The following is a 121,896-nucleotide window of genomic DNA, read 5'->3' on the forward strand; positions in this document are numbered from 1 at the left end:
TTGAAGATAAATGGTGAGGCATTCTTTCAGCCAAAACAGCGTGGCAGAGTGTTGCATTTGTCATAGTGATTATTGATAGTGATGATAAAGTTCAAAACATCCAACAGTGAGAAACCCAAAAGCAATACTAAAAATGGTGGAGTGGAAGTGGAAAATTATGTGAAATGTTAGGGATGTTTCATTTCAGTACCTCTGCCTCATTATGCTATCAGCAAAATGTAAAATACATAGACTAGATAAATGTCTCATTAAGTATTTCACTGCTCATTCTGGGTGCTTGGGAGTGTGCTTGAATAATGAAAAATGTGGAAGTACCTTTATCACAGGGCGATGGTGGCAGGAGGTGGCACTTTGTCAAAAGGTGTTGCTAATTCTCTGTACAGACCAATACTGCCTAGAGGTGCATGGTGTGACAGGCTGCTACTGCCACAGGCAAACAGGAGGATTTACAAGTATCCGGGGGAGGGGGTGTTGGATGTGGATTTTACAACAGGAGGCTAAGATCTGCTCCCTGCCCGTGGAAAGCCTGAACTCCTTTGCTCTTCGTGGGCTCTGAGGGCAGGGGCTGGGAGCTGGGATGCTGCTGAGGCCAGCACTCCAACACCTCCCACCCACCTGTAAGGTGCTTCCTTAAGAAGAAAAAACCCTTGGTTGCACAAAAGCATCCCTGATTTAAGAAAATCCAATGGCTCCATGTAACCTAAAAGTTCAGGGGATTGCCTCTAGAGCAGTGACAGTAGCTGGGTTTAGAGCTTGTCCAGTAAGCCTGAGCTGGGAGGGGAATTAAATGAACCCCTAACCATGTGCACTGCTTTCATCAGGGCTGTTCAGGCACCTAGAGTTATACAGAGAATTGGTAGATAGATAATTGGTAGATGCATGATTTGCATGTACAAAAAGGATATATAAAATCTAGAGAAATGAATATAAACTATATATATTTTTACACTATTACGCCTAAATATGTGACATGGAAATCTATCTTAGGTCAAAATGGAGCACACAGAGTTTCCAGCAATATTCTGTGGTATCTCATGACCCAAAGTCCCTTGTTTTAGCAGTCAGGGACATTCCCAAATACATTCCTTACAGCTGCCAGCTCTGGCACAAACCCACAGGGGCAGGGCTGAAGCAGCATTTGGGCAGGCTGGGCACAGTGTGTGCCCAGGAGGCTGGGATACTCACGTTACCTTTAGCTTGGAAAAAAACCCCACACCAAATCTGTCTTGCAGTGTGTGTGGCATGAATACTGCCACGCTCAAAGATATTTAAAAAACCAACAAACCCACAACCAAAAAAAAAAAAAATCACCAAAAAACCGACAAACAGAAAAACCCCCAAACCAACCAACAAACCCAAGCAAAGAGCCCACCAAACCCTCCTGCACACGAGGCTGTGGGGATGTGCATAAACATGAATAAACCCAGAGGTAGCCCCAGGGCTGGAAGGCACTCAGCAGAAAGCTCATGTCAGCTGTGAGAGAGAGTTGGAAGGAGAGGAGCTGGGAAGTGGGAGTGAAAGCAAATACCATGTGTTAGAATTACAGAGAGCAGGGGAATAGGTATCAGTTATGCACTTTATGAAGATGCAACATGGTTTATTCTTCAGGGAATGGCATAATAATTAGAATTAATAAGATTTTAATGGCGATAGCCTAAGTGCCAAATCTTCACAGTAGGAGGTTTTAGTGCTGTATGCCATGGGAACATTTTCTACTGTGAACAAGCACTGTAGTTAAAATTACCCTATTACTACAAAATGGAAACAGACACAAGGTTTGACTACTGTCAACTGCTCAAGACCCAGCACATCAGACTGAGCCATCCAGTGAATCCTGCAGGAATTTGTAGAGTTTATGGCCAAGAGAATTATTTCCTAGAAGCATGCTTCTCCTAAGTACCCTGTAGGTACCCAGCTTTCTCAGATTTTATTTTGTTGTGGTTTTTTTTTTCCCCTGAGATGTGCTTGAATAGAATCTGCATTTAATCTCTGGTGCTGCAAGGGACTGAAATAATTCAAGGTTTTCAATCTATTTCACTATAAACACTCTTAGTACAGCTAAGCCCTCACATAATACTTTTGTTTAAAAAGTACCTCACAAAAGAGAGCAAGCATCATTATTCCCATTATCTTTTCTATGTCCACATGGAGTGTAGGTGGCACACGTAGCAAAAGCTTTCCTTGTCTGGGATGTATTTCTGCTGGATGCATCCAAACAAAAATGTTCCTGGAAGCAGCCAATCTATTTAGCTTTCAAAAGAGCTGTATTATTTTGAAATATTTTGACACTCGCACTGGAAATCCCCCAAATGGCAAATTTTGATTTAAATCTATCTTTCTTTCTTTCTTTCTTTCTTTCTTTCTTTCTTTCTTTCTTTCTTTCTTTCTTTCTTTCTTTCTTTCTTTCTTTCTTTCTTTCTTTCTTTCTTTCTTTCTTTCTTTCTTTCTTTCTTTCTTTCTTTCTTTCTTTCTTTCTTTCTTTCTTTCTTTCTTTCTCTCTCTCTCTCTCTCTCTCTCTCTTTCTCTCTTTCTCTCTTTCTCTCTTTCTCTCTTTCTCTCTTTCTCTCTCTTTCTCTCTCTTTCTCTCTCTTTCTCTCTCTCTCCCTTTCTCCCTTTCTCCCTTTCTCCCTTTCTCCCTTTCTTTTTTCCTTCTCTTCTTCTCTCTGGGAGGCAAGTGCTAATGATGATCACCCAGGTCAGAGTGTGTGTGTCCTTGTTATCCATCCACTGGGAAAGTGAACCTAACCTTTCACACCTAGAGAAGTCCTGGAGGCCCGGGAATCCTCTCTGGAGCTTTTCAGCACTGAATCCAGGTATATTCGATTTAAAGGCTTCTGGGGGTATAAAGAAATATTATTTATAGGAATGAGAGCTGAAATTCCTGATGTTGATATACATAGGAGAGCCCTGCCCTGCTGTCCAGGGGCGTGGGGAGAGGAGGGATGCTCGGGTACCACCCCGGGTCAGCACATCCCTCCTCTGCAACCCCCCGGGCAGGAAGCTTTAAGTGAACTTTCCAAGGCTTGGGAAGGCCGATATAAACCAGCCCCGGCTGCGATAGTGCTGGAAGCTGACACACACACACACACACACACACACACACAAACTTCGCCTTTTTCACTAATTCCCAGCAAAACTACTCTGCAACACCACCTAGTGCTGCCGGGACGCACGGGCTGGAGAGCCTCGGGATGTGAGCCCGGGGGGTTTGTCACCTGCTCCAGCCACCACCGCGCCTGGGGACGGGGTTTCTGCAGACGACGAAGCCACTAGAAATGACTTCCAACCCGGATATTCTTCCCTGGGAGCTAATGAGCTGCCGAAATGCAGAAGAGTAGGGGGAAGGTGGAAGAGTTGCCCAAGCCTGTTCATGCATCATCTGGTTTAGGAGAAAGTTGTCTTTTCTGTGCCTGGAACAGAGGAAGGAGTCACTCATATTCCCTGAGGTGTCCACATAAAGTCTGCACAGTGACTGTAGAGTCCTTTAAGCACCAGTTGTGTAACTGGCATCTCTCCTGCCCTGGAAACCAGGGCTAGGTGATGGATGGATTTTCCTTACAGCCCTTCCATTTGAAAGTCTTCAGAATTTTGAGATATTTAGGTGAAGGTGCTTCTCTGAAAGAAAATCCTGTAGAAGGGGGTTTCTACAGGTGGCCTTTTCTATAGGTGCCAGAGGCAGACACCCCTGAGCCAGACCCCCCTGCCTCCATGCAGGGTAATTCAACAGAGACCCTGAGCACAGCCAGCTGAGTTTAGTCTGCCCAACACAGCCCCTTACAGAGGGATGAGTGGCATCATTATTTTCCAGAGAGCAAAATTCAGTCTCTCTGTATTTTTAAATAACTCCAAAAATGTCTCTTTTTAAAAAAAAAAAAAAACAAACACAACAAAAAAACCCCAACAAAAAACAACAAACCACAAACCAATGGACAGGAGAAAGGTCTGTGCTCCCTTCAGCCTGGGCACCAGCCTGGGAGCACTGACCTTGTTATGACACAGTCATTTTGACAGCTAGTGGGAATAATTAATTTCAGGATGAAACAAAAGAAAGCATAAAATTCTAATATTTGGAACTTCAGGCCAGAGAAGGAATCGAATCTGTCATTGCAAGAATGCTTGTGTTCCTCACCAAGTCATTCCAGTAGTGAAAACCCCACCACCCTTCATGGTTTTGTAGCTGCTCACCTCCTAGGTTGTTGGTTGCCTTGGTGTATTTTGCCCTTCTCCCTCAAAGCCTTTCTTCTCATTAGAGTAATTTAAAGAAAATGCATTTCCCATAAGGAAAATGAAAAAAAAAAGAAAAAAGAGAGAGGGGGTATTTAAGTGGCAGGAAAGGTCTTAGTCCCCTCCACAGAAGACGTCCAGCCCTGACCAGTCTATTTAGTTTCTCACACTGGTCACACACACACTGGTGATTGATGGGTGAGAGACCTGCCAGAGGCAGCCACAGAAACAGCTTGCAAGGATTAGGAGGTTGCTGAGAACATAATATGATGGAGTTAGAGATTCCTTTCAGTGTGCTCTGGGACACCAGCAGCTCTTCACAGTCTCTGTCACCTGGCTTTCTGGGCTTGTCCTCCCAGGACCCAGCCTGGGGAGAGGGCCAGGAGGAAAGGAGCCACTGGGATCCTTACTGGGCAGGAGCTGCAGGGCAGAGAAAACATCTTCTGCTGGGAACTTTCACATAATTAATGCTGTTATGATTTTGGGCCAAGGATTGTTAGGATTTTTTCACCACCAAGATACGTAAAATTGACACTAATACCAATAATATCAGTATCATTCGACCAATTCTGGAGGTCAGGTATCTAAATAGTTTCCCAGTGGAGCAATAGAAACTAGACTGCAATGCAATAATATTGAGTGTTGCATTGAGGTACCAGGAGGATGTGCTGTCTTGCTCTTCCAAAAAATTATGGTACACTCTGTACTATTTTTCTTTTTACTAGCTTTTGATATTGAAGAGGAACGATGAGCTCTGCCATTCACCAGGATCCAAATGCTCTCTTGATGCTGTTTCTTTCCCATGCACTTTACCTGCCATATCTGGTACGAAGATAAGAGCCAAGTGCAGTAAGACATCCCAAGGAAGAAAAGAGGGACCTCTCCTGCTGTCACTCTGCTCCACGAGATCCCCATGACTGTTTGCAGCTGGGGCAGGGTGAGTGCCCACATCTCTGACTCCAGCTCCATCACCTCTCCAGGCAATCCTGCTCTGAGCACATGCTGAGGACCTCTGGTCACATCACTGCTTGAACTGTGGGTTAACACTTTGGCTGAGGCCTGGAAAAGGAGCACTCCACGAAGTTGAGTTTTCCACCAGGTGGGAGGTGGTGCTGGTGGCTGCTTTGTGTCTGCTGCCAATTTGCTTAATGAGAAATCCCGGCAGGACCAGCACAGTGTGGTGAGGACTGTGTGCTTGAAGGAGGCTGCCTCTGAGTGGAAACAGATGACACAAAGTGCAGAGAAATAAAGAAAGCTTTTGGAAAAGCAAGTCCTGGAGATGTGTGGGGAATGACAGGAGGTGAAGAAAAGCCTCACACTGAAAAAGCAACATGCTGGGTGCAGCACTGGAAACCTGGGGAGGTCTGTGCTGGAAAGGGAAATAAGCCCCATTCCAGACACACAGAGCATGGGAAGTTGCACATCAAAGATGCTCAGAGAATCGTATTATAAGGATATATGGAAAACCCCTGTGAAATGCTCATGTTCCCTCCTTCTAGTGGCTGCTGTGCTGGACAGTTCAGCTTGGGCTAAAAAAGTGAAGCAATTCTGAGCTGACATAATTAAACTGATGAGTATAATTAATTCCTCCCTGTGATTATCCTGAAGGAGAAGCATTAATAGATGTAAATATGCTGAATTCAAAATGCAAGTGGATGAAGCAAGAGGCTGGGCCCAGTGCAGGGGTATTTTTGTGGTGTGATGAAGAGGTTGGGCTCACCACGTGGGGCTCCCAGGCTGGTGCTCCAGGAAGGTTGGTTGGACAGAGCTGCAGGGTGAGAGCTGAGCTCCATGTTGGTGGCCATGCTTTAAGGTAAGGGTGTTTTTCTAGGGTAAGTGCATTTTTGCTTAAAGCTCCAGCAGCTTGCATTCCAATTTAGGACAGTATTTACCCAGGAAAAAAGCTCTTCTTTGGGTCTGTGAAGTGTGAGGCCACGTAGCAACATCTTGCCTCTGGCTGTGCTGTAAGAAGAGTTGTGTGACACATTTCAAATTCTAGTCCACAAAAAGAAAAGGGAAGGAAAAATGTCTCAGGTTCTTCTGTACAAGTTTTGTTACAGGGGAGAAGATCCAGTGTGCTCAGCAGATTTTCCTTCAGCATGAGTAGCTGTTTAAATTAGTATTACTTTGTAAGTGCTCACAGTACTCTTCTCAGTGCTCTCTCATCCATGCTATATCTGTTTGCAGTTTCCAGAGTCAGTGTAGTCTCTCCTCTGTCATAGAGTCATCAAATCATTTTGGTTGGAAAAGCCCTTTAAGATCAAGTCCCACCACTAACCCAGCACTGCCAAGGCCACCAGATCCCACCAGCACTAACTGGAGCAGCCCCCAGCTCCTAGGTGGCACCCACCTGTATCCAAGGGCCTAGCTGGTGGTCCCACATGTGGAGACTCCAGGGAACTATGGAAGTCAGCAGGGCTGTCCTTTGGGAAGGAGAAACCACCCCAACCCTGCCCTGCTCTGCCTGAGGTAAGACAGCATGGCCATCAGGTTGGTTTGGTTACTGCAGCAGTAAGGCTTACAGAAAATGGTATCCTTCCAGGCAAACCAGATTGTTCCATTCTATTTATCATATCATTCCAGGAAACAAGATAATTAGAAGAGTTGCACAGAAGAAGCTGTGCACAGATGTGTCCTGAGGAGCAACACTGGGCAATCCCAGCCTAGACAGGGGAATATCCCCCAGAATAGTCAGAGATGCTCCTGGTTGCAGTCACAGAGGGCATCCTGCTAGGAGGGGGAGGGAGGGAGCATCTACTCTTCCTAATGAAGACGTGTCAATATTAATAAGGTGTGAGTGTGTCTGCCTGTGATCTGAACATGCCATGTGTGGAGGAATGCCAGCTGCTGGAACATCAAGCTCTGTGGCATGCACAGGACATGCCTCCTTGTCCCCAGATGTAAGGTTTGTGAATATCAGATGGCAAAAACCGTAAAGAAAGGAGCACAAAATATCCCGATAGCTAATTTGACTAGTTATATTCTTTATTATGCTGTCTTTCTTAATGTAATGTGTCTCAGCTGCCATCGGGCAGGAATCCATCGTGAATAAGCTGTCAAGTTTAATTGGGCTATAGTGTGAAAATACATAAATAAATCCTTTAATAAATAAATAAACCCACCTCTCTCTGAGGCAAAAGGCAGTGGAATGTGTGCACTCAGAACACAAGTCTCTTAAAAAGACTATAAAAAGATTAAAAATACATATATATGCCAGGAAGTATTTTAGAGGAAAACCAAAGGAATGTTGGGGTTTATGTGGATTAATGAAATTCTCTTTGGGATGCAGCCTTGGGTAAGGCTTCTGGGTTTCTTGTGGCAGACACAGTGCTGCATCTGCCCAGAGGTCCTCAGCTTTGGCAGGGTCTGCTTGGAGCAGCCCAGGAATAAAGCCCTGAGGGGGCTGCAAATACACAGCCAGCCTCGTGCTCTTCCCTGTGTTTCACCTCCAGAGCCAAGGAGAAGCTGCATCATCACCGGGCAGTCTTAGTGTGACATGATGTGTAGCCTGGAGAACCTCCAGCTCCCACATGGCTCTTCCCCATCCCATCATTTTCAGCAGGCAGAAGCTCTGCAGAGGGACTTTCCATCGGTGCTGGGAGGTACTTTGTGCAGGTAAAAAGCAAAATAAAGACCATGTGAGTCTTCCAGCCTGTTAACACAGGAGCGCAAAAGAAACCAAGTCTGTGGGGAGGTGTTTTGTACAAAATAATTGTTTCCTCACTTTAACAAGGTCAAGTAAACCAGAAAGAGATAAACTTTCTGATGCGCTCGAGTTCCCGTTGTTATGTGTTCATCAATAGGCCTGTAAACATGATGCATTCATCAATAGGTCTGTAAATAAACTTTTAATAGTGTGCTGAGGGTACCAGGAAGAAAACAATAGCAACCATAATCACACTAAGCAGGGTTTGATGAAGACAGAAGGAGAGATCAAAAGGAAGAATTACAGCCTGATCTGGGTGAAATGGGACTGGAGTCGTGTGTGTAAACTAGAGGAAGCAGAAAGGCAGGGAAGGTGAGACTGTGGGCAGCTTTGGGAGGAGAAAAGAGAAGTAAAGGCTCATTTTCCTGGGTAATACTGAAATCTGGTGGTGAAAACAGCTCCAGGAATGGCAGCTGCCACCAAGTTGTGGTAGCTGATGGCAGTATCTGTGCAAGCTTGGAAATGAAAATGAACTCTTTAACGATGTGTTTGCAGTCTTTCATAAACTAAAGCAATGCTGAAGTTTTAAGTGAGCAGCTTCTGAGATGTGGTGAGAAGAGGAACAAGCAAAACTCTTTCTGAATTTAAGTATTTGGGCACAGAGGTTGCTGAGAAATGAATATGTGATGCAGCAGGTGAGGTACTCTTTGACATCTGCCTCTTTTCTTGCTTGACCTACTGCATTACCCCTCAGCCCTTACTGTGTCTACAGTCCAAAGACCCGAGACACCCTTTTTATGACATTACTGTGCAGAGGAAGTGTTGTTTACTTCATTTCATGCTTTGCTGGAAGGCTTTTTTTTTTTTTTTTGGTACAGAAATCTAAATTTTGCTGCCACTTTTGGGTTTCTTTGTTTGATTTCCTAATGGTGAGCACCACAACTCCAGTGTTTCTGCCCTGCTTCACTGCACTGGGGCAGGGCAATCTGGTTTGCCTTGAAAATCAGTGGGCTTTGCATATCTGCCTCCTCAGTGTTTTCCATTTGACCTTCTTTAACCTAACCTGGATCTTTTTTTTTTTTGCCTCTGGAGATCCCATGCACATGGGCATCTTTATCTAAGGTGTTACTGAAACATGATCCGTTCCAAGTCTGCTCAGTGACATATTAAACCTCCGTCTGCAAAACTGAAACAACTCTCATGGTTTGTATCGAGGAGACTGAATTTGTGCTTTGTCACCGTTTTCTCTCTCAGCAAACATGACTTTGGGTGCCAGAGAGTGAGTTGCTGCTGAAGCCACTGCGGGGTGGTTGCTGATGGAGCCAGAGCTGGCCTTTCCGTGGCCGGGCTGGATTAATCACTGCTTACCCAGCTCCCAGACCCAGGAAGACAAACACATCCAGAGCATCTGAAGTGCTCCCCCCCTTTCTGCCTCTCAAGTAGCCCTGTACCCTTTGAATTCTCTGTGTGGGGGAAATCAAAGTGCAGAACAAACACTGTTTTGATATGGCTTTGAAGATGGTAACAGCATCTAGCAGAGGAAAAGAAGGCTTTGGGTCTGCAAAAAGGCAGTCACTGACATGAGACACAGCCCAGGAAAATTTACCTCTTAACGAGCAGCAGGAACCTCGCTGAGACTGCTTTACAGGACCAAAACATTCCCAGCTTCTCCTGCAGTTCCCCCATCTTCAAAGTAACGCTGTCTGTTGAGGCAGATGAGGAGCTGGTTGGATCAAGATCCTGACAGGGGGAATCTCTGTTTGTTGAAGGTTTCTGACTTGCTGGCCCTTGTACAGACCTTTCTGGGCAGTCGCTGTGATGCTCAGCTGTGGTGGCACAGCCTGTCTGGGCACTCTGGGATGTGCTTCATGAGGGACGGTGTCAGGATCATCCCTGGGGGCTTCTTCAGGGGCTGCCACCTGGATAAAGGCTCAGAAGTAGGTTTTGGACAGTCAGAAAATACTGAATTGGTGGGATAATTGAATCCCATCACAGAATCATAGCATACCAGGTTGGAAGGGACCTCGAGGATCATCTGGTCCAACCTTTCATGGCAAAAGCATGGTCTAGACAAGATGGCCCAGCACCCTGTCCAACTGAATCTTAAAAATGTCCAAGCAGGGTGATGAGATCTCCTTCATCCCACCTGACTGTGCACTGTCTCTAGTACTCAGCCTTACCTGCCCCCTCACAAGAGGGTTACTCAGTGTTTGTAAAGCAAGAATGAAAAATGGGCACATCAGGGTATTTGCATTTTCACTGGCAGAGAAAAGACACTGGGAAAAAAAAAAGAAATAGGTGGCCCATCTTGGGGCTATAGGGCTGTCCTCATCAGAAGTGTTTTTCTAGACCCTTGGGTTGAAACAGCATCCTCCTCATGCAGGATGCTGCCAGGTGGTGTGTCCAAGTATTGGGGCACTCCAGCTCTTTGTAGGCCATTTGACCATCCATAAATCCTCCCCATGCCTTGGTGGGATGGGCAGAGGCACAGGGGCTGTGTCCTGTGGGCTGTCCCACCTCCAGCCCCTGCCAGTGCCCCACAGCACCAGGCCCACCTGCTATTGCACCAAACACAGAGGCAGGTTGGTAATGATGTTTTGAAACAGAAGCCTTGGTTAAACGTCTCTGCTGCTGTCTACAGCAGCCTCTCCTGTTCTGATGAGGTGTCAGAGACACTGCAAATGTCTTCTCTGGTGTATCTCACACCAACAACAGCAGAGGATGATCAAGTATCTTTGAACACCAGCTTGGCTGGTGATTTTTTTCTCCATTTATACCCTGGCAGTGAAAGCTTTGCCCAGTGCTGCTCAGTCTGTTTTGTCCTCCCAGGATTTCCTCTCCTTTCCCCAGCCCCCCAGCTGCTGGCTGAGCAGGTCCCTGTGCCCTGTGAGCTGTGCAGGGACACTGGGCACCAAGTGCTGCCCTCGCTGTGCCAGGGGAGCAGGCAGCACAGCTGCAACAGCCAAGACTGAGGAATTTGCCCACTGCCCACTGCAGGTTTCCCTCTGCCTTCAGTTCTCTGCTTCCCTACAAATCTGTCCCCTTGCGGATGGGAAAATCCAACCTCGCTGCTGTGGCTTTTGTTTGCTTGGTTGTGAAATAAGACAGCAATTCAGAGCCTGAGGTAAGAAATATGTTTAGTTCTTTAGAAAGAAAAAAACACCCAACCAACCAACACTATTTAAAATACTTTCAAAAATCTAATAAAAATAATGTCCTTTTTTTTTTTCTTTTTTTTTTTTTTTCTCTCTTTTATTTATACACTGAACTATCCATCACTAGTGATTTGTCAGATTTAGCTCTTTGGTCTGTTCACAAGCTATCAATAAAATTGACCGTTTTTCATAGTTCTTTCAGTGCTTCACGTGGCCAGAGCTGAGGCAGCAGAGGCTGTGAGATCCTAACAACCACGGCATTGTGGAAGTGTCCAAGGGCAGGTTGGATGGGGCTTGGAGCAGCCTGGGCTGGTGGGAGGTGTCCCTGCCCATGGCAGGAGGTTGGGACTGGATGATCTTTAAGGTCCCTTCCAGCCCAAACCAGTCTGGGATTCTATGATTGCATGTTTAATGTTCCCCATGACATAATTTTGATTGGTGTGAATCGTCACCCCAGTGGCCATGAGCCAAGTGTCTCCAGTTGTAGAGTGGAGAGGCTGGCCCAGGCAGGTTGGGGAATGTTGTGTGTCCTGGGGAGAGAGGAAGGAGGGGCCACGTGTGTGGCACCAACTGGAATTTGGGCCAAAAAATGAGCACTGGAAATCACTGCAACAAACATACAGGATTCCTTCAAGGAGAGATTATTGGAGTCATAAAAGTCAAATATCAGTGTCATTCCTCGGTGTGTTTTTTTTACTTGCTGATTTTAATGATAACCAGCCCCTTCAGGGAATACATGTTTTCATGCACTATGGAAAAAAGGAATGTTATGATATAATGAGAAAGAGTGGGGAGCTTGGGAAAATGAAGGAAAGGAAGTCAAAAGTAGAAATGGAGAAAGGAAGAAACCTTGAGTAAAATGGGGAGTTGAGGATATCTTGCCACAGGGAAAAAGTAAAGGAGAAAAAATTGAAGGGCCTGGAAGAAACTAAAACCCCAGAGAACATCAGAAATAGCTCCAGCTCCAGACCTTCCTATTCCCCATGTTCTCAGTTGGAGGCAGTGATCTGTGGACCAGAAAAAGAGCTTTTGCAGATATTAATATTTGACATTTCTTTTACTGGGGCACCTGAACTCCAGTGAGACAAATATGCTTTGTTACAAACCATATGAGAAAAATTCAGGTTCTATCTACAAACTTCCATCTGTTGAGCTCTTCTCCATTTATGAGACTGAGTGTTGTCACCTCAGCCCACAGAAGTCTGATATCTAACCTGTGTCATGATTGCTTCTCCATCATCTGACTTTTCCAAATCCTTGCAGATGTGAAGAGACCTGGGGGAGGAGGATCAAGCCATTAATATTTAACAAGTTCCTAAGCCTGGAGATGTTGTCCAAAAGCTGCCAAAAGTTTCCAGATGAGAAATGAAAGTCTACTGGTGTGGCTGGATATTTTTCTGGTTATCTGGTTAGGCTTCCATCCTCCCTTGGAGGTGTGGAGATCTGACATCCCAATGTTCCTGCAGGAAACTATCTTCCCAGACAGATTGTCCTGGGGCAGTACCTGAAGCCACAGTTTCTGAGGGTTCAGCTCTTTTCCCTCCTGTTTTGGACACTCCAGCAGTTTCATTTTGCTTTCTCTCTTTGGCTTTTACAGTCCTCCTCCCAGTCTGGGCATGACAGCTCTGTCAGGAGGTAACAGACAGAAGCTGTAATTTAAACTGATGTCTTCTGTTTGATAGTGTAAGCCACTAAAGCAGATGCTGATAATCAAGATAATCAAATCAAGATGGCAAGATCTGAGAGTTTCAGACACGCAGACACATTGAACTGGATGAGCAGCCCTGGCATTTATTTTGCTAACTTCAGGCTGGCCAGATTTCACAACCTTTTCCAGACAAATTATTTGGGGGCTTGGGAAAAAATTGCTGTGAATAGTAGGGCTGATCCTTAACAAGGGCCTGAGCTACCCCTGAGCTGGTTAATCCGTGACGTGGCTCAGTGGAGGCAGAGATTCATTTCAGCATCTTCCTCATAAGTGCTGAGGAAAAAAAAGATGCTTTTCACAGTGGCTAAAAGTACCAGGTATGATGGGTCCTGGGGTGTCCCTGGAGTTTTCTGCCCTGGCTGCTGCCATTGACTGAACTGGTGAACAACTTGTTTCCAGGAGCTCAGCAGTGCCACTCACACCCGTAGCACTGGAGCTGCCAGGCAAGAGCTGCAGACTCTGCTCTAGAGGTGAGTGCAGGATGCCCCAGGTCCCCAGACTTTTCAGTGAGTTATGGTCGCTTCACCAGCTTGACTAGTCTAGCCCTTTGCCCATGTAGCCATCAAAAATGTTCCTTTTTTTGATGATTCTCACTGCCATGGACCTGCTGAAGCACAGGGTGGTGTGTGTCTGCACCCGAAGCAATACTGCTCAGTGCTCTTTGGGATCAAGATTGCAGCCAAAAATAATTACCCTCCTGAGTCCAGCCACCTTTGTAGCCTGGTTCCATTCTCACATGTGTGCACACACTCCAGGATGCAGGAGGCAAGGAAATCTTGAGTCAGGCCAAAGGCTTGGCTTGAGTTTTCATTCTTGTGAGTCTCCAAGACTCGTTTTTCATCAGCAGTGTAATCTCACTATCTCATGCTTTGTAAATTATATGCTGGAAATAACCAGCAAGGGAGCAAACAGTCTGCTCTGTTTACTTGCTCAGCACCCAGGTGTCCAGCACCACCAGGGGAAGGTTGTGTGGTGTGTGGAACATGCTCATCCACCTACACAGCAAACGAGTGAGGATCTGCTTTGCTCACAGATTGGTCTGAATACCCTGGTATGATCATTTATAGCCATTCACTGTATCCCAGGAAATGCTCTTCTGTATGTTTTGATGAAATAATGGAGCTTTTCTAACAGGAGGACTTGCTAGAGGGGCCTGCAATTAGCTCCTGGCTGAGAAGGGGGAGGCCCCGGTGGCTCCTGCAGAGCTCCTTCTGCAGCCCTGTCCAGGGAGAGGCAGAAAGGCCAGATGTTCTGCTGCACAGACCAGAGTCACCCCGTGGCCCTCAGCAATTCTGCTGGAACCAGCCAAAGAACAGAGCTGGTTTCTATTTCACCATTTTCCATGTAATGTGCAAATTTCAAGACCTTTTAACTCCCTGATTCTACCTGCTGGAGTCCCTTCTCCCAGCGGGGACTGACAGAGAGTGTTGTCAGCTTAGTTGCATGACAGATCAGGTGTAGAGGGAGTCAGTAATGTGGGATCCTTAAGCTTGAAAAAAACACAAAACCCCAGACAAAAGTGGTGTTGCACATGTCCTTCTTACCCCTGTTTTTGTCTTTAAAAATGATTTTAAGTGGGTTTAGGAGAGTTTGTTTCAGCTGAGCTTTTTGGCTGGACCCATAAGACAAAACTTTCTGTATCTATAAAGAATCACAACTAATGAGAAATAAAATAAAAGCAATCAACAGTCTTCAGCTGCTGGTTTTTACCCCCTCCACCCCTTGAGTTTCCCAGCAGCATGGGCAGATAAGCAATGAGATGCACCTGCCCATCCCTGATTTGGGGAGAGATCAGTGTAGGACAACCAACCAGATCTTGGCTTTGCCACCTGCTGGGCTGCCAGGTGACTATAAATGTTATAGACCCAATGCCCTGGGTAGTCAAAGCAAGATTTTGTCATCTTCTTCAGATGCTTCTCCTGGATGGAAGGTACTGCACTGGTTTTGTTCCTATGATTGCTGTGGGTGGCCAGGAGTGACCTGAGCTTTGGCATAGGAGCTCCTTAATATCCCCAGGTAGCAGATTTTATGTGAGTTCTGCCCTTGCTGTTTAACAGCTTCTGTGCTGGTTTAAGAGCAGAAAACAGAACTGGGATGACTTGAAAGCTGTTGCTCCTGAGCCTTGATCTTCCTTTGGCAACGTGTTGGGTGTCAGTGGCAGTTGTGTCTTGAAACTTTCAGCTTGGCTGTGAGTCCCAATGGGCCAAGAGGAGATACCACTGAAGCCCTCAGAGAGGCAGAAGCTGGCTGCTCTTAGCTGGCTCCATCATTTTGGTGCAGTTTGTAGTTTTTCTTCCCACAGACACAGCCCTGGGTGATTAGCAATCGAAGAGCTGCACGGGAGTAACCTCAAGCACCCTGTTACTCTTCTCTTGAATGTAGACAAGTGGTACATGAAAGATATTTAACACTTTCCAAGTCTTGGCAAAGCCCCAAGATAAACATATGTAAGGGTTTTCAAGAGCAATACCTGACATGCTAGGCCAGATCCAAGCATGATATTTCACTTCTTGTAAATAACGTGCTGCTTTCTTCGTGCCTCTGATGTAATGCGCTGTCTGAAGGTCACCAGAGCATTTCATGCTTTTAACTTGAGTGAAGTTTATGACAGTTTGTCTCAAAAGCACAAAGCAAAGTGTACATATGAGGCTGTCCCCTGAACTGGGCTGTTGCTGTGAGTTGGTGTCTGCTTGGAGCCCCGCTATGGTGGTCTGGGTTTGGTGTTTCAAGAGGCTGGGTGATATTTTGCAGTATTTGTTTGTTATTGCCTAAAGTAAATCAACGGAGTCAGGGTAACAAAGTAAAGAAAAATTCCATATTTTACTCTAAATAAATAGAAATTGCATTTGTGGTGTTTTGTTTGGGTTTTGTGTTTGTTGTTGGTTTTTTTTGTGTTTTTTTTAAATCTTGATGATCTTTCCTTGACTTGTGGTTGAACTTGCAGGTTTATGTTCATCATTTCAATTAGGGCTCCACCAGGCTGCAGGTCACTTCAGCTGAGACACTGAAGTCAAACCGTGGCTGTTCCTTTGATCTCCAGTACTTCTGAAATAAAGCTCAGAGACTTGGAATAAGTTGGCAGGAGTGACTTAGGTAAAATAAATAAACAAACCATCCTCTTGCTCGTGAACAGAACTTTGTCCTGACGTTTACTGGGTTATAACAGGTGTGGGAAACCCCACATGGGACATGATGGGTTTTTGCTTTGCCAGGCTGTTCTCTGGTGACAGACTGAATTTTAAGGGGAACAAATCTTGTGCAGTGACTTGGAAATTTTATAAATACCTTTAAGTTAGGATGTATTGGTCATAGATAGCACAGGGGTGTGTTAGGTGGATGCTGACCTGTCCGTGCACCTGGTGTAGTGGTGGTATTGCTGAGAAAAATGGACTTGAAGCACCCTTTGGTGAAATCTGCCTAGGAGAGGTGTGGAAGAAAGGCAGGGGTGTCCCCTGTGGTACAGCCCAGGGGGTTTGGTGGGGCAGTGAGCTCCCATGACATTTATTGTCTTGTTTCTCCCACCCCTGTCTAGAGATGAGTGGGCCATGTTGTGTTTGGGCTGGTGTGAAAACCTGTCCTGACTTAACCAGGTTTGGAATGAGGAAGTTCTCATGCTCAGAAGTGAATCTGTAAGCCAAAAAGATCTATAACCATGAAGAGTGACAGCCATAAAGGTTGTATATTCAAAACTTGCGAGTTCATAAATATTTACACGTCTGCATGATCACTGCTGGCAGCAGTTTGCCTTTGCTAGCTCAGAAGAGGCTAAAGCAGCTCAGCTGCTGGGACCTGAGGAGATTTGCATGGCTGCGAGTGAGGAAAATTGCTCTGGCTCTTCATGTAGATCTTTTCTTGATAGTCTGAGCTTGGGTTCACTTTGCTTTATGGGGAGTTGTGTTGCCTGAGGCAGGTGGACATGTTCAGGGGTGATGCCAGGGGCTGTGCTGAGCTCATGGCAGGGAGGTGGTTCACTTATTAATGAGCTAAAAATATTTTAGGGTTTGGGCTTTTATGAGTAAAGAACTAGCTTTCTAATAACTGCAGCTCTTTGAGTGCCTAGGACCATCCTCCTGTATACCTGCACATCTGTAGGTTTTGAAAATAGGAATCCCACCTGCAGTGCAGGTTCCCAGGTGTATGGATCTGCTGACCTGGACCTGCCTGGCTTGTGGTCTCATCCAGGCCAGGTGTGTCTGGGGCTGGATCAAGGCAAGACAGCTTGGATGGTATAACGAAAGGGAAGGGAGAGGCTAATTTTTTTTTATTTTTTTTTTTTTTACTGGAAGCACCTTTCCATGGATCCCCCTGGGTGAGGTGGAGTCTTTGCTGCTTGTGGTGCTTGCCCAGGGTGCAGCCACCCTCTGGGTGTCACCCGCCGAGCCAGCGGTGCGCGGGTTCTGGAGAGTGTTCCAGGAGGAAACCCACAGCTTGTTGAAATTTGTATCATGTCATTTTACATGTGGTTCTGTCTCGTGCCTAGTGGTGCAATGTGACCCGCTGTAACCCCACCTGACTCCACGCAACAGGAGTGTCTCTGGTGCCATTCACCACCAGCTCTGGAAGGTGTTTGGGGCTGGGAAGTGGCTCTGGAGCTGGGGGGTTTGCAGTAGACACCTGCTAGGCTTACTTTACTTTTTCTAATTATCTTTTTTTAAAGCATTTTGACTTATGGCATGAGTTTCTTATTATATACAGGGTTCCTAGAGTCTTTTTTTTAATTATTATTTTTATTTGTGATATATATTGCAGAAGGAAGTCAGGCACTATGGTGTTTTTCTGCTTTACCTTTGTATCTGTCCTGTGACAAAACATAGGGTGGAACTCCTTAATGCAAATGTGCAGTGATACCATTAACAAGCATTAGAGAAAAAAAAAAAAAAAACATGAAATATTAAGTAGATGGTTCTTCAACAATTGTGTATTTGGTAATTTTTGAGTGTCTGATGCCACGGCAGTGCCCGGTGCCACCACTGTGGTTGATGCTGACAGCAAACCTAGGTGGTCAGGAGGGTGTCAGATGGAAGGGCAAACACTGCCCCAGCCTCTCCTGTGCTGCAGAGCTTCTGAGAGCCTGATACCCCAGCCCAGCCCCTCCTTCCTGTGGGTTTTGCCCCCCTTGGCCCTTCCTTCCCTTTCCTTGAGACCTTTAAATGGGCAAGGCCTCGGTGGGAAGCGAGCTCGGGTTGCACCAGTGGTGGCTGCGAGCACTGGAGGCACCTATAAATAAATAAATTAAAAATTAGAATAGCTTCTGATTGTAAGGGACAACTCCGTGTGAATCTTAATTGCTGTAATTGGTTCTCAGTTACTATGGTGATGGGTGGGTGCCCCAGAGATGCCTGTGGTGGGTGAGGGATGTTTACTGGTGCTGGGATGGGCACTGCTGGAGCGCAGCAGCCCCTCCAGAAAATCCACTGTGACTGGGAACTTGTGCCTGGTGTGGAGGAAATGCTGCATGTTGGCAGCCCCTGGGAACACACAGATATTCCAGCTGGGATCTCCTGCCCAATGGCTCGCTGGGTGCAGCCATCCCCTCTCCAGCAGTGGCTGCTGCTCCAGCCAGCATGCACTGTGCTTCCCAGGAAAACCCTGCCTGAGCATGGGAATGCCAGGCTGTGGTGGCACTTGTCAACTGGCATCACCATGAACAATTCACCAGCTGACTGAGATGAGATATTTGTATTTTATTCTGCCTTAGTTTATTTTTATTTTGCCCTAGTCACTGCTTCTGGAATAAGGTATTACAGAATTGGGAAGGCTTCCTGGCCTTGCCCCTCCACTCATCACCACCTTGGGCATTTATTTTTGGAGGACCCCAGCTCAGGTTTTGTTGCTGACAGCAAGTGCAACTTGGGGCTGGCAGGGCTGGCAAGAGTTTTCAAGCATTTAAAGCTTTCTATGTTAAAACAACTATTTTGAACTGCCCAGGGAAGTTATCAAGCAGCAGAAGTTAAAATACTAGTTTTTATAAGTGAGGATTTCTCCGTGCATCCCTTCATTCCCTCCCTCCATTCCTCTAAGGCAGAGGATGAACCCACAATATTATTTTTAGGCAGAAAGAAGTTCCTAATGAAAAGCAAATGGGAAGCAAGAGCAGTACTTCTACAGTTACAGCTAAAATAATTCCCTACGCAGCTCAACATCAGTAAGTCAATAGGGGGGTTTTATTGTTCTGCAGCTTGTGACAAATCTTGAAGCAGAAACGAACATATTCAGAGTGTCAGAACAAGACCTGCATAACCTGAGCTAAACTGCAGCTCCTGGGTGAGGCTGGAAGGTGCTGCAGCTTCAACCACGGCGATGCAAACTTTGCAGGGCTTAGCAGAGCAAGAGCTGTCAGCCCAGGGGAGCTGCAGCTGGATCCAGGGGCAGTATCAGAGCAGATTAATTTGTGCTCTGGCTGCAAGAAGCCATAGATAAGTAAAGCACAGGGTATCATTCCCCTCCAACCACCTCCCTGAGTTCCAGCATCCCAGGTTTTTGGGGCTGCTGCCCCAGCTCCTTGGCCAGCCTGGTTCAAACCCTTTCCCTCCTCATCAGGGCTTCCAGCCCTGCAGAATGGTTCCCTCCCCTTCCTCCCCCCTGACTTTCAGCAAAGCTCTGGGGAGCTGGAAGGCGTGAGGCACGTGCCTGGGCTAATAATAGCCCCAGCCACTGAAATTTCCTTACAAATCAGGCCTGAAGTTTGGGGGAGGCACTGGCAGGGTCTGTTAGAGCAGAGGCAGAAGCGTTGCTCAGTGCCTCCAGAGCCTGCTCCTGCTTGCTCAGGGTTTGGGATGAATTCCTGAGCCTTTGGGATTGGGATGATACAACAGCCTGCACGGGAGCACCAGCCTGAGCAGTCTCACTCCCAAAGAGGCTTTTTGGTTTTCCTCTGGTTTCTAAGACTGAAATTAGGGAGTAGGTTGTGGGGGCAAAAGATCAGGCTGATTTTAAAGGCAAGCAGTGGGTTTATTTTTTTTTCCCCTGCATGGAGAATGACAGTGCTGCTGGGGAAAAGGGAAGAGTTCTGCCCAGGGGTTTCCATCCTAGGTGACCCTTTAAAACCGAAAGCAAAAACCACAACTGCACAAGTTCACTGCTGGATCAGAAGCTTCTAGGTAATTGAAAATGAAATCAGGTATGGAGAGCAGCAAGTTTTGGTGAGCAAAGACATGTTTATTGTTCCTAGATGAACCCAGCTGAAGTGGCCACGTGCCTGTCGCTGGGCTCAGGCCACCACCTTGGTGCTATTTTTGTTTAGCAACTGCCCGATTCAAGCCCGTGTGTTTTGTGCTGATTCTTGCACTGAGTGTTGAGCAGAAAGATTAAAAGAAGGAATTCAGGAACGTGTTTCCCTTTGGAAGCTTCTTAACCTGGCTGAGCTCTGCAGGGAATCTCAGGGTCACGTTTGGGCTGGAACAACCTGTGTGCTGGGAATCCAGTGGAATAAGGACCTTGATTGTTCCTGGAAAGTGCAATTGCTTGAGAAGTGGCAGTCTCCTTTCTTTTGCTTAATAACTGTGCCAATAAATCTTAGTTTTTAGGTTGTTGTGGTTTTTTTCCCCTCTCTGGGTGCTCCCACCTGAAGCTGGGCTGGCTTTGCCCCCCTTGGCTGGTGAAGGGAGCTGGGCTCACCACGGAGTCCCCGTTGCATTCCCAGGAGGAGCCTTAACAAGGAACACCTGCTTTTCCAGCACACGATTCATCTTTTAAAAGTTTATTCCGAAGGTTTAACTCTGTAGCTGCCCCCCAGCCCCTGTCACGCTCCTGTTCGGACAGGCTGGAATTCGGGGTGGGAAGCGGGGGGCAAGGCGGGGGCGCAAACGCAACGCGAGACAGGAGCGGGGGGGGAAAAGGAGGGGGAAAAAAACCCAAACCCACCGCAATAAACGGGCAGGGTGAGGACGGCGGGGCTGGGCACGCTGGCTGCGCTGCTCCGGCTGCCAGCGCTTCCTTCCAGCATCCCCGGGAGCTCCGGGGACGCGGCGGGGAGGGATGTGCGGCTCTCCTGGGAACGGCGCTGGAATTGTGCTGCTGGCCGGGTGCCGAGCTGGGGTGATGTTCGCCCACGGTTGAAACCGCGTTGGGCAGCCCTGCAAGTTCAACGGCGACTTTCGTTTCGTTTTCTTGAACGCGATGATTGGACTTTCCGTCCCCGCTGAGGAGCGTCCTCGGGCAGGAGAAGGACGATGACAGCGGCAGCACCGGGAAACGAAGCTGCCCTCAAGTGTTTCGTCCCCTCGAGAAAAAGGGTGCTCGGACTTGGTGAGCTGGTCTGGTAACCCTTTTAAAAGGACGCTATTTATTTGTTTCAAAGAGAAATGCCAGTTGGTTTGAGCTGCAGCAGAGAGCAGGAGTGGAGCAGCCGCGGAGCTGCTGGCGGCCTCTGCTCCTGCCCGGGGGCAGAGCTGCTGGAGCAGCCTCCACTAAGAACCAAATGCCTTTCGTCCTGCACAGCATTCCCATCTAAATACAAGTTTTTCTTTAAGATGGTCACTGATACACGGAAAGAAAAGAACCCTCTGTTTCCCCCCCCCCCCCCCCCTTAATTTTATTTCCAGAACAACGACTGCCAGAACCCAGTGAGCAGTGTTCTAAGGTGGGGGGGGAGGAAAAATCCTGGCTGTAAATGTGCACAATATTCCACATTATATACATGTCATTTCTGAGCACTGTTGGAACGAGGCAGTGTCAAATCTGTATGACAGATTGAGGTGAAAGCTGGGAAGAGAGAGCCTGTGAAGAAACAGCCCCGACTGAGTCAGGCACCCTATAGAATGTATCCTGCAGGCTATAAGGAACTGGTTTCCTCACATAAAAGGAGGAGTGGAAGAGGGATAATTGTCTACTAATTCGGGGCTGGGCAGCGTGCTGGTCTCACGGTGCCATCTAGTGCTGCTGGACCTCAGGGACCCCAAGCTAGGGACCCCCAGACCAGCCTCTGCATGGGTCTCCTGGCCTGTTCCCCCCCATCGAGGGTATTTGCCTGCACGTGCTCCCCCAAAAGGGGCTGTGTCTGTGCCCAGACTGGCCCTGGCTGCTCTCCTCTGAGCTGGTAAAACAACAGAAAACCAAAAACTTCACAAATAATTGTTGGTTTTGATTTGGTGGTTTTTGTGTTGTTTAGGGTTTTTTTCGTTGCTGGTTTTTTTTTTTACTTGTTTGTTTGTTGTTTTTTTTTGAATGAGGTTTCCACTGGGAAGTAGCATAAATCAGCAGCTCCTATTGAAATGGTTGGCCTTTCTGGGTCAGTGGGTGCCCTGAGCAGTTCCCTGGAGTTGGGAGTCTCAAAAGAAAGGAAGACAATGGTTTAAGTGTGGCTGGTGTGGGTGCTCTTCCTTCTCCCAGCGTGTGGTGCTTGTGCATGAGCACCACCAGGGCTTGCCAGAAGATTTATTTGGGACTCGAAGGGAGGAATTACCATCAGGAGTAAGGAAGAAAAGGCTGGCATTCCTAGCTGCTGAGGAGCCTGGGAGCTGCACAGCAACCAGTGCAACTTTCTTTTGTTTTTATTTTTAATTATGAAAAATAATATTAAAATCCCTATTTTTTTTTTTAATTGAGTGTTCCCCCCTCCCCATTTATTTTTTTCATTGTTCACACTCAGTAACAATTTCATAATAAAACATCCAGGCTTCACAGACCTGAAAAGAGGAAGCTCCTGGCCTCTCCAGCCAGGAAGTCTGTTCCCACCATCCCTTTGCATACTTCAGGGGGTCAGCTTGTCCCTGAGGAGCATTAAGGGTGTCTGAAATGAGCCCAGGGGCAGGTGGGCAGCCAGGAACCTTGGGCAGGAGGCATCAGTGCATCATGGGTGTCAGTCAAGTGGATGAAAAAAAAAAAAAATGAATGAATATATCTGTGTTAAAGCATCACAGCATTTTGACCCCCAAATTCTGGATAATTTGGGCAGAAGCAGGCAAGCACGATTACATGTTGGGATTTTAGGCTTTGCTCAGGGCTGATGTGGTGGATGGAGGTGCTGCCATTGATGACACCAACAGTGTGGTCAGGCAAGCTCCTCCTTGTGCTGAGCTGTGGCTGGGCTGAGCTTCCAGTAGGTAGGCTTGGCTGAAAACTTTCCTTTGTTTTTTAAATTTTAGTTTTTAGAAGAAATGGTGATACTGATTTATCTTGAAATTCTGAACAAATAACATTGGGTTTTGTGTGTTGTTTTTTGTGTGTGTTGGGGAGTATTTATGTTTTATTTTTGCCTAAATCCATAGTGCCTGAAGCAATTGCTCTGGTAAGGCTGAAATATATTGCTCATCTCAGGAAGGCTCTTGCATCCAAAGCCTTTTCCACACAGAACAAAGGAAGTTATTTGGAGGAGGAGTGGGGGGGGGGGGGCTAGTGCTGGGGCCCTCTCACCAGCCCTGGTGCTTCAAGCTGCATCCCAGCCACACAAGTGGCACCTGGAAAATGTGGATGCAAAGGACAACTGGGGGCTTTCCTGGGAAATCTGCCTGGGGCTGGTCAGAAAGAGGTAACAAAAATGAGCAGATCCCTACAAGATGCTTTGATTTCACGCAGATGGCATTTTTCAGTGGGAAAAATGTTCTATTAAAAATATATATATAAGAAAAATCCCAAATCAGTCCTATAAATATGAATGGTTCTCCAGCTCCATCCCAATTCCTGCTGATGAGCTCTTCCTGGGAATGCTGAGGAACTCATCTTTACAGCAGCGATGCGATTGCATCGCAACCTTCTGGGCTCTGCTCTTCTGCAGAGCAGCCCCAGCTGAGTGCATGGCAGTGTTATTTAAAAGAATATTCTTGGAAGGGATAAATCACAGGCTCTATTAATCCGTCCTGAGTTCAGGACAAGGCTGCAGCCGGTGTTTGTGGGGGCTTTGGTGGCTTCTTTTTGCTGTCTTGGAGGAGCTGGAAGCAGCCGAGAGTTTCTCTTGCTGTTAGTTTATTAAGAAGTCCAGAGGTTCTGCTTCCTTGGAGGGGTGGATGGATAAAATGATGCTTAGAAGTGCCCTTAGATTAATTAACGTAGCTGTAACAACTTTATTACAGCAACAGCAAGTGAAAGGCTGATATGTACCATTGCTTATCACGGAACACTTAAGCTACAGCTGTAATTGTTTATGTGAACATCAATCTTTCCCACAGGTTTGGACTTGGTCCAATTCTGCAGCTGTTTTCACAAACCAGAACCTTTCCTTCCCTGTGATTTTTAATTTTTTGGTTCCTCCTATTAACTAACCTGGAGAAGGCTGACACAGGCTCCCAGAGCTTCCCTCTTCTCAGGTGCAACTGGGCAGCCCGTGGATCAGGGATGTGCAGCTGGGTAGGTGTGGGTCTGTCCCTGATGAACCCCAGACCAGCAAAGTTTATTCATCCACTCTTCTCAGCACAAACCAGTTGTCATCCTTCAAACCAGCTGTCAGCAGGGTGGATCCAGGATGCAATTTCCTGGAAAATATGTAATCATTTGCAGGAAAAGTAATTTAGATTAAGTTTGACGTTCAAGTAGATGAACTTGAATGGATGAAGAAAGCAAAGAGACATTAAGCACAGGGCTAGGACTGTGGGCACCAGACCAGTAAAAATAACTCTTATGTAGGGTGGATGTGTCCACTCAGGTGTCACAGGGTCTTTCCCCCACCTGATCAAGATTTTGGCTGAGAAGGGCTGAACACTCCCTAGCAGCTTGGCAGAAAACTGCTGATGGGGTGACATAACGATGTGTCTGACCTAGAACCATTTTATTCATAAGTTAGTATTTCTGATCAATGAGCAGCACTTGCCTTTCTTTGTCAGTTCTCACCCCACCACAGCCACGGGCTGTTGTTAATTTGCTGGTACCTGGATGGGTTTGCAGCCTCAGTTTCCCCCCCTGCACACTGTTGGCACTGGAGATCAGCAGGTTGAGGTGCCTGTCCTGGGTTAGCCCGGTGGCATCGTGCTGTTGTCATAGGCTCCACTGGGGCTCTGGGGACTTGCATGGGCACAGTGCTCCAAAGTCCCATCTTTAACCACTTGCTTTGTGAGCTGGGTGAGCACCAGTGCTGGGTTCACAGGCACTCTGTCCTTCAGAGCTGGGGTGGGCATCGCTGCAGGAAGGGTGCTGGAGTGGGCAGTGTCCCCTCCTTGCCCTGCCTGCATCTCAACCTGCTTGCCTGTCTGCAAAGCCAGCTCCTTGGCACCTTGAGTGTGCTGCCCAGTCTTCCTTCACTTCCAGCTCTCCTGGCTTGTCCACTAAAACCTTCACATTTGCCATCACCCCCCTGGCCTGTCTGTCCCAGCCTTCCTGGCTGGGCCTCTTCTGCCAGAGGTTTCTGGTGTCAGTAGGAAACTCCATGGACCAGCTCCTGCTGGGTTTCCAGCAGGTGCTGGCTGCCTTTTCCCCACACCATTTTCCTGTCTCATTTAACCACTTTTCAGGATACTTCAGTGGTCACGTCTGTGGGCTTATAGCCATCCGTGTTCCTGGTGCCTCCTGTTCTGGCTCATCCTCAGCTTTGTGCCTCTCTTCCCGCTGTGGGACCGTGTTGGTCCAGAGGGACCCAGGTTTGAGGCTGGTGGGACCTGGCAGCGGATCACACAGGACAGGGACTGCCTCTTGCCAAGCAGTGCCCAGGCATTGAAGAAAAAGTGCTACTTAACTTCTCACAGCATCTGCTGCTCTCGCCCTCTAATGATATTTCCTCGTTGCCTCCATCTATTTCCATAAAAACACCCCTGAAGGACAGCTGGGGGGGGGGAGGGAGCCATGCGGGGGGGCTGTGCCCTGCAGCCCCCACCGGCCTCACTCCTGATGCTGGGTCTCCCACATTCCTGGAGCTGCAGCTCCACCTACCAACCGGCCGGGAAGGGCAGGGATGCGGCGGGATGCGGCCGCGGGGTCCCCGCGCATCCCCTTCCCCTCCCATCACAGCGAGCTCATCCCCCGCCTCCGGCTGACTACAAAGTGCTGGAATTAGGCCATATCTCCTCCTTTTTTTATTCCCCCCCACACCTTTTTTTTTAAAACATTTTTTTTAGTTTTTATTTATTTTTTTCCCACTTCCCCAAATTTCTGGAAGTTTCCTGGAATAGCAGCAGGCTTGGGTAGGCAGAGGAACAAGCTGCTGTTTTGTTTTTTTTTCTTCCCCCTAAGGTTACAGATTTTTAGGCAGAGTGTGTTCCAGGCATTACTAGAAGAGCTGCCCAGCTGGTGGAAGGTTTGGAGAGCAAGTCCTAAGAGGAGAGGCTGAGGGAACTGGGATTGTTTAGTTTGAAGAAGAGGAGGCTGAGGGGAGACCTCGTTGCTCTCTGCAACTGCCTGAAAGGAGGTTGTGGGAGGTGGGAGTTGGGCTCTTCTCCCAAGTGAATAATGACAGGACCAGAGGAAATGGCCTGAAGCTGCACCAGGGGAGGTTTAGACTGGATATTAGAATTTCTTTACCCAAAGAGTGGTTGGACAGTGGAACAGGCTGCCCAGGGAGGTGGTGGAGTCACCATCCCTGGAAGTGTTAAAGGAAATACAGATGTGGTGCTTAGGGACATGATTTAGGCACTGAACAGGTAGATTTAGGTTACGGTTGATGGATTTAGGTTGGACTCAATGATCTTTCGTTTCCAACCAGGATGATTCGGTGTGGTTGCAAAGCCCCTCTCCCTGCATCAGGAGTGCCCAGACAGGGCTGCACAAGCCTTGCCACCCATCCCCGTGCTGCAGCAACCTGTACTTGGTGTGTTCATCAGCTTGCTGCAACTTGTCTGCTCAGATCTGTCTTCCATCAAACTGCCCCGGGTGCTGCTCCTGTGCAGAAGGACAGTTTCACCCCCCTAGTCGAGCAGTGCTGGTGTTTTCCACTTCCAGCTCCTGCCCCCTGGATCTTCCTCTGAAGTTCTGCTCATTGGAATAAACATGTAAACAATCTGCTCTGTGAGCCACTGTGGAACTTTCTATACATTAAATAATGTAATTCAGTTTAAATATCAGTTCATTATCCGTTGCTTGGTAATAACTTTATCACTGGCAACTGATGGGAGCTGATTACGCTGAGTTGCAGCTCACTCTTATTAATTGCAGTTGATTAACGTAGTTTAATATTGCAGATACCCTTTCTCTGCTAGTAGATCTTGCTGTTTTTCTGCAGCTCTGAATCCAGGGTTCATGGGGAAATACCTCCCTCTAGTGCTAAGGCCTGTGTTTCTTTGTGGGATCAAATCTGCCGTCTTTGAGAGCACAGGTTTTTGTTAAGTCTGATCTGGAATGGGCTGAGATTGTTTTTGATGCTGCCTTGTTAGGCTTGGGTTGTCCCACCACTCCTGAAAGGGCTGACACTGCTTTGAGGTAAAATATCACGTCCTTGAAAGGCCAAGGGCAATGAAGGGAACTGAGATGCATAAAGGGAGACTTGGCTAAGATGAGCATTGCAAGCCAAGGTGTGAGATGCACAGGAGGCCAGACTGGACCTGGAGGGAGAAAACTGGTGTTCTGCTTCAGGTGCTCTGCTACCTTTTGGAGTTCTCCTCAACTAGTGACTTCTCTAAGAAACTTGAGGTACAGGCAGGGAGAAAGACAGGACTTTCCACAGAGCTTTCCCAGGCTCAGCAGGGAACTGGTGGGACTGGTGGGCTGTGGGCTCATGGAAAGCACCCAGGCAGGCAGCACAGGGGCAGGTCTGCAGCTGCTCAGCCCAAAAGCAAAGCAACCCCCCTGGGCAGGGTGTGTGGACTTGCTCACATTCATGCCCAATTCTTGATTGAACAAACCCCTCCAACAACAGCTAGCACAGACCCTCCCACTGCAGCCAGCTACTGTAGGTTTACAAAAGCCCCCCATGAGCACCGGGGGTTTGCAGCTTGACAGTGCTTACAAACTTTTAGCACATTCATTAAAAATGGGCTGATATATCTGGGAGTAAAAAAAAACATGGGAGGGAAGATGGTGGATGAGGGGCTGTTCCCTGCCATCAATTTCTAAAGTTATTTCTTATGGAGTATGAAAATGCCTGCTATCTTAGCACTCTAAGTTAAGTGTCTCAAATGTGCATTTAATTTGGATTTAATAACACCATTTTTCCTTCTGAAAACTCAGTCAATTATTGAAAGCATTTCTTGAGGTTTAGCAATTATTTAAGAGGTGCATTTACAGTAAAGTAATTAACTCAAATGGCGTGTTCATGGAAATAGTATATTTTAAACAAATTTAAATATTTGTTAGCAGAAGAAAATATTTTATACTGCTCTAATTTGGTAATCTTCACATTCATTGTCTCTAAAACTTTTTAGTATCATTTAGCAACTTGATGGAGAATTTTTCAAGAGCCTTAGGGAAAAGACTCATGGGGATTTAATAACAATAAGTGTTTTTAAATGTGATGCAAGTAATACAGAATTAGGGAAAAAAACCCCACCAACAAATGTGACTGGCTCCAGCTATAACCAGCCATCCCTGGCTTCTTTCTAAACTGTGCTGGCTCAGTTCTTCTCAGCACTGGACTCTTCTCCCCCTGCACACTGCCAGGCTGCTCTCCCTGGGGCTGAGCTGTGCTGAAAGGACAAGAAAGTATTACAATTTTAAAAATAATAATAAATACATAGAGCTGAGGTGCAGGAAGAGCCATTGGCCAGAGGACAGTGTGCCCTGAGTGGAGGGGTGGCTGGAGAGGAGGCTCAAGCAGGCATGAAATCACCTATTAGGGACATTAAACTAAACCCACTTCAGCACAGTGGGTGTAGTTACATCATTACATTTATTTGGCTTCCCATTTATTATTAACACGGATATTTCTCACTGCTGCCCACAGATCTAATTTCTCTCCTTTATCCTTTTGATTCTGGCATGTCCTTTCGGAGCGTGCCTTCTGCTAATTTAAAACAAAGACATTCTCACTGACAGAATTCCAGTAGGTGTCTCAGGAATTGCCCCCAGAGCTGCTTCTGTGGGCACAGGGAGGGATGCTGAGCCCCCTGCTTCACTCTTCAGGCAAGTACCAAGTGGCAGCTGAAGCCACCGTGCTCCTGTGGTGGGACTGGCTGCAGAGCTCAGCCTGTACAAGCTGGCAAGGACACTCAACCTTGCCTTAAGAAGGAGGGCTGAGATGTCACAGGTGACAGAAGTTGACTCCAAAACACGAGGAGTCTGTGGAAATGGGTTCCCAGGAGCTGTAGGAAAAAGAGCCTGCACGAGGCTGCTGGGCATGAGGGTACAAAGGGTTTCAGTCAGCAGAGTCTTGTGTTAATGGGCTCAGCACTTTGGTTCTGCTGCACATAATCTTTTTCTGCACTATTTTCTAGGGGAAAAAAAAAATCATATTTTGGGGGTTATTACTGCTAGGAAGCTCACTAATTTGTTCAAATGTGCAGTGACTAATTGCAGAAGCAGCACAAGCAGAGTCATACAGTTTGGAATGTCTCCATCACCCACCTTTCTGGGCAGCCCGGGCCAGTGTTTTCCCACCCTTGTGGTAAAAAATTTCCCTGTTATATCTGGTTTTACTGTCCCCTCTTTCAGTTCAAACCATCACCCCTTGTCCTGTTGCAACAGGCCCTGCTAAAACCTTTGTTAACACGTGCCACCACAACGCTTCTGCCCGTGGGTCTGGAGACCTTCGCAGGGGGCTGGGTCGTTCTGTCTGTCCCCCACCTGCTGATGGGGACAGTGATTCCAGGGTGTCCCCACCAGTGCTACCCACTAAGGGGAGCTCTCACCCCAGCGATGAGCCCTGAGCTTGGGAAGGGATGATGATTATTATTGTTGTTGTTATTTTTAATGGTAATCTTCCACATATTCTAATTGGTAAGCCTCTCGAGGACTCTGCAAACTGTGCAAATACTTGTAGAGCTAATTTTTCAAGGCATTTTGGGTTGTGTTTTTTCAATAGTTTTGGGGTCTTTTCCCCCCATTGGGAAAAGAATGTACAGGCTATGTTCTTTTGGAGTTTTAAAACTTGATCTGGACAATAAAGTGGCAAATTATGAGGATAATCCTCATCTTTGGAGCTCCCTGGAGCAGGGGGGGTGTACAGGTGAGAAAGCTTTGCTCAGGAGTAGTGAGGCCATAACCCTACCAAAGGGAACCTGGTGTGATTTCCCATCTGTGGGCTGGCTGTGCTACCCCAGGGCTGAGGGAAGGCTCTAGCTGCCTGCCAGAGGAGCTCCTGGGTGGAGTTTTCTTCTTCTTGAAGCACTGGTCACCAAGCTCCTCTCCTTGCTCACAGCAGGAGTCTGCCTCCCCCGTGATGGGCTGGACAGGTCACAGAACCACAGACTCATCCAGGTTGGAAAGGACCTTGAAGATCATCAAGTCCAACCATAAGCTAAATCCACCAACCATAACCTAATCTGCCCATTCGGTGCCTAAATCATGTCCCTAAGCACCACATCTGTATTTATTTTAAACACTTTCAGGGATGGTGACTGCACCACCTCCCTGGGCAGCCTGTCTCTCCTGGTTTTGAGGCTTGGCTAAAGTGGGGTTTTTGCTGACATTTATTACACACAGTGTTTGGAACAAAATGCAACTCAGTGCCTGAGATTAGAAAGGTGAATTCATTCCTATGTAGCTTTAAGGTGACGTTGGGAACTTTCCCAACACATGGAAAGTATGTGTAGGAGAAAACAGTGCCAAGTCTGATTGTTTGGAAGCTCTAGCTGACAACAGAGGCCTATGGGGTGTTTGCACAACACTCTTTTTTCCCCCAGTGAGTAATGAGAGCCCTTGATCTGCAAGGAAACCTTTTGAAAAGGCTGATGTTGAAGCTGGCTAAGGGTAGCCACTCCAGCACCTGAGCTCCCCAGAGATGGGGTGCTTTGGGGCTTTTGTTTTCCCTCTGCATGGTTACTCCCAGTGGATGATTTGCTAAATGGTGTTTGGTTTAAGCTGGTTTGATGCCAGGAATGTTTCTGAGGCTGCTCCCAGAAGTTCTGGAGCCCCAGTCCCAGAATCTCCTGCAGCCCACTGGGACCCCCAGGAGGGAAGGGGCAGCCCCCAGGCCTGCTTGCTTCCCCCTGCCTTGCTCCTGGTACCTGGATGCTTTGCCCCGTGATTCCGGTGTCGATCAGACACTGGGATGGGCTGCCCAGGGAAGTGGCGGAGGCACCATCCCTGGATGGGTTCAAAGAAAGGCTGGAGGGGGCACTTAGTGCCATGGTCTGGAGATGTGGTGGTGTCAGGTCATAGGTTGGACTTGCTGATCTGAAAGGTCTTTTCCAGCCTTGGTGATTCGGTGATTCAGGAGCGACAAGGCTAAGGAGCTGGGAACTGGGCATCCCGGAGGCCAGGAAAGCTGGTTAAACTCAGGGCGGAGCAGAAACCTGACCTAACTGTCCTCAAACATAATTTTTCTTGTTGTATTTTGCTTAAACTCTGCATCCAAGCAGCCTATGGTTGAGCTCAGGAACGTGCAGCCTGAGCATTTTGAGAGCAGCCCCTTGTGATGAGCCAGGAATGCTCTGCAGACCCCCCCCACAGCACGTGTTCCCTGAGCAGCATTCCTGGGCCTTTAATTGACTTTACCATCATTGGTGTAAAACTTGGTTGTTGGTACTTGTACTGGTTTGTCAAACACTGGTTGCCTTGCTGCCCTGGGAGGCTGATCTCACCTGCAGCAGTTGTGTGGGTGGGAACAGAGAGAACGGAAACCTCAGGTTCCCAAATGCCTCATCATTCCCTTTGATACATCTGCCTGTCCCAAAAGCAAGGGATGAGCTCATCCCAGGTATCTGCAAAAGCAAACAGAGAGGTTGTCCCTTCCCAGCAGCAAGGGGAGGAGCAACCTGGGATGGTACTTGGGATGCTACGGGCTCAGCCCCTTAGCTCACCTGCTGCTAAGGACTGAGCTGCTTGCCTGGTGATCTCCACCTAGTATTTAGATAGCTAGCAGGCATATCTGTGCACTGCTGGTTGAGAGAGAGATTAAGGGTGGGATAGTGTTACCAGCTCAGGGCCCTGGGGTTGTCTGCCCACACCTCTGTTAGGATTAACCTGTACTAACACAGCTGTGCTCCTGGGATAATAACTTCTGGATTTGCTCTGCTGTTGGCAATTTGGACAGTCTGCAAAGTGCACAAACTTCATGTGCTTAGGAAAGGTTGCAGAAAATGCTTGGGAGCATAACCACGTAGAGCACATAAAGTGGGATTAACAAGGCACACCAAGAGGACAGGGCTGCAGAGCTCTGCCTGGCTGGTGTTCAGCAGCACGTCCCTGCGTGGTGACCTCTGGCCACTCAGGAGGGTGGCACAGCCACAGCATCTACAGGGTGTCAAAATGAATGGGGAACACGTGCAATAATTAGCAAGTCTTAAGCTTCTCTGTGTTATGCCACAGGCAGTGGCAGAGCCTGACCTGGAGTCTTCCTGCCCAGTTCCAGGCTCTGCAGCAGCCCAGGGCTGCCAGCACACACTGTTATTTATAGACATAGTGATAAATACAAAGGAAAGGATATTAAGGGTCCAGAATAAACCAGAGGAGATTAAGAAATGCTGTGCTAGATGTCATGCAACCACTTGTACATGCAGGGTTTGGCCCTGCCTGGAGGTACAGGCTCTCCTGTTATCTCCCTTGCTGGCCATGGCAACTGGGGTTTGCTGGTCAGCACAAAGTGCCTGAGATAAGTGGCCGGGTCCTTCACATGCAGGCCATCCTTCTTTCAGCACTTGGCCAGGGTGGGATGGCCTCTCATGGCCTTTGGGTTTCTGGGTAGAGGGGATGGGGTGTAAGAAAATGGCCCATTTCTTCTGGTAACATCCCTGGTTTGTGCAACCCCTCTGGAGGGTTGGGGGCAGGCAGGAGTGGGCTTCTCCTGCCAGCAGGTCAGGCAGATGGACCCTCAGAGCTGCAGCAGGGGGAAACAGAGCTGGGATTTAGAAACCCAGGTGGAGACCTCCTCGGCTCAATAAATATTAATAGTCATAGGTGATTTTTTAATATTTTTTTTTTCTGGTGGAACAACTTAAGAATGTCCTGTTCTTAGCTCTGGTCCAGAGGCTTTTCACACAAGGCAAAAATGTGTTGTTTGTTTCACAGGGTCATGTTTTGTGAAAAAGCAAGAAGAGTTTTTGTTCTCTCTGAGGACCAAATTTTGCTTTAAATGTTCCTCAGCTCCAGTTGGATTTGACCAAAACAAGCAGGAATGGAGCTGGGAGCAGCAAGGACAGCTGGGTCTGTGTCCCTGTCCCTGGAGAAGCGCGTTGCTCGGTCACCGGGAAAGCAGCGTGGGCAAAAACCATCAGTCTGAACTACAGATTTTCCACTTGAGCTGCCTTGTATCTGAGGACATGGCTTGGCTCTGGAGTGTTTGAATTATGTAAGAGATAGATTTTGGTTTCCTTAATTTTGAAGGGAATGGCACCAGGCTCTGCAGGAGCCAGAGTTGCCTTCCTGCATCTCCTGCATTTTCCGGTAACTCACTTGTAATTAAGCCTTATCAAAGCTGCTCCAGAGCAGTCCTCAGAGTTATTTGTGGGGCATCACATGCTTCCTTACAGGCTATTTTTGTGGCTATTATCTCTGTACCAGCAGTTTTCTGCTCCGTGCACGGCCCATAGCTGGGGCAGCAGTAGGTGTGTGGCAGGCAGCCCCAAGGCCACCGCGCACCCAGCTGGGGAGGATGCTGGGGGGACAGGGCTGGGGAGTCTGATGGGATGCCCAGGATGTCCTCAAAGGCCTGGTGGGAGCTGTGCCAGCTGGGGTGTAATCAGTGGGGCTAAGAAAGGAGAGTTTATGTCTTCGAGGTTCCCCTCAACCACCCCTCTGCACACAGGGGCCCCTCCAGCCCACAAACACCCTCAGACAGAGAGTCCTGCCTTGGACATTATACTAAAGTTGCCCCTTTTGTTGAAAACTACCTTTAATTAAAAGTGTTGATCTAAAGTAAGGAAAAAAAACCCAGAGGGCTGCTGCCCAGTAAACTGTAGAACTCCCCACCAGAGCCAAGGGTACATCCTCAGTCCCACTGCAATTCAGAGGGATTACTGGTGGGAAAATGGCAGGAGCTGGCTTCCCAAAGACATCTGGGGTGCTTTGGGTTGTGGAAGCTGTGAGAAGACATGGGCTGTGGGCTTGCCAGAGTCCTGTCCAGCTGGGCACAAGGGCTTAGGGCCATTCCTGTCCCCAGGAATGGGAGGGAAGCAGAGCCAGCAGCTGAGTCCCAACCAGCAGTTTCTCACCAAAATCCTGGCATTCAGGGCCCTTTTTGCAGTGGTGTGGTTTGCCAAATATACTTTTTTCTATAGTGAGGAATATTGCTGCGTTTCATCTGATCTGTGATGAAAATAACATCTCAAAAGTGATATATATAGGCTTTTTTTTTTTTTTTTTTCCCAGTTACCAGCTAGAGCAGCAGTTTCACAGGGGGGCTGGTGCTTTTGGATGCTTTGCTGGAGCTTTTGGACCTGAATCATGAGCTCCCCATTGGAAGTGCTCACCAAAGGTCCCTCCAGGACCTGTGCTTTGGCTGCTACAGAGAAGGCCCTTTTAAATAATAAGTTTTCTGGGAAGGACAAAAGGGGTGGCAGCTCTTCATCTGTATTTATGGTGCCACGAATGCATGGCAGATGGCACAGCTTTTGTGTCTTCACACTTTCCCTGATGTTTAATTACAGGTCTATAAATAGCTGGGTTTATGACTTATGGTCAGATGCTTTTGCATCATAGTGGGAAAATAAGTAATAACAAGGACATCACGAGAGCAGCTTCTTTTCCCTCTGCCCCCCTTCCCTTCAGGCCTTTGTAGTGGTGACAGGGTTTTCAGAGATGGGGGTGCTGCCAGGTTGATGTTGCACTCTGCTCTTCTCCAGCTGGAAGGTTTGTACACTAACTGGAGTGTTTATTGCACAGAAAAATCCTGGGTTTGATGGGAGAGTAGCTGGGCCCATGCATCCTTGGGTCTTACCTGAAAACAATCCGTGTGGCAAAAGGAGAACAGGCTGGATAAAAATCTAGTGCTTTGTTTGTAAAATGGCATTGCAGATGCTCCTGCTCTCCCTTTGCTCTGCCAGTATTCCTTGTTGCCTGACGCTGGGAAGTCTCATTCCAAGGAAACCTGCACTGACAGCCTGGCTTTTGTAGGGGAAAGCTGCAGCCTCCTCACTGTGATGTGATTTTGAAGGGAAATCACAACTGATAGCTGCTTCCACATGCTCATAGCCATGTGGAAAATATGGAGGGTTTTCTTGGAGAAAAGCTTTTGGTCAGGGAAGAGCAAGAGGGTGGGAACAGATTTCCTGGCTGAGGAGCAGGCAGAGGGCAATCAGCCCCAAAACAGCTCGTGCTTGGCTGTTACTCCTCCTGCCTGGAGTGCTCTGCTGTGGGAAGAGCAAATAACTGTAATTAGGGGAAATAACAGTCAAAGCAGCAGCATCTTCAGACTCCCCTTGGCTTTGTCCAATGTATAATATTCGTCCTTCATGGGGAGGCTGATTTGGGCAGCAGCCATGGTGCTAGGGAGGAGATGCTGGGGCAGGAGCAGTGTGGGGGCTGGTGCTGCCCCTGCTGCTCCAGGGAAAGGAGCAGTGCTCGTGCAAGGGCCTTCAGGAGAAAAATCAGCTGTCAGGATGAAAGTGACATAATGCTTGGGGTTTTTTTTCCTTAAAAAACTGGGGAGGAAAAACCTGAAATTCAAGTTAAATAAGAAGTCAAATATAAACCTAATTTGAAACCAATAATTGAACTTTTCAAGCTGTTTTATTTCTCATCTGGGTGTAAATGTGAACGTTGGGTAAAGCACTTGTAAAATCAGCTCTTCTGCTTCAGTGGCAACAGATCATACCAAGGATGTAACTGTTGGCACAGTAGGACCAGGGGACAGGGATGTCATCCCAAAGGCACCATGTGTCCCTTGCTCTCTCCCAGGCTGGAGCCCAACCCCTGGTGTTTCAGTGCAGGGTGACATGTCCTGGGAGCAGGAACAGGTAACTGCAGAGAGGGAGATTTGCCATTTCATGAAAATGCTCCCTGGACCGTGAGCTGCAACCCCTAAGTTTGGGGATTATATGTATGAGTTTGCCCACATTTACTAAAGTATCCAAACCTGAAATAAAAATAATTGAATTACAATCTCCAGGCAAGTTGGGGTTTGTTTTCCGTGTTTCGCTGCAGGCAAACACAGAATGTTTCCCAGTGGGAAAGGAGCAGGAGGCAGGTGTGAGTGAGAGCAGTGCCTGTCTCCTGCTGTGCTGCACACAAGGAGAGCTTTCCCCTTTAGCTCTCACCTGAGCCCCTGCTTGTTCCTGGACACGTGTGTGGCCTCTGACAAGCTCCTCTGTGCTGCTGCCCGTGAAATTGATGATAACTCAGCTCTCAGTGAAGATAAAACCATTAATGGCGGGGAGCATTCGTGCTCTCAGGGATGGGCTAGTAGGAAAGACCACAGGAAGATAAATAGTTCTCCTACCAGCTCGTGATGACAGGGGGTGAAAAAGGCACAGACACGAGAAGGGTGATGTGCCTCCAACCTGCCGTGCTCGTGTCAGGTGGACGAGATGCAAAGGGGTCTGTGACCACATCTTCTGGGTGGCTGCTGTTGCAGACTGCTGGGCTCTCCGTGGGGTAAAGTGTGGGATCATGGGTCTTGCCAGTAGCTTAGCAAAGCACTGTGCACTGGCTCCATTCGTTGGTCAGACCTGGCCGATACTTAACTTGTAGACATTGACTGCAGAATAATTACACTAAATCTTTGTCAGAAGCAGGAGGCTGTAACAGGAGACTATAATTGTGAAGCCTTGGTAGCTGGGCCTGTCCTGGGGGGTCTTGCTGATGAGGGAAGGATGATCTCTTGCCATACACGTCTGGTCTCCATCCTGCAGAGTTGCAGATCCATCAGACTGAGTGTCTTCATGATACGGACTCATTTGTATCACTTTGAATTTCAAAAATCTCTCACTTTTATTTTGCTGCTGCTTTTGTTGTTGTTTTTAATATTTTTCTTTCTTTTTTTCCCCTGTGGCTTTTTTTTTTTTTTTTTTTTCCTGCCCATAATCACCTGGAGCTGGTGCTTAGCTAACTTTGTGACCCTAGTTTTCTGGGCTTAGATAATTCTGTCCCTCATGTTCCAGAAGAGAAATCCACTCCACTGTTGAGCTAGTGCAGAGATGATGCGTTTATTAGAAACCTGCAAGAAATCATATTAATTACTCCACAGGGAGGAAAGAATAAATATTCAAGCATTTTATTGAGTGAAGGTTTGCTTTGGATAGCAACCTGCAGTATCCAAGTCCTAAACTGGTGCTGGTGAGCATTGTGCATTAGTGTGAGGGACCTAAGCCTTCCCTTGGCGAGGTGTTGCCTTTGCTTCCAGACCCCTTGCCTCACTGGGCCTTGTTTAGCCAGTGCCTAGCAGCCTTCTACTGTGTCTTTTTTAATGAAAATGCACTAAAAAGTGGTCACCACTGAGCTTAAATAACCCCCCTTTAAATGGCAGCATTGTGCTCTGTGCCTCGTTTGGGTGCCCAGTCTCTCTCACGTAGAGATAATGAGGAAGGATAGAGCTCAGCTGCCAGCAATGCAAACCAAAAAACAGATTGCTTCCATTTCATTTACAGCAGAGCAGCATGGCCCATCAGAAAGGTCATGTTTGAGGATGAGCTGCAGCAGAAAACCACAGCTCAGGAATAATATTCTCTCTAAGAAGAGGCAGAAGGTGCTGAAAATCCCTGAAAGGTAAGAGAGTGAACATCAGTTTTTGGTTCACACCTTGATTAAATAGATTTCTTTAGAGGAGATTGGGACACACAAAAACTAACCAGACGTTCATCTACCTCCCATGTTTATGAAAAAAAAAATAACCCAAACCAAATCACAACAGAACACTTTTCAATGCCTTTGACATTATTAAATTGCTTCCCTTTTAATGCTTGTCTTACCCTGTGACAGATGTAGCACTGTCTGTGGCCTCCATTCGCAGACTGCAGTTCAGCCCCTGTCAGCACCCGTGCTGCTATTTTAGGGAGTGAACATTGGACTCGTGTCTGTGTAGGACAGATCAGAACCAGAGCAACCTTCACAAACGAGCACGTTGATGCAGCTTCAGACTCTGCAAAGGGGGTGCTTGGATCGTCTGCTGGAACAGCCAAGAGCTGGGAACAAAGCAAAAGTGTGAAACAACCCTGCAGTGACTGAAGTGACTTGGAAATCTTAGTCTCCTATTAATGACAGGAGGCCACTAGTTGCATTGGCCTGCAAACCTGTAATTTAGAGAGAGAAAGCCCTGCAGGATGTGTGCAGGGCTGCCCGAGCCAGGGTGCAGCCTTTGTAGCAACGAGGCTGAGATAGGGCAGCAATAAATACAAAGACCTAACACCTATAAACACACAATAACCCCCACAAGCAAAGATAGGTACAAGATAAGGAAAGGGTCACTCCAAAGGCCTTGTGTGCTTGCTGGAGGGTGGGCTGGTGGATGCCCAGGGAAAGCCCAGCCTGGGAGGTGTGAGCACAGCCCGACACCCCAAACACACCTGCCCAAACCCTGACACTCGCTCCCCAAAACAGCAATTCCCAGCGAAGGGACCTGCAGACTTTCTAAAAAAGTTAAAAGCTTTGTGAGTAAGATGTAGCAGGGTTACTGTGGAGCCGGGATACAGAGAGAGTTTAGAATACTTGTGGCATGTCATTTCCCTGTGCTGAAGCACTGGTGTGCCCTTCCCCAGGAGTCACGCTGCTTCTCCCAGCTGCACCACAGGCACTTGGATTTAGGCACAACCTTGGTCAAGTACAACCCTCTGCAAAGCAGGGAGAGCAGTGAGGATGCACGACTGAAATTCAGAGGTCAGGAGAACCTCAAGTGCAATGGGATAGAGAGGTGACTTTTAAAGATGATAGAGTGAATGGAAAAAAACAACCCAACCCAAACTTCACAGCATTAATAGAATAAACCAACTAAACCCATATTTTTAAAAAGAGAGATGTTTTTCTTGAACTGGACATTGTAAGAAGCAGTTTCTGCTGTGCCATGAGGGGAGAAAAAAGACTTTACCTACTCTGTACCTCTCTCCATGTTGTGTAACAGCTCAGTGTTACCTGGTAGAGATGAGCACATCAGACAAGAACTTGTTGTTTGATGATATAAATTAATACCCCAGCCATGAACTGACTTAGGAAACAAAATGTAATACCAGATTGCACCTTGAATTGACATACTGAATAAGTATTTAACAAATAATGACAAAAGAGAGCTGCTGCTGGTGAACTCAAGAGTAGAAGTTAATAGCTGTGTTATTTGCTAGGTATTTGGCAGTGGTGACTGTGTGTGGTGCAAGGAGCACCACCAAGCTGGGGGCTGGTAGTGCAGCTCACTGGAGCAATGCCATGCTCTGGAAAAATGATGGGACCAAGTTCTCCCTGACAATGCAGGAGGTGGGGGAGGAATATTGAGTGCACCCAACTCATGCACTACTGCTGTGTCACCAGGCACCACTCCTGACAGCCACTGGCATATGGAGGGCAGGAAGAGGGGAGGGAAAAGGTGCCTAATGTATGAGACAAATCCACTGGTTTAGCCTCCTGTTCAATGGCTGGAAGGTGGGCTGATTGCATTTTGGAGTGATGCCTTGCCAAGGAGTCCCTGTCATCATCATCAGGCTCTACCCATCCCCTGCTTCCTGATCTCTCTCTGACGAAAAAGCACTTCAGTCCAATATTAGATTTTGTACAATATATTTAGTACAAAGTTAGTCAATCTAATAAAAAAAATGTCTGTTATGCAGCAGGGCAATCCATCTTTGATTGGGATTTGATTGATTATTGCTTTCCTTTAGAGAAATTTTATTAATTGCCTTGTTGAAATAATTGTGAATGCTAATTGGTCATGCTTCCTGTTCTGCAAGCACAGCCCAAACCTCTGTCTTGTCACTGCCTGTAAACTGATCTTTCTAGCTTGGCAGCATTTCAGGGCCAGAGTGTTTGGGTTAAAGAACAACAGCCTATATGTAGGTGGTTTTTTTCTTAGAAAAATCAGACCTCTGATTGCTCTCAAAACTAATTGCTATGCTGGGTTCATCAGCGTGGCCAGTTGACATTTTAGCGGCACTGTTGGCTCTCTGGCTCTGGCATTAATGACACCTCATGAAAATGCTGATGTGTTTGTAAGAGATGATCCTGCTTATTAAATATACTGATTTGCAGAGGATGTTGTGGAAAACACGTATTCCCTCAATCAAAGATAAATCTATTTTATGTACTGCACATGACTAATCAAAATTAATCAGGGCCAGATCTTTCGATTAGAAATTTTTGCTGTCATGGCTAAAATCAGGGTAAAGAAAACACCCTCCTCTTTCAGGTAGGTATGTTCATTTGAGGTGGGCTTTGGGAGGGTTACCTGTAGTGGATAGGGCTGGATTTTGCACTGCTTATTTTAGCAATGGATTTGACAGAGGCAGCACCTAAAGGCTGGGGGACGAGGGCTGGACACACGCTGGCCCCGGGCAAGTGATGTGTGGCTGCTTTGCCAGGGCCTCAGAGGTGAGACCAGTTGTGTGACCTGCTGAGTGTCACTGAAGGAGCTGGCTTGGATCTGAGGGCAGGATGTTATTTCATGGGTATTAGTGTAAAGGAAAATATAGAACATGTTCAAAACGGCAAGTGTGGCCACAAAACTTAGTGGGATGCCAGTCCCAGGTGATGGCACCTGCCACGTTATACGTAACCTACCATAAGTACATGGAATCATAGAATGGTTTAGGTTGGAAGGGACCTTCAAGATCATCTAGTTCCAACCCCCCTGCATGGGCAGGGACACCTCCCACCAGCCCAGGTTGCTCCAAGCCCCATCCAACCTGTTCTTGAACACCCTCAGGGATGGGGCAGCCACAGCTTCCCTGGGCAACCTGGGCCAGGGTCTCCCCACCCTCACACTAAATAATTTCTTCCTAATGTCTCACCTAAATCTCCCCTCTTCCAGATTTAATCCATTCTCTATTGTCCTCTCACCCCCTGCCCTTGTCCAAAGTCCCTCCCCAGCTTTTCTGGAGCCCCTTCAGGCACTGGAAAGTGCTCTAAGGTCTCCCTGGATCATTGTCTTCTCCAGACTGAACACCCCCAGCTCCCTCAGCCTGTGTCCACACCATCACATCAAACACTATCGTAAAATGGGGCTTATTTGCTCATGAAAAAAATTATAGTTTCTTTTTCCCCCTCTCCAAACTTGCTGGTTCTTGGCGGGAATGAACCATGAAGCAACTTGATCCAGGTTAACCTCCCCACTGCTCCCCTGGCTGGGCTGGTGGGAGCCCAGATTCTGCTCCTCGCTGGGGCACCCCAGCAGAAGACCATTGCCCCCACAGGGTGGGCACATGTTCAGGGATTGTTGGGTTCCTCAGCATAGGGGAAGCAGTTTTGATTCAGCCACACAGCCAGGGGAAGGAAGCAGTGATGGTTTCCTGGGGTTCAGCCCTTTCTCTCCTGCTGTTTTGTGCCACAGAGGAGTTCTCATCTTGCACATGGGAGCCAGCAAACCTCACAGCAGAAACACTGCAAGTGCAGCTGCTCCAAAAGGATTTATATCAGCCCATCTAATGAGGTGATCAGGGCACATTTAAAAATATTTTTCTCCTTTTCCCACTGGAATGAAACATAATTCACTCAAGTGGTTTGATTGTTGATTAGGAATTTTCTGCGTTTGGAGCATGTTTTGTCCTACAGATTAAATCTAAATTAAATCTATAGAGATTTTGACTAAATATCTGATTTTATTGTTCCTAAAACATTTTTTATTTTACTAAAACATTTTCTGATTTTGAAATTAATTGAGGTTTGAGATTTTCTCTCTTGGGTAACTTAGCTTGCTGGCTGCCCTGTTTTCTACTAAGCACCGACTCCACTAGCATCACGCATGGAAAATGCAAACAAAACTAAGTAATCCTTATCCAGACATGTAAGTTATTCCATATATATTATATATATGCATGTATCCCTTTAATATTCCTATGTGGAGGGATAGCTAAAGAGCAGAAGATGGTGAAGTACTGTCACAATAGCATGGCATGATGTGGGAGGTGGGAATTACTAGCTCCTGGTATCTGGTAGCTCCTGATAACTGGTCTGGCTGTCACTGGCAGCCACCATCCTGAGATTGTGGTGGGACTGACCACTGAATCCTGCTTGGGAATGAGAACAAGACCTGAAATTAATTCTTTACTATTTTCAATTAGCATAGAATCACAGACTGGTTTGCTTGAAGGGACCTTTCAAGGCCATCTAGTCCAAGCCCCCTGCCATGGGCAGGGATATACTCAACCACACCAGGTTGCTCAGAGCCCCATCCAACCTGGCCTGGAATGTTTCCAGGGATGGGGCCTTTACCACCACTCTGGGCACCCTGGGCCTGTTTCACCACCCTCAAAATAATAATTTAAAAAATGTTGCTCTTTTCTCAGTTTCTTGAAATCTGTGAGAAGGTGTGTGGGTTTTCTGCCAGCCCTGGGGAGTGCTGTGGTTCTCCGGGTTCAGCAGAAACTTTTCTACCTCCTGTGGCCACTGCGGGTGCAGTACCAGGCTGAGAGGAGGTGACACTTCATGGGCTAATTGAAAAGGACATGTCAAGTGTTCCCTCTTGCAGCCTGACCCCCCCCTGCTGATCCCATCACTGAGCTGGGTGGTCCCCAGGGTGATGTCTCCTTGCAGCAGCACAGAAGGACATCGTCCCTCCCGGGGAGAAGGGAGGGGACATCTACATGCAGGTGTCTCCTTGGAAATCCAGGGGGACAACATGGTCACCGGGACACATCCTCAGCAGGAGGTGAATGTTAAGGGCAGTGGATGAGGCTCTTCCACCTGGAGGCACTCCCTGAGCTCTCTGTGGTCCTGGAGAACTGCTAGGAGCTTCCTACAGCATTTTCTAGGCTGAAAGCTGTGGCCTCTGGTTGAGCATGATGCTCCAGCATCTCTCAAGCTGAGGATTTTGCCAGGCAAGGCAATGACAGTGTATGTGCAAGCCCAGGGGGAGCCCACTGAAACTCCTGGTCCCAAAGAGGTAAACCCCCTGTTCTGTCCTCTACATGGTCAGTGGTCACATTCATTGTCTTCTGCAGAAAGGAAAAAATAAAAGAAGAAGAAGCAGAGCAGAAGAAGGAGAAATGTCCACAGGAACTGTCCTCCTTCCTCTCCAGTAGGATGTGTGAGGTTCCCAGCACCTCCTGGCAGAGGGATGGTCCCCACAGGATGGCTCTCATCTGCAGGCAGGGAGCTGTGACCTCTCGGAGTGGTGGATTCCAGACTAGCAAGGGCTCAGGAAGGCACCAGAGAAGTGAAATCCGGCACGTGCCGAGGGTTTAATTAAACAGGGAATGAAGCAAAGTCTCTCAGATCATTTAAACGGTAACTCGGGGGGGGGGGGGGGTGGGGTGTGTGTCTTCTCTTGTAATAGGTAATTACCAAAACATTTCCTTAATATATTCCAAAGGAAAAAATTGAGTATACTCATCTATCACCTGGGTAGCACCGAGGTTTGGAATAAACACCAGCTAGGCATTACCGGGGTGAAATATGGTTGCTATCTTCTCCACTCTTTAATTGTAAAAATGAGGCCTTAAAAATCCATCTTGTTAGGTGTTTTAAAGCATAAATATTTAAAAATGTTAATTACCTCACACCAGGGTAAAAATACCTGTGTAGGAAAACTACACATGGAAAGAGGAGAGGACACGTCTGCTATAAACAAAAAGCCAGCAGAGCACTGCTGAGCCACCCGTTTGTACCTGCTCAGAGCAGAGGGAGCACACGTGGGATTTAAAGGGGACAAACCACATTTTTAAACATCGACTTCCACTACACAGCGACCAGTGGTTTGCAACCTGACCTTCAGGTCCTAAAAAAATGAGAACAAGAGGTAGGAACATCATTAATTAAGCCCATGAGTCCAAGCCCTCTGCTCTGCTGCACACAGAGCCAAGCTGAGCTTGGGGACAGTCACACACTGGGACAATGCACAGTTTCTCTGTTTGTGTTTTGTTTTTGAAGGGCTGCCTGGCTGGGTGGGCAAAGTTGTTTAGAAGTGCTGGTTTTACTGCTCCCTCTAACCTGCAAACCACACCTGCTAATGATGAACCCCAAGCCTGGGCTGGCTGGGTTGCTGACATGGTGGTTGTGCTGCTGCTTTTGAAGCTGCTGGGCCAGGGGCTGGCACAGCCCAGAGTGAATTCTGCAGATACTGGGGAAATGGAGCATTGATCTCTCCTGGGGATGCTTGCTGCTTCCTTCTTTATTACCATTGCTACTAAATGCTTTAAGAGGTCTATTTTTCCTATTGCTCTGTCAACAGAAACCATAAAATCTATTTTAAATTATACTATTATCTACTTATTTGACTGCTGCCTGGAGAACAAATACTTTCATGTCACAGATGCAAATTAAAATTTTCACTGAGGCTTCCCAAGCTCTGCCTGGGTTCTGCTTCCAGCCTCCTCAGTGTTTCATGCTGGTGCCTCCCCCGTGTCTACCTCACCTCCTCTGGGATGTTGCTGCCCAGGGAGATTCATCTTCAGCATCTGTGTCATGAATCCTCAGCGCAGCTGCTGGAAAGGGAAAATTCAGCTGTGCCCCCTTCCTGCAGGGCAGACCTGGGAGCTGTGCCAGCCTCCTGTGGGCTGACCCTCAGCAGCACCCCCATTCCTCCATGCTAGCAGGATTTGCTGTAGTGGTAACTTTAATCAGGTGAAGCTTTCTTTTTATGTGCTTTCCCTCCCTGCTTTAGTGCATAGAGAGCCTCATTAAAGTTGGCTCCAGCTCTGTCTGGATGGCCCTGGACACGAGGGTGGATGCTGGCACAGAGGCTGGCAGAGCCAGGGGTGCCCAGTGACCTCCTCTCCCCACTGGTGCTCTCTGTGCTGCCATGGGACTGTCCCCTGTCCCACAGCTCCTGTGGTGACACCAACCCCCACAGGAGCTGCTGCAATGCCAAGAGGCACACCAGTGTCCTCACTGGGGATGTACCTTCCTTGAAGACCTTCCTTCAAGCATGAAAACCTCCCTTCTAGCACCTGCAAAGAGGGACTCCATGCACCATGGGTTTCATCAGAGAGCTGCTCCCCAAAGGACCATGAAAGAGGCAGCATCTTGGGCTTGTGGCTGGAAGAACCAGCATCCCACACGGGGAGGCTGCAGCCCCCAGAGGGGATCAGGGGTCTTCCCCCCCTTCAGAGCATGGCATTAGATCCTGCAGGTTTTGCCCTGGTGGGGAAGAGGTTTCAGCACAACAGCAGGGCCACGGCTCGGGGAGGGGTGGGGTGTGTGGAAGGGGCTTGTTTCTCTCCTCAACCCCCTGAGCTTGGCTTTGGGGGCTGAGCTTTGGGGGTTTGAGTTGGCAGCTGGAGCAGAGCAAATGAAGCCAGGTTATATTTAGAGCAATGAATAATTCCCAGTCATGGATGAGAGAAGGTGCCATGTGGGGCCCACACGCTCTGCTGCAGGGGCTCCTCTCCTCCCAGCTGCTGGGCTGCCCTGGGGAAGCAGGGCTCTTCCTCATCTTTGCATGATTCATCTATAAGCAAAAAAAAAGCCAACTCTATAAAGGTAAAAACCTCTCATTCTCGTACATAAGTCTTGAGCAAAAAACGTTATAAATAACCAATGGTCTTGCATTTACTCCTTCCAGTCCTGTCTCAGTCTGCTTTCCCTGGAGTGTAGGGGCTGCACTTGGAAAGCATGAATGTATGTAATTAATAAGATGTCAGCTGAAAAATATTGCTCTGGATTGCTAGGGAGGGTTGGTTAATTTGTGCATCAAAACTAAAGGACTGGAAAGAGAGGTATGATTATTTAGCAGTTAATTCACTCAAAAATGATTTATGTAGGAGAATTAAGTCATGGCCTGTCAGAAGAAAGATGTCAGAAAAGATTACAAAACACTTGGCTATTTACATTCATAGTTGTCTGTAATCCATAAATTGTCTTCCCATGATAGAAGATATATTTCAGGATTTCTCCTGGCTATACAAGTGTAGGAATGACATCATAAATCAGGCCACAGATTCCCAGGGTCTGACTCGCAGTGGTTGGTTCCTACAGGGCTATTTTGTTCCAGGCAACACTGAATGCCAGTGAGGTTCACATGTTGTCCGTGGGGACCCTGCACCCAGCCTGGCTTGAGTGTCCTCACACACGACCAGGGTGCTCTGACCTTCCAGCTTTCAGACATGTTGTCTGATTTTCCCTTGGTGGAAATATAAAGTTCTGAGGAATCTCTCACCACACCCCATTTTCCTGATTTTCATTTCCATGCTCCTGTCATTCCCACATGTGGCACCATCCCTGCCCACACCTTGGGGACCACCACGGCCAGCTGGAGCTGCAGGCTCTGCTCGCCTGCTGCTGCAGGACATGGCAGCCACCACAACTGGGCCTGGCCCCGCCTCTCCAGCTCTCCAAGGCCACCTCCTGAACCCCTGGGAACATCTCCCTTGCTGCCTTCTGCTGGAGATCAGCTCCATCCCCTTTCCATCACCTGGGACAAAAGCTGCAGCAAGAGCAGACACCTGAGCACCCACTGTCTGCTGCAGACCCTTGGGGAGGCCATGAAAGGGTTACAGCTCGTTAGCTGATTAGCTGAAATGCTAATTAGGAGCACATGCCTCTGTTTAAAATCAGGGCCAGGGGAGGGGCATCCTGGGACCACTGGGTTTCATCATTTGGGTGTGGACTCTGCTGCAGGGCAGGTGAGTGTTGTGCTGGTGGGACAGGGGGAGGAGAAAAGGGGTTGTGGGGGCTGAATGAGGGACAGCTCTGCTTGGTGTGGCCTTGGAGCTGGTGGCTGGTGGTGGTCCTCATGCAGTTAGCCTGGTCCCATGGGACTGGCCTGCCCTGGCCAGTGGAGAGGGACAATATTGTCCTTGGTGCTGAACAGAAGAGCATGTGGAGAAGGGCTTGTGCTCCCCAAAGGTCTGTGTTTGCCCAGGTGATTATGGAGGTGCTGCAAGCCTGACATCCATGCCAAGAGGTGACCTCTGTGGTGGCAGGGTGCCATGTGCATGCAGTTCCCTGCTGGATCCAGAGATCTACCTCTGTAGATGTGGCCCTTCAGGGCGTGCCCTACTGGGTGTGGAGGGTTTGTGATGGGTGGTTGTCATTTTGGTGGGGTGTGGGATTATGGTTTTGTGGGGGGTTTTTGAGGAGGTCTGGAGGAGGTTTTTAACTTGGTTGGTTTGCTTTGGGTTCTAGGGTTTGGTTTGCTTTGGGTTCTAGTCTTTGGCCGGGTGAAACCAGAGAGAGCAGAAGGTGCTGCCAACAGTTAACCTGCTTGTGTCAGGAAACTTGAACTTCCCAGCTTGGAGAGGGTGTAAGTTTGTTGTGGTTTTTTTCTTTTTTTATTTGAAAAATGAAAGGAAAGATCACAAATAGTTTTGTTGTTTTTTTTTTTCATGTGCTCAAGTAGGGGTCTGGGTATCAAATTCCTGTACACCTCAAGTTACACGTGTCTTGCAAGAGCTTCAATGTAGTCTGCTTTGCTTCCAAACCATGCTCATCACTTGGCTCTCCCCAGAAGCCCTTCATTTTAAGCCAAGCAGGTTTCAGAGCAGGAGCAGTAGGGCTGGGAGTTCAGCTCTGCTTCCCCAGCCTCAGAGACAACCTGTGCCACATCCCTTCTCTTACCAACACCTGAAGGAACTTGAGCAGCCTTCCAAGAAGCTGCTTTCTTAAAAAGAATTCATGACAGTAGAGAAATCTGAGAGAGCTGTGTGACTGCTCCAGGTGGCAGAACTTCAGCTTTGAAGCTCAAACCTGCCTGTTGGCAGTGGAGCAGAGGCTGGGGCTGTTGCCTGGGCAAACAGTGGCCATGGGAAGGGCAAGTATCCGAAGCCTTGAGCAGTTCCAGCCCCTGGTACTAAGAAATCACAGCTGTTCATGGGACTTCCCCAGCCTGCATTGAGGAATTGCTTAATCTCCACACAGCACCCCAAAAAATATGGGAAAATCTTGTTACTTGGTAGCATGTGGAATCATTCCAATCAAAAATATCTTGTCTAGAGTATTTGCTGAAGTTTCCAGGTGTAAGTGGAAAACATAATTACTGGCTTCATGTAAAAGACGAAAACACTGTTTAGGCTGGAGGAGATTCAATCTGTTGAAGTACATATCAATCTCCATCAGATGCTAACTAGCTATCTGCATTGCAGATACAGCTATATTTGCATGCAGACCTGGGTGTTGTCATCTCTTTCTGCAATTGTTTTGATTTGAAGTCCCTTGTACAGACTCATTAGCTGCCTAGAATATCTCAGTCTGTAAGCGTCTCTCTGGAGGCAATATTCAAGATCTCTTGAGGGCCTCTGATTATTTTAAACAAGTGTTTTTCCTGCTTTGGTGGAGCTTACTGTCTTGGTCACCTTGATGTAATCTCAAATGAATGCAGTCAGTGTAATGTTATTGGGAGGGAGGAGAAAGGAATTGATTGTAGGCTTCATTTCTAGGCAGTGCAAAGACAGTTGAATACACCCCGAGAGTCAGAATAAAAGTTTGGAGAGTTTACAGGCTTTAAAAGCAAAGAAAAGAGCCCTTCTCCTTCATCTGTATGGAAAATCATAAACCATGAAGTACAATGGATGGAAAACTTATTATTTCTAAGAGTCCAGAAACTCCTTGGGCTGTAATTACTTTAACCCCTTGCTGTAAAGGCAGGCTGCTTCTGATATATCAATATGTGCCTGTAAGGACTTTTCTGGATGCTAACATGGGAAATATGTAGTGATTTTTCTGTTTCTGTAGCATTTGATCTTTGGTCCCTTAATTTTAAGATGCACTTGCAAGAGCATAGACTTTGGTTATGGACAAACCTCTGCTTCTAAGATGAATTATTATAGTTGTGACCCCCTAATTCATGGCTGATTCATTCCCCTTTCCCTGCTCTTTAGACATACGTGTTAACAGGACCTCAAAAAAAGAGAGCCCTTCACCAGAGGTCTAGCTACTGAGGTCTGCTGGGCTTGGGGTTCTGGTTAACACCACTGTTGAGAACATTAATTTAGCCAGTGTTGAGGTTTGTTACCAACCCTGGGTGAACTATCCTTGGGCAGCTCTCAGGTCTTAAAATGGTCTTCAAATACTTTCAAATAAAATGTCTGGTTTTAAATGTGAACCTACATATATTCTCCCTCTTTTGGAGTGAAGTGCTCTCATGCCAATTACAGAATTAAATCAATTCTATTTGTAATAGAATGCATAGATAATAGAATAAATGAACATTATATGATGAGCTATAACATATTATAATATATAACTATTTTTTTTCTGTTCTTCTAATAACATTTTGGTGTGGGGATCCTGGGGTCTTGCCTTGCAGCCCCTCTCACTTGCCTGAGCTGCTGCTTTGTGCCCCAGGCCACGTGGGCTTCTCTGGTGTGACCAAGTGAGGAGCCTTTTTGCCTCTCCTTTGCTGTGTTCTCCAGGTGCCAACGCTGTAAGGAGACGAGCAGTAAGAATTTGCTCCTCACATTCAAAGCCCAGGATGGTTTTGGTTAGAAGGGACCATAAAGCTCATCTAGTTCCAACCCCTCTGCATGGGCAGGGACACCTTCCACTAGACCAGGTTTCTCCAAGCCCCATCCAACCTGCCCTCGAGCACTTCCAAGGGTGGGGCAGCCACCTCTGTAAACAGCTTCTGCAAGGAGAATTTTCTTGTCTTCCCTAGTGATTAACTTTGGACCAGGAGTGCTGGCTACCATCAGCAGGAGCACCAGCTTGGCTGCAGGATTTTGCCCTGAGCTGTGCCAGGCTGCAGACTGTTAGTGAAGCACACGTACACAACTGCTCCTGCCCAACAGGAGTGATCAGGCTAGTAGGAAGGGCCTGTGTTCATTAGTGTGTAGCTTGTCAGCTGAATAATTAGAGTCTGTTAGAATATCCCTTTGGGTCAGAGGGTGACAATTCCTGGTGAGCATCTCCCATACAAATGGGAGCAGAGCTGGAGCAAACAGGATGGCTTCTCAGTACCAGGAGGGATTAAAGCAAGTGTTGGAGTTAATAGCAGTGAATCCCTTTTGTGCTGAGCTCCACTAGTGAGAGCACATGGTGACTGAGCTCTGGGATTCAAGGGATTTCAAGGGAGCTGCCTCTGCAGCCCAGCCCTGAGCTGAGTTGTGCCTGTAAATCTCCCTCTTCAGAACTCAGGACCATACATGCATTGATGCCTGGTCACTTCAACAAGGCTGAAGTGACCCCTTTTACACTAAGGGACTTTCTGGTTTACTGTGTATGCATTGACATGAAAAATTTTGTTTTATGATGCTTTGACATGCAGAGGGCTGAGCAGGAGCTGCAGAGCTTGGGGGATTATTTTAGTCTTTTGCAGGTGGCTGATTTTGCTCATTCACTGAATAAAAGCAAGCAAAACCCCTGGCCAGGACCTCTGGGGTGATTGCTCTCAGCTCTCTCTCAAGGCCAGTTCAGTGGGACCAAGCTTCTCAGCACCTTTTCCCCTCCAAGGATGGAGATGGTGTCCCCTCTGTCCTGCCTTTTGGGCACCCCCTTGGAAAGAGTTTTTCCCCCCTAATATCCAATTGCTGTCCAGTGCTTTTCCTGCTTCCCCTTGCCATGCAACCCAGGAGGGATCTGTCCCCATCTTCCCCTGCCCTCCCCTGTGGCAGCAGAGGACCTGGTGAGGCACCACAGCTGCTCCTGGGCCATAAAACTATCACTGTGGGGGATGAGCTGCTGAGGAAATGCAGCTGGATGTTGGGGCAGAGTTCTTAAATGCACCCTAAAACCATACATGTAGACATTGATCCCTCCATCATCTTCTCACTGGAAACTTCTTGCCTGTACCACCCCCCTTAATAAAAAAAAAACAACCACCAAATATTAAAACCCCTGGGTTTTGTTTCTTTATTTTAAGGAGATGGAGTGCAGCTGGAGCCAGTGCAGGGCCCAGCAGCACCAAGGCAAGGGTTGGATTTCCCATGTCCTCCCCTCTGCCCCACCTGGGAGCTGTATTTTCCAGGCAGCATCTGAGCTCTGCGTGGCTTTGGTTTTGGATTGGGCATAAGGAGCTGGGGGTGAGAGCAGCAATCATGGGAAGATAAAACAACGTGATGTGTGACTTCAGAGGACTTGGTTAAAATACCAGGAACCTTGATGCATTCTGCTCTTATTTACACTCTTTGAGGCCCATTTGCCAGCTACAAAATGAAGGTAATAGGCTGGTAGGTACCAGCTGAAGCTAATAGACCTTAGAAAGGAATCTGTAATTTTTGCTGAATGTAAAGGGCTATTATCCCTTAGATTAAGACCAGCTAGTTGCAACTAATGAGCTATATCCCACATAATGTGCAAGATGATCTCTTACTACTGCTATACAGACAGCTTTGGTTAATCTAACTATTAAACAAAGAAAATTATTCCTAATAGCCTGTAATTTTGTGGTCAAGCAGATAATTATCTGTCTTGCATAAAACAGTAAAAATCATGTTTGGTGTAAATCAGTGTGTGCAGTTATTGACTGCAAGTCTGGATTGCAACTCATTTCTCTCTGTCCTTGCTTAACCCTGAACCAAAGCTCAGCTGCTCCAGGAACTGGGTTTCTCTGTGGCTGCTGGTGCTCGTGGTTAAGTTTGATCTACCTGAGTCCTGTCTCTTATTTGGGCAATGTCTGGTGGGCCCAACCCTTCTTCTTCCTCTGTTCATTCTTTTCTAAGCAGCCACCTTCTCCTAGACATAAATTCTTTAAAAAAAGAAACAACCCATATATATATATTTAACATTATGAAGGTATTTAAAATAAACTGTAGTAATAGCTCTGTCCTTACAAAACCATCTGCAGAAGCTGCTCATCATAAGAGTTCTGGCACTTAAATACCACTGATTCATGCTGAGATGCCCAAAGCCTCCAAAGCTTTGAAGTACATGAAAGTACTATTGAAGTGTAGAATGAACTTGGGATCTTTGTGAGGGAGGAGGAGGAGGTGGGGCAGGGGAGTGACTGAGCAAACAAACTAAAACCAGTAGCAGCAAGTGTGGAGACAGAGAACCAAACAACTGCCAAACGGGAGGATGTCTGTAGAAATAAATCAGCACAGCTGAAATAATCGTTCAAAAGATAACATAGTTTGAGTCTTGGAGAAGTTGCAATACTGCAGAGTGGTTTATTTCTTTATTTTAGTGGGCTATAGTGCAACTGGAGCAAATGCAGGGTGCAGCAGCACCAAGGCAAGGGTTTCAGTGGTGCATGGGGTACCAACATGAGACGTGGACATCTGGAAAAAGGCTGTAGCTTCACAGCAACTTTGCGTGGGCTGGACTCAAAGCAATTGCTTTAGTAAACTGGTGTCAGACTAATTTTTGGTGAAGTGGACCCAGGGTTGAGGCTGAAGCAGCTGTCGTTCAGGACCTGGAGTACTTTGCTACCCCCTGCACACAAGCTGGGGAGGAGGTTGGTGAGAGCTCTGCACGTGCCTTGCATGGGATGTGTGTGTGTGCTTCAAAGCTGTGAATGGGGCAGGGAGGAGAGTGGAGGCATCTGCTTGGGCCTTGGTTTAGGGAGCACAGTAGAAGGCTGCTGCTTTGGGAGCTTGGTTTTGAGGAGTGGACACAGGGCAGGAGCTGCTGGAGGAGCTCGCCCTGGTTTGCAAAGCCACAAGCCAGACCTGCTGCCCAGGCAGTGGGAGAAGCCCCCTGAGCTGCCTTTTGTTTCCCTGTGTAAAGCTGAGCCTGGGCCTCCATCCTGCAGGATTTTGGCTCAGCACAGCTCTGCTGTGCCTGCTCAGGACCCAGCCTTTCACAGAACAACCCCCCACAGCACAAGCAGCCAGGTTCTCCTCCTGCACCCTGACTAGCTCAGCAGAGGAGGTTCAGCTTGGATATCAGGAAAAATTTCTTTTTTCCTGAAAGAGTGGTGAGGCCTTGGAACTGGCTGCCCAGGGAGGTGATGGAGGCACTGTCCCTAGAGGTGTTCAAAAATGGGCAGATGTGGTGCTTTTTGGGATGGTTTAGTGGTCACGGGGGTGTAGGGTGGGTGGTTGGATGATCTTGAAGATCTTTTCCAACCTTCATGATTCTGTGATTCTATACAGGAGAAAAGGCAAATAGCTCTTTTGGGGTGCTTCCTCCAGCTGAGAGAAGCTCTCCCTAGGTGCAGATGTCATGCTTGCTGATGCACCATGAGCTGTCTGGAGCAACTTTGTGGACAATGCCTCTTTCCTGGTGCAGAGCAGGGAGCTGGGCAAGGGAGGAGAGCCCTCCCTTTGCAGGAGATGGCTGGAGAAGGGGAGGAAAAGGCCATTTGGCTCAAAAATGAGCCATCCTCTGAATAAAGAGGTGTTTGGAACCTCCTGTGTCTGCAGTCAGTGGTAGGGCTCCAGCCACATGTCCTACCACAGCTCATGGCAAGGTGTCCCGCAGCAGATAGACAATCATCTCTGGGGCTCTCTGCAGCTTTTCCTCTCCCAGGTTTCCATCTGACTTCAGGAGATGCTGAGCATGCACTTTGAGTTGCACAGTGTAGTTTGGTTTCCTTTGACCTCATTGGTTCAGTTTTACTCAGGCATCCACTGACTTTATTAAAATTTCATGCAGCTTGAAAATAAGAAATGGGTTTCTAATAATAGCCTCTTTCTTTGCTTAATTAAGGTATTGTCATTTAATGACTGCTGAGTGGTTTTCTGCTTCCTGGTTTGTTTTTTAACACCTTGTTTTAATGATTGATGATCCAGTTTGAGGGATTATGCTCAAGAGGAGGAACTTTCTTGTTCCAATGGGAAAAGAGTCTCCAGGGACTGTGCCAGGAGTGGCCACTTGTTGGGAGCCCCCCAGGGCTCTTCCTGGAAATGAGGGGCAGATGCATCTCTGATGCTGTGTTAATTTGTGCTGGGAAACACCACTTGTGAGGTCAATTTGAAGGCAAGAAAAAGTAGTCCTGGGATAGGGGTGTCCAGCTGGTCCATGTCCTTGGCAGGGCTGCAGCCTCAGTGCCTGCTGAGCTGCCCCTGGGTGCCAAGGTTTCCCCTCAGATCCTTCTCCCATGAGGGAAAGAGCTATTCCTGCTCCCAACAACAGCCCTGATGCCAAGCTTGATGTTTTCCCTGACAAAGCCTGGTGATTAGGGGCCTTGTTTGGGAGACCTGGCCCCTCTTGGGTGTCTCTAATTGCACCAGGGAATCAATGGTAATGACCAAAATACCCTTTCCCCAGCCGAGGATGCTGCTGGGCAAGTGCTTGCTGGGGGAGAAGTGACTCATCTTGGGACTATAAAAACAGCTTTTTGATGTTTCCTATTTCCAGCTGCCCACAGTGCTGCAACTTTTATAGAAACGTGCTATTAAGAATTACCAAATGTAAAGATTTCTTTCCCAGAAAATACAAAGAACTGAATCCTTCCTGTAGGGAAGATGATCACCTACTGAAAACCCCCCCTTGGTCTTTGAGCTGCCTGGAGTGAGAACTGAAGCTTGTATGTGTTTCCCTCCTCAGTTTATTTCCTGATGCTTAAAAGTTTACTGCCCAGAGAGGGAAGAGAAGCTCCATCCCTGGAAACATCCAAGGTCAGGTTGGACAGGGCTCTGAGCAACCTGATCTAGTTGAAGATACCTTGCTCATTGCAGGGGGCTGGAATAGATGAGCTTTAAAGGTCCCTTCCAACCCAAACTACCTGTGATTCTACTGCATTATTGGCATGATGCTGCTTTTTAGTTGTATATTAAAAGAATACTGCTAATAATGACAGTGGGTGTGAGTGGAGCCCAACCCAGGACAAGGAGCAAAGCCAGAGCCCTCCCAGTTTGCCTTTGGGGTGCTTTACCCTGGTGCTGCTCGAGGGTCCCAGGGGCTGCTGCTTGCAAACACTTTCTGCCTCTGAGCCAGGAAAGATCTGACTCCTGGTGGCTCCATAGCCCTTTTCTTTCCCTTATTTTAGTTCCGCCCCCCCCCCGCTCCTGCTTCGCAGCGTGCAACTTTGCTAACAAAAGACTGTTAATTAACCGCTGCTGCCTGCGTCAGAGCCGAGCGGCTGAGGCAGTGGGAGGATCAGGAGCAGCCCCAGACTTGGCAGCAGATGCTGCCAGACCTGCTGGTGGCTGGGCAGGTGGTGACCAGCACTGGGGGATGAAGGCAAAGCCGCTCATGGCTTTCAGGACACGTTTGCAAATGGGGGAACAATATGGCATAACCAGCAAGGGCTCAGTGCTCCTGCCCAGCAGCCCTGCTGTGCTCAGCCCCTGCTGCTGGCAGGGATTGCAGCACTATTTTTGCAGGACAATTGTGATTTGAGATGCTTGAGCTTATTTAACGTTGTTTTCCTGAGCTGGTTTGGGTGTACAGGCTTTGTTTGGTCCCTGCACTGGTTTGGTGCATTGGCTTGATTTGGTCCCGTTCTTCAGGATTTGCATCCAACTCCAAAAAAAACCCCCAGACAGTCCCTGGAGCTTCCCCTGAGAGCTTGTGGCACAGCCATGGGGCTGGCTGGAAAGCTGGGGCTGCCCTGGGCAAAATCTGACCCAGGGCTGAATTTCTGATCCTCTCTTCACCGTGGGATTGTACTTAGTGTTTGAGAATTATCCCATAGATTTGAGTGAGTTGTTTGCTTTTGAGTGCAAGAGTAAGGTGGGTTGTCTTGTGCTGATTGTTTGTTTGGGTTTTTTTAGAGAACACATCATTGTCAACTTTATTTTCATATTGTAAAAATCAAACCAAATGGTTGTGATGAATGAGACTGGGAATCCTGAAACTTGGTTGAGGTGGGGAATCCTTGCATGTAAAAAGGGATGGTAAGATTTAACTGTAGGATTTTGCTAACACAGCATGCAAAGCCAAAGCAGTCGCATGGCTGCTTGCACTGAGACTTGGAGCTGCTCTGCAGAGTCTGAAGGTGCTCCTCAAGTACTCCTTTATGCATCTGAGCCCTCTCCCACAGGACACACAAACTGCCAGGGACATGAAGTTCCACCTCAACATGAGGAAAAACTTATTTATTGTGAGGGTAGCAGAGCCCTGGGACAGGCTGCCCAGAGAGGCTGTGGAGTCTCCTTCTCTGGAGACTTTCAAGAGCCATCTGGATCTTCATCTGAATCTCCAACCCAGGGGGGTTGGACTCAATGATCTCCAGAGGTCCCTTCCAACCCCACCATTCTGTGATTGTGTGTCCACCCACCCTGTAAGTACAATGTTCCATGACTGCTGCATTCATCTTCCATCCATTTTCACCCTCAGACCATTTGCTTCGTTTGGACAAGGTATTGTTAATGTTCTTGCAGGGGGGATTTTTGACCACCTACTGCTGATCCCGAATTTGATGCAGAAAAACAGCCTTATGCAAAACAAAGCCCCCAGGAAAATAGAATCATAGAATCCTCCTGGTTGGAAGAGACCTTGAAGAAATAAAGCAGCAGCTCTCAGGCTTCAAGTAGGTGCAGTTTAGCATGGAGACCAGGAGCAGCGCTTCTAGAGGAAAACAAGTGGCTTCATGGAAGAGTCAGGGTTGAGTATTTTAGTTCTGAAAATACGATAATTATGTAAATAATAAATTAGAAGTTGCTCCCAATCCCGAGCCCCTCAGGGATGCAGCTGCCAGGTGTGGCAGTGGGGTGGGGGCAGCTGCAGGTGAGAGCGTAACCCCAGTGAAGGTGAGCAGAGCTTGCTCTCCACCCACCTCCCTTGGTTTTTGGAGGTGAGGTGTGCAGCCCCCTCAGCTGTGCCCGTGGCCTCCTGGCAGCAGGAGCTGTGGGGAAGACGTGGCCACGAGGATCTGGGAGCTGGTGAAGGGCCCCAGTGCAGGAATTGCCCCGTGTGCACAACACGCCCTGTTACGAGCGAGCGCCGCTCGCCGCAGCACTGCGTGTTAATGGAACATGAAGCACTGTCCTTTGGAAGCAAGGTTGTTTCCATGGCAACTGGGCAGGATTGCTGGGACCTGCCTGGCTGCTCCGTGCACCCATGCTGGGAATTCTGCTCGTTTTCATAAAACCAGAAGATGGTTTGAGTTGAAGGGACTTTAATGATCATCCAGTCCCAACCCCCTGCATGGGCAGGGACACCTCCCACCAGCCCAGGTTGCTCCAAGCCCCATCCAACCTGCCCTTCAACACTGCCAGGGATGGGGCAGCCACAGCTTCCCTGGGCAACCTGGGCCAGGGTCTCACCACCCTCACAGTGAAAAATTTCTTCCTAATGTTTCACTGGAATCTTTCCCTTTTAGGCAGGCAGTGTCTCACGGTGGGTGTGAGGGATGGTGGTCATCTTGGAGCTCCAAACCTTTTCCCTGGCACAGGTGCCCACGTTCTGCCTATTTGCTTGTGAGAGTACTGTGCAATTTCTGGAGGGGAGAGAGATGTAAAAACTTGTAGTCCTGTTACAGACTGATGGTTAACCACGTGTCTGATGTCCCTGTTGCACCTTGTCCTGACCTGTCTGTTCCTCCAGTGCCAGAAAACCCCAGTCCCTCCAGCTGGAGACCTCAGCCCTTCTGGCCATCAACCCTTCCCCTGCTAGCCTTCAGAATGCCCTGAGCTCATTTAAACAAAACCAAGCCAAATTGTTTCCAATATCCCTCTGCATTCTCTGTTGGCCATTTGGTTTTGCTTTTCTTTGTAAGACTGATGGAAAATCAGTTCAAATTAACTGTAGAATGCAGGTGAGGGCTCTGGGCTTGGGGCTGGTGGTCCTCATTCAACAGGGAGCAGTAGAAAAGCTGATTTAATGGCATTAAAAGGTCCTGATGATGAGAGCGAACTAATTAGCGAGTGCAGCATCCATGATGAGCAGCAAGAACAAAACTGTATTGTTTTATTGTCTATTACAGAAAGAGTATTTAATGAGGGTTGGGGGGTGTCACACTCCCACAGTGGCACCGACTGCTGTTCCAAGGGCATTGTGCCTCCATCCCTTTTTTCATAATAACAATACAAAATATGCATGCAGCAACTCTTCCTCCTAAAAACAGAAAATCAGAAACCCCAACCAAACCCTGCCCTGCTTTCTGTAGCTTTTGAAATACACTGGAGTGAGGATTCCTGCAGTAGTGTGCATGAAATACAGCTCCTCTGTAACGAGAAGTTAGAGATGTGGAGGGATGCTTGGGTGAATCACTGCTCCCCTTGTTTGAAGGGCAGAGGAGCCTGCATGGTGTGGAACTACAGCAGGTTTTCCCCACGGTGGATACTTCATGGCCTTGAAATGGGTTGTGAATTACCTGCAAATATCTACTAACCCTCAGCCCATGACCTGAAAAAAACTGGGCAAATAAATCTTTCCCAAATAGCACGATTTAAGGCGCCTCCTGGAGGAGGGAGCTTCAGGCAGCTGGCAAAGTTCAAAGTGTGACCATATGTGCTTCTCTGCCAAGTTTTAGCTCCAGTCATTCATGTAGGGTGGCTTGGGAGCCAGAGGTGGAGCTTGTCCTTGGGTGGTTTTGTCTCTTTTGACAGACATAAGAGGTTTTTGGTTGGGTTGGGTATTTAGACGTTTTGGGTACATGCATTTCTGCTAGTGGTCACAGTCAGTGCTACTCTCTGGTTAAATCAAACCTGCTCCATCCTGGGGCTGCAGTGATGGTGGAACTGGTCCTGGTGGGACAAGAGAAGGGTGGATGTGGGACACAGCACCCAGCTCCTCCCAGAGCAGTGGGAGTCCTGTGATAAAGCCATGAGGTTGTGCAATCTCTTCACAGCTATTCACTAATTAGGCTCATCAATAAGACCCAAATCTCAGGGGATTACAATTATCCAGCACATTTAATGCTGCCCATTGTCCTCATGCTTTGTTCTGTCTTTCCTCTTTTTTACAAACCTGTTACTGAATCAAGACAGATCTGTCTCTATAGAAACAGGTTCTGGGGGTTTCTGCAGTCATTTCTTAAGTGTTTCATTTAATAGATCTTCTGAAATTTAAAGGCAGGTGGAAGATGTGATGAGGAATAGGGACTGATTGGTTGTGTAGATCTCAAAATCTGTGAATTAATGGAATGTTTTACCCTAATGGAGATGGGAAAGGGGAATGAAAATTACCTTGAGTTATATTTATTTCATCAACATTTTAATACACGCTAAAGAATGGAAGTATTTAAATGACTTTTCAACCAGCAGTGGCCATCTCCAATATCCAACGTTGAATGGAAAATAAATGCAGATTTGAAAGGGTATCAGTCCTGGACAAGTTTATCTCCCTGCTGTCAGTGTTTGCCCCTCTCTGAAGGCAATAGTTCAATGTTTCCTTGGTTAAGTCCTCTGCTCTGTTTAGGACACCTTGTGCTGTCTTGGGAGTACTCTCAGTTCCCATTTCTTGCTCAGTTCCCAGCAAGTGCTGCAGCTCATTTCCATGGAGACTTCACTTCCATCCCAGGGGAACTAATGCCAAGCACCTACTGTCCTTGGGAAATGGAGCTCAACCAGCTTGGCTGTTGGGTTGGCCTTGGAGCATCCCCCTCTCTGCACAGGGAGGTTGAGTTGCCAACATGTTGGGGTAGGTTTTTTTATTATTATTATTATTATTTTATTTTTTACACTTTTAGCAAGTCATAGAAATTCTAATAAATGCTTGTGCAGTCTACACTCTCAAAATACCCTGGAAAAATAAATTAATGCACAATTCTAGCTATGACATTAGCAGGTGCTGTGTGGGCAGCTGTTTTACAGAAACAGTAGAGATCTCTTTAATAGCATGATGGAAAGTGAAATAAAAAACCTGACATTTTTATTGCTGCAAGTGACTAATTTGAAAGTCTTTCTGGGCTGTGTTGTCTTCTGCAGAAAGCAAGGTCTCGCCAGAAGAATTTACATTATTGACAGTAAGGTTTAAAATAAACCAGGTGGTAAATATTTAAGGCATTCATATGGAGTTCATTGTAGAAGGAAGTTCCACCTGTAGGTTATGCATTGGGGTCTGTTTTATTCACAGGAATGCAAGGGTCTTGCTCTTGCTGGGTCCTTCAGGAAGAACACCATTTTTATCTGTATTTTTTAGAAATTTCTAGAAAAGTCTGAAGAAAACAGAAAGTGTCAAACCGAGGAACTCCAAAGCCCTCCTGACCTTGCAGCAGTCTGACAGTGCTTGGTCTGAGCTATTTCCCAAATTACTGTTGTTATTCCAGGGATGGCAGCTGATGATGTGATGGGAGGTGTCACGGGAGGTTTTGAGGAGGCTGAAGGGCCCCTCCTTGCCTGGCTTGGTCCTCCTCACTCATTCCCTCTTGAAAGCCATAATTTCCCTCTGAGTAAGCAAGCTCACAGAGAAGATACTTTCAGTTTTGACCTGAAATCTGCTAGAAAATGTGTGCATCTATCAGAATAATTTGCCCAGAGAAAATGACCTTTGCTATCAGATTTCTATCTGTATTTTACCCCTGAAATTACCTGGCTCGTAGCTGTAGCATCACCTCGGTCTTGTCTGCAGAACTGAGGAGCCTTTCTCCTCCCATGAGCCTATTGCCTTCCCTTGGATGAAGTCCCAGTGCCTTGCACAGCAAAGCCAGTTTTTTCTAAGCTCAGAAATCCTTCTGGTAGCTTCCTTCTGGCAGCCTTTTGGAGGCATCATCTTTTGCTATAAGCCAAAAAAACCCCTGCAAACTATTTCACTTCAAAAATCTGATCTTAGTGTCTACTAATGAGAGCTATAACCCTGTTTTCCTTTGTAACCTCTGACACCTGCTTTTCTTTGTGGTGCAAACCAGCTGAGGAACAGCCTGGAATGACTCCTGTCTGGTTTTGAACATGCCAGGGCTTTTTAACTTTATATACTTTGCTTTTATGTTTTAACATAAAAGTAGTTGCTAAGGGTTAACATTCCCAGTTTTTCTCTCTGACTGGCCAAGAAGCTCCCGTGGATTAGCCTCACCACCAGCACCACATGGATTTCTGCAGCACCATGGCTGAGCTGGTCTAGTTCCCACAACAGCTCTGGCTCAGAAGGTCCAAAACAAGTCCTCAGTGGAAAAGCCTCTTCCTTCCCACAGGGCTGAACATTCGCGTGACAGGAGAATTAATTCATAGGTGATGGTGCCACCAGTGCACTAGCTCATCACCATATGTGGTAGGATTGCACTGGCCTGATGATACCCATTCCCCAGGACCCTCAGGGTGTCCTCTCACATCCAGTTTGGACACCCTTAGTCTGGGAGGTACCCACCTCAGACATGGATGTTGAACATTGCCCAGATGTCCTCTCCTACCCTGCCTGGTATTTGTGGAGATCTCCAGAGTTGGCTCCTATGTTGTTAGCTGGTGGCTCACCAGAAACTGGTAACCAGGTGAAGGCAGCATTCACCATACTGGCTGTCAGGAAACTCTCAGTTATTTTTCTACATGGTACTGAATGTTGGGGGTTTTCCTGTAGGGGGGAAAAAAAAAAAAAAGGCATTTCCATATTAAACTGATTCCTTATTGCCCAATCGTTTTCCTGGCTGACACTAAAAATATGAACACCTCTTTAGATGTCTGTTGTTCTCTGGAGGATGCCTCATTCCTCACCTTCTTGTGCTGGGCTTGGTGCACCTTGTACATGTGCTGGGGTTTTCTCCAGAGGCCCTATAACATTTCTCCAGGGGTGAGGGTGGTGATAATATCATTCAAGCTTAACATGATGAGGTTTGTTAAACTGCCTTCAGTTTTGCTACGAAATTAAGAGACTGAGTTTTTCAAAGTGACTTCCAAAAGTCACAATCTTTGGACTAAAGTCCTGCCTGGTGTTTGGCTTCACTGACAGCAAAGAACCAGCCCTGGGGCTGTTCCCTCAGCTCCCCCCACACACACACAATGGGATGGGGAGGACAAAGAGCAACTGGAAGCTCCTGGGTGGAGACACAGGGCAAGGAGGGGTCACTCACTCACCTTTTATGGTCACGAGCAAAACAGACTCACCTTGGGGAAAAAGCATAATTTAATTTCACACTACTCAGATGCCCACAGGACACAGGCACACCCAGAGCAGGGCTTACCTCGTTACCCCCACCTCTTATCTAGAATTTAATGGCAATTTCAGATATGAACAAAGTTCTCTCAGGGAAGTCAGAGCTTTCCTTTCTAAAATAAATTTTCAAATATGCATTTGAAAAAGAAGCACTCAGGTTCTGTTTGGTACTTGCAGGCTCTGGCATTTGCAAGCTAACATTGCCTTCCCTGAAGGAAACAAATTGTGTTTGTATGTTTCTAATAGAGCTTGAAGTGACAAGTAAATAGGCTTTGACCTCATATACGTTAGCACCTTCTAATATTCCAGACATTACAACATAATAGCTTCATAAAGTTCTTCCAATTAGAAATAATTTGTGCAACCAGAGCAGGCAGAGTAGATGCAAATGACCAATAAACCAGGAGATTTAAGATCATCCTTTGAAGCAATGGATCTCATGGAGCTGAGTTCTTCAATGATCCATTACTTAGAGGAGGAAAAAGATGAGTGGTTAATGTCAGCTTTACTCCCCATGGCTCCTTGGAGGAAAGGAAATAGGTAAAGGAAAAAAAATAAAGTTTAACAAGTCTTCTAATAGGCTGGTTTAGTAATTATTATTTCTACCAAAATATATAGACTCTCTGAAAATGTGGATTCATTGTATCCTCTAGATAAAAAAATAGGGGTTAATATATATTAATGTGCCCTGTAAATGAAGGGAAATAAAATTCACAACAGAGATCTTTTCAGCTGGTAATAAGGAGTCCAGAATGTATATCACACTTTAAATATTTATTGCAGATGTGAGCCAGGGCACCAGCAGTGACAGATTTCCCACCAGGCCGACTTGGCTTCCCAAATGAGAGGCTGAAAGAGCCCACAGGCAGGAAACTCCAGCTCATAAAGCATCTATGACAAAACCTTAAGTTGTGAACTTTCTAGGTAATAGTCCAACTTTTAGCAATAAAACTCCTTTGAATTTGCTTCTCCTGGGGGATTGTGCTCACCTTTCCCTGTGACATGTGGCTGTGCTGGGCTCGGCGGTGGATCCCATGCCTGTTCTGCCCCAAGACCTGATGTCCCCCTCTGGTGCTGTTTGAGACCTGATGTCCCCCTCCAGGTAGTGTTTGGGGTGCTGTTTCTTTCTCTCTTCAGTCTTCAACTGCAAGAGGTGTTGGCCATGACCCATCTCTGATGCAACCACGCAACCTTCCCTTTCTCCCTTCTCTCCTTCAGTTCCTCAGCTGAATCCTTTGCTGTTTGCTTTGCCTCCATCAGGCTCAAGCAGCTCCTGACCCTGAACGTGGCACTACACCAGCAATGGTCCCTGTTCCTGGGATTCAATGTGAGGTAACGCAGGGGGCCAGTCGCTCACTTTCATCTTAAACTCTTGGATCTGGTTAGATGCTGTGCAATGGTTTCAGGCTATGCCATGTCCCTTTTAGTGTCTGTAAATAACATCTTTCAAAATGGATATAGCCAAGATCCTTACCTGCAGATGTCAGAGCCAGCCTGTGGCCTTCCCTCACACAAGTGTCTTCAAGCTGATGTGAGTATTTGTCCCAGTGAGGACTTCAGATTTCCTCTCCAAAACAACAGGCTCCAGCTTTTCCTCACTTTCCAAATAATGAGGTTCCTTGGCAAGAACAGGAGTCACCTGTGCTGGGTGAAGGTTGCATTGCAACAAGCTAAGAAAGCAGGATGTGTTTTTAAAAATATTAGCAAGTCTTTCTGTTATCCAGTGGCATGGCCTGTGCTGGAGGTTTTCAGCAGCTGTGACGAGCAACCTGGCAGGAACAACCTGTAAATCCAGTGCCTGGACTGCTCACCAGGCACTCCAAGGAAGTAGATTATATATATAATTTATTTTTTTTTAATCCCTAAATGCAGTTTAGGATGTTTGAGGGTCAGGGCAACAATACTGCTAGAGAGAAAAATGAAAGAAAAGAAAGAAAACCTGACCCTGGAGCTGATGTGGTGCTGGGAGGGCTCTTGTGATGATCTGGGAATGAAATTTTTAAAGAAAAGCTGGTCTTTGTTCCTGTGTTTGTAGGTGCCCTGGTGCTTGCAGATGCTGGGTAGCATGGCTGCCTTCTACACCACCTTTACATGTGGAACAAATGCAATAAAAGTTAATTTAAAAGCCTGCAATGCCGCATCTGTCCAAACAGATCCATTTAATGGATATTTAGTAGAAATAAATTCAATCTGGCACAACGGAAACAGCAGCAGGAGAATCTAAATATAGCAGTGGCAGGCCCCTGTGTCTCATTTTTTCCCCAACTGCCATGTTGGTTTTTAATGGGGCAAGAGATGCTGCCAGTGCTTCAGGAAGCTGGGCTGCTCCTCAGCCTCCCCCAGCTCAGCCCCTGTGCTGCTCCCTCCTTCTGCAGGGGCTGAGGGTGAACAGGCCTGGTAAGAAAATGGAAAATAATGGCTGTGTTACAGAGCCTGTTTAACTCTGACATCCTGCACTTACTAGTGGTTGATAATCTGAGGGTTTTCAAATTAACTGTCTCCAGCAGGAGCTGATCAACCTGGATGGACACCTGGGGACTGTGGGATATGGGGATGTTCACAGGGGATAAAGGAAACCTGCACAAAATAGAATTATGAAATAGTTGAATAAAAGATAGAAATATGTTCCTCACTGCTAGATTTTACATATGTGTGTGTGTATATATATATATTTCTAGTTTACTTGCTATAAGGCATCCTGGCTTGTGTCAGCACTAGCATGGACAGCAGGACCAGGGCAGGGATTGTCCCCCTATGCTTGAATCCTGGGGTCAGGTCTGGGCCCCTCAGGACAAGAAGGACACGGAGGGGCTGGAGCGTGTCCAGGGAAGGGCAAGGGAGCTGGGGAAGGGGCTGGAGCACCAGCCTGAGCAGGAGCAGCTGAGGGAGCTGGGGGTGTCCAGCCTGGAGACAAGGAGGGGAGGGGAGACCTGCTGGCTCTGCAGCTGCCTGAGAGGAGGTTGGAGCCAGGGGGGTCGGGCTCTGCTCCCCAGGAACAAGGGATGGACAAGAGGAAATGGCCTCAAGTTGCCCAGAAGGTTAGATTGGAGATCAGGCCCAGCTTGCCCACCACCCACCCATCCTGCACCAGAAGCACTTGGGCCCCTTCAGTCCAGCTGAGCCCCTCAAAGGCTACAGTTCCAGACTATTCAGCTAAATTAATTTTATTATTATTATTACTAAGTTACCTGTTGGAAGAAGAATTCTCCCTTCATTGTGAAGGGGGGATTTTATTTCTGCTAGAACATTTGCAGCTCAATGAACAGAATTAATCTATAATTTGGCTGTTAATGTGTCCATGAGCTCTCATGAAAGAAAAAAAAAAAACTTATTAAACTTAATCAGGTTTTAGGTTTTCATTATTTCTGCTCTAATAAACCCAGGAAGCTATACTGCAGGAAGGCAAAGGCTGAGCAGGCTTTGGAGGGGAGGGCTGGGTGGGCTCCAGCAGCCCAGGCTGAGGGGTGGGCTGGCTGCCCCCAGCAGGGCTGGGCTCTGAGGTCCTGGCCTCAGGACAGCCCTTCTCCTGTGCACACACACACATATATATGGGTTTGTATTTATAAAAAATACAGTTGATGATACTATATAGTAGTAAACTGAATATATTGTATATATATATATTATTACTACAATGCTAGTAACATGTAATTATGTATATTAAAATGCTGGTGCTATTTACTAGCACTGCTCCTTTCCCAAGCAGCTGTTGATATTCAGGACCTTGCTAATTAGTTTCACAGCCAGAGCTGAAATCAATGACACAGAATCAGACATTAGGAAGGAATTCTTCACAATGAGGGTGAGACCCTGGCCCAGGTTGCCCAGGGAAGCTGTGGCTGCCCCATCCCTGGCAGTGTTGAAGGGCAGGTTGGATGGGGCTTGGAGCAGCCTGGGCTGGTGGGAGGTGTCCCTGCCCATGCAGGGGGTTGGGACTGGATGATCATTAAGGTCCCTTCACACCCAAACCAGTCTGTGTGATTTTAAATTCTCTCTTTTCCTCTGTTGTTCCCCCTCCCTGCCCAGGATGTGATGTGCTGCCCTAGGGGAAGGTACTTGGGGCTGGAAGGTACTTGGGGCTGGAAGGTACCTGGATTCTGTTGGGGGACCCCCCCATGGGTCCCTCTCTGTGGCTGGATAGTCTCAGGAGCAGCTGTGAGTTATGGGGTCTTGGGCACCCACACGGAGTCGCAGGGCAGGGCTGATGCTGGTCCTTCCTCTCCCTCCTGCACAGACCTGCTTTCACACTTGGGCTCTTGCTGAGGAACTCGTCAGCAACCACCTTGTTCCAGATTGTTCCTCTTTTTAAGCAGCTCCTTTTGAAAAAAAACAAAACAAAGAAACGACAACAAAAGGGCACTTTTGTGTCATATGTGAAATTCTTATTTAAATGCCAAAAAGGATTCTTAAAAAATTTGGCTCACACACATGAACTGCTGGTAGAACATGTATGTGATGAAATGCTTTTAGAAATTCATACGGAATTTGAAACGAGTCTCTGCAGACAACAAATAGAACCCAAGGTACCAGGGTGCTGAGGAAAACCAAAGATGATGGGCCCATGTGAACATAATTATCCTGAAAAGTTCCAATTACATTAAAAAATTACTTTTCATACTTGAATGCTTTTGGAAGAGCTTCCGTTTCTTTAAATCCAGACCATCAGGCCTGATGCTTGAATGGTCATGATTAGTCTGCTCTTACCCTTGACAGCTTTCCAAGCATCTTGTGTAACAGCAGCCCTAGGTGCTGGCAATATCTGCTGCTTATGTGGGGTGTGGGGTGGGCTGTGCTGTACCACCCAACCACTGGGGTGTTTTGTGGGAGCAGGGTAATTCCCTGGCTGTTTGCACCTGGTGTTACTCAGCCAGGAATGTTTTTAATAATAGTGTGTGAATCTGGGTTGAAAAAGATAACAGAAAGATGTTGTGAGCTTTACTGTCTTTCAGTGTTTCTATTTCCATCCTTGTTTTTTTATAGCAAAGTGTAACAGTCAGAATGAATATTCTGAACCTGGGAAGATAATTGATGGTTATTTTTTCCCTTTACCCCATAGGCAGGGAAAATCCCTGCACTGTGTGTAGGACTGCTCTTGGGCTGTCAGTGTGAACGCAGGCTCAGAGGGGCTATTCATTCCTCTGCTAACTTCTTACTCTAACGGGTGGGAAGGGTACTGGAAAGGGAGCAATACCAGGGGCTGCTGCCTTGTGGGGCATCACCCCGGGCACCAGGTCACCCCCACCAGCTTGGCAAGGCCGGGGGTTACTCTTCTCTAAAAGATTCCTCTTGCTGCTTCTCCAAGGTCAGCTCTAATGCACAAATCTACCTGAAAGGTTTTGTTTTTTCCTTAAGTATAATTGTAGAGGTATGGAATATATATATATATATATATATATTTAAAGTAACAGTACTGATGGGGTTTTGCTCTCTATCTATGCACATACCCAGAAATATCCAAGCACCTTCCATGTTGCCACCCCTGAAAACATTGTTGAAGAAGCTGAGCTGCCGTTTTCAAGGATGTGTTAAGGAATGGAAAAATGAAAGACTAAAGACAAGTCAGCAAAGCTGACTGGCAGGCTTGGCAGTGACAGGGAGGGCTTCTAATGACAGGGATGGGAAAGAGGAAAGTCCCCCGTGAGATGGGAGGTGGGAGCCCGAGCGCCCGCTTGCAGCCACACTGCTCCTGCTGGGTGGCTGTAGGCACCCCTGGGACCTGGACACCCAGCCCCCAAAGAACCTGGATTTGGAGATGCTTGGGTGTAACTGTGTGTTGTTACATGGATCTCTGCATTCCCAGGGAAAGGGGGATGCTGAGCATGCTCGGAGTTCCCCGCCCCCAACAAGCGCTGCTTCAAGGAATGACTACGCTACAGCCAAACCCTTCCCTAAACCCTGGTCTCCCCTGGAAACCCCAGGAAGCTTCTTTGTCCTGGATACCTGTGGAACAGGAAGGACATGTAATCTCCTTTTTGTTCCTGCTCTATGCTGAACAATTAATTTCCAAATGCAACATGGGAACCAGGGGGGATAAACTGAGGAGCTGTTACCATGGCACCCAGGGCAGGCAGGCTCCATCCTTTCCCACACCTTGCTCGGCAGCCACCCAAGCCCAGGAGGCTGCTGGGGGTCCATGGCTGGATGACATCCCCAAAGCCAAGGGGGTCCTGGGGGTGGCTGGGTTGGTGCTGGGGGCATGTGGCTCTGGCTGGGGACGTGCAGCAAGCAGGAGCTGCAGTACAGCTGGATCTGCAGCTCAGAACCAGCCTGAAATCCATCGGTGAGAGCGGCTGCGGGGGCTGGTGTTGGGGTTTCTCTTTGCTCCCTCCCGCTCTGCACCAGCCCAAGGCTCATGCCTTACTTCTGTGCTTCCCACTGCAGCGTGGAGCTGGAGAGGGCAGGGTGCCAGAGGACACATTCCCAGCCCCAAACACGGGATGGGCGCTAAAATCCTGGACTATTAATAAAGTGCATTCTGGCAGTCTCTGAAATGCTGGAGCGCGTGGGTCCTACACACACAGCTAACAAATCCTCCTCCTGCTTTTCCATAAGCACACGTACTCCTCTACTCTGCCTTTTAAAAAAAAATCCATCTGGTATATTAGCATTCCTTCTAATTAACATCAGCTCTAATCACAGCCACCTACATAAAGACACAGTTCCACACCAAACACCAGGGAAAAGCTCTTGTACAACGAGCAACACCATTTCAAACTGGCCTGGCTGAGCACAATGCAATCAGCAGAAGTTTGTATGGATGGGAGGGGAAAAAAAAAGGCAAGTACATGTAATGGTTCCTCAAAGGTGAAATACTTGCTACTGCTTTCCCCTGTGGGCCAAAAATAAGAAAAACTGGGAAAGGCTTTTAGGAAATATAATAAAGGCTCATTAGTGTTTATTACATATTGATCACTTCTACCAGGTGTGTTCTACATTCCTGCCCTGAATAGTGAAGTTATACATAATAATGTTAACTTAAAAGAACTTAGTGAAATATTAGTGAACAATATCTATGTAGGACTGAAAAATGAGGAACCTTAGAGATGTAAAGCTTGGAAAAGCTCCCAGTGAGCAACACTCAGCAGATAGGGGTTACTTGAGCTGATCCACCAAAACATGAAGGCACAGGCAAGACACAAATAGGCCATAAAAACAGATGGGAACAAAGAAGGTTTTTGGTCAGAATAAACAGTTTTCCATCCCCAAGCTGCATTATGTAGGTGTGTGCACCTATATGCATGTGTGTCTGTAATCTGCTTCCATATATGATAACATTTTTATATATGAGGATACAGGACATTTCTTGTTACAGCCTCTTGTTACTCATTAACAATCAATATTAGCATCAACACTTTCCCAAGCAAAGTGCTTCACTGGAAAACTTAAACCATTAAATGTTACCTTTTAAAGACTGGCTGGATGTTCCACGTCCCATGAGCCCGGTGCCTCACGTCTGCTGTGTGTGGATCTTCAGCAGGTGTGACCTGGAGAAGCAGGGATGTTCCCCCAGGACACTGGCTTTGCTTCCTGCTTCATTTTTGATCGAGTTCATCTTTGTCCTTAAGCACAGACATTTTCTCACCAAAATCCCGAACTCTCCTGTGTGATAAAAGCAGAGTTTCCCAGTCACTCCACGACTTCAGCACTTTGGGGACTGAGTAATGATCTGAGTCACTTTTCTATTATCTATTTCTTATTTCTACAAGTGAGGCGAGAAGTAAGCTACCCATTTGGAAAGGGAGCACATATAAATATTTCAGTTCTGTCTTTCCCCAAAGGAAAATTGGAGAGATTGGAGAGATTGCTGGTATCAGGACAGAGGCATCTAAATATGCATTTAAATATTAAAGATTTGGCAGAGACACGATGATCTCGGCTGCCGCCCGTGATGTGAATCATCAGAGAACAGGAGGAGAATCATTTGGGTTTTACTCCAGCAAAACTTGCACTCCAGGATTTTGGACAATGCTGTGAACAGCTTCAATTCCCAGAGGTGCTTGCAGGTGAGTAAGGATTTGACAGTGTTTCCATCTGGAAACCCACTGACTCCACACCTGATGCAGACAGCTCTCCAGTGGATCCCGACTCCCACGGGGAGTGCTGGCCTTGGCACGTTGGTGTGGGGGCTCCATTTGGAAGCAGCAGATCCCAGAACTAAGGATGAAAGGGGAGTATTTTAGAAAATACACCAAAAATGATGTTACAGCTTTGAAAACTCATGTCTTTATCAGCCTCCTTCTCTATTACTATCAGGCATCTACGGATTTTCCTGTTTCTTATCTGTCCCTGACAACAGGATATTTCTGGCTCCACAAAACCAGCAGTGAAAAACATCTCTTATTATTTTTTTTCCTTCTCCCTCCCTGGCTTCAGGACGGTGACTATTATTAACTGTGCTGGTACAGCCTATAACTTTATATGCAGTTTTGCCAGTGATTTTTCACTTGCTAAAGCTTGTGATCTCAGCTGATGATCTACGGGGAATTTGATCCTGTATTTTTCATGTTGATAAGGGAGACCTTGCAGAGAACAGGCAGCTGAAGGCAGCCGGGACCACAACATGTTTATTCCCATCTATCACCATAGAAACAGACAATCCACAAATGGTCCATTTCTGCAAAACCCGTTTACAAGACGGAGCAGGGAGCAGGCTGCCTTACTGAGCAGCCCTTTGCACTCTGTGCTGAGTGCCTGGAGGGGAACAAAACTGGAAAAAAGTGGCATTTTATACATATATATATATATAATATATATATATACACACACATATGTACACACAAACACACATCTCTCTCTCTCTCTCTCTCTCTCTCTCTCTCATCCTGACACCTACACATGGGTGATGCAGGATGTATGCCCTGACAGACCAGCCACGTGTCAGCCTGGCCTGTATTTCATTTGCACTGATCATCCACTGGTGACACCAGGGACAAGGAAAAATCACCGTGATGATCCTGTAGATGCTTTTCTATGCACAAGTTACAAAACCTTTTCCTCTGCTTTAGAGGAAGATTGTGCAGAGGGTAAGTGAAACAAAAGGAGGGATGCTCTGCAGGAGCATCAGGGGCTTGCACAGCTACAAAACCCCCTGTCACCACAGCCCCCATTACACTGCTGTGGGCTAATGGGATTTGGGAATGACTGCTTGTACTGTGCTTGTTCTATGCCTGCCTCACTGTGGAAGCCTGGCAGCTGGAATGGGGAGCTCCCAGGTGTTAGTCTCAGTCTCTCCAAGTGGCTGGGTGGGCAGATTCCCACAGGGCAGAGGATTTGCTGGCTGTCTCCCTCTCCTGCCTCAAGGACAGTGACTTTTCCCAATTATATTTAATATACTAGATCCTAAAGATTGGACAGGAAGTTCAGCTCTCATTAAAAATATCCTATCTCCATTACTTCTCTTCCTTGACTCTTCAGAAGCAGGCTCTGTGCTCCAAACTACTCGAAAGGCACTGAAGCAGAGAGCTAGAAATGTAATTCCAGTTTTCAGCTCCTAAATCCCTTTAATTTTAATACCAAGCCTAGGTATTTATGGAAGCAGTAGCAACCTGCCTCCTACAGCAGTTGCAGCAGTTGACCTAACCAGCCTAACTGAACATTTTACCCCCGCAATAATTACTTTAATATTTGCCTATTTATACAACATCTCTAGCTGCATGTCCTACCCAGGTGACAGACTTACCTTCTTCCCTCCCCCGGACCCTGTACCAATAGCTTTTTTCTTTCATTGTAGAAAAAGTTTGGAATTAAATAGAGAGCCCAGCCACCCCCTTTGCCATTTATCCAGGATTTTTCCTTCCCTTCCCTGCCTTTCCCTTTCTCCTTCTCTTCCCTTTTAAGAAAAATGTCAAGTGTATCCACTTGACTACAAAATAATTTACAGACTCATTTAAATAGTGTTGCTTTTTTACCCACTCAATGCCAAGACTGTGATGTTTGGATGAAAGAGGACAATAAGTTGTCTTCACAACACCCAAACCTCCAGGGACTTAGAACCATTCTTCCACTATTGTCTTTCTGCTCCATTCACTTGGGTGCTGATGCACCAGAGCAGTATCTGACATTTCTTACAGACTGTGCCATTTCCTTAGCGTAGACTTCCTGAGGGCTGAGCAAACCAAGTGTGTATGCACAAGGAAAATATAATATAAAATACATAAATTATACAACAGTATTTAGGTATCTGTAGACCTCGTGGTCTAGTCAAATTTTGTGTGTGCACAGAATTGTAAATGCTTATAAAATATTTGCACCCTGCAGGACCCGCAGTGGAGCTGATAGATGACACCCTGATTTTATAACAGACACTTCAGGAATATCATCTAAAAATTAAGAATAGGTCTTGTCAAAGAACCCCTTGTTTCTTGCTTTTTTAATATTAAATTCTAAATTATGCATTGGGAAGGGACCATTGTGTTTTCTGAAAGTTTATCAGTAATGCCTGGCATACATTTTAAATTGTATTTTGTGTCTCCTATGAAGCAATATTCCTTCCACAAACCCAGCAGAGCCCTTGTTGTTTTCCCACATTGCTCTGCATAGTATCATCCCTGTAAAATGTAGTCAGTGAAGACATTAAATGTGCTTATATTCACTGTAGATATTAAACATGTAAGAGCTGGTGGGAGGGAGAGCAAGTGAGCTTGAATGGTTCACCCTTCTGAAATGGCACTGCTCAGAATTTCCAGAAGTCTTAGAAAATAAGCCAGTATTTTGTCTTCCATTTCTCCAGCTGGAGACAGGAATGTCTCTCTGTACATGACTACAAGCTGTAGCTCAGTGAAGCTGAGCACCTCCAGCCCTGCTGGGTGTGAACCCCCAGTTTGTGGAGCATCCAGCTGCAGCCCAGCTTTGAAAAAACTAATGATTCCTCTCTTGAGCTTTAGGGAGAGTGAGCTGAGCTCTGCTGCTCTTGGCTTTTCAGGAGGAAACCCACGTGAATGTGAAGCTCCCGAGTCGCTGCCTTGGTGTGTTTAACCACTGCTCCTCCCACCCAGCCTGCCCAGCCCTCCCACATCCCACCAAAAGTCACTTAAAGAGAAATCAATTATCTTCACTTCGAGCTTTTCATTCACTTACGCCACAGGGAACGGCTGAAGCAGAAGAAATGGCTGCACTCCTATCAACATCCAGGGGAAACTCTATTTATGGGCCCTTTGGATGCATGTTTGTATCTTAGGATCTGATGATCTCATTACTGAGGTTGAACCAGTTTGGTAGAAAGATGGAACAGACAGATTGTTGATGAGACTTTGTGCTTTCTGGACTCACCTCTTGCGATGCTTCTGGCACCTGGAGCTGTTGCTGCTTGATGTCACTTTACTGCCACTTCTGCCCTGTGTCCCCCGGAGGTGGCAGAGCCATCACCACCTCAGCCACCCTGAGCAGAGGCTCCAGCAGCCAGGGGATCAAAGCACCCTGCTCCAGGCATCCACCAGCAGGGCTAAACTGCCACGAGATTCAGAAAAAACATCCCTACCGTGACTCTCTGGTACATTTCTTTCACATTGCATCAATGTTCAGATGCCATTTTTTTCTTATTAACAAGGAGAATTTTGTGACTAAAGGAACATGGTGCCACCAAGCAATACATCTGAGGAAATATGTTGAGAATTTTTCCCACCAAAGGAAAGATACACATTTGTCATGCCCTAATTAAAAGAACAAAATACTTCATCGTCTCATATGGCAGCTTTGCTAATTAGTTTTAAAAATTTAATTAATTCAGTGAGAATGTATCAATATTGTCAATTAGCATCAAATATTTTGTATAGCTCCTTCTCCGAGCAGGGTGAATGGTCATGGTTATGTTCATCCTGAGCATCATCCCAGCTTGAGGATCCCAGAGGACTTGATTTTCTCCCTGTACTGGGACCTTTTCTTTTTCTTTGCCCCCGAAGGAGGCTCCAAGAATTGATTAAGGAATTGATGCCTGGAGCCTTCCCAGGGGCAGGCTGGGGGATACCAAGAGAAAAGTCCCCTCAGGTCACTCCAGCAGGGGTGATGTGCTTGCCCTCCCTTCCCCCTGTCACACACTGGTCCATCTGTCACCAGCTTCCCCAGCACACACAGCCCTTGCGGGGCGAGTCCAAAGACCCGATGCCCAAGGCACTGCCCAAAAAGCTTCTTTAACCCTACAAACATTTCAGGCACATAAATGAAAAAGTTTGGAGAGTGGGAATGGGAAATACATCTGAATTAGCAACCAGCTCTTTCTTAACTAATATAACTTACGCACTAGAGGCACACAGACATCACAGAACATATCTTTTCTTAGGAATTAATATGCAATTATGTTCACACTGTCTATTTTCTTACCTGTATACGGTCTTACATTCCATACCTGGGTACCATGCTGTGGTAAGAGCTGTTGGACCTCCCATCACGGGCTGGCAAGCACTTCCCAAGACAAACTGCATGGCTGGTTGTCACGCGAGATATTCTCCTCACTTCTTGTCCAACAGGAGGAAAGTGACAGTAGCCCTGGTGGCTTCACTCAGCTGCCCAATTGCCATCACTGTAAGCAGGGTTTAATAGTGAGACTTTCTCATGACATTGGGCTTATCTCCATCCACCACGTGGTGATGTCTGTGAGCATCATGAACAGCCCTACTGGCACAGGGGATGACTCCACATGGTGACAATACTTGGGTCAAGAGAGACTCTTCCCTCAGAAGTGTGCATGCATGTCTGATGTGGACCTCTGACACAGTCAGAGAAGCCTCAGCCAGCCTGGAGTCAAAACACATCATAGAATCACAGGATACCTGGTTGGAAGTGACCTCAAGGATTACCTGGTCTAACCTTTCTTGGCAAAACCAGGTGTGCTGCACACTGAGCACACTGCCTGGTGGGTCTGGGACCACATCCTCAGAAGCAGAACTCATGGGTGGAACAACAGCAGGACCAGTTGGGACTGACCACCCCTATTCTTTCCCTGTGGTGTTGGGACCAGCTCTGCCGAAAATCTTGTTTGATCTACAGTCAAACACCAAAGAGGATGGTCTGCTCTACTGGGGAGAGAGCCCAGAGCCTCTGGAGCTTTCACTCCTGGGACTGGATTGGGAAGATAATGATCAGAATTCCTACTTCTCTGTGCAGAGAGAAAGAGCTCCCAGTCCCCATGCTACAGAGGAAACACATTTAATAAATCAATAAACAATAATAATGAGAATAACAATCTCAAAGGTCTTTTCCAACCAGAACGATCCTGCGATTCTGTGATAATAACAGTGATAATAATAACAATAGATTAATAAATAATAACACAGTGAAAAGGCAAAGCTCAAAAATTCAGCAGGACGTGGGCATATCAGGCTGCCTGAGCTCCAGAGCCTGATGGTTTCAGCAGGTACCTAGGGCTCTGCTCCTCACTGTCCTTTGGGAAGGAGCCTGCAGAGCCTGCCATGGCACTGCTGGGGCTGGGCTCAGCCTCCAAACCCCCTCGGAACGTGGCTCAACGAAACCCAGGTTTCATTTTTGTTTCAGTCAAAAGCAACTGAGAGACTGACCTTTGGCACACGCTAAATGTGACATCAGAAGCCCTTAGCTGAAATACCTAGTGATTAGTGACAAAAGACAAGCACATTTAAACCGAACAATCTCTGGAAGTTTAATATAGCTGTAGATAAAACTGAGCTTGCAGTATTAATGAATACAAGAGTGTGTTAGTTTGTATAATCCAAACAAACTTGTACATGTATACAGTTATAGACTGCATGCCAGAAAAAAATGCATTTAGTTTAGTCTAATTTGACTATGTACAATTTACAATGTAATTCAAGCATCAATTCAGCAGTAGAGAACACAGACCGGCTGTGCAATCACACACATCTCTCAGCACAAGCATGAGGGCTGGGCTCAAACGTTCCTTCAGGGGGAAAAGCCAAAGTGGCCACGCCAAGGAAAACGAAACACTAACCAGAAACAACTTCCTAAAATGAGTAACTAAAGAAAGTTACCATCCATGGTTGTACTTCCACTCTTATTCATGACAGACACATGGATTGTCACCTCCACATACATAACGTGTTGCAGTACAAGCCACAAAACTCATAAATCTTGTGTCCAGCAAGGACAGGTGCATATCTTGATTAAAAAAAATAATAGTAATCAAACTTTTCAGTTAATCATAACTTAATATTTTCCATGGCATTAAGTGAATAACATTCAGGATAGATTCCCACTGCTTCACATACTTTCAGATGATTTATACAGGCTACTGCAGCCACCCCGGCTGCTGGTGTAGGTTACGGCCACAGCCCCTCTCCTGGTCACCTCTTTTCAACCTGTAGGACATGCCCATACTGCTCCTACTTAATTCAACCTTCTACACAGATTCAACCCAAAGTTTTCTAAAGAAAAACACCTGAAAGCAGGTCTTTGCAGTTGGCCCACCAAGGCACAGGGAGCCTGGCACCCTCCCTGGGGCTTTTGGGAAGGAGGACGCTGGTGGCCCCAGGGCGTAAGTGGTGAAACACCACTGCTCTTCATCTGGGGACATGTCACACTGACTTTTCCACAAAGAAAAGACAATCAGACCATGAGCCACACCCCAAACTGACGGTGGGAGACCTGGGCAGCCCCCAGGTGGAACCCTGATGTCCCATGGAGGGGACCCAACCTTGGAGCTGTGCTTTTGTACCAGAGCCACAAAACTGGTGGCACCAGCACCACAGCAGCATGCTTGGTTGGGTCATGCTCCAGCAGCATCCTGGGAAGGAGGTGATGGTCCCCCATCCACCCCAAATAAACCAAAGGGGTTTCTGAGGAGAGGTCAAGGTGCTGGAGGTCCTTCTTTCCAAACCAGACCCCTCTTCTCCAGCCTGCTGGCAGGACTCATCACTCAGCTGATGGTTTACCACACCAGTTAATGTTCTTGGCTCTCTGGTTTGGATCTGGTGATGTTTTTACTGTGGACACCTGGCAATTGTGCATGGCTATTTTTGCTGTCAGTCAAGGACTGGTAGAGGAGTTGTGTGGTACAAAAATCAGCACTGTTTTACAAGACAACCTGAGGAAGTGTTGGCAAACAAGCGAAAAGAAGTCCAGATTTCAGCTCACCACACCAGCAACCTGCTCACCACATGTGTGGAGCACAGGACCAGCACACCAGGAGCAATGTGTGCCCTTCCCTCCAACAGCAACAGGCAGAGAGGACTGAAGTAGAGCCAAAGGTGTGAGAAGCATGCAGTGCCACTCCGAGTCATGACAGGCAAGGAGAGAAACTTGGGAAGTTAGTATAAAGTCCTCGGGCGCACGACTGACAAGTCATACACTGCAACTTCCAGGGAAAGCCCTGAGCCAACTGCCCAGCACTGCTGAGTTTCCAAGTCCATATTCCATGCCAACATTTATAACAAAGACAACTGTTTCCCTGCAAGTCCATCCAAGTAGTTGTCATCAGGGAGGCAGCAAGGGGCAGCAGACATGCAGGACGATCCAAAGCCCATGAGTCAGGAGTGACTGCAGCTGGGTGTGCACCTCCTGACCCACCGTGTGCCTGCATGGGACCACCAGGCTGTGGTCTCAAGGGGTTCACATACAGACGATGTCCCACAGAGCCCTCCTCATGCCTGCTGTTGGCAGTGACTTTCACACCCAGCTCTCTGACAGGGCTGCCCATCGCTTCATCTCCCCCAGACCTCCTCCAGGAAGGAGTCCCTGGGAAGCCATCACCCCCTCACCTCCAACCACAGCCCACGGGTGTCCCCGGGCACCACCACAACTGACCTCCAGCATTGTGGGGAGGCTCTGGGGCAGTGCAGGGTGCTCCAGCACCACAAGCCACGACGCGGGGGGCACCAGCACAACACCCAGAGACGGATAAAACAAACCCAAACACAAGCACAGCAGGATATCAAACCAAACATTGATACAAAGTATTACTCATTTCCAAACCCACAGGGTCAACCTCAGTTAAGAACATGTTCAAACAGTATTTCCTCCCCAGAGAAAGCAGCAAGGAGCTCGAATGCTGGCAGCAGGAGTTGCCACAGCTCTGGGCCCCATCACCTCACTGGCTCCAACCCCACTGGGCAGAGCAAGACGGAGCAAAACCCGGCACTGCGGAACTGGGGGAACTGGGACTCTGCCTTGGGAGCACAGTTTATCCACAGGGAATGCCTGCTGGGCTTCATGGATTCATTTTTTCACCTTTAGCTGTTCTGCCAGCATGAGGAACTGGGCACGTCCTGCTTATTTAAAGTGGTTTCCTTGCACAAATCTTCAAAATCGTGAAGATTTAAAAAAAATTTTTACTAATTGTATCTAAAGTGTGAAGTTTATTCATTTATTTATTGTTTTGCCTCGGGTTCTTAATACAAGTTTCCTCTCTAAACAAGGCCTTGTGAAATACATTTTTGTGTTTGTTTTGTTTTTTTTTTCTGTTAGACTTAGAGGAAGGAAGAGAAACCCCAAGAAAACATTAAAGCAAAACAGAAACCAGCAGTTAATTTAAGGCTAGCGGGTTTGGTGTTGGGAATTAACTAACACACCTTCTTTGAAGGAAGAAGACATGCACCGTAACTACTTTGTTGAACAGAACATCACGACCCACATCAGAAAAAAAACCCCCAAACCAACCCAAATTCAACATTTTTTCAAATCAAATCAGCACTTACCCTGCAAGCCACCCACTCGCGTGCTGTACCTACTACTTACTCTTTAAGAAAGACGGGGGGGGGGGGGGGGGGGGAGGAGGAGGGAACGCCCCGCGCCGGGTTTTCCAGAATATACAGTATAAATAGAGTAGGAGTCATGCCATAAAACTAGATGCAAGGAATGGCACACGGTTATTGCATGCGTGTCGGGGGGACATGGCAGCGAGCGCCCGCCCGCCCAGCGGCCCCGTCCTTGGCTCTCCCAGCGCAGCCGCCGCCGCCGCCGCCGCCGGGGACGCGCTCCTGCCTGGCCCCGGCGTTGGGCACCCCAGGGGTGGGCAGGACCTGCCCTCCTGCCCACGGGCAAGTTCCAAGCCCTGCACGAGAGCTGGCCCCGTCCCGTCGGGTTATGTGAAGCGGTCCGAGTTCATTTTCCTCAGCTTGGGGGGCAGGTTCCCTTCCATCCTGCCGCCGCCCGACAGCTTCTGCAGCTTGGGCGGCAGGTCGGCCACCGACTGGCTGATGGGATCCGACATCATCTTGGTGGTCTTAGACACCAGTTTCTCCTCCGAATTCCCGGGGACTGAGCTGATCCGCTGGAGTTTCATGGGCAAATCCCCCATGCTGTAGGCCTTCTCGGAGGTGGTGGAACTCATCCTGAGGAGTTTTTTGGGGAAGTCTTCCCTCCCAGTTATTTTCTGCAGTTTTGAAGGCAGCTTTGTGCCCACTTCGTCAAGACCATCCAGGCCATCCACCGAGTTGTTCCTTTCTTTGCTGTTGCTCACAGCGGGGGCTATCAAGGGAGAGGACATGAGCAGCATCTCCTCCTGCTCCTTCACGCTGTACGGTGGGGTGGGGACCTCAAACGTCGCGTGGAACTGGGAGTAATCGACTTTGAAGAAGCCTTCTTCCAAGGAGATAACCGGGAAGAAACGATGACCCCAGAGCACCTCATCCTCGGTATAGGATGTCCTGGCTTGGCATGTCATCCCTGCAAGGCAGAAAAACTTCCACTAGTTATGGACAATTACAGAATCATAGAACGTCTTGGGTTGGAAGGGAGCTCTAAAGCTCATCTAGTCTAACCCCCTACAATAAGCAGGGACATCTCACACTAGATCAGGTTGCTCAGAGCCCCATCAAGCCTGACCTTGAATGTCTCCAGGGACAGGGTCCCCACCACCTCTCTAGGCAACCTGTTCTAGTGATCCACCACCCTCATTTTAAAGAACTTTTTCCTCATGTCCAACCTAAATCTACCCTTTTCTAGCTTAAAACCATGACCCCTTGTCCTATCATTACACACCCTTGTGAACAGGTCTTCCCAATTGTAGATGCACACAAATCTTGGGTTTTTTTTTTTTGTACATTTCCCTGAGACATATTTTATGCTTTTAAATATATAAAGGAGAAGGCTTTGGGTGCTTATGGCTTACACACAGCAGCTATTTAATTGTCATCCTCAAGGTGAAAGGAGCTGGCAATAAAGGAAGGAAGTTAACTCTTTCTGTAAGTCACATCTACTATTACGGACACTCCTGAAGGTGCTGCTGACAAAGAGAAACACAGGAGTAACTGATAACTGCAGTACTAAATTAGCAGGAGCCGCTAATTGTAATGGAAAGTTGGACTTGTCAGGATCTTAAAGTACTACTAACTTGTCATAGAATCACTGAGTCATAGAATGGTAAAGGTCCTTAAAGATCATCAGGCTCCTGCTGTGTGCTATAAGCAGGGACACCTCCCACCAGACCAGGCTGCACCAGCCTCATCCAACCTGGCCTTGAACACCTCCAGGGATGGGGCTTCCACAACCTCTCTGGGCAACCTGTTCCAGTGCCTTATATCCATAATTACGTAACTTATTCCACATTCCACATCCTTCTGACAAATGAGACCAAAACCAGACCCTACACCTTACACCTCGTATGCCTGAATCAAGCCCATGTCAGTGCACCCCAAACCACCTCTGAGCAGCAGCCATGAACCATCACATGCATTTATTCCTCTTTAAGGGCTTCACCAGCAATCTGCTCACAGAGCTGGCACTGCCAAGCTGAGATCTGTGCTTCCAAAAATTACCAGGGAAGAAGAATTATGACTAAGAGGCACGACCATGGAAAGCTGGAGGCTTCTGGAAGAAATGCTGCTGCTTCTTTTTATTCTCTTTTTTTTTTTTTTTTTTAAATGGTATCTGTAGCAATCTGTAAATAGAAATACCCTGCCATTTTATCCTGCTATAGCAAACTGGGAACATGACATTTGGTTTTCAGGAAGCTAAATCCACCTCTGCAAACACATCCTCTGCTTGGCTGGCAAGAGTGCCTCTAAGTCAGGAGAAAATGGAAGGAAACTTCAGAAGGCACAAGCAAAACGATCATGGGGGAGGAGGGGATGGGGACATGCCTGGTGACACACACAGCCAGATCAAGGGATGTTCTTGCACTTTGAGTTACCACTAATAGAATGGAATTTTCACTTTGCATAGAGATTCCTACTGCTAACACACCCCAGCTTATCACCAGACACAAGCTTCACAGATTTCTCCTTTATCTCTCAGGAGAAAAACATGAACCTGGGGGGCTTTGTACACTGTGTGGTGCCCACTGGAGCTTCCAGCCCTGCAGGAACATTCCCTGAGGCCAAGCAATCCCACCCCCTGCCCACAGCCTCAGGCAGGACAGTATTTTATACCTCATGATCTATTTTCCCTCTGTCACGGTGTGTTTCAGCTCTGTAAGTGAACTGGAAGCCATCACATACCTAAAGGGGTTAGAAAAAACCCCAAACAAAACAACAACCTGAAATTTTTATTACAACATGCTAATGAGAGTGAGCAATTCTTCCATCTGCATCCCTTCCTCCCCAGCTGTTTGCCAGCCCTGCCCTCCCTAGGGATGCCCAGACCTTTCCCCTCTGCTTCCTCAGCCCTGACCTCCCCGGAGAGACCTCGTTAGCCCACGGACTCTGCTAATGATGCCTGCAAATTGCAGGAGCTGCTCCTGGACTGGGGTCCAGGGGCCTGGGAAGCAGATGGCTGGTTAACTCTGCTGCCCTAGGCTTTAGGTAACAAATTGCTTCAAATGCAAATTTCTCTGTACAGGAAAGTTGGTAATTGCTGAGCTCTCTGTGCTGCAGGCTAAGCCCAGGGGGGGAGAGACATCTCCCCCTTCCATGGCCAAAGGGCTCCAGAGGACACCACCCCAGCCACAGCCCACTGCTGGGGGGAAATCCCTTGTATGGCTTCTTCTTGGGGGTGGCAATGCTAGGAGAAAGAAGCTTTATTGGAAAAGCTGTGCTATCAAATTGCCATGGGCGGGGTTGGGGGGAACGAGGGCTGTGGGGGGAACACAAGTCAGCAATGCTGCCAGGGTTCAGGGAGGGGGACCAGCCCATAGGACCCATCAGCATCTGCATCCCCAGCTGCATCGACATCTGCATGTACATCCTCATCCCATCTGCATCCACATCTGCATCAGCGTCCCCAACCACATCCCCATCTCCACCCCCATCCCCATCTGTGTCTTTGTCCCCATTCCCAAGAGATCCCATGGCTGATGCTGCCCACCCAGGGCAATGCCAGGGCACAGGACCCACCACATGTGGGGTCAGGCCTCCCCACCCCAAGCTGCTGTGCTGCAGGGCTATTTCTGCCTCCCCATCTCTCATCCTGCCCTCCCCAAACCTGCTGCTTCCAGCAGGTTTCCAAGGGAGGCATTTTATCCCAGCTTCCCATTGAAACATGCATTAACTGCATCTCAGGAAAATCAGCTTCACACTTTGTTCCATCAGTGTAACCCCTGGTAAGCTCACCGGAGAGATAAATACTTGCAGGTATACAGTTTTTCTTTACAATCCATTTCTCTTATTCACTAACAAACCTGAGGGTGGAAATTATTTAATAGTCTCTCAGGATGAAGAGCAGGGACAAATAAGCTCCTCATCACAGAGAAGGCCTGTCACGCCAAGCAGCCCAGGTGCTAATGTGCTCTGATAAGCCCTGGATCAATAAATCAATTCTCAGGTCTGCTTCCAGCTCCACTGCAATTCCCAGCTCTTCCTTCCCCTTCTCTCTCTCAGCAAAGCCTCAGGCTCCCAGCTATGAGCCCTGCAGTGCCTCTGCTGCTGCTTCCAGCAGCCAGCACACACCAGCCTGGCTGCCACCATCTCCTCTGGATCAGTAGAATCATGGAATCATTTTGGTGGGAAAAGACCTTTAAGATGCTCAAGTCCACCCATCCCCCCAGCCCTGCCAAGGCCACCACTGCCCCATGTCCCTCAGCACCATCTCCGGGGCTTGGAAACCCCTCCAGGGATGGGGACTGCCCCCCTGCCCTGGGCAGCCTGGGCCAGGGCCTGACAGCCCTTTGGGGAAGAAATTATTCCCAAGATCCAACCTAAACCTCCTCTGGCACAATTTGAGACATTTTCCTCCTGTCCTATCACTTGTTCCCTGGGAAAAGAGACCAACATCTTCCCTAGCAGGAGGACCTGGGTGCAGTCCCTCACTGACAGCCCTTCCTGATAACCACCTCAGGGTTATTTTCCACTAAACCACCCTAAGATAAATAGAGACCTTTTATTTTCATCCAGAGGTCACTTCTTTCTGGACCTTTACAAAATACAACATAAAAGGTGTGGGCCAGCCTGGGGCCAGGCTGCTGACGGCCACCAGCCAGGTCACTGCAGTGGCCATGGGCTCATGCCCCACAGGCTCCACCAGACCAGGCCACCAAGATTAGGCTGTCACTTCTCCTCTCCTTCTGTTCCTACAAAGGCTTTTCAGGTTTTTTTGCCTTTTCCCCCCTCAGAAGTTACTCCTCAGCAGGGTAGGCAGCCGGCAGACCCTGCGATGCCTTCATCGTGCTAATGGGGCCTGTTAACATTGTACCAAGTTGTCTGTATGATTAATATTCATTTAGCAGCATAAATTTTAAACTCTCCTTTGGAAGCAAACACGCTGTATGCAGTGCATGTAATTAAAAAGCCATCCGTTTGTCAGAGCAAAAGGTTTTGATGCATTTTATTCATCACTCCTACCGCTCCTCCCAGCCCCAAGTGCTCTCCAGAGCTGTGATTGCCATGCACATCAGGAAAGCTCTGCCTGCACACACATCCCAACATCCCACCTGAGAAAGAGCTACACTGAGGCAGATATTCCAGCATAAATGTCCAATTAATACCCTCCTCATGATTTCAAAAACAAGACCGTTGTCTCCTATGTCCAAGGGCAGGGATTTTCATCCAGAAGCCCCTGCAAGGGGATTTTGTCTGGATGCCCTGCCCTGCACAAACCTTACCCCAGCCTGTGTGGGACCACCCAGATCATCTCTCACTGTCTCCAGGGATTATGTTCCTTCTGCAGAAACCAGGAGCTGACTCTGTTCACAAAATATTTTGAATAATAAATGGCTTTTATGAGTGACAACAGCTTACAGGAAGGCAAGGGTAAAGTTCTGAGGCTGAAACGGTGTTAGAGGAGCTTTTGACATTATTAGAAATCTTGCTACTGATTAAATTCAGTCATTTACAACCACCCGTAGTGATCTGCCATCTCATTGCAGAGTCCAGCACACAAAGCCATGGCCCACAGCACAGGAAAATCCCAGCTATGCCTATTTAGGAACATTTTCCATTAACTTCCTTGAATAACATCCTGCAGAGCAGCTCTGGAGGATGAGCATGGGTGAAACTGATGTACTTCCCCAGTTTGATATCAAAGTATGCTTTTTCTTGTTGGGTTTGGTTTTTTTTTTTTTTTAATAATTATGCCTTCCCCTTTCAGCATTGGCTCTACCTGAGCATTTTCTGCAGAAAAATGCATCTCTGTGATATCATAAGTTATTAATGACAAGTTGTTATTTCTAATGAGGTAGAACTCTTGAGTTTAGCCGAGCTGAAAATGTGGGTGCAATTATCCCACCCTCCACAAAGCAGCAGAGTATTTAAGCTTTTCTTTGTCCTGTCTCAGTATCCCATTCCCAGGAAAGCCCAACGAGACCCAGGGTTGTGCAAACACGGGGACACAGCTGGCAGGGACTGGAGCTCCCACAAACACACAGCACAGAGGAGGTTTGCTGGGGTGATGCTGGGCTCAGAATTCCTGGCATCTGAAATCCGGGTACTTCAGTTAATGATCCTGATACCTTCTGGATTTGCTACAGGGTAAGACCAGCTCCCCAGGAAGGTGAGGACATCCCAGAGGGCAACAGCTGTTGCTGCCAAATCCACCAGAAAAGCAGCATCACCAAAGTCCTGCCCTGTGTACGTTGGCCACAATGTCCCCAGGGCTGGCTCCGGGCTGTGACAGGCACCCCACACCATGCTGAAGATCCAGGGCATAGCTGGACATGGACAACCCATCCCACATCCCCACGCTGGGCCCCATCAGCCTGAGCTTCACCACAGCCACCACTGGGGTTAGAGCTGGCTTTAGACATTGAGACATGTCCCAGAGTGCCCAGGGACACTGTCCCCCCTGAAGCAGCCAGTGAACAGCAAAACCACGACACATCCCACTGCTGTGACTCCCTGTCAGTGTTCAGTTGTCCCCAGATTAATCAGGGGGCAGATGCAGGACAAAAATAAATAAAAATCTTTAAATAAGCACTTTGACTAATTTTACCCTATAATAACCCTCAAATTATTTCTAAATGTCTAAAGTGCCCAGATGGAGCTGGCTGTACTCAGGCAATTTCCAGAACTCATAATGTACTGCCTTGGAAAAAAATCACAGGGTTGCTGTTACTGATAGGGGCTCTTCCAGTTCATCACAGGAGCTGGCTGATAGCTGACACACCATAGATCACTAATAAGCTTTTAACAGCCCCCCCGTGAAAGTCTTCAGAGCAATTTAGGCATATGAAGGTTATACAGCTCCTTTCTCTCTCCAAGGTAATGCCAAGTATTTCCCTTTAAATCCTTCCATGTTTCTGAGCTGCGACTGGCTGGCCAAGGGCTGGCTGCAGGGACACCAGGAGATGTCCTTCTCGACATGGAAAAGTTAATCTCAACCAGTCGGGGAAACTGATAATTATTTTGGCATTACAACTCAACACACGTCGTCCCAGTGGCACCACAAAGGGCATCTTGGCATCCCACATGCCAGGATAGGAGTAAAGATCACTCCTCCAGCAGCAGTTACTGACAGAAATGCACACACACGCTCAGGTTTTGTCAGATTCTCTTCTTACTAAGAAGTTAGGGCACATTGAAACACCCAGACCTGACCAGGTCCAAGGGGCTGCCTGTGCCTCTTCCCTTCACATGCTTTACTGTGCAATTTTGGGGGTGTGCAGCTCCCTTAAACCCACAGTTCATCTGTAAAGATGCAAAAATAGCTGTTAAAAATTAATCAGCCAGCAATATTAAATCAATTATGAAGAATTAAACTAATTTACAGCTGCAATCTAAGGCCTGTGAAGGCAAGAGTAAAGCTTTATGTGAGACTTGCTATAAAAACATACCTCACTCATCTTGCAAGACTAAGGGGGGGATTTGCTGCTGTGGAGAAAAAGGAGCTGCATGATCTCCACAGCAAGCTCTGTTCCTCAGGACTGTGGAGTAGACATGGGGAGAGAAGCTGGTTTTATCGCATTTAGCCACAAAAGAGCATGATATCCTGATGTTAACACCTGGCCTCTGCCCCCGAAACCCCAGTGGATGTCTGGGCTCTGGGAGGAGGCAGAAAATGGGCACTCAAGATGGGAGCTCAGAACCAAACTGTGGGGCAGGATGCTGGCAAGTTTCTCCTCTCAGTGTTCTCCTCTTAAAGTCCCCTCCCTGAAAACAGGAGGGGAAAGAAATTGGATGGGGCTTGGAGCAACCTGGGCTGGTGGGAGGTGTCCCTGCCCAGGGCAGGGGGATGGCACTAGATGGTCTTTAAGGTCCCTTCCAAGCCAAGCCAGTTTGGAATGCTATGACTTTATGCTCATTGCCACATTATTTTTTAATGTATGATACAATGACAGAAGGGTTTCTAAGCAGACAAAGTGGGGGGACTAAACTCCCAACACTTCCCATCTATTTGGGGAGAACAGCTATATCTAGCAGTAACATTTCCCCATCAGAATTTCAGGTTTGTTTGCTTTGTTTGGTTTATTAAACTGAATCAGACTTTCTCTCTGCTGCCTGCTGTCACTACCTGTCTACTTTTGCAGCCTGGTTTTCTTTACCAGAAGAGAGACAGGCAGCCCCCCTGCCCTCTAAGCATTTAATGCTTCTCATTACTTTTAGAGCAATGTTTCAATAAAAAAAATAACCTCTTGTCAAACAGGGAAAACAAGGCATTTCCTGAAATGCAAGAGACCAACAATAAGTAGTCTTGAAGGTAAAAACCATAAAAAGGTGCTCAGGATTCCAAGCCCTGCCCAAGTGTGCTGGGGGATGTTTCCTGTGGTGGGACTGACTGAGCAGAGGGATTAGGGAAAGGCACAAAACCTGCTCCTCCTGCCCAGACCAGGCAAGGACATGGGCTGTCACCTTCACAGCCACAGCCCCTCCATGGAGCTCGAGAGGTGAGAGGGGGGTGAGGGCACTGGAAGATGGAGAAAATAGCCCAGATTTTGCTAACTGTGAATAATCTGAGTTCTTTCTTTCTGTAATGAGTGAAAAGATACGCTGGCCATTTTGTTAGAATCACAGAATAGTTTGAGTTGGAAAAGCCCTTTAAGATCCTCAAGTCCAACCCTTCCCCCAGCCCTGCCCAGGCCACCACTGCCCCATGTCCCTCAGCACCATCTCCAGGGCTTGGAGATCCCTCCAGGGATGGGGACTCCACCCCTGCCCTGGGCAGCCCAGGCCAGGGCCTGACAGCCCTTGCCATGAAGAAACTGTTCCCAAGATCCAATCTCAGCCACACAAGGGGGCAGGATAAAGACGCCAGCTCCTCACATGAGAGCATGGTTTCTCTGCAGCAGGTCCTTCTAGAACTTCATGCTTAATCACCATCTCACTACTGACATGCAGAAATTGCCCCAACACGAGGAGGTCAGAGATTAAACAACTTAAGCATGTGTGCACGAGGAAACCAGGGCTGCAGAGCAAACCCAGGACCACTCTGCAGGCATCCATGCAAGAGTCAGAAATCAGCCTCATAGAAAAGAGTGAATTTCTCATGGCACTGAGTAGCACACCCAGGCTTCTGCTCTGCTTCTCAATTTAGAGACGTTGTTTATGCTCCCACACTATAAATACCTCCTGGTATATCCAGACTGTGCTGTTCTCCCAGGAGTCACTTAAAACAGAGCAGTGACAGCCAAGGTATTTTTCTTATCAGCCCATCCTCTTCTCAGGACAATTTTTAATCACTCATACACACGTAGTTCTCTGACATCTTGCAGACAGCTCATCTTGATGGACCACAGCCACTCATCATCAGCACAAATTGTAACAGGTTTTGAAAATGTCAGAAAACCAGCAAGGCTCCACTGCATTTATTAATGCAGTTCCCATGCAAAGGGATGCAACAGGCTCCTGCCAGGTGAGACCACCACCCCTATCAGCCACTTACCAAAAAAACAAGGAGGAAAAAAGAAGAGCAGCCTCCAGGGCTGCCCTGCTGTGCTCAGCCCGCAGACGGCTGCCAAGCGTTTGTCCTTCTTTTGAGAAAAACAGGCCCAGAGCCTCAATTACCTGAACAAAACTGCCTCACACACACGGAAAGCAGTGACAGAAGTTTATGCTGTCTGAGGCTCTGGCCTGGTGTTTTTCTTACAACCAAACCCCCCCACGTTGCTCAGACAGCCTCTGATCCCTTCCCTCCACCTACGCGCAGAGCTCCTCCGGGCTCAGCCCCTCAGCTCCTTCCTCTCTGCTGATTTCTATTTTTTTTTTTTTTTGCAAAGCCATCTGCCACGTTCCCCTTTTTGCATCATTTCCCTCCTACCGGGACGTTATTGAAGAAGCTGCAGCAGCACCAAAGTGGAAGTTTTCCATTCCCTGCTCCGTGCAGCTCTCTGCTGGGATGCACCGGGAGCGCTGCGGGAGGCAGGGGCTGGAGGGAGGGAAGGGGGATGGCAAAGGGGAGAGGCAACACACCCATTTCCACAGACTCACAGGATGGTTTGGGTTGAAGGGACTTTTCAAGGCCATCCAGTCCAACCCCCTGCAGTGAGCAGGGACATCTGCAAGTAGACCAGGTAGCCCAGAGCCCCATCCAACCTGGCCTGGAATGTTTCCAGAGATGGGGCATCTCCCACCTCTCTGGGCAACCTGGGCCAGGGTCTCACCACCCTCACAGGAAACAAGTTCCTCCTCATATCTAGTCTCAATCTCACCTCTTTCAGTTTAAGGCTATTACCCCTCATCCTGTCATTACAGTCTGTCCCCATCTTCCTTTAAGTACTGGAGGTCCTCTAAGGTCTCCCTGGAGCCTTCTCTTCTCCAGGCTGAACACCCCAACTCTCCCAGCCTGTCTCCAGAGCAGAGCTGCTCCAGCCCTCAGATCATTTTCTTGCCCCTTCTCTGGACTCACTCCATGTCTTTCTTGTGCTGAGGACCCCAGAGCTGGAGGCAGTAAATCTCCACTGGATGGGGATATTTCCAGGATGCTCATCCCCAGATGCTATGAAGTGGGACTCTGACATCAAATAGAGTTGCCCCTCGAAGTCCTGACAAAGTGCAGCAGATGCTCTCCAGAGCTCCCCTCCACCCTCACATATCCTGTAATTTTTACTGATAACACAGCCCTGCGATAACTGCCCTCATGCTCAGAGCTGATAATCTTCTCAAAACCTTGGAGCAGCCAGAGAAAGTTCACCACTGGTGGCAAAGTGCAGCAGAGCCCTCCTGTTCCACAGACACAGAGGCCGGTGGCAGTGCCGGGAAGGTCGGGATGTCCTGGGACACCTCCCCAGCCCCAGCCTGGGCACTGCATGCTGCATAAACCACTGGAATTCTGCACATGGAGACGTGCAACTGGCAAGGGGATATCTCCAACAATCCAGTAACTCTTCCCAGCTCTGAGCTCCCCACATCATAGCAAAGTAGAAGGGTTTTGTTTAACATTCGTCTACACTTAGGTCCTACCACTGGATAAATGATTTCCAAAAATAAAAACGAACGCTTGCCATAAAATTCACATTTCAACCTGATGTGATGCTGGAACCTGCCCACCTTGAAGATCACTTGCCTTAACATCAGGAAAGGCTTTGTCCCCCCAGAGATCCCCAGCCTTGCAGCAAGCACCGGCTGCAGCCACACCAGAGGCCAGGGATAAAACCACCACTCCTACTATTTCATGCCTGCTCCATCAATAGCAAACTTTAATTCTAAAAGCAAGAAGCTCTCAGTTATTCTTAATTAATACCAGAATAACTGTCTTCCCTTGTGTAGCATCAGAAGTGATTTCCCTTAACTCCAAGCTGCCTGAATCACCTCCTCTCCTTGACCACTTAATGAAAAGCCTGGGGCAGCTGCCTCTGGGCTGGATTTCTCTTCAAATTGCAACTACAATTCTTCAGGAGGAATGAAAAAGCTGGGTTCTGCAATGAAAGGAGCTTTGGCTCCAAAGTGCAGCCGAAAAGGCAGAGTTTTGAATTGTAGCACAGCTTATCTGTCCGCTGGGGATGCTGGGGGAGAGACTGGGGAAGAAAGGATTGTGTTGTGAAATCAGAAGAAAACTGTTTGTGGTCAGAGGATGCCTCAGGAGCACACAGCAAGAGTGAAGCCTGAGAGAAGTCTGCCCATCAGGCAGGTAGAAAAGGGAAAAGCAGACATTTAAAATAAAATATTCTCTTTGAATGAGAACATTACAATTATGAGGCAAGAAACCCAAACCCCAGCCCTTCCTTCAGCAGCCCTGTGCTTCTCCAGACACCCACCCAGCCATATGCTGCTCAGCACCAAAATAGAGCACTTCAATCTTCAGGGCTTTGGCAGACCTAAAAAAATTGTCTGAAGAAATATTTCACCTTAGAGACTGCCTTCCCTGGGGAGGGGGGAAAAACTCTTTTCCTTCATATTGGAAAGCACCATTTGCTGGTGCAATGTGATATGGCCACGCAGGGATTTCTGGGCTTGGATAGAGGAGGGAGCCTGGCAGCCCTGGGCTGCAGCACCAGCTCCTCCTTCCCAGGCTCCCTGCCTGCATCCATGTAGGGGATCGGGAGAGGCAGCTAAACCACCGACCTGGCTGCCAGCTTCTGAGCTGAAAATCAGGGGCCATTCAGTAGGAATCAATGTATCAATGGAAAGAGGAAACACAAAACAGAGCTGTGTTTGGCAAGAAACTGACCCTTGTTTAGGGTTGTAGGTCTAACGTATGTATTTATTGGTTGAATAACTGCAAAATGTAAAGGCAAACAGTTAGTGCCCAGAGCTGTCCCAAACCAACCTGCTGCTGTCCTGGTGTGACTCCTGCTCCTGCCCTGCAGCCACTTCAAACAGAAAATTAAACATGGGACCCCCTCCAGAGCCCATGAGCCTCTCATGGCAGAGGGACAACCCCATTTGCTGTCCCCTCTAGCACTAGTATTTTAAAAATACGGCGATGGCTGGCTGCCCTAGTAATGCTACATGCCCCATAGGTACCAGAGCCAAGGGTGCCAGAGGGCAATCAGGGGTCAGCCCCAAAGAGAGGGGCGAAGGGGGACAAGGGACCTCCTGCTGTGGGCAGGGGCTGCCTGCAGCAAACCCAGCACCAGTGCCTGGAGAAGGGGCCTGCCTGGTCCTGGCAGCCCCACCCACCCAAAACCCCCACTCCTGTGCTGGGGGACTGCTCTGCTCCTGTCTGAGAAATCCACATAAATCCTGATGTTGTGTTTAAACCCGCTTTCCCAGCTACAGCTCCTGCACCCACATCCCTCTACGAGTGCCTGTGCTGCACTGGAAACGTTCATCATTCCCAGCTCCATCACCAGCCTCTCCCAGCCTGGGGCAGCCTCTGTTGTATATTCAAAATTAACGCACGGTGCTCAACCCAAGACCCCTCCAGTGCTGGGGGAAATGACTGCCAGGCTGGACTCTGGGCTGCACAAGTCTCCTCAGGAAACCAGACACACCTTGCTGCACCACATGGGTATACAGAGACACCACAGATAGATTTAGAAAACACCTTCTGCCCTTCAGCGTAGAGCTGCGTGGCCCTTGGCAGGAGAGTGGCCTCACAGGTTGCTACAGGGACCCAGGCACCAGCACCAACCATCTGCAATGTCAAGGAGTATACACACTTAAATTACAGCAAAGCCACGAGAGCGATAGTATTTGTACAGGTTTTCAGAAGCAATCCACAACAAAAGCATCCGTGCAAAGGCTGGGATGCTCCTCTGGGACAAGCCAAGGCCCAGGCAGGTGCCCCCCCAAAATACCATTTTAAATAGTGCTCTTAGTCCTGGCAGCTCCTGCAGAAAACAAGCCCAGCTGCATGAAGGCAAGTGGGAAACCACGCAGCACATCCTTGCAAGCACACAGTGCTCATTAAGCTCCATTTCCTGAGAGCAGTTCTGGGTTCCCATGAAAATTGTATGTGTATATATGCCCAGAAATGCCTCTGAGGTTTCCAAATAATCGAGAACTTCTGCAAGGAGAACACATTAAACCCCAGGATTTTCTCATCCTTGTGCAGATATTTGTTGATGGTGTTGCAGGTAGTTCCTGGAACATGTATGAGTGCATCCATCTAATCCAACTTTGATTTGCATTTTGGGAATGTACCCCAGGCTTGGGACCAGCTCCAACAAACCTGCCGTGCCCCCTTTGATCAGGACATTTCACTTTCTGGTGCAAGTCAGATGCTGCATCTCCCACGCGTGAGAGAGGAGACAAAGCAACGTTCTCACTTGTATTTTCTCTGCAAAAAGCTTCCCAAACCTCAATGCCCACCACTGCTTGCCTTTGCTACCAGCTGTGCAGCCCCTGCCTGACCAGTTGGGAATGCTGCTAACATAGACAGTTGGAATGCCATTAGTTTTAAAAGACGTTCTTTAGCATTAATTAATAAGAATGCAATTGATTTGGTTTTCCTAAGGACCACGACTGAGCCCCAGGCACCTGGTGGGACATAACTGGGTTTTGTTCTTCCCATCTGAGCAGCCCCTGGCCACAAAGAGCAGGGGAATGGGTTGCCCATTACCTTGGGTTTTCAGTCTTTGAAGGTACCACCATTAATCTACTGAATCCCATACTAAATCCACAACACAACACTCTTCTAGCTACTAAGAAGAAAACTAGCTCTACTCCAGTGAAACCAGGACCAATGCCTGTCGTTCTCTGTCCTCTTCTGTACCAGCCATCCCACCTTCTGCATGGAGGTCCCTGGAGGAAACACCCATAGCCCCTTCTTGTGGGACCCTGAGGGCACACAGACCTGGTGCCATCCTCTGGAAAGGTGAGTTGTCCCTTACCATGGAGCTGGCAACTTCTCTGTCCTCCTGGAGAAGCTGCAGCAGATGTTGGCTGGTGTTGGGGTGAAGGACCTGAAGAGATACAGGGACCTCCTGGCAGCCAGTTCCTCCTCTTTGAATTAATATACTGGTTCATTGCTGCAGTGGTGCGTGTAAAGAAGATGTAAAGAAGCCTTACCACTGGTACCCAACAAACATGGGGAGTTTCCACACATTTGAGATGTGAAAACCAGCCTGCCCAAATTGAAGGTCTCCCCTCCCTGTGTGCTGAGCATCTTCGTGTTACCTCCCCAACCTACTGAGCTCTGCTGAGCTTTGGCTTCCCGTTGGGCAAACCCCTAAAAAAGCACCTTCAGGCATTCAGTCATTTTGTGTTGTTTGCTTTCCCCTTGGCAAGAGACTGGACTGATCCCTGCAGGTCCCATAGGTGCCTTCATATCCCCAGGTGCACGTCAGAGCCGTTCCTTCATCTGCAGCATCATCAAACCCCCTCCCTGTCCTCAAATAAAAATACATATCCCAAAATATAACAGGCCCGCCATTTCCTGATGTGAAGGCAGGAGTGGCAGATAAGCTCGGAGTTCTGGAATGCCTTTTCCTTCCCATGGCCCCATCTTCCATGGCAGTTTATACCCCGAGCACGGAGAAGATAATATAGCAGAGAATAATTTCCTGCGGGGCGCGCAGGAGTGAGGCTGTTAGAGCAGCCAGGGAAGGTTAATTAGCCACTATATATATTGCAGTGTGATGTCATGTCATGCAGCCTACTTGTTATTTCTATGTGCACCCCAGGAGAATAAATAAGCCACAACTCAGAGCTGTACTGTGCAAATAACCATATGCCTGCGAGGAGTTTCTCATTCTATATACAAACCCTTTTCCTTACATTCTAATGGCACTGATATGAACTCCCCCTGGGCTGGTTCAGAAGCCTGTCGGTCTGGGCCCTTTTTGACATGGTGGGGAAAATCAGGACTTTTCTTTCTGAACATTTCAAAAGCCAGTCAGGATTTTTGACATTTCCTTGTGAGCGTTGCATGGCATCCTTTTCCCCCCGCCCCCTTCCAATCCTAAAGGTCCTAAACGCTTTTGTTCTGGGAAAAGACTTTGCCCACAGCTGCCCAAGAAACCTGCACAGGGAAGGAGGAGCTGGGGAGATGGAGGAGGGTAGAGATGGATGGGCAAGACAGATGGAGGAGGAGGAGAGGCTGCTGAAAAATGCTCAGTTCACCCACAAATACTCTGAAAAAACACCACCACCATGGACCACCCTTTGGAAAAACACTCCTCCTTCACCCTCCCATCCCAATTCCTCCCTGTTGCGATGCCGCTGCACTCAGAAGCTCACCAGGCAGGCACAAACACCGCCAGGGCTGTGTGAATTACCGCTCTCTGCTACAGGAGGGTCATGTAAAGGTGCTGCAGGTCTTTCTTTTGAGAAACAGAGCTTCTTAGCCCACGTGATGGACATAAACTTTATACACATGCTACTGCCATGTCCAAGTAGGGCCCCGCACCCTCATGCCAACACCTGTGTCAACATCTAGAGTGTATAATAGTGAATACAGAAGCAGGAAACTTAGGAAGCTGTGCTCCCTTGAGGGTTTCCCTTCCACTGTCTCGACCCTGAACACCCTCAGCTGTTCCAGCACCAAGGCTGCTGCTTGTCACACTCCTGTGCATCAGAGGACCCATCTCTATGACACAGGACCAGGTCCCCCCTCCTTATGTCACCCCGGGCTGCACCCACACCCCCAGCACTCACCCCCACCCAGGTACTGCCCATCAGGATGAAGCACCAGAGTACATCAGAGAGCAGAGAAGTGACAGCCTCATTTGGTGGGGAATATCTTAAATGGAGAATAAAGTAAGAGTCCACCAGGTCCTGCATGCACAGCCTTTGTGGCTATAAACACACAGTCACTTGCAGTAGTTCTCCACAAACTCCACATCCCAGCTTCTCATAAAAGAAAACTGCTCAATAAAAACACCGTTGCTCAATGTTTCCATAGTTCTAAATAGCAACATTAGGCTTAACATGCTCCGTTTTGTAATAATGATCCTAAAGATCTTTTCCAGGCTAAATAGCAAGAGAATGAGGGGGAACGGCTTTAAGCTCAAAGATGGCAGATACAGGTTAGACATAAGGAAGAAATTATTTTGTGTGAGGGTGGTGAGACCCTGGCCCAGGCTGCCCAGGGAAGCTGTGGCTGCCCCATCCCTGGCAGTGTTGAAGGGCAGGTTGGATGGGGCTTGGAGCAGCCTGGGCTGGTGGGAGGTGTCCCTGCCCATGCAGGGGGTTGGAACTAGATGATCTTTAAGATCCCTTCCAACCCAAACCAGTCTTTGGAGGACTTAAAAAAATGGGCAGACATGGTGTTTCAGGAGATGATTTAGTGGTTGGGACTGTAGGATGGATGGTTGGAAGGCCTTTTCCAAGCTTGATGATTCTGTGATTCTAAATGATTCTCTGACTCTATGATCTAAATGCTTGCATGGGGACCACCTGAATTATATTTGAATCGCAGGTTGCACATCACAGCAAGACAACAGCTTACAGGCCACTATGTGGTCTCTTGGCAAAGCAAAAATGATACTAAAAGCAAGGCCAATTTCACAGCCTGGAACCCAGAGCACAGGCTGGGGCAAGGCCAGTGCTACCAGGCCTGGGATCAGGGCTCTGTCACCATAGTATTATTCTGAAAAGGAAAAGACCTTCAGTATCATCGAGTCCAGCCACCACCGTAACTCTGCCACATCCACAACTAAACCCTGTCCCCTGGCATCACATCTGTATTTTTAGATGTCTCCAGGGCTGGTGACTCAACCACCTCCTGGGACAGCCTGGATCACCAAGTCCAGCTCCCACCCCAGACCAAGACAACCCCAAAGTTCAGACCATGTCCCTGAGGGCATTATCCAAATGTTTCTTGAATATTGTCAGGTTCTGCGCCATTACTGCTCCACCATGTAAATAGCCAACCTAAACCTCCCACTGCACATCTTCCTACCATTCCCTCGGGTCCTGCTGTTGCTCACCAGGCCAGCTCCTCCTTCCCTAATGAGGAAGCAGTGGCTGTGATGAGGTCTCCCCTCAATCTCCTCTTCTCCAGGCTGAACAGACCAAGCACCTTCAGCCGCTCCTCACACGACATCCCTGCTTTACCACTCCCTTTTTCCCATTTCCCCCTTTACCAGCTGGAGCAGCCCCAGGTACTGCCTGGGCCTCGTGCAGAAGCAGGACCCTGCAGCGTGGCAGGCTGGGGGGCTGGGGATAAAACCCTCCTTCTTTCACACAAAGTCAGCCGAGGGGACTGCTGCTCTCGGCAGCGAGCGCAGGAAGCCCTGCCAGCGCCTGTCGCTGGGATCTGCTGCTCTTCTTCTCCCTCTCCCCCTAAAGGGCTTGCATCTGCAAAGTCAGGCTTCCTTTGCACAGCTAAAAAAGCAATTAAATTCACACAAATGCAGAGCAAAGTTGTTAACTTGAATCACTCCCTCAGACAAGTCCAGCTACATCTCAAAAACCCTGGCTTCTGGCAGGAGCCGTGCACTGATGGGAGCAGATACTCTTCAGAGTGCATTTCTTCTCCTTTCCATTTGCAAAATAATTAATAGTCCTTTTTTTCCTTTTCTTTTCTTCCCCCCCCCCCATTACTCACTTCTCTGTGCACTGAGGGATGAAAAACAATTTTGTGCATTTTTCAAGCCATTCTCCTCCTCTGCAGTGTTCCTGAGAGCAAACAGAGAGATGGGGTCTGCTGCTGCTTTTCTGTTCCAGCCCCTCATACAAGACATGACACATTCGTGCTCTTCATGGACATTATACAGCACCTAACACAAGCATGAGCATCATCTCATGGATCAGAACCCTCCATGGAAATAATGTCCCCAAAATCCTGCTCCCACAGCTGGGCCAGAGCCACCTCAGAACCCAGGAGGAGCAACTGCCTCCTGCACTACCTGCACGTCCCTCATTACCCTGTTTGTGTTTACTGATGTTCTCAGGTTGATCCGTTCAACGCTAATGAGCAATTTGATCTCAATTAGAAGCCTCTCTCAGAACAGAGCTCTAATTCCAGCGAGCTTCCCTGATGAATTAATTACAGCATAAGCTCAACCTTCTGCAGGAGCCTCTGCTCCCCCTCAGAGCGGGGTCCCCTGAGCCACAGCACCCCCAGAATGTGTCACTGATAGTGACACATTCACAGGGGTAACAAACCCCCACAAACATACTCAGAGTGGAAACACAGGGTGGTTTCACAGGCATCATGGATCAAGCAACACCTTGAGGCACGTTTGACAGGCAGGTTTTAAAGTCTTCCAGGTAAAATAAATAGATAAATTGATAAATCTCAATATCTTGTTATGTGTGAGGCACTTAATATAAAGCATTAAACCTCCCACAGCTTGACAAACCCAGCCAGTACCGCCAGAAGCAGCCACAAGCCCTGGAACCTCACACAGCAGCGTTGGCTCGAAAAGAAATATTAAATATAAATCTGAGCTATTTCATCATGCAACATTAAGTCAGCAATGTTCCACGGTGCTGAAATTCCATCCCCATTACCACGTGAATTTAAAGCATCTGCAGCATAATGAGGGAGAGGGAAGGAGCCCCAGCGAAATGCTGTGAATCTGCTGCGCCCGACGGTTTGTGTCCTGCTGGAGGTTGGCAGCTCATAGATGGGAAGCGTCAGGGTACGGAATAAAAAGGCAAAAGGGAATGAAGAATTAAAAGGGCTCTGAAGGATGTCAGCTATATTTAGACAGAGGCTCCAGGGTCTGCTCTCTCCTGGGCAGTGAGGACCCTCAGCTGCTGCAGACCGAGCAAGGGTACCGCAGGCACCACTGCTGTGAACACCTGAGGTGCACGAGTGTCAGTGCAGCCCCAGGGGACAAGGAGAACCCAGAGACTTTCCAGTGGAGCTTCTACGCTGGAGACACCAGCAAGAGCCAAAACTGCCAGTCTGAGATGCAAAAATAATCTAATAGTTTTGGTTGGAAAAGACCTTTAAGATCATCCAGTCCAACCCTTCCCCCAGCCCTGCCCAGGCCACCCCTGCCCCATGTCCCTCAGCACCATCTCCAGGGCTTGGAAACCCCTCCAGGGATGGGGACTCCTGCCCTGGGCAGCCTGGGCCAGGGCCTGACAAAATACTTGGGAGCACATTCTGTGTTAAGTGGAAGGTGACAAAGTGGAGACAAGGAAGGAAGAAGAAAAGCACTCAAGTTATAGTGCTGCAGAAGCCAACTGAGAAGCCAAGGCTGCGAGATACACCTGGTTTGGTCATGTCATGACAGCAGGCAAAGTGGGAGTACGTGGAAAATACTGGGAAGGATTTAATAATTTAAGGAAGACAGAAGGTGCAGCTACTTTGAGGTTAAGGGAAAGGCAGATGAAATCTGTTTCAGGAAAGGGCCACCCCAGCCAGGGGGGCACCCAGCTGCTCACACCCACTCCCACCCCTCAGGTGCCCCACGGCCACGGCGTAACATCACCTTATCCCACCCTGCTGAGCTGCAGCATCACTGCCCGTATGGAAGCAAGGGCAGGAACACCACAGCCTCCAAGGATGCTCACACCAGTTCTCTTTTACTGCTGTTGTAACTTCTGCTGCCTCCAGAAACTCTGAGCAGACTATTGAGAAGACACCTCCCTGCCTCAACCCCAGTCTGGCTCTTCACCAGGTACATGAAATAAGGGAGGCAACCAATTCTGCTCAGCCTTCCACAAGGGCATTTTCACGACTGGAACTCATGGAAATATAAATACCTTTTTCAGAGCCGAAAAGCATAAAAATGTTGAAGACCAACTTGGTGGTGACCACGGGTTGCTGAAGAATCAGTCCCATGCAATGCATTACACAGTTGGCTGGAAAAGGAAAAGCTGGGGCAATAACCCAGGCCGTGGGCTGGAGAGGCAAGCTCCTAGCTGTAGGTAGCATTACAAGCTCATTTTAAGTACTTCCCCCTGTGGGCAACAGCTATTTAAATGGGAAATCCTGGGGGCAACGACTGCAACTTGGACACCACCACAAAGCAAAACCACCAGAGACTCTCCTTCCTATCCCTGCCCATGCTGTGTGGGACATCCTAATACATCTCACCTCCCCACACTTGTCAGCTTCCAAAATAAGTCCTGTGCACACAGAGGCAGCAAAGCACCCACTGCCTGCTCCCTCCTGGCCAGAGAGACCCAGGCCCTGCAGAACCAGCCCATTCTCTGACCCTCGGGCTGAAAGCAGCAGCCATGAAAATCCTCCTGGAAAATTTTGGCACTGAATGTTAAGACACAGATACTGCTTCTTAGAAAGCCTTGCTGCCTCTGGGGCCACAAGGCTGCTTCTACAATGCCATGAAGAATCAGAGGTGCTTGAGCTTTGCTTAAGCAAAGGCTCTCTGTCTTGCTCTCCTGAAAACACAGCAGGGGAAGAAAAACCTTGTGCCCTGCCAGGTGAGCTGTGGGGAAGGCAGGCTGCCATGGGAGAACAGAAAACTCACACCCAAATGCCAACCTCAGTAGCACCACTTTTGAAACACAATTTCCCATTAGGAGCAATGGTAATAACATGATTTGAACAGTAAATCCAGAGCAAGACACTCTAGGAGCACAGCAATCTGTGTGCTCTTCATGCACCAAAACTGGGCTCATTTATGTTAAGAAAAACAACTTTAGTTTGTTAGGTATTATTCCCCCCACACCCCTTCTGGTTTTAAATATTCTTCTAATTCTATTCCCTTATTTTCCTATGCCACTTCCTTCCTTCACCAGCAAAATACTTATTGGCACATTCAAGCTCCAATCTGGCAGCTAAACTCCCAGAGAGGAATTCAGAGGATGCCACCAGCTACCAGCTCACTATGATTAACTGCTCCATGGCCCCAGGGCACCCTCAACCAACCCCTCCTTTGGATATTCTGTGCCTAAAGACACAGCAGGGACTGGGAAGAATCTGCTGTGACATCCACCCCTCTGTGGCTGGTCAGTCATGGCTGGAAAATGGGAGTACTTTAAATTTAAGCTCTCTCTGTCATACCCTTAGCCACAGGAATAACAAAACACAGAGCAAAAATAGTTCACTTTCCACAAACCTTTTTCTAACAGAGCCAGAGCCTGGGGGTGGCCGTGGCTGCACAGGCTCCCTGCAGCTGGACACCTGGGGACCAATCCTGGCCCCTCACCTGGGGTGATGATTCCTAAGTTAGAGATCCTGCACCTCCAGGGCTGCTACAGCATTCATCACTGCAGCTGTGAACCTGCTGGAAAGGCAGTTTCTAATGTGGGAGCTGGAACTGGAGCTCAGGGAGCAATGGGGACGGCCCTCCAGGGGGGGTGGGGGGGCCAGGAATGCTGCTCTGTGGATCTTCACCTGGAAAGGGAAACAAATTCCATGCACAAAGCAGCACGCTACCGATTCACAGCTGCATCCAGGTGCCAGCTGTATTACCCTTGCACCTTCCTATGCTCTGAAGCCATACTTTTAACCTTAAAAGTTGTTCTGACTCTTAGATACTCTGGCCCCCAAAGCATTCCAGAAGCCAAATTCCACCAGAATCCCAAATCCACCCAATGTTCAAAACACGGCAGCAGGGAGGGGAAGCCTGGTGGCTCTGCTGAAGGAGCCACTTCCCAATGCAAAACTGAGATAGGGCTGGTGGCCGTGGACAGCAGGAAGATTGACAGGGCTCAGCACAGGCTGGCTGGATAGGGCAGTGTACACGTGTCCTTAATCACAAACAATTAGTCACGCCGTGTCCTCGGTGATTCATGCAGGAGATGGGAGCACCCAGCTTCATCCTGAATGATCCCACTGCAGACACAGATCAATACCTTAATGAGGAGCAGAGGAAACCCTGCCAGAAAAATTGCTGTGTCGAGAGGCCACCTCACTTCTACGACCCTTGTTTATGCAGTTCTGTCTCACCTTTCTTCAGGCCTGCTCAAATTAAACACATGGCGATTCCCAGCTGGTATTGGATGCCCAACTCCTGGGACCCCTCAGCATCTTGTCCCACAAATCACACAATCACAGAATTATTGAGGCTGGAAAAAACCTTTAAGATCATCAAGTCCAGCCTATGACCAACACCACCACATCTCCAGACCATGGCACCAAGTGCCACCTCCAGCCTTTCCCTGAGCACCTCCAGGGACGGTGCCTCCACCGCTTCCCTGGGCAGCCCATCCCAGTGTCTGATCACCCTTTCCATCAGGAAGTGCTTCCTGATATCCAATTTAACCTCCCCTGGAGCAGCTTCAGGCCAGGCCCTCTCATCCTGTCACTGGTTGCCTGGGAGAAGAGCCCGACCCCACCAGACTACAACCTCACTCAGGTAGTTGTAGAGAATTTGCTCCATAATGTTCCGTAAAACCCATTCTCTGCCTGTGGGAAGGAGGCAGACCCACCTCCCACAGCAGCCAGGACCAGCAGCAACATCCCTGCCCCATTGCTTTCCCCAAAAAGCAAGTACCCCAGCTCTGGGCAGGAGACCCCACCAGGATGCAGGACTTTAGAAGGTGATTACTTTTCTAAACCATTGCCTTTTTCAATAGGTAAGTAGGCTTTTTACATCACTTGCTTGGCTCAAGCACAGGTCATTATTTGTTAATTGCTTTTAAGCTGGCAGAAGCCCTGCTTGCCCTGCAGGGGCAGGGCTGAGTGCAGATCATGTACAAAAAGAGCCCCAAAACCCCTTGCTAATCAGCACCCCATTAGCTCCTGGTACATTTAGGTGCATTTCCCATCCCCCCCCGAGCAGGACCCGACATCTTTGTGCCCGTGGGCAGGGACCCCAAGGGTGCTGGGGGGAGGGAAACAGTAGTGTCCTGGGGATCTGCATCCCTGTGGGTGTTCCCTGTGCTTACACCAGGCTGCAAAAGTCTTAGTGCACACCTCACACCTCCTGATTGATGTCCTGCCACCAACACACACGTTCCTGGAATTGCAAGTGATATTTAATTCATCTCAAGTTCAATTTTTATGCGTTGGGTTTTTTGCCTTAATCATGCCCAGGCTTTGACTTTCTGTCAATATCCAGGTTTTCCAAGCACATTTGGTGCTGGCAGAACAAAGAACCCCAAAAGAAACAAACAGCTCTGCCCCCAAGAGTAAAACAGTCTCTGCAGTTGATTTATCCAGAGAGGCACTGACTGGAGGATTGTAGCTGGTTCAGTTACCAATGTGAGCCCATGGCAGATTCCCAGGCTGGAAATCATCTGTACTCTGTTCAGCTCCTGGACTTGCTCCATGTACGTGCCCTACCAGTTGTCTTCTGTTGTTAGAGATTCCTTCTCTTCCTTCCAAAGATTCCGTAGGATTCTTTGTGCTAAGGTTTTGTAAGAAAACAACAGACTGAAAGAACTGTGGCGTGACAAAGATGCCAAGACCTTGGCACTGAGTTTTGTGTCCTTACACGACTGCAGAGCTTCCCAACACACCAAATGCTGATAACGTGCCTGGTTATCCCGTGTCCCACTGGCACCCACAGTTCAGACATGAAGTCCAGACTCTCCTGGCAAAGAAAAGCTCAGCAGCACCAATCCAAGGCTTCACAGGACAGACCCGGACAGTGAGATCTCTGAGGGCTGGTAACAGGAAATAAAAGCAAGTCGTACAACCCAAAGGATGGGGTAGGGACACCCCAACATTCTGACCTTTCCTCTGTCCCGCAGTATTTTAGCACCAAATCACCATGGCTGGAGACATGTCCTTTCCAGCACACCAGTGAGGTGCATACCAGACTGCAGGACACAACCCCCACAGCTCCTCCCACAGTCCACACTTTGGGGCTCAAGGAAGAGCAGGGCCTGAAGGAGAACCTGCCACCGGCTCCCAAGGTAAGGAGGGATGTGCAAGGAGCATCACTGGAAAAGCATGCAGGAGCAGCCAAGGGAACACAGCAGAGACACAAAACAGTTTTTCAGCCATGATGAGCAGATCCCAGCTGCATTCCCAAAGTCCCCGACGAGGCACGAACGTTGACTTTTGCTAATAAACAAGAAGAGCAATTTAGTATCTTTGAGATAAAGTCACAGCTCTTCCAATGGCTGCACTTAGCTGGAAAAGTCAGAGCAGGCACCTACCAGCCCATCAGTTACACAGTTATTGTACTTATTGATGGTTTTGAATGCAGCAGCAGTTACAGTATGACCATCAAAGACCCCTTGGAAGCCCCTACAATCATGCATCACCTCCCCAGTTGCTTGGCACATTGAGTACTTAGCTCTCAAAAATCAATATACTGCATAAAGCCCCTTAATAAATACCTGCCCAGCAGCTACACGCACTGGTACCCGAGCAGAGCACACAAAGGTGCCACATGATATCTCATCTCTTCCATTTATATTACATAAGTAATCCAAACCAATAACTCCTATCAAAAGGCATCTACCCTGTAGACACTGAGCATCAAGCAGCAGGCAAGGCTCTTCCAGGCTTTCACTGAGAAATTAACTGGTAGATATCAGACTTTTTTTTTTTTTTAAGAAAACTGAGACTTCTGAGACTCAGAAACTGGAGCTTCTGAGATGAAGCCCTGATCCCGTGAGCTCCTGAACATCTTGCCACTGAAATACAGTGGAAATTGTGCTTCACGATAAGAAACATCTCTCAGTATTTAGGGATCCTCAGGCAATGGAGAAACTCTTTAGCAAGTCAGACGTGACAGGAGATTGAAATCAGGTCAGATTAAGAAAAACTCTTCCTTTAGCAATGTGAATTCTCCCTCCTTTGCTGCCTTTCTGCCTACCAAGAGCTGCCTGTGCCAGCCAGGAACCTGCAGCTGGGCACCCTGGATGCCTAAGCCACAAAATGCAAACTTTTTCTTTTTGGGTCTACCACCTTGCCAAAATATATTTTCCTCCAGGGAAAGATGAGGCATGAAAAACTCCAGCCTTAGGAGCTAATTGCCTGGAAAGTTAGAAAGAACAGGAAGCAGAGAATGAAAGCCAAGGCAGCCAGGGAGGAAGGGGTTGGTGAATAAGCAGAACTCCCAACAGGAATGGAAGCTCCTCACCTCAAACCAGGTTAGGAACCACCCAGTGCCAACCAGCAAGCTGCCCTTGCTCTTGGGATCCCATCCCATCAGCCTTCCCACCGAGCAGCCCAGCTTCAGGCTGCACTCGCCAGGCTCCACACACCAGAAGGGCTGAGCTTGCTGTGCAGCCAGTTGTATGATTTATTCATCTGCTGCACAAGTACCATGCTGAAGACCTACAGGGAGTACTAAGTAAGTAAAACAAGACAACAAAGCTGAGATAAATAATGCAGTTGGATGGGGAAGCTGTTCCCGGGATCCCCAGCATCTCCTCCTGATGCTGTGGTAACGCACACAGACAAATTCCCTGCATCCCCATTAATCCAGCCTGCCCTGAACTCATTCTCTCCCTGGTAGGTGATACACCAGGAACAGGTCAGATCCAAGCACTTACCTGGTCAGCACACACAGCCAGAACAGGCCTCCTCTTTAGCTTAAATCTCACCTAGGCTTGACCCAAGAAAAAAGCAACGTGCTGAGGTTCTTCCTTCACAGGTGAACCCCCAGTTTGATGAGCTGGGCCCTTTTGTCTAGACTGTGCTTTTGCCAAGGAAGGTTGGACCAGATGATCCTTGAGGTCCCTTCCAACCAGGCATGCTATGATTCCATGATTGATTCTTGAAAACAGCCCCAGTGAGAGATGCTGAGGGCACCACATCCCCCCAGGTCTGCAGGCTCCCATTTTCAGCAGACCTGGGGCACCCCCACTTCTTGTAGTGCAACTGGTAAGATTTCACCTACACTCACTTTTTGCTGGATACTGACCAGTTTTGGCCGGACAAGCAATCTCTGCCTTGAGGTTTCTTCTGGGCAGAGCTCTGCCCCAAACAGCATCTGCAGCTGAAGGCAGAACAAGCCCTGGACTCAGCACCACCCAGGTGGGCTCTGCATCTTCTCCAAGTCCCTGACACATCTCAGCCCACCTGAACAGCCCAGTAAATCCCATTATTGCAGAGGAAACAAACTCCAGAGAAGCTCTTTAGAAAAACCTAAGTGTCCTTCAGCCCTCAGAACACAGAAATGACATCAGAAGGGGCCCCTTCTCAGGCTGGCAGAATGTTTGATGTGTTTTTTTTCTTGGATTGCAATTCATGATTCCTCAGGAGAGCAAGTGCATGAGGAACCACCTGGGAGGGAACTGCTGGGAGCTGGAATACTTAGTAAAAAAAACCCCATTGTGTAGTGCTCTCAATAAAGACTAGTGAGCATAAAGGTATCCAGGGAAAGGAGCAGGTATCCATGGAGAAGACAGCTGGGCATTTCTTCCAGGTTTTAGGCAGCCAGAACACCCGCCAGAGGCAGGTATCCTGATGCATATTGTTTAAACAATAAATAAATAATACGTCAGAGGTATCAATTGGCTGCTGACAAAAGATACTGACACCACCATTAATAATTTATTCAGGAAAACCACCCAGAGGAAGTCTGCATCACTGGCTGCTCTGACACGTTAACTAAGGAGAGGAAATTGGTTGCCACATAAAAATAATGGCTAAGACTTCAATACAATAGATAAAATAGTGTCTGTAAAGCAGAGCTGCCCCAGCCCCCCCTGCAGCTCCATAGCACCCTGGGGACCAGAGCCTGCAGGAGCTGCAGACCCAGGAAAGATCAGGCTCTGCTCCCTGGTCCTCAACAGCCACAAAGACAAGCAAGTCCCTGAACAAGAAAATGCAGAATCAGCAGATGATTCTTTATCCTAAGTAAGCTTAATGGGTTTAATTTCATTGTACCTGCCTTCTCATATGGTTCTGCCTTTCCTTCCTCCAGCATGCCAGAGGACTCTTCTCTCCATCCTTCCCACAGGGAGAGACCCACATCCCTTTCTTGCTGCTCTTCATTTAAGAGCCCAAGTTGGGAGGACTGAGGCTGAGTTCAAAGAGGGTGAAATGCTGCCACTTGTTCAATTATTTCTTCCCCACAATGAAACAAACTTTAGATACCAACCGTATATTTTCCCACCAAATCACCTCTCTCTCCTTAAAGCAGGAATCTAGGGACATACCCAGAGTACACCATGGAATGCTTTACACAAGGTGCATTATCCATGTGCTTGGAGAGGTGACTTCAAGAACCATCTGCTACACAACTGCCTTCTGTTGGCACCACTCATCTTTTTCCTGCTTAGTGCTGGAAGCTGAATTCTTACTGGTACTCAAATGAGTTATTTTAAAGCATTCACCCACGTCTTGCAAGTTTATTTGATGCCTTCCCCAAGACATTCCACCCATGGTGAAAACAGCTGGGGGGTCCTTCAGAAAAAGGGGGCAATGCCAGGACACTCCTTCCCTGCCCCACAGGCATGGCTTTCTCTCAGAAAGAAAAACTTTGAACAGAACAAGTCTTAAGAGACTGGGCTGCAGCAAGGGGAATGGAGAAAGAAAATGCATTTCTCTGCCTCATGAAAGAGAGACCTTCCCAGGAGCATTCCCAAAGCATTCCTACCATGGTGGTGAACCAGGGGATCTTTACCAGGACTGGTTTTCTCTGCACTCCAGATTTCAACTCACATCCCTGACATAACTAACAAAGCCTTCTTGGTGAGAGGCTGTGCAGGTCAGCTCCTCCACTATACTTAGATACTTCTACTAATAAATATTTATATACTACAGTTATGATACTGCATTATCACCCTACGATCTGGCCCAGTGCCAGCCAACAAAAATGACGTGATAAGCACAAAAAGAGTATCAGGAGACTCTCTAGGAGCCGAAACTCATCCTGGTGCCTTTATGTCATCAACAGCCTTGGGAGGGATTGTGGAATATTGTCACCACGGTGATTTCAATACAGAATAAAATACCTATAAAATTTTTAACAAGTCTAAAAAGTGGTTAAGCAAAAGTTAGAGAATGGAAAGTCTTTGTTAATAACCAAGGAACACTGGGAATGACCACTTATTTTCTTCTTGGGAACACATGGAAATCTTTGACAGTTCAGATGCATCCTGGAAACTCCTGAAGAGTATTAATATCAAAATGAAAATTCCCTTATTGCTCTTCCCAGTAATAAATGGTAATGGACCCTGCAAGAAATCTCAGCCACATCTGAAGTGTGGGAAGTTCAAACTCCCTCTTTCCCCCCTTCCCCCATCATGTCCTTCTAACATGCTCAGAATAAAATTGCTACCTGGCTGGTAAAAGCACCTGTTGGCTGCAAAAATCCCAAGGAAACTCCATGCAGTGAGGACACACAAATCCCCCACGATGCCCCCCCGGGGCAGATGATTTATTGGCATTGCACAAGTGCTGGATTTAGGAAAATCCTACAAATGATGCAACAGAGGCTGCCAAGGGGCTGGGAGAGGGGGCACACGGCGTGGGCTCACCCGAGTTACCCCAAAGGGCTGTGTGTACCCCCTGACACACAGAAGGGTGGGAATGATAAGAGAGAGAGTGCTCAGCAATGAGCACTTTGTGTCTCCAGAGCTGAATTCCCAGGAGAGAGAAGAAAAGGATAAAACCCTTGGTTTGGTAACAAGCAAGATCTAACAGCAAGAAAAAAGACACCTGCAGACTGAAGGAGGCTGATGCTCAGCAGTGACTCTCCCAGGTTTCCAAGTCATGAAAAGGCACAAGGAATTTTTAAAGTTTGAAAATGTGAGAAATTCTCCTTAGGTGAAAAAAGGGCACAGGGCAAAGGACCAACAGCTCAATGGCCTTGGTTTGCATCTCTGCAGCACTCATGAGTCTGGTTCCCAAAGTGAAGTCAAGCTAGAGGGGCTCCATCCAGCTGGCTATCAGCTGCCAGCCTTTCCCAGGAACAGTATTTCACCCTTTGCTTTGCTCTTCACCATTTGGCATCATGAAATCTTTTTGCTGATCTGCCACAGCCCACCAGGCCAACTTCAAACCACGGGAAAACACCCCACAAAGTAGTCAGACCATTGTCATCAGCTAGAAGGCTGCAAGCAAGGGCCAAATGATGCAAGTGAATGGCAATCAGCCACCCTCAGAGGAAGATTCTCATTCTTTGTTCAAACTACTTTGCAGGAACCTTCTTATTTAGGATGTGCTGTGTCCCTCTGCCAGATCTGGGCAAAGAAAATGTCCCTCAGGTTCATGGTGACTCAGATTCAGACCCTGGTACAACCCACACATGCACATGGGTTGGGACAGGTCTTTAAGCTGGTCTTCTCGTGGATCCCCAACAGCATCCTCGTGACTCCAGTACCAGGGCTATTGGAGCCAAAGCTTTTTCCTGCCCAGAAACAGGAAAAATCACTAAATCATTCATACAACCTGGGAGAGGCAGTGGTGGGAAGATGACAAGAGTAAAATTAAGATCTCCATTTTCTGCTTAACTGAAAAAAAAAAAAAATTAAAAAAAAAAGGAGAGAAATAGCCCAATCTGAGCAGTGTGGAGTCTTCCTACTGGTGTGTGAATCTCTCAAGAGAGGAGCAATTTGGGTCCATCTCTGCCTGCAGCATCCCCACATCCCTGCCCACTGCTGGGTCTCCAGGAGCCAAGCATTCCCTGCTCAGCACTGCAGCACCAGAGAGCAAACACCCCACGCATCCACCATGCACCTTTAGCTCCTGGAAAAAAATTCCTTTCCTCACCAGCTCCCACCTGCCAGGGGCTCAGAGTGTGCTGACACCATCCTCCAGCCCCACTAGGGAGATCCTGACCCCCAGCACCCCCAGCACCAAACCCACAGGGCTCCAGCTGCAGGAGGGATGGAGCTTCCACGCTCCTGGGGAACTGGGTAGTCATATTTTTCCTGTTAAGCTTGTTTGATTTCCTGGAGGCACGGTGCAGATCTATAGCACAGATCAAGTTTTAGTGCTCCTGAGTTTTCCAGATGGTTGCACATGTCACTCCCCCAGAGATTACTCTCTCCTGCTCAGCCCTGCAATACTTACTGAGGGTAAAAATTGAACTAGATGTGTAGGCTGATGGCACAGGGCCCGTCGGTGCCAGCACAGCATCAGCACAGGAAGGCTCCTTCAAGGAGGATGGGAGCTGTTTGATTAAGCAGGAACAAGGATTTTATTGCCAAGACATGACTTGTGATGAATCACCCCTTATTCAGATTATACATGGTGGAAGCAGAGTGACTGCAGAGCTCCAGACTCAAACCGCTATTGTTTTCCTCTCCTGTATCTCCAAAGAGATCTAAGGGGAAAAAAGGAGAAGGAACCAGGAAGGCTTTTTGCAGAGGACTTCAGCTCTCTGGGGAATTGCTGCCTGGAGAAGGAGGAGGGACATGCTGCTCCAGGAGGGACGCAGCTCCCAGCACTGCTCCCTCCCACATCCACCTCCTCACAGCTAGCACACCTTGCACTTTTCCCCTGAACCTTCAGTCTTTCATTAGCATTTCAAAAAAATATATGCTTTTTTCTCAGCTTTTGGCCCGGCTGAGCCCTCTGGCTGTGCTGCACCTGAGCAGCAGTGGCAGGAGGGGCAGAGGGATGCAGGAACTCCCAGTTTCAGCACATCCTCCCTTTGACGCTGACAAACACGTCTGCTGCACCACCAACCTACCCGGGGGTTTTTCCCCCCCTCATAGATTCGATGTAGTGGCAGCACTGGAAAAGGAATTTCTGAACTGCTAAGACCACAGGATTTTAAATGGCTATTTTATCACGTTTAGGTTTTGCTTGGAAAAAAAAAAAAAAAATCAGGAAAAAGCCCCTTTCATGCTGCAGACCTGCTGGGCTGCCCTCTCCCTGTCACCTTCCCACCTAACACACCTTCCTGCTGGCTCAGCACTACAAGTGCAGTGGAGTCTCCCTCCTTGGGGATATTCAGAAGCCATCTGGACATGGTTCTGGGCAGCCAGGTGTAGGTGGCTCTGCTGGAGCAAGGGGGCTGGACCAGATGACCTCCAGAGGTCCCTGCCAACCTCAACCATCTGTGAATCTGTGATACTTTACGGAGAAGTGGTTCAGAAAGATGATTTCTAAGATAATTAAGCCATCAAGTTACTCCTGGTGAAACCTGGCTTGGGCTCCCTCAGCCCCCAGTACCCTCCCACCAATGCAGAAGATGAGGACTTCCCTCAGCCCTTGCCAGAGACCATGACAAGTCCAGGACACACACGCAGGTGCACACTCCACCAAAGCCACCAGCAGCTTCATGCCATCCTCACACAGACAAGCCAGCAAGGAGCCATCAATGCTGGAGTAATGCAAGAGTCTCCTCTGGACCTTGAGCTCCTGGCTCTACCTCTCAATCCAATTTTCTGCCCTGTCAATACAGTGAGATTGATGATCCCTGACGAACACCAAGGTCTGGTCACAAAAACTACTTTGAGACAGTGAAGGAGAGCGAGAGGAAGAACAAGACATAACTTATGAATCCTACCAACTACCCAGTGGTGCAAAGTTTGGATTCTGGTTAGCTCCTCCGTTAACTCCAGAGTATTTTCCCCTCTCTTTTGTCCTCTGCCCACAACATCTGGCCCACATCTGCACAAAAACCCCAAAATCCAAATCATAAGATAGAAACAGAATAAATGGATTTTATGCTCCACTTTTAAAGCCACTAAATTTCCACTGGGGCTGCTCTGAAGCCCAGAGACATTGAGAATGATGCCCAAGTAACACATTTTTCCACAGCCATAGAAATTATGTACATCACATTAGCTTTCAGATTTGAATTACAGTTCTCTTTGCTCACTCAAGTTGTTTCAGTTTTGAAATCATTCCCACGTATCTGTTTCTGAGAGAATCCTTCCTGTAGAGACCCACAGTTTCATAATTCAAACTGCTCACGTTTCCTAAAGTAAAATCAGTGGAAAAGGCCTTTGATTCCATCTCTGTTTATTTAATTAAGAAGCCTGGCAGGCTGTTTGATTTCTTTAATCAGAAAATGATGATAAAAGGTTTCCAAAGTAGCATTTAATGAGCTTAGAAAAATGGATGAACTTCCCATTCCTGCCAGGGTTCTGCACATTCCAGGTTCTTATTAATTGTTCATTTTTTTAAAGTGATTTCAGCAGCTTATCAGCAAGTCACAGGATCCTACAACAGGATGGATGCAGAGGCAAAGCCCCAGAAGGGGAATCCAGCCTAAGAGTCAAAACTTGTTCTCCCCACGAACATCACCAGGAAGGTTTGCTGACAAAGGAGCTTGAAATTCTCCATCACAACAATGTGCAAGCAGGACAACAGGCTTTGAAAATAAACGCCTTGAGTGTTCTTCAAAATTATATGTTATCATAATAATGGAGGGGTTGGAAATATATCAAAAATAATCCTTAATGATTAGCAATTACCCTTATGAATCACAACCATCTCTCAGTTCTGAAAAGCCATCTGAACATCTCAGCTGTGAAACTCCCGTCGCTGCCTGACACTCCAACAACTGGAAACACACCCAACCCTGGAGCCAGTGTGAGCATCCTCCTGTGATCCCAGGAGAAGCTCCTGGGCTCTGGCACTGGGAAGATCCTGGAGCCAGTGTGAGCATCTTCCCGTGATCCCAAGGGAAGCTCCTAGGATCTGGCATTAGGATGATCCCAGAGCCCCCCCCAGGCAGGAGTCTGAGCAGGTCAGGCAGGAGGTAGGGAGGAGAGCCCAGAGCCACCCACAGGCACCTACAGCATCCATGGCCATGATCTAAAAACCCCTCTGTCTGCTGACATATTTGCTTCTGTTTCCTACAAGAAAGGGCTGGCTGGAAAAGGCCACATTCCCTCTGGGAAGGGCAGGGGAGCCAGGCTCTGCAGACCCTGGGGTCCTTCCCTCCAGGGGCGCACTGGGGTCGCTTCCCACTTCCCACATGTTGTTACCTAAACAACCTGACAGCTGTAATTAAGAGGGGTAAGGAAAGCCTAAAGAAATGTTTACATTTCCAGAAATTAAAATTTCAGTGATGAGGCACTAAATAAACTTAATCAAGTTGGGAGGCATCTACGAGAAACCATTTTGATATGACTTAATGAGAGAAGGCATCGGGAATGGTGATTTTAATCAGCCAAGTGGGATTTATAAGCAAGAAGATCCTGCTTAAACAACTCATTAGACTTCTCAAAAAAATCTTCACTGTCCCGGCAGACAGTCAGAACAGGGTTTATTGTATATATTTACTCATTCTCTAAATCCCTTGGTTACACTGCATATCAAAAGTCAACTGATTAAAGCAAAAACAGCCAAAGGGAAAAAAAAAAGGTCTTCAGAAGCACCTGCACCAGGACACCAAGAGGCTGTAAGTCCTTCTCAGAAGGCAGGGCTGACTCAAACCAAATGCTATTAGAATGCCTAAATCCTTATTTATTATAAATACAAGTGCTATAGCAGGGGGAGAAATACTTAATATGCATTATTATTCTTTGTAATTTTTAAGACACTTGCGCCCTGACCCGCACCAGGCAGCGACACCAAAGGACTGGAGCAGGAATAACACGGGAAATGGCAAAGCCACCAGGATCCTTCAGGTAACTGACCCTTCCCTGGGCTCTGCTGGTGTCACTGCCCGAGGTGACATGTCTCCCCGTGGCCCCACATCAATGCAGAAATGCAACACCACTGCTAAAGACATTTGGAAGTCATGATTCATAGAACAGCTCAAGGTTGCAGCACTCCAAGAGCCAGGAACCCACCCCACTGATCCTTCCAGGGACTTCAATTCTCTCTCATTTCCCCTCTGCTGAACCAAAAGCCTGCACGTATTTTTCACAGGTATTTCTGCCTCCTTCAGTTCCAGGCTAAAGGCCACTTCTGTCATGTCAATACAGACAGAAGAAAAGCAGTGCTGAGAGGACACCGTGCAAGAAATATTTGTGTTGTTTATCACTCTTTGCCTGCTCTGCTAATTCCTGCTGCAGGGGCCAGCAGATCTTCTCAGGACCCAGGGGAGGCACAGGAGCAACTGGGCTGGTTCCACAGGACAGTGCAGATCTGAGCACTATTTCCCAGCCCCTCTCAGGCAGCCACAGAAAATAATTTACTTGAAAAACCCACCAGAAGAATAGGCTGAAAGCACCAGCTCCCCCTTTAAAGCTGAGGAACTTTGATGAATGTCAAAGCCCTTCCTGTTAAATAAGCTACAAATCACCACTAGCAAGAGCTGGGGCCAGACCCTGGGGCAGCCCAGGCAGGGGCTGCTCTGCTGCAGGGACATGGAGAGGGGAGCAAACAGGGTGATTCCTCTGTGCTGCATTTCTGGGGTGGGTAAGAAAACAATTTATCTCCATGGTATTGATGCTCTTCAAGTCAATTTAAGAAAAAAACAAAAACAAAAACACAGACAATCAGACAGCAGCTTTAGCAAATAGGCTGTATTATATGGTTGCTGAATGACCGTGTGTTATTTTATCAGCTCCTCTGAACTGGCTGTCACATCAGGAGACGTGGCACGGAAGCCAAGCAGCACAGTGAGCACCAAGGGAGTGTTTCTCCTAAAACTGCTCCTCTGCTCAGCCCACACCTCCCCGCTGGGGAAGGAAGGCATCCGAGGGAAACCACCACTTCCAGGGGGAATCATCAGAGCTGGAGTCCAAAGTGAAACTTGAAAAGTAGCTCCCAGGAAGGTTTCCCAGGAGATGCTCTGTCAGGTGCCCTGGCCTGCAGCAGCACGGGGGCACAGCAGCACAGGGGCACAGGGGCACAGCAGCACAGGGGCACAGGGGCAGCACCCCCTGTCCAGCCACACACCATTAAAATTAACTGGAAAAGCCTTCCCAAACATATGACCCACTCGCTGACTTTTCCGACAGGAAAAGCCAAGCCTCACTTTTCCACCTAACCAAAACCAGGACCCTGGTTTCCAAACACCTGCGAGTTCCTTCTGCTCTCTCCAGGCCAGCAGACACTTCAGACTTGCACTGCACCCCTGGCACCACGGACACGCTGCAGCAAGGGCAGGGAACCACCTTACACTGAGGAGGAAGAAAGCACAGACCAGCTTAACCTGCAAAGCAGCCAACAGAGCAAGCTGCAAGTTGTTTTGTAGTATTTCTAACAACCCCCTTCTAATTATTGCATCTGACCCAGGGTAGCTGTGGGCTGTCTGATGAAAATCCTAAGTTAAGGTAGCTTAGATGGAAGATTTCTACAACATATTATTTCCACAAAGAATCACAGTCTTACAGAATGGTTTGGGTTGGAAAGGGACCTTGAAACCATCCAATTCCAACCCTCCTTCCACTGGTAGGGACACCTCCTTCCAAGGAAGGAGAGGACACCTGTTTTGCACACCCTGTCCTGGGAGTGATGAGCTCCTGACCTCCAGCCAGCCCAGCCCCAGCGCTCACACTCCACAGCATCAGCCTCAGCTTCTCAGAAAACTGCCTCTGAATTAAACCCCTTTCACCTCTGCAGAGACAACAAGGTACACATCCCCTATGAAACCTCCCCCGTTTTCCTGAGATAGAATGTACATTGGCAAACACAACCTGCACCCATTTGTGTGCACGGATCACTTGTTCCCAGAGCAAGACCTCTGCCTTGCCAAGTGTGTTTGGGCTTCAAAGTGAATGGCAGGTGGAAACCGTAAGAAATAACCTGCCAGGAGAGCACCAGGATGGAGAGCACTGCATCAACAGAAGTGTGGCCAGCAGGGCCAGGGAGGGGATTCTGCCCCCCTGCTCTGCTCTGCTGACACCCCACCTGGAGCTCTGTGTCCAGCTCTGGAGCCCTCAGCACAAGAAAGACATGGAGCTGTTGGAGAGGGTCCAGAGAAGGGCCACCAAGATGATCCAAGGGCTGGAGCAGCTCTGCTATGAAGACAGGCTGGGAGAGTTGAGTTGGGGTGTTCAGCCTGGAGAAGAGAAGGCTCCAGGGAGACCTTAGAGCACCTTCCAGTGCCTGAAGGGGCTCCAGGAAAGCTGGGGAGGGGCTTTTCATCAGAAAAGACAATGATAGGACAAGGGGTAATGGTTTTAAACTGAGAGAGGGGATATTTAGGTGAGGTATTAGGAAGAAATTCTTCACTATAAGGGTGAAGAAACTGGAACAGGTTGCCCAGGGAGACTGTTGATGCCCCATCCCTGGAAGTTTTTAAGGCCAGGCTGGATAAGGTTTTGTGCAGCCTGGTCTAGTGGTTCCCTGCTCATGGCAGGGGGGTTGGAACTTGATGATCTTTAAGGTCCCTTCCAATCTTAATGATTCTTATGAGAGAAGAGTCCTGCCTTTCTGCAAGTTTAAGACCTACTAAGTGTCCGTCCTCCCTCTTCTTTAAAAGAAAAAGGATCCTTCAGGTGAGACTGCCCCTTCCCTCCCACCTGCTCTTGTGTTCCTAAACTGAGCCAGGTCCAGCAAAAGCTACTTGCTGGGAACCATCAGGAGAAGTGCTGCAGCTCATAATAAATCCCCAGGACATGTGCCAAAGGCAGTGCCACAAAGACCTTCTCCTCCTCACCATCACCTGTGGCACCTCCATCTTACACGCTCTCACCATCACTGATACTGGTTCTCCTCCAGTCCAGCTGCCCTCCAGCTCTGTACTCTCCTCGCTTCTCATTTATTCACATTTTAAAGATTATTTTTTAACTTCAAAACCCCTTCATCCCTCCATGTTCTATCAAGATAGAGCACATTTTGTTCTATTTTGCGCAATATTCATCTCATCTTATAAAACTAGGTCACAAAATTTGCAAGTTTATCTGAGTTAGGCTTTACAGATCCAGGAAATACCACCTTTTTGTTGTTGTTGTTGTTCTATGTATAATGCCTAAGTCTGAAATATTGACAAAAATAAACTCCAAAGTATAAAAACACACCACTTTGTTTTGAAATTCTAAAGAGTAATTTACAAAATGCCTTCTCTTCGATTGTTTGTGTTTTAAAACAGTTCTGCTAGGAAAAAGACAAGACAACCTGGAGTTCTCTGGTCTGCATGGCAGAAAGCCTTGCAGGAGCCAGCTCCGTGGGGAGCTTTTCTGAAAAAATCAGGGTTGTTTTTTTTTTCTGGAAATACCAGGGAGGATCCCCCCCCTGCAGCCCCCAGCCTCCCTGAGGTGCATCACCTTGGTAAGAGACACACTGCTGAAACCCCTCCGACATTTCCACTCTGTAGGAAAACATGACTCTGGCTGTCTCCAAGCATTTGCAAAACGTGCCCGGGCTGTTGGATGGCAGGGTGACCTGAAGCCCCCAACTTTCTGAATGCAGAGGGGGGGTGAGACCTGCAGGGTGACGTGTGCTTGGCGGGGGATTTGCTTCCCCTACTCACCCGTTGTCTCCACGATGCCCTCCAGGATGACGACGATCTCAAACTGCTCGGTCTGCATGCTGCGCTGGGAGAGGTCGTAGAAGGGGCTCTTGGCATCTATCACGTGGCAGATGGTGAGGGGGGACACGAGGAAGAGCTGGTCAGCCCCTGTGCTGAAACCCACGTCCAGCTCCAGCTGATCGAGCGGGAGGAACTCGCCCTCTGGGGTCTGCCGGGACTGGGCAGGCAGTGGGGGGAGAGACAGAGAGACAAACGTCACCCTGGAGCAGCCACCATCGAGGCATCATGACAGTATCCCAACAGCATCCCCAACGGCACCCCAACAGCATCCCAACAGCATCCTGCACCCCTGCCAGCACCCAGCAGCACCCGAGGCAAACCCTGGCCCAGCCCTGTGGCCATGAAGTGGGTGGGAGGCAGGGCTGGGGGTGCAGGGCAGGGCTGGGGGTGCAGGGCAGGGCTGAATTATCACCAACAGCCACCTCAGTGCAGCCACAGCCCACCCAACAGAGCAGCCCTGGGAGGACACCAGCCGCCACGACCACCACCCCTGTTGTTACTGCTTTCGGCAGAGCTGGCTGCTGGGACATTCCACCCCCCAGTTCAACAGTGGCAAAACAAGTCCATGAGATGCCACCTGGAGCTGAAACCTCGAGGCCAGGGCTCGGGCTGGCTGCACCTCACATCCCTCCCCCAGCAGGAGCTCTGCCACCTGCCCAGAGCTCCCTCCCTGCTTCTCATTCCTTCTCCCCGTGTTACAGGTGGGCAGGAACAGAGCATCCCATACAGCCCTTCCTGGTCACTGCCTGTACTATAGAACCTTCTGTTATTTGCTGCCCAGATTTTCAGAAGCAGCTTGACAAGCTGCTGCACTCATCACTCGCAGCCAAACCCCAGGGTTAAATCACCACCTGGGAGGCATTTCCACCCTTCCCCACATCCTTAGCTGAGGTGCAACACCCCACACTGAGCAATGCCACCGAGTTAAAATGGGATTTTTGGTTTTGTTTTTTAGCAGGAGCATGATGAGGCTTGCAGGAAGCAGCACAATCTTTCCTCTAACTTTTCCTGTTCCCATTCTCCTTGCTAGTCAGACCTGCAGCTCCATGTATCTAACTGGGGTGGGCAGGGGCCAACATGTCCCATGGGACAGGGACCAGCACAGCTGTCACCTCCAGACCATCAGTGCTCCTATGAGGGACACCAGTGGCTCCCAGCTCCGTGTTCCCAGTAGAACACCTGGTGCTGGCAGCTGTGGGAATAGGGGAGGATGCCAGGGGCCCCCAGGGTGTGTGGGACACCAGTGCAGCTGAGCCCCCAGGACATGGGGGCCAGAAGTATTTGGGAGCCAAAGGCAAAAAAAGCAGCAGACAGAAAACTGGATTATGTGCCTTGCTTGGGATTTGGTTTCTATTTTTACAATTTTCCCTGAAGAGTGGCTGGCTCTGGAGGGGATCTAATCCCAAACAAACAGTCACATGTTTCACTGCCCTGAAGTTTTGGCGAAGAAACGTGTGTGAATGTTGGTGGGTGAAAATGCAGCCTGATCACACCAGCCTGTGCTACCCCATCCCAGCACACCCTGTGCTGCTAAGGAGAACGACATCAGAGCCAAGAAACATCTAGAGCACATCTGCATAAACATCCTGCCTGCGGGGCTTTGTTTGTTCTTGCTGTAGAGAGAAGTCTCCTTTCCAGCAAAAAGGCAAAACCACCAGGAAAGCACCAAAGCACCCACGTCAGCAGGGCAAGGAGAGGCTCTAGGGAGGAGCTGCTCCCTTCAGCCATCCCACCCCTCTACAGAGGTGTTACAGCCACAGGGGAGGTGAAGGCTGGCCCCTTTCTGGGGGGCACGGTCATTCTGAGGACACCAAGACCCCCCACCCAGTTTGGCTTTGGGACAGAGGAAAACTGTGACCTCAGAGAGCCAAGAAAATGCAATTAGGGCTGGCAGGCACGGGGCTTTGTTATAAAGGCTGATGGTTTGGGGCAGTCCTTTAAAGGGCTGGCTGTAAAAGCTCTAGCTCCTCTGTTTGGGACTTCAGCTACCACCACTACAGTCCAAAATGTCTGGGCTTTACCTGGCACTTCTCCAGGGATGCTTCACAGAACACCCAACAGTACCTGCCCCAAAAGCTCAGTCTGAACCAACCAGCCAAAACCCTCCCACCCAGAAAATCATGGAATTGTCTCGGTTGGAAAAGACCTTTCAGAACATGAAGTCCAACCATTCCCCCAGCCCTGCCCAGGCCACCACTGCCCCATGTCCCTCAGCACCACATCTACAGGGCTTGGAAACCCCTCCAGGGATAGGGACTGCCCCCTGCCCTGAGGCAGGGCCTGACAACCCTTGCCAGGAAGAAATTGTTCCCAAGATCAAATCTAACCCTCCCCTGGCACAACTTGAGGCCGGTTCCTCTTGTCCCATCCCTTGTTCCTGGGGAGCAGAGCCCGACCCCCCTGGCTCCAACCTCCTCTCAGGCAGCTGCAGAGCCAGCAGGTCTCCCCTCACCTCCTGGTCTCCAGGCTGGACACCCCCAGCTCCCTCAGCTGCTCCTGCTCAGACTGGTGCTCCAGCCCCTTCCCCAGCTCCCTTGCCCTTCCCTGGACACGCTCCAGCCCCTCCGTGTCCTTCTTGTCCTGCACAGCAGAGGATGATGAAGCCAGGTGAACTATTTTTATTTTCTTTTTAATCCTATATAATTAACACCTTAACAGATGGAATAGTGATGAAAATGAAGAGTTAAAGACAAGGCAGTACTTGAGGGACCTGGTAAAGTCCAGAGAAAGCAGCATGAAATAAAACCCATTTCACAGCTGCAGGAAAAGCAGGTGTTGCATTATTCAGCTGAGCAGTCACATTCAGGAGGTATGATTGCTTCTGCTCGGAGGGAATTGAGAGAGAGATTGAGAGCTAAAATCTTACAGATAAACCAAACATTATTTTGCAGCTGCCCTGGGTTACAGGCAGCGTTCGACCCATGGCAGGGTGAGAACTCATCCTATTGACTGCTCTCCTACCCCAGCCAACACGCTTGTCAAAATAAACGACCTTGAGCGACCCTTCTGACTCAGTGTCAGGTCAGGAGGAAAGTACCAGCCCCGTAAGTTTCATCTGAGTTCTTCACAATCTTGGAGATTCATAAAAAAAAAAAACCCACCAAAATACTATGACAACGAATGAGCTTTGCACTAACTTGCCAATTTCAAGGCTTTGTATTTGGCTTTTTTCTCCATTCTGGTCCAAGCTTAGCAGGAAAAAAACACTATAGTTAAAGACGGTGTATTGGGATTTCTGATTTGACACAGGCTTTCTGTGGAAAAAGCACTTTGGCAGAAAACCTGCCAGCAGCCCTACAATTATCTCTGCCCTCCTGGCTTCACAATCAACCTGCAATAAAGGCTATTTGCAAACCCCAGCAGAAACACTGAAGCAGCAATTTTTCCCCTGCCACCTGCCCGTCCTCCCGCACTCCGGACAGACTGCCTGTGCCTGGCAGCATCCCCTGGGATTGCCATCACTCCCCCTGCTTCAATCCTTTTCTTTTTCCTCTCTTCTCTTGGCTGCCCAAGCACTGCTCTCCCACCAAAACAAAGGGAGGTATTTGGTAGGGAACGTGCAGAGCCAGCTCTAACTGGACCCATCAAAAAAACACAACACCCCATATTTCAGCCCTTTTCCACTCTTCTCCCTCCACACACAGAGCTCTCACGAGCACACCTCTTCCTTTTCCTAATGCTCTTTCTTTTCCCAAGGCTCTTCCCAAGGAGTGTGATGCCCCAGGACACAGGCCCAGCCTGCTGTGTCTGCAGGGCTCCCTGGGCTCTGTGCCATTTCTTGCTATTTTTAAACCAGCTGCAAAACCTTCACCCCTCTGCCCCCAGCGCTGCTGCCACCCAGCCAGGACAAGCTGCTCTTGCGCAGGCTTCCAAGTCCAGGGAATTTTTTTGGAGCCACGCGGAGTTTTATGCTCCAACTTTGCAAATCCCCCTCACGGCACCCCTGGGTACAAAAAGGGCTCATTTCAGAACGCGTAATGGAAATGAGTCACTTTGACTCTACTGAAGAGCTACATTAAACGTGACAGCACAACCTCTCCCTCCACAGGGGAAGCCTCCTCACACAAGGCGGCTGGAGGGGTCACCAGGGTCAGGGGCCCTCTAATGACCAGATGATTACTTACCGGGCTAATTGCACATCACCCAGTTTACCCATCTAAACTTCTGGCACAGGGAACACTCAGGGAGAGCTCCCAGCAGGGGAAAGCGTAACTGAGATTCCAGCTGATGATTCAAAAAAGCACAGAGACAGATGCCTCCAGGTGGGCTGCAGCAAGAGCATCTTCACCCGTGTGGGTCCTCAGCCACAGCCATCACGGTCCCCAGCCACAGCCATCATCCAGGCACGGCAGGAAGGAGGAATTCTGGAGATTCATTCAATTCCTTGTCCCCCCCCCCAGCTTGCTGAGAGCAGGCACTGCCCCTCCTCTTGGCCACAGCCTCCCCCATGGCTCAGGGTGCAGGGGGTTCCTGTGGCCTTCACCCAACGCAGCAGCGATCCTGCCTGCGAAACCCCCCGTGGGCAGCAGGGATTTGAGGCAAAACAGGGCAACTTCAGAAGCCTCTGAGCTAAAAAAAGCGCTTGCGCCTTGCCGGCTCCGGGCGCAGCAGAGGGAGGATGAGCATCCCTCTCCACGGGGGGTGGCAGCCAGAGGGAAGAAAGCAGGACAGCCCTCCTAGTGGGGTGCCCCCAGGAAGGGGACCCCTGCAGAGCACCCACAGCGAGGGGAGGGCTCCCACCTCCCCCGCCAGCCGCGGGGACATGCGGGATGCTCTGCCTGCCTCAAACGTCACCCGAGCCGGCCCCTTCCACCCACCCCACGCTTGTTTCACCCCCCCCCTACAAACACCCGGCGGCTCCAGCCTCAAACACCCCATCTCCCCCAGACGCACCGGGCTGTCCACACGGTTTTTAACTGTCTTAACAGCCACATGCTGCTCTCCCGTGGAGTTCATGCCCCGGGGACGTAAAAGTTCTGCCCGACCGGCCTGCGCTGCCGCCCGCAAGCCCAGAAACCCGGCGGGAAGGGAAAGCGCTTCCTCCTCGGAACGCGCTACAGAGCAGCTCCTTGTCAGGGAAACGCGGAGCTCCGGAGAGACGCATCAATATGCATGTAAACCCAGCCCTGAAGATAAATATCCTGCCAGTAAATCAGACGGTCTGAGAGTCAACCTAGGGCCCGAGGGCTAAGCTCGGAGAGCACTGCAGGGACACAGGCAGGCAACACTGAGGGATGGAGAAGCCAAAAGGATGCTCGGAGGGGCCAGCAGCTCCAGGGCAGCGCCGAGGCGGGGGACGCGCAGGGGGGCGGCGGTGGCAGGAGGGGCAGGGCAGGACTTACTTTGAGCAGCTTGCAGCGGATCTGCGCGGAGACCATGTGGCTGTTGCGGAGGTTGCCCACCCGGAACATGAGGGTGAGCTTGCCGTCCCGCATGGAGATGGCGGCGTGCTCGCTGAACATCAGGGTCTCGGCCCTCTTCTTGGGCTGGGACATCTTGATGAACATGCAGCCGATGAGGAAGGCGTCCACGATGGAGCCCAGGATGGACTGGAAGAGGAAGAGGATGATGCCCTCGGGGCACTTGTCGGTGATGTAGCGGTAGCCGTAGCCGATGGTGGCCTCGGTCTCTATGAAGAAGAGGAAGGCGGAGGGGAAGTTGTAGACGTTGGCCACGCAGGGGGTGTAGCTGTCATCGTGCGCCTTGTTGAGGTCCCCCCGCATGTAGGCGATGACCCACCACATGGAGGCCATGAAGAGCCAGGCCACGGTGTAGGTCAGGATGAAGATGAAGAGGTTCCAGCGCCACTTGAGATCCACCAGGGTGGTGAAGAGGTCCGAGAGGTACCGGCTGGTCTCCCCCCCCAGGTTCCCGTGCTGCACGTTGCACCGCCCGTTCTTGTCCACGAAGCGCTGCCGCTTGCCCCGGGGGGCGGCCCGGGGAGGGGGCAGCCCCCCGCCGCTGGCGGAGGTGCTCACCACCTGGTACTCGTCCCCCAGCTTCCTCCGCAGCGCCGACATGCTCCTCCGCGATGCTCCGCGCCCCGGCCCCGCTGCTCTGCGGGCGCGGAGCCACCGCTCTGCGCGGCCGCCACCCACGCGGAGCCGGCGGCAGGGGCGGGGCGGCCCCGGGCAGGATAACGCCCCTCGCTCCGCCCCCGCGCAACGCTCCGCCCCCCGCGCACCGCCCTCCGCACCACCCCGCGCACCGCTCCGCCCTCCGCACCGCCCTCCGCACCACCCCGCGCAACGCTCCGCCCTCC

General features: G+C 48.4%; 1 protein-coding gene and 1 long non-coding RNA gene across 2 annotated transcripts; both read right to left on the reverse strand.

Annotated features, from left to right (window-relative positions):
- Nucleotides 1-60,768: 60,768 nt before the first annotated feature.
- On the reverse strand, nucleotides 60,769-72,851 carry LOC127386469 (uncharacterized). The gene is made up of 6 exons (XR_007889905.1): nucleotides 72,746-72,851; nucleotides 69,532-69,631; nucleotides 68,879-69,076; nucleotides 65,568-65,793; nucleotides 62,952-63,116; nucleotides 60,769-60,898 (listed from the first exon to the last, which is right to left on the reverse strand). It is a non-coding gene; the product is annotated as an uncharacterized LOC127386469 (long non-coding RNA).
- Nucleotides 72,852-78,156: 5,305 nt separating this feature from the next.
- KCNJ3 (potassium inwardly rectifying channel subfamily J member 3) lies at nucleotides 78,157-121,658 on the reverse strand. The gene is made up of 3 exons (XM_051623541.1): nucleotides 120,977-121,658; nucleotides 115,575-115,791; nucleotides 78,157-79,066 (listed from the first exon to the last, which is right to left on the reverse strand). The coding sequence occupies exons 1-3, from the start codon at nucleotides 121,652-121,654 to the stop codon at nucleotides 78,483-78,485; spliced, it is 1,479 nt and encodes a 492-aa protein (XP_051479501.1). The 5' UTR covers nucleotides 121,655-121,658; the 3' UTR covers nucleotides 78,157-78,482.
- Nucleotides 121,659-121,896: the final 238 nt, after the last annotated feature.

The sequence above is a fragment of the Apus apus genome, chromosome 6, assembly GCF_020740795.1.
Source record: "Apus apus isolate bApuApu2 chromosome 6, bApuApu2.pri.cur, whole genome shotgun sequence".
In the NCBI taxonomy this organism is placed as follows: Eukaryota; Metazoa; Chordata; class Aves; order Apodiformes; family Apodidae; genus Apus; species Apus apus.

Coding starts and splice junctions, on each gene's coding strand:
- KCNJ3 (XM_051623541.1), bottom strand. CDS start 121,654: ATGTCGGCGCTGCGGAGGAAGCTGGGGGACGAGTACCAGGTGGTGAGC. Junction 115,792..120,976: donor TCCGCTGCAAGCTGCTCAAA/GTAAGTCCTGCC, acceptor CTGCCTGCCCAG/TCCCGGCAGACCCCAGAGGG. Junction 79,067..115,574: donor GGGCATCGTGGAGACAACGG/GTGAGTAGGGGA, acceptor TCTGCCTTGCAG/GGATGACATGCCAAGCCAGG.